Source organism: Odocoileus virginianus, chromosome 3, assembly GCF_023699985.2.
Source record: "Odocoileus virginianus isolate 20LAN1187 ecotype Illinois chromosome 3, Ovbor_1.2, whole genome shotgun sequence".
In the NCBI taxonomy this organism is placed as follows: domain Eukaryota; kingdom Metazoa; phylum Chordata; class Mammalia; order Artiodactyla; family Cervidae; genus Odocoileus; species Odocoileus virginianus.
The window spans coordinates 25,871,969-26,016,147 of record NC_069676.1 but is presented as its reverse complement, the minus strand read 5'-3'; the positions used below and the strand labels follow the sequence as shown (position 1 = coordinate 26,016,147).

Genomic DNA, 144,179 nt, shown 5'->3' with positions numbered 1-144,179 from the left:
CTCTAAACACCTAGCATCATTTAAATCAAATCATTTCAGATGCTAGAATTGGATGAAATCACAACAAAGCTATGCTTGCAGTTTCATTAAAATGATAGGTTGGTTAGGATGAAAATACTCAACACTATTGACTGCCATGGTGGAGTACTTTGAAAATAGCTTACCTTATAGATGGAGCCAAGTCACATCATACTCAGCAAGGGCTCTGTATATGTCATCATCACATCTGTCATTAACAATGTGACTTTTTTTTTTCTTTCACGTTGTTTCATGTAGTTTGAATAGAAGGAAAACTGGGCTACATTTCAAAATTTAAATATGGTACATGAAAAGGCTTTGTTCACATTTAATTAAATTACTGTTTATGTGCCATATGTTTGATCAGACACTGCTTGTATCCCAGATGGAGGCAATGGGTAAAAATAAGGTATAAAGATTTTTCTTTTTTTCCCCTCTTCTCAAAGTACAAGGTACAAATTGAGATGATTTCCTGCGAAATGTCATCACAGTGACAAACTCACATGGCTACTGCTGTGACACAAGTCCTTAAATGATCGCTTCATGGCTCATTAACTATAAAGATAACCACCCTGAAGATAGGTAGGGCCCTGGGCTCCAGAAGACACTCCTTAAATTATTTGCAAGACTCTTAGTGCAACTTTTCTCAGGTATACTGTTGCCCTGACTGACTTGCCAAAATTGTTTTCTTTAGGATTTTAGAATAGGTTTATTTTTAAATTATTAATATAAAGAGACACTGCTAATTTGAAAATGTACAGCTAAGTCATGGAAATGTAAATTCAATAATAGCTCACACAACTTGAACTGGAAACAGGTAGACACCTTTTACGATTTCCCTACATTCAGGGGAAGCAGGATTCACTTCGCTTGTTCACCAAGGGATGCGCTTTCTGGGGAGGAAGGAGAGAGCCATTTTCACCATATGCAGTGCGCACGTGTTTTCCTTTTGCTGCTCTGCTGTTTTTGCCATATTGCTGAGTTCAAGTCTCCCATCAGTTGATGGGAGTGTAGATTTAACGACATTTATTTTGGAAAACATGTTCTGCTAAAATTTTGTAGTAATGTAAGCCATTTAATTCTAAAATTGGCAGCTGAAACTAATGCTATGTCCACATAAACAACTACTGAAATGTCTCAGCCAAAACCATTTTGGGGCACCCAAGGTCAGGATACTGTTTCTGGGTCTACACACTTTAGTGAAAGTGAAAGTGTGCAGTCATGGGCTTACTTCCAGCCCAGGCAGAAGGAGCCTAAGGAAACTTTGTTTTGCTCTCCTATTCATAGTATATCCCTGGATTTAATAAAAGAGATACTGTCTTTTTGTTTTTAAAGAGAGTAAGTGGAAACAGAAGAAATGTAAGGATGAAACTCTTGCCCTCAGCAGTCTTGTCTTCTAGGAGTAGAGGAGTTTTGTCCTTTGGAGAGGGGACAGGCCAAGCAGTAGGAAAGGGAGGTAAGGAGGCCCCTTTTGAGTGAGGCACACACTCTAGGCTCAAATTAGAATGGTTCTCTTTACCTGCTCTCCCCAAAGCGGGGGATGGTGAGGGGTTGGGAGGGGAGGAGAGCTATCTCTACCATCTTGGATTACCAGATGATGGGGTGTCAGGATAGACACAGGACACTATGAGACTCTAGGGCCGTAGCCATTTTTTTGAGCATCTAACATAGACTAGGTACTATACCAGAAACTTTAAGATAGATTTTCCTATTGAAATGTCACAAAGCTCCTATGGTAAGTATTATTATTGGTGAATAATATAAATATATATACTTATATAATAATATTTATATTTTAAATATTTTAAATATTAAATATTTAAATATAATACAATATGAGAGTTTGACCAACTTGTCATAGGCATACAATTAGTAACTGGTAGCACCAAGACTTGAACCATGGAGTCTGACTTTATCAACCATTTCTTTTCATATTCTCATCCAAATAAAGTGAGGATACAAATAAGTCAGGGAAATAAGTCAGGGAGAGGTAAGAAGGATGAGTCAATGAACAATATGCTATAATTGAGTGACAAATATTGTGATGCTACTAATTAGGCTATATTTGTCTTAAATCATTGATGTATGGTAGAGTAATGAATACACACAAATTGTGAAATAATGTTATGATGCTTGACAATGAAAAAGTTCATTCTCCTCCAAAAGACATTAAACACACAATCACATGTGTGATTTAACACGCAATCATGGATTCTTCTACTAAGTGCAACAGTTGTCCAGATTAATGCTTTGGAGTTACTCTCAATATCGTCTTCTCCCTGACTAGCCACAGCTCACTGTGCCACCACATTGGTTCTCTCCACTTTAGTGAAAGATCCCAACAACCATGCCAGGAGCCTGAATGTCATCCCTGATACAAGACTTTCCCTTACCCCCATGTTCAATCCTTTACTCACTGCTGTCCATTTTCCCTCCTAATATCCATTGACTCTATCCACTTTTGAGCCGTCTCTTCCAGCATACCACTAATTCTTGGACTTCTACAATAGCTTTGTACCTCTGAATGCTAATCTATTCTCCTCAGAGAAGGCAGGGAATTTTTTTAGTGATACAAACCTGATCCTATCATTTTTCTGTTTGAAACCTTTCAGAAACTATTAGGATCAAGAGAGAAATCTTTAATATGAACTAGGCTGGCCTCATGTCTCTATCTTCACCTCACATAACCTAACTCTTCCACTTGCAGTTCCTGCCTCATGGTCTTTACAAATGTTTTTCATTCTGGCTAAATGCTCTCTCCCTTCTCCTCTTTCCCAAGTCACCTTTAACTTATCCTTTAAGGAACTTGGAGTTCCCTGGTGGCTCAGATGGTAAAGAATTTGCCTGCAATGCGGGAGACATGGGTTTGATCTCTGGGTTGGGAAGATCCCCTGGGAAGGGAACGGCTACCCACTCCAGTATTTTGCCTGGAGAATTCCAGGGATAGAGGAATAGTTCATGGGGCACAAGCAGTCAGACATGACTGAATGACTTTTGCTTTTAGTGAGCTGAGCATTCCCCTCCGCCTGGCCAAGGTGGTGCCTTTCCATACACCCTCCCTTAGACTCTCCTCTTCCCTTTTAGCACATAGAGCAATACACAGAATACTTGAGCAATACACAAAATACCTGCCTATCTATTTACCCTTAGTGTCAACTCTGTGAGAGCAAAAGGTAAGTCTGTCTTGTTAACTACACTGCACATAGTACAAACCACAGAGTCTTTATTAGGTACTTAATTAATCCTGAATGAGATAATGAATGAATACTTCCTCTATTACTTTCAATTAAGACAGAGAGTGGGTCATCTTCAAACTCTGACACTAGTTTCCTTGAGGGCTGCCACGCCACTATGTCTTTTTTCTTATTACCATCAGTGGCTATTGTAATGCCTGGTAGATTCTCAACTGTGATCTTGCTTACTGAATGTACAAACAACATGCATATTCCTCCTTGCCTACTAGGAAGTACAATATTGTTTCACCATATAAGACATAACTGATTCTTCTTCTAGGCAAACCAAGGAGCTCCAGGATATAGTTTTGAATTATCTAGATAACTCTTTCCATTTATATTAGTCAGGATTCTCCAGAGAAACAGAATCAACAGAAAATGCATACATTTGTGTGTGTGTGTGTGTATGCTGTTTTTCTCCTTCTGACTTAGAGGGGATTAGTTTGACACATATATACTACCATGTATAAAACAGCTAGCTTAGCTGGAGTGTGCTTTATAGCAAGGGTGCTCAGCTCGGGGCTCTGTGGTGCCCCAAAGGGTGGGATGAGGGTGGGGGCGGAAGGGAGGTTCACGAGGGGAGGGATATGTGCGTCCATACAGCTGATTCACGTATCACACAGCAGAAATCAACACAGCATTGTGAAGCAATATAGTCCAACAACTATATATATATTCCGTTTATTATAAGGAGTTGGCTCATATGATTATGGAGACCAAGAAGTCCCACAATCTGCCATCTGTAGTTCAGTGGGCTGAGAGCTGGAGAGCTGATGGTGTATATTCCAGTTTTAGTTTGAATACCTGAGAACCAGGAGCATGGAGGGCAGTCAGGCTGAGAGTGAATTCAACCCTCCTCCACCTTTTTGCTTTATTCAGGTTCTCAATTGGTTGAAGGATGCCCACTCTTACTGGAGAGCAACGTGTTTCAGCCAGTTCATGAACTCAAAGCTCATAACCAGAAATACTCAGAAATAAAGTTTAACCAGCTATCTGATCATCCTGTGGTTCTGTCAATTTGACACAATATTAACAATCATATCTCTATAACCAAATATACAGCTCATTCTATTGATTATGAATATTTGAGTTTCACTGTACTTTTCAGAATTCTAGCAATTGAGATACTTGTCTACTCCAAATCTGATAGATTGCTTGTGAGGTTATAGCTGTTAAAAATTTCATGGGGACAATTCAGTGATTTCAATAAATATTACTCATAAATTCTCAATGACATACTTCACACGTGCTACTTAAAATTACTCCAGAGATGCTTATAGGTATTAAATAAAGCCACAAAAGAACTGTAAGAAGATAGAATCAGCAGACTTTGTGAAATGTTCTAACATAATCTAATGACTTAAAAAAGCTAATAGTTCAAGTTAAGAAGCTAAAATATCTCCATAATTTTTCTACCTGGCTATAAACTAACTAATGTCCTTCTTTCCTCCCTCCCTCCCTATGTCCCTCTTTCCCTTCCTTTCTCTTTCTCACTTTTAAAGTGAAAGCTGTGCTCAATTAGTTCAGTTATGCATACATTTTAATTCTTCAATATCACATCACAATGTCATTGTATGTCAAAGATACTAAATACAGTTAGAGATAAGCATCATCAACGGAAGTACTATAGCAGAAATGCTCCATAATAAAAGAAAAATTATGCTAAATACATGGTTAGTATGAAAAGAGAGTTATGTTTTAAAGTCATGGGCCTTTTCTATAAATTATTTGCCAAATAATTGGTGCTTAGAAGTTAATAGTACAATGTTACATTTCTGTAGTATGTTCTGTCAGTCCAAAATTAACATGTTTTTACATTCAGAGCAATGGCCTAGAAAACAAGCTTGACTGAGTCACTTTGCTAAGTCCCTTTAATTTTCTGTATCTTAGTTTGCTTTTTCATATGCTACTGATAAAGACTCTTTGTGTACATCTCAAGGGTTTGTTACGTCCAAGGTTTTACCATTTAGTCTAGCACAATGATAATTTAAGGGAGATAGAGCAATATAAATAAATGTGAACATATCCTCTAGCACTACATATGTTATGTTATTACTATTATTTTAAGTTCAAGTGGGAAAAAAGAAAACAGACACTTCAACATCAAAGCTGTTAAAGTGAAAGAAATAAATAAAGAAAACAAATTAGGAAAGACAGATATTTCTAGAGGGGTGGGGGCAGTCAATACAATGACTTGAAAGCACTGGCTAAATTTTAAATGCCATGGAACCAGTCTTGAAAGAAAAAGCAAAAAACTAGTCTATACTAGTGGTTGGAATGAAAATTGGTGCAGTCGTTATGGAGAGCAGTATGGAAGTTCCTTAGAAAAACTACAAACAGAGCTATCATATGATCCAGCAATACCATTCCTGGGCATATATCTAGAGAAAACCATAATTTGAAAAGACACATACACCTCAATGTTAATTGAATGTTAACATTGCAGCACCATTTACACATGGAAATAACCTACATGTTTCCAGCACATGGAAATAACCGACATGTTCATTAACAGAGGAATAGGTAAAGAAGATGTGGCACATATATTCAATGGAATATTACTTATCCATAAAAAGAACAAATGATGCTGTATGCAGCAACATGGATGGACTTAGAGATTCTCATACTGAGTGAAGTCAGTCAGACAGAGAAATACAAATATTGTGTGCTATCACTTATATGTGGAAATCTAAAAAAAGGCTACAAATGAACTTATTTACAAAACAGAAATAGACTTATAGATGTAAAAATATAAACTTACGGTAATAAGGGAGTAAGTGGGGAAGGATAAACTGGAAAATTGGAATTGACACACACTACTCTATATAGAATGGACTTCCTCAATAGCTCAGTGGTAAAAAATCCGATTGCAATGCAGGAGACTCAGATTAGATCCCTGGGTTGGGAAGATTCCCTGGAGGAGGAAATAGCAACCCACTCAAGTTTTCTTGCCCGGAATTCCCAAGGACAGAGGAACCTGCAAACGACAGTCCACAGTGTTGCAAAGAGTTGGACATGACTGAAGCGACTTGGCTCACAGCAGCACTATGTGTAGAGTAGATAACTAATAAGCACCTACTGTATGCACAGGGAACTCTACTCAATAGTCTGTAATGGCCTTTTGGGAAAAGAAACTTAAAAAACAGATTCACTTCACTGCACACCTGAAACCAGTACAACACTAAATCAAGTATACTCCAACAAACATTTTTTTAAAAAGCTAGCTTAACAAAATCACAACTATTGAATAACAATCTTTTAGTTTTTAGGCCTGAATGATAGTATTGTTTGAGATATGTATAGGCTGCCATGGACAATCATCTTTCACACAGTTTAAAATCTGAGTGGCATGGTAGACTTAAATAAACCATAGGATTTTCATTTTTTGCTTTATATCTTTTTATATTTCAAACAATTCATATATTTTTGTTTACTCAGGAATTATATTCTCCATTCCACTTGCTGGTTCAAGTATTAAATATACAATGAAATATAGAGATTCTGAGGTTAAAAGGCTAGAGGGAGACCTCACAGGTTCTATACATTATAATTTTCATTTGGAATACAAGGAACACTACTTGACCTGACATAGGTAGATACCACCTTAAAGAAGTTTCATTTTGCTCCTTCACTTCTTCCATCCCTGATTTCCTTTCTGATCTTCCCTATATTAGCTTTAGTTGCTTTTCAACTTGGAGAATAAAAGTTTGATTACATATCAAAGTGTCCATATAGGATCTTGGAAATCATCAAAGATTCATAGAGATTTGAGAGGGAGGTGTGTCTCTAGTCTGACACTCATTTTTGAGATGCAAACCTTGAGAATCAGGGAAGTTTCACATACTTGTAAAAACTCTTAAGTCTAAGTAGGTGGAGATTCAGTATAGTATGGTGACTGCATAGGGATGGAAGCTCCAAGGCAGTGGTTTATTGCTGGCTGGTACCAACTGCAGCTTTGTGATGTCACTCAAATTGTGGTTTTGAGTGGCTGCTACATTGTTAACTTTCTATGTGTATCCCTAGAAAAATCAGGCTTTTTGATTTCCTTATATTCCCTGGAATTGCTAACATAGTGCACAACACACTCAGTATAAATTAAATGAATCTGCTTAGCAAATTCTATTACTGCCATTAGATCTCTTGAAATTTAAAACTTTGGCTTTTTTTCTGACTTGAAAAATAAATGGAAATCTTAGTCATTGCCTTAACTCAACTTTGCATATTTGCTGCTGTTATAAACTCTGTGCACGTTTCATGGGCTGGTTACATCCAGAATTCTATTATTAATTCTTTCCTAGCCCAGTGACAATTAAAGAAAAGTGATATAATAGAAGTAAATATTTGTAAATTCTATCTGGGCTTAGAGAGTAAGGTTTCCACATCCCCTGAGTCAAATTTGAGCACAACTGCTTTGTTGTCATTCTTATGATCGATATCAGGAAAAAGACCTTACTTTTCAGCTGGAGAACCATTAAACAAGATATCCCTCATTGTGCATTCTCTTGACTCAAGCACAGGCCTGGTTCTGTGCATTAATGTTACAGACGCAGACCCTCTTCAGGATAGGTACTGCTCCGACTCCCGTGTGTTGCTTCCCTTAGTAGCTCTTTGATCTATGGCTGTGGGGTTTTTTTTTTTTTTTTTTTTTTCATTTACTTTTATTAGTTGGAGGCTAATTACTTTACAATATTGTAGTGTTTTTTGCCATACATTGACATGAATCAGCCATGGATTTACATGTGTTCCCCATCCTGATCCCCCCTCCCACCTCCCCCTCTACCCGATCCCTCTGGGTCTTCCCAGTGCACCAGCCCCGAGCACTTGTCTCATGCATCCAACCTGGACTGGCGATCTGTTTCACACTTGATAATATACATGTTTTGATGCTGTTCTCTCAGATCATCCCACCCTTGCCTTCTCCCATAGAGTCCAAAAGTCTGTTTTATACATCTGTGTCTCTTTTTCTGTTTTGCATATAGGGTTATCGTTACCATCTTTCTAAATTCCATATATATGCGTTAGTATACTGTAATGGTCTTTATCTTTCTGGCTTACTTCGCTCTGTATAATGGGCTCCAGTTTCATCCATCTCATTAGAACTGATTCAAATGAATTCTTTTTAACAGCTGAGTAATATTCCATGGTGTATATGTACCACAGCTTCCTTATCCATTCGTCTGCTGATGGGCATCTAGGTTGCTTCCATGTCCTGGCTATTATAAACAGTGCTGCGATGAACACTGGGGTACACGTGTATCTTTCAGATCTGGTTTCCTCGGTGTGTATGCCCAGAAGTGGGATTGCTGGGTCATATGGCAGTTCTATTTCCAGTTTTTTAAGGAATCTCCACACTGTTCTCCATAGCAGCTGTACTAGTTTGCATTCCCACCAACAGTGTGAGAGGGTTCCCTTTTCTCCACACCCTCTCCAGCATTTATTGATTGTAGACTTTTGGATAGCAGCCATCCTGACTGGCATGTAATGGTACCTCATTGTGGTTTTGATTTGCATTTCTCTGATAATGAGTGATGTTGAGCATCTTTTCATGTGTTTGTTAGCCATCTGTATGTCTTCTTTGGAGAAATGTCTGTTTAGATCTTTGGCCCATTTTTTGATTGGATCATTTACTTTTCTGGAATTGAGCTGCAGGAATTGCATGTGTATTTTTGAGATTAATCCTTTGTCTGTTTCTTCATTTGCTATTGTTTTCTCCCATTCTGAAGGCTGTCTGTTCACCTTGTTTATAGTTTCCTTTGTTGTGCAAAAGCTTTTAAGTTTCATTAGGTCCCATTTGTTTATTTTTGCTTTTATTTCCAATATTCTGGGAGGTGGGTCATAGAGGATCTTGCTGTGATTTATGTCGGAGAGTGTTTTGCCTATGTTCTCCTCTAGGAGTTTTATAGTTTCTGTTCTTACATTTAGATCTTTAATCCATTTTGAGTTTATTTCTGTGTATGGTGTTAGAAAGTGTTCTAGTTTCATTCTTTTACAAGTGGTTGACCAGTTTTCCCAGCACCACTTGTTAAAGAGGTTGTTTTTTTCCCATTTTATATCCTTGCCTCCTTTGTCAAAGATAAGGTGTCCATAGGTATGGCTGTGGTTTTCTCGTGCCATTATTTTCCTGACTCTGACAAAATGACAACCACTCTTTTGGATTCTTCCACATACTCAGCTAGCATACCCATATTTTGCTGCTTCAACACCACTGAGTGATCTACCATGTCCAGAATGGCATGCAGGTTAATATCATTTTGCATTTTGAGTCTTTGAGAAATTTCAGTTACTGGTCCCTAATGCAAACAGGTCTATGACTATTTCTTTGTGACTTGCTCTAAAATTATATTTCACAGTGTGCGATCACCATTCAGAAAAAACTTCATTGTCTCTTTCCAGCCTGGATCGCTAAGTCACTTCAGTTGTGTCCGACTCTGTGAGACCCCATCCCTGGGATTCTCCAGGCAAGAACACTGGAGTAGGTTGCCATTTCCTTCTCCAATGCATAAAAGTGAAAAGTGGAAGTGAAGTCTCTCAGTCATGTCTGACTCTTCACAACCCCATGGACTGCAGCCTACCAGGCTCCTCCATCCATGGTATTTTCCAGGCAAGAGTACTTGAGTGGGGTGCCATTGCCTTCTCCTCCAGCCTGGATACACAGAAGAAATCTGGTCCTTTTGAAAACATTTGGAGATCAAGTTTCTTCTGATTTCCCTAATAGAAATGAAGTTTGTGTCACAATCATATGTTTTCCTTTTCTTTGCTAAAGGTGAAGGAATTTAAATTTATGCGTGGCTTATTAATACTAACTGCATAATAGCCTGATCTTTCAAAGTTCTTTGTAGTCATTCAAATGAAAGTGTTGCTTCTACTTGGACATCAACCATCACTGGAGAAATACACATGGCAAGGGCATGGAAGGGCATCTTTAGCCCATGGAAAGAATGTGTACAAGGCATGGGTTCTTTCCCTGTGTTCTCATAGCAAGATGCTCTCTGTCCTTTAACTTCCCTTCCTTCCTTTCCTTTTTTCCCTCCTATATTTTTGTTTCTGTTTTCTTGGTTTTTTTTTTTTTTTTTTGCAAGTCTAGGTATGGCACATACCTGTGATGGAGGAGGGCTTTTTTCACCATTGATTTGGGGGTTACCAAAATGTTTAGGCTTCCTTAAGAATCAGAAAATGTATCCTGACACGGGAGATACATATTTTTCTTGAATAAGGACAAATGAACTGCCTCTGTATTTAAAAGTTAATAGTATATATGACAACCAACTTAACTAGTCAAAGAAAATGGTTTTAATAAGACAGATGGTCTTTTTTTCCTAGTTAGCAAGCCAGTCTGTTGAAAAGAGCTAAAATGTACAATTCTGATAGTTCACTGAGCATGGGTTAAAGACACTTTGCCAAGACCTTTTATTCTTTCTGCAAAGTACTTAATCTTACGAACTTAAAATCCAAGTCAAAGTTCTTATTTGTTCCTCTTCTTGGTATGACTTCCCACTTATGCTACACGTCCACATGTATAAAATAATGACATTTTAAAGACTGCAAATAAAACTCAAGTAATTACAGAAATAATGTAATGGGAATTCAAACCTTCTTAACAAAATCACCATTTATAAATCTTGTCAATTTGTGTCTGTGTGTATGTAACAGTTCCAGGTGTCAATCTCTTAAGGTGCTTGCCTCTGGTTTTTATATTAGATGATCCTAAATCATATTCACACTTGAAGTCTTATTTTATTTCAACTATATTCTCAAAAAGAAATTTTATAACAACTTTTATAATTTTTTTTGTTAAGTATTTCCAATGATATTTTTAAAATATACATATTAACCTTCATGTAATTTAGTGAATTATATTCAGAAATCTTGAGCTACAGAGATACCTACATATACCATAAGGCATTCTCATACAATTCTTTTATGAAATAACTGGTTTTATTACATAGTGTAAAACTAGTAATTGGCAGATACAAGTGCTATGATGCACATATACCTCAGTAGTTACAGATATAATTTATGGCATTTTCTCCAATACTTGTCCACATTTTAGGATTAGAAAATCTATCATGCAACATCAGTAATACTGTCTGGTATATAAAGTTTGCCATCAATACCCTATTTCCACACACACACACAAAAAATCGTCTGCTACTATGGACTCCCCACAGTTTTTTAGAAAAATTCTTTTATCAAAGATTAAATAAATTTTTTTAGTGTACATACTTAGCATAGTATGTAGTAAATTCTCAATTTGTGCCAGTTTTTATTATTTCTATTCAAATTAGTAGATCTCTCTTGACAGTAAATGATAGAAAGCAAATCAAAATAGCTTAAGGAAAACAAGGTTTTTATTGGCTTTTGAAAGGTTGAGGGAACTGGCTTCAGGCATAGTTTAATTCAGGCAGTCAGTGGTGTTAGGAATCTGTCTTCTTCGATCTCTCCCCTCTTCTTTTCTCTGGGTTGACATGTTTCTGATGTGTGCTATCTCTGCTAAGATGTCTCCCAGACTTTCTAGATAAATATCCAATTTTCTTCAAGAACAGGCTTTCCTGACGGCTCAGATGATTAAGAATCTGTCTGGAATGTGAAAGACTTGAGTTCGATCCCTGGGTAGGGAAGATCCCCTGGAAAAGGGAATGGCAACCCACTCCAGTATTCTTGTCTGGAGAATTCCATGGACAGAGGAGCCCGGTGGGCTACATTCCACGGGGTCACAAAGAGCTGGACAGGACTGAATGACTAACACTTTCACTTTCTTTAAGAATAGCAGAGAGGGCTTCTTTCATCCTATAGTTATGACAAAGGCTTCACATGAAGTCTCACTGGTTCCACTTGGTCTGACTTGAGCCAGTTAAATATCTGTGAGTGATCATGATTTGACCAGAGGGTCCAGAATTCCAGTCAGCCAGGCCTGGGCCACATTTCCTAGCAGCACAGAACCATAAGGAAAGAAAGCATGCGGGTCAGAATAGTGAATGCATGCCAGCCTGCAACAAGAAAGCAACAGGTATCCCCTGCCTCACTTCATTTACCACCAAACATTTCCAGAGTTTCTGCTGCATACCTTTTGCTGGCTCTTGTACCTGAACAAGCAAGTTCCTGCGACTGGGAACAGGGTGATGGGCACAGCAAGGAGGAAACTCAAAAGTAAAAGACCCAGTCCCTCCCTTCAAAGGAGAGATGCCTCAGGGTCCTAAAGACAATGAGAAACAAGGAGTCTCTGATAAACTTACTGACACAGGAGGTAGACATTCAGAGCACGAGAAAACACGGACTGGAGAACTGAGAGAAAACTCTGAGGTGAGTTGTGTTGAAAGATGATGGACCAAACATGGATGGGTAAAAGGAAAGCAGGATCTTCTACAAGGCCGGTGGAGGGTTGGTAAAGGCTTGTAGCTTTGCTGTATGGAGTGTGCAGTAAAACAGGAGAGAAGAGAAGCAGAGAGGAGTGGTGCTGACGAGGAAAGGCAGGTGTGGAGGACGGGGAGGGAGGCACTTCTGGAGAGTGCCTGAACGCTAGGTGGAACAGGTTAGCAGGAACTGATAAAGAAAGGCAGAGTTGTGATAGGGGGATAAAAGCTCCTGTTTTGAAAGATGAATTTATTAACAGGCTACAGAAGGTCTTAGAAAGGCGATGGCAGGAATCCAGAGTTGTGTGAGGCTACTGCAGAAATCATGGAGTAAAGAGACAAGATCTGAGAAGGCCTTGAGGCTGTGAGGAGGATGGGAAATAATGCTGAGAGTAGTTTCACAGGGATGATCAAAGGGACTTAGGAGCTTGTGGAACTCAGCGAGGAAGGAGTAGATGACTCTAAAATGACCAAACCTGGGGCCTAGAAAATGGAAGGATCATTAAGCTGTAGTGATAGGAATCATCATCTCATAGTATTATGGTGCTTTTATCATGACATTTTCACTTTCTACTATATACCATGCTATTTATATGCATGTCTTTCTTTGGGAAAGATGTTTAATTCATCTTTGACAGGATGAAGTTTGGTCTTCTGCACATGGATGAGTTCATGCATATTTGTTAAATGAATTTTACAGAGGAGAAACTGATTTCTAGGGAGGTTAAACATTTGTTCACCAGGCAAGTCAGTGATAAAATGGCAACAGGGGTCATCTTCTCAATCTTTAAGCTTTATCCTTTCTAGTACTTTACTGCTACAGTTGTTCTTTTTAGGGGATAATTGTGTCTCTCTAATACAAGCTTCCTGGCAAAAATTGAAATAGAGATCTATGTCCTGTCCTGTACAAATGTACAGTACCTTTCCAGAATACGTCATACCCAAAGTAACTGGGTTCTCTCAAAGAGCATCAGAAATAAGTCTCCCTCTGACTTCTTAAAACCCTCAGTGTTTTTCCATTTAGTTCTATAAATTTTAAATTTCTGAGACCATGGAACTGTTCTGAGGTCCAAGATCTTGTTAGTTTTTGTTTTATATCCAAAGTGCAACATTGAAATAATGCTACAAGAGATTGCAAAGAAATAAATGATCATAATCTTCTGTAGTGTTTCTCAAAATGTTGTCTCCAGACCAGCAGCATCAGCATCTTTGGAACTGAAAGACGAATATTCCTGGTCAGCACCCCACACCTACTGAATCAAAAACTTAGAGATGGGGGCTCAGCAATTTGTGTCTTAACAAGCCTCTAGGTAATTCTGATGCACTGAAGTTTGGAGATCACTGGTCTTTGGCAATATCTCCTCAATGACCTTTGAATCTTTAACAGTTTTAAAATTTAACCATGCATCAGAATCACCTGGAGGGCTTGTTCAGACACTGATTGATGGGTCCATTTTTAGGAAACCTCATGAAGCTAATATTCCCTTACCAAAGATCTAACCCCCCTTATATGCCCTTGAAACTGGGTTTTGAAAGAGCTGTAAAACTGCTGTGGAATTCACATATATGTGTGTAGGACACAAAGACTCCATTTAATAAAATGTTCATTCCTGTGAAATACTCAAACTGTTAAGGAAGGCCCAGAAAAATTAAGCAGAGAGAGCACACCAAGGAAGACTCACTCCTTTCCCATAAGCACTGATTTGTGATAAGTTGCAAAATTAAAGTGAAGCAATATTACGAAAACCAGGGCTAAAAACTCCCTTCTGAATTTAAGGTCTAGCTTAATAAAATGTTGCAGCAGCACAAAGCTATAATTTGTTTCTGCCCACCAATCTGTGTGTAGCACAAGATCACATCAGTGAGCAAATGTTGCATCTCCTTATCAGGGAAGACTAATTGGAACCTACAATTAACTGGGGGGTAAAAGCCAGAAATTCTGGATCACAGTCACAGAATAGCCTTTATATGGCACTCTGATGTAAGGGGGCTAATGATGGCCACTGAGCAAAAGAGATGGAATTCTTTGCCAGGAGGGGGTACATCTGGCAGAACTTTAATACTTCTTTCTTTCTCTGACAAGCACTCCATGCTCAAACTCAGGATTGCTTAGTTGAGAGATGGAGAAAGAAAAGTTGGCAATGTATTAAAGACTTTTATACTAAGATGGGGGTAAATAAAACTCAGGGTTTGGTTTTACTTCTTTAGGTATCATTAAGATGCAGGCTGCTTTTGAACTGTTGTGTTGGAGAAAAGACTCTTGAGAGTCCCTTGGGCTGCAAGGAGATCAAACAGGTCAATCCTAAAGGAAATTAGTCTTGAATATTCATTGTAAGGACTGATGCTGAAGCTAAAGCTCCAATACTTTGGCCACCTGATGAGAAGAACTGACTCATTGGAAAAGACCCTGACGCTGGGAAAGATTGAAGGCAGGAAGGAGGAGAAGGGATGACAGAGGATGAGATGGTTGGATGGTATCACTGATTCAGTGGATATGAGTTTAAGCAAGCTCCGGAAGTTGGTGATGGACAGAGAAGCTTGGCGTGCTGCAGTCCATGGGGTCACAAAGAGTTGGACTCGACTGAGTGACTGAACTAAACTGAACTTACAGTATGATTAGGACATCTCCAAGGTAATTTGAATTTCCTAGAAAGATTTCATTATCCAAAGTCTTCTCCTGACCTTCAAACCACTTTGAAAAGGTTTACTTCTCTGGGGGAAGGCATTCACTCTCCATAATTTCCGTGAACATTCTCACACATGACTCTTTTATATCATTAGACTGCTATTTATTTGTGTATTCATTAGTTCATTCATTTGCTCTCTCATGTATTCAGTAAACATTTATGAAGCATGCAGTCCATGTCTGGCATCTTTCTGGGACAGTGAAGAATGGTTTCTGCCTTCAGGGCCATCTTATCCTCACATAGTGGTGAGTGTTGATACTTCTTTTTGCTTAGATTCTTTTTGTTTCCAGTCCCTACTTTCCTCATTGTGTATTAGTACAACAGATTCCTGAAGAGATGAGCTTTTATCTTTTAAGTTTGGAGAGAGTAATTTGAAACTTGCTATTGATATTTTTTTGTTGCTAACAATGAAAACATTAATTCTTTTAATAATAGGTTTTCTTTTAACAAAAGTATCACAATCAGATTTTTCACTCACTAATTATGCATATTGAGTGACTATTATATATGAAACATTATTCTAGATCTTTGGAATCTATTAGTGAATAAGATGGGCAAGATCCCTCTCCTGGTGGAGATCATATTCTAGATTCGGGAGAAAGACAGTGCTATAATAAATAAGCAAGTTATGTGGTTTGTTTGAAGATGTTATTTGCCAAGGGAAGAACAATATGTATGAGGTAGGGGATAGAGCTATAGGGTGTGTTGTAGACATGAATAAATAGCATATATTCTCCCTCTGTTTTTAAACAAAATCTTTTAAATCACCATCCTGAAAGCTGAGATGAACTTTTTGAAATTTTATTTTTAGTATTACAAAGTGAATGTATCCTCAGATTCAGAGACCATTTAAAAATATGTATTTAAACTGGACTCACCACTAAAAAATAATTGGTTATTTTGGGGACATGTGCAAATCCATGATACTCAAGCAGGGAATATCTGTTCTTTACCTCATCCAAAGGAGAAACTATAGGAAGGGTCCTGGATTGGCTTGGTAGAGCCCTGGCTTAGACAGGATATCACATCTGGTGTGATTCAGCATAGGAGACCCCAGAGCTTGAGAATGTGAAACTGTAGAAACTGCTTGATGGAAATAGAGATTTGAGTTTCTGAAACGACTGTAAATGTTCACATTGGTCAGGAAATGGGAAGGCTTCTTATGGGGAGGTAGAAAGGTCACTTTTCATTCAGGGAGGCAAGTACTTAGGGGACTGCATTCTGAAGTTCAGCAATACCTTGCTTTATATGATGGTGATGTCTGGGCATAAATCTAGGTAATAAAATTCTTCTTTAACATGGTAATCTATTTCTAACCAAAAACCAATATAATACTGAAACTCTTGAGGTTTCTCTTTCAGGTGGAGTAAAACCAGGCTGGTCATTATCATTATTTCATGTTATATTCTGAAAGTTCTGACCTACACAATAAGACATGAAATAAAAATAAATGGTGTAAGTACTACAAAAGAGGACTATTACCTAGAAATGTCAGAATAATTAGCTAAGAGAACTTCATAATTTGTAAGATGCAGCAAAGTGCCTGAATACAAGGTGAATATACAAATATCTCGAGTTCTATTACACAAATATTAAGTAGAAAAGATCAAAAGAAGTTCCATTTATAATAAAAATAAAAACCATAAATCTTCCAGGAATCATCTTTCTAAGACATATGAGAAACTTCTATTTAGAAAGGGACAAAACTACTCTAAGAAATATAAAAGAACTAGATAGATGGGGAGCTAAACCTCGCTTCAGGATTGGAGTGTGCAGTGTTGCTAAATGATATAAATATATAAGCTCTTCTTACATTAACATATAAGATTAATGCAATTACATTTGGAGGACTGTAATATAAGACATATTCATCCTGCTGTGCTCGGAAGAGTGCAGGGTACAATGTAAGAGCTTAATTCAGTGCAAATGAATTGTATTTCTTGTAGAAAGGAAATGGAGTAGATTCATCTTGTCTATTTCTACAGCTCCCATTTTCCTTCAGTCTGGTATGTCATCCCTGAGCCTCCTTAGCCATCTCAAACTTACTAAACTTAACTAAACTTACCAAAGGCCCAATGCATGATCTTTGAACTACTGATTCCAGAGCACTTTGGAAATTTTTGGTTTCAGTTCAGTTCAGTCACTCAGTCGTATCCGACTCTTTGTGACCCCATGAATCGCAGCACGCCAGGCCTCCCTGTCCATCACCAACTCCCGGAGTTTACTCAAACTCATGTCCATCGAGTCGGTGATGCTATCCAGCCATCTCATCCTCTGTCGTCCCCTTCTCCTCCTGCCCCCAATCCCTCCCAGCATCAGGGTCTTTTCCAGCGAGTCAACTCTTCGCATGAGGTGGCCAAACTATTTTGGTTTAGTAGTACTGAACTAAATGATACTGTGGGTATCATACATCTAAAACCTCTCATAACTATTTATCCTGTCTAATAGTAATCATATTATTAATAAAAGCAATGTGTAATGTATAAGAAGGATTAAAACATGTGTGAGGAAGATACAACCAAAGGAAGGAGAAGAAAGATTTGAAGTATCTATGGGAAATACTACTGTCAGACTGTATGTATTATGAGGGTAGATGTAAATACTCAGTGTAAAGTTTTTGGTTATTAAAATATAATTGGCAAGATTGGTACTATATATTTTCATTTGTAGTTGGATAATTGCAAGTATTTAATGTGGAAAACTTTCTAAAAATGTGACCAAAGCAAAATAGATCCAATCATCAAAAACTTTAAATAATCCATTGAAAATAAAGACTGGAACAAACTATGTGTTAAGTAGAGCTATTAGCCAACAGATTAATCCCTTTTAAATGCCAATTAGTGTTGAGGAGACAAAGAATAAACATCATTCAAAATTTTCCAGAAAATAAAATTTTGAGATGGAAAATATATTACAGGGATCAAATGATTTTATTTTTTTGAGACTATTATTCTCTATTATTCTCTTCATTTTTGTTGCTCATGATGAAGAAACTGTAGGCAGCATAACACTCAAGTTTGATGTTTTTAGAACTACAAAACATAAGCATCCATCATGCAAGATAATACAAAATTTCAGTTGATTGAGGGACCAATGGCAATGATACACGAGGGAGTAAAGCCACTAAAGAGAAAAGAGACTATTACTACAAAATGGAATCTCCAAGTTAATTCATCTTTCCTTCAAAGAATCAGGAGCTGACATTTACTGAGCACTTTTTGTGTACCAGAAAGTGGTAGTGGTAGGACAGGGTTAGGCTCTTTCCTCATATTATCACATTTATCTTTAATAACTACTCTGTGAGGTATTGGAATCCCCATTTTGTAGCAAAGGGCACTGGGAACTGGTGGCTCAGATGGCAAAGAATCTGCCTGCAATGCAAGAGCCTCAGGTTTGATCTCTGGGTCAGAAAGATCTCTGGAGAAGGGGATGGGTACACACTCTAGCATTCTTGCCTGGAGAATTCCATGGGCAGAGGAGCCTGGTTGGCTATAATCCCTGGGACTGCCAAGAGTTGGACATGATTAAACAATTAACACTTTCACTTCGTATATATACATGTATATATATATATTCTTATCTTAGAGATATTCTTAACTTAGAGACATCTGCTAGATTTCAGAAACATACTTATAGGGTTTTTTTTTTCCCTGAAAGTTAAGTATATCTTTAATCATGTAGATTTATTATCTATTTCATAGTGAACATTAGAGCTTTCAGAATGTAGCTTTCTTTGATCCCACGAGAATTCCATGCCAACCCCACACCAGTTGCATTCAATAAAATGATAGCAACAAGTCAGGAGGAAAGGCAGCTGTAATATCCAATTGTCTGTAACCAATGTGTTAGAAGTCATTGTCTTTCATCCAGACAGTATAGTTGCATTTTTAAAATGACATCTATTACCACATTAGAGGCAACCCATAACAGTCCCTTATAGAATGTTTGTCTCAATTGTGGTTATTTAATGTCATTATACCAAATTTCAAAGTGTTCTTATGGTAAACAGACATAGTGAAATACTAGATGATTAAGAGCTCATTTTCAAGTTCTAAGAAGTCAATGCTTCATTTTCTCTCTCTTTTTTTTTCCATTTTCTCTCTTTTCTTAAGTTTATTTATTTATTTTTTAAATTTTCCAATGCCTTGGTCTTATAATTTGCAGGATTTTCTCTCTAAAGGAAAGACTTTCTTAAATTCTACTATTTATGTAGGGAAAAGTTAATCAGCTCCAGAACAAATTCTCCAGTTTTTTGACATAGCTCTGAAATGGCTAAGTTGTCATGCCTATATATTTTTAATCAACTTACGGTAAAGAGGAAAAAAAATATGACTTTCACACACATGCAAAGCCACACTTATATTACTTAGGTTAAAACTCTGTGTTACGTTCTAGCTCAGGGCAAATTTAAACATCTGAGTTATAAGCCTGAAATAAAGTGGTCAGACTGGGGATGCTGACAGCCTAACTGTAGTCATATAAGCAGGCATGACTCTCAAAACATGGCAACTATAGGAGACAGGGATGTGTATCTTGGACAGAGTCCTAGGTGGTTAGAGGGAGCTAGGGATTATTTTATTCCAAATTGTTGTATCTGTGGTTTCCAACTATTTGTTAGCTCCTTTTCTATAGGCATAAGGCACAGTTATAATGATATGCAAACAAAATAAAAAATAATTAGCAATATCTTTTATTGTTCTATTAACAATATTAAAACAGCACAGTATTCCTTTGGAAGAAAGTGGTAGAAGGCAAATGCTCTTAAACAGAAATTAAGCACCAGTATTCTGATATATTATTATCTACACAACTTGGCTAGATTACTTTCTGTATCCTGCTACTGGGAAGCCATGTACACAATGAGATAAAGAAATCTAGAAAGATGTCTGATATTCCAGAACTGTTTTGACAGTTTCAAGAGTGGAAGGCAGAAGAAATTAAGTATATGAAGCCTTTTACACAGCAGGCATTCAACATTTGTTGCTTGGAATTCAAAGGCGAACAAATGAAAATACTGAGGCACTTCCTTAGAAGAGACATTCAGAAACAGACAAAACTAATTTTAAATAATGGCAAATACTGACTCTGGTTTTGGCGTCAAAAACATGTTGCTAACTTCAGCAAAAGAAAATAAAAAGAATAGACAAAGTAAGTGTGACAAGATCTTAAATAACTGTTGGATCTGGATGCTGGAAATATTGGACTTATTGTACTATAATTTCTATTTTTTTATATTTTGAAAGTTTTAATGATAAAAGTTCATTTTATAAAGTTATCACTGCAAAAATGCATTGTGTGATGGTCTCTTCACTTCATATGTGTTTGGGCACTTGCATTATATCTAGTTTAGGCAGAGCTACAAATACCTTCAACAAAATATCCCATTTTCCATTTGTTAAAATGCACTTGAGTTTTACTACATTGCATATTGCTTGCAGTGAATGCCTTTGGGATCCTTTCTACAACGTGGAATACTTAGGGAGCACAGGGGTTTGTCCAGTTTGGTTATGATCTGTGCAAGGAAAACTGCTTAGTATGATTCCTATTTGTAAATGACCAACTGGGTCCCTTCTTAGAGTGGTAAAACCACTTGTCACTGTCAACACACTTTGAAAGGAGGTTTAAAATACCACAAACATTGAGTTACCTTGGATGTGAGCCAAGCAGAATAGTTAATACAATAGACAGATCTGAAGGAATCTGGGAGAGACAGAGATTTGGAGATGTCTTTGTAAACTCAGAAAAGCTTTTGAGACTCCAGTTTAACTTGGCACAACCTCTGTTTTAATCTTCTCAACTCAGAATGGGTTATCTTTAAAGTCTGTAGTCACTTTACACTTTTTCTGTACTTGGCACAATCGATCTGGCTCAAGTCCAGCTCACAGAAATCAAACTTAAAGCCGTAGCAACTTTCTTGGCTCCTCTACTGGACGATTGAGTAGGAGTACCAAAAATCTTTTTTTTGATTCACAATTGATCAAGTACCAAGAAGCATCTTTTTTAAAGTTGTTCTACAGCTGCTTTGCACCTGAGGGAGGGGTGCTTGCTCCTTCTGTTCACTGGTTTCTCTCCTTCTGTGCATAATGCACACAACATATCTACACCCCATCTCACTGAATCTCTCATATAACTACTTGTTTTACTGGTTCCTACTAGCCCACTCTGTTCCTGCCAAATTGTCACCTACCTATCTACTAGGCCAAGTTTCTTGACTTCCAAAATACTTCCTGCCTAGGAGTTGGCAGACCAAATCTGGCTCACTGACTGTTTTGTGAATAAAGTTTTATTGGGATGCAGCCATGCTCACTTTACTGAGATTGTCTATGGTTGCTTTCATGCTACAATGGCAGAGTTGAAGAGTTGAGCAGCAGAAAATTTATGGCCTGCAAAGCCAAAAGTAAATTTAGTATCTGGCCTTTGATATGATGATGTATGAATACTTACATACCAATTTTTAAATTCCTTGCTAATTTTATCTCAAAAGACCAAAAGCACTCAACACAGGAGAAAGCAGTCAAGGAAGAAGGTATGGTCAGGTGTTAAAGGCTTGCCTGATGGGAGTGTAACACAGAATAGGATCTCTAAGTACATACACAAAAAACACATCAGAATGAAACAAATAAACGGCCTGATTTCTCTTTGGACTGACTCCCTCATCATTCTTTTGACTTTATTGTGATTTAATTTTCAAGTCAAGTCTTTAAAGCTATATGGGTCTCACTTCATGTAGGTCCAGGATGAGTTAAGATACTTGCTAGTTAATAATCAAAAGATGGGAAAAGACAATACATCTTCTTGAAATTGGGAATTGAAGCTGAAGGCTGAGTTGCTTTGACTGCATGCAGGAGCCACCAATTGTTGCTCATGGAGTGTACCTATGGAACCATCACTCCCATGAACTTGTTGTATAGAGATCATTTCTCCACCTGAAAATTGCTCAGACATGCTGAGTAATAAATAATAAATCTGGTGGATTCTCCTGGATTTACTTCTTTTTTGCCCTGAGCGACAATTTATCAGACGATACCTCTTTAGCTTTGTAATTCAAATCGAGCAACCAAATAAAGTATACCTACATATTTACCTCCTGCCTCCAATTAAGTCTTTGTGGCTGTAGAAAATGTCCATAGCTAAAATTACTATGTGACATTGAAGGGTAATAAAGAAGGATCGAGGATGAGTATTACTCTTCCATTGAAGTACATGGCAAATAGATGGGGAAAAGTGGAAACAGTGACAGATTTTATTTACTTGAGCTCCAAAATCACTGCGGATGGTGACTACAGCCATGAAATTAAAAGGTGCTTTCTCCTTGGAAGGAAAGCTAAGACAAACCTAACTAAAGAGCATATTAAAAAGCAAAGACATCACTTTGCCAACAAAGGCCCATATGGTCAAAGCTACGGTTTTTCCAGTAGTCATGTGCAGATGTCAGTGGGACCATAAAGAAGGCCGAGCGCCAAAGAATTGATGCTTTCAAATTGTGATGCTGGAGAAATCTCTTGAGAGTCCCTAGGACAGCAAGGAGATCAAACTAGTCAACCCTAAAAGAAATCAACCCTGAATATTCATTGGAAGAACTGATGCTGAAGCTAAAGCTCCAATAATTTGGCTACTTGATGTAAAGAGCTGATTCACTGGAAAAGACCCTTGTGCTGGGAAAGATTGAGGGCAGGAGGAGAAGGGGGCAACAGAGGATGAGATGGTTGGATGGACATGAGTGTGAGCACACTTTGGGAGATAGTGAGAGAAAGGGAAGCCTGGTGTGCTGCAGACCATGGGATCATACAGAGTTGGACATAACTGAGCGACTGAACAGCAAACTGAAAAAGTAAATTTAATTCTTGATTTGTCACTGATTCAGAGAGTAAGGGTCAACCTCACCCCTTGGCAAAGTATAGGTGATTGCAGGGTTGTTTTTATAATATGATTTCTCTTGTTCTATGCTTTTGCCTCAGAGAGGAGAAATTCTGCAACTGTGCTCCTCCCATAATACAGTCACACACAAGTACCTGTGCACATATATACACTACCTATAAATATAAACACAAGTATGAATAAGACATTTAGGTTCATTCATCCATTTCATGCTGGGTATGGTGCTAAACATATGTTTATAGCAATGATTCTGAAAGATATGGTGTCTTGGAGCTTACAGTCTAAAATCTCTCAGGAAAATGAAGTGTAAGATCTTGAACTCACTTTGATTTTTTCTTAAAGTAATAAACTTAGGAGAAGGAAAAAAATCAATCCTGTATCCATATTTCTATAATATTGAGTGTCAGAATATGAATATTTCCTGGGTTTTAAAACTCTTGAACATTGAGTTAAAAATTATTCTGGTTAGGTCTTTCTTTCACTATTAACATCATTTTGTTTTATCTTTGTGAACATTCACAAGTTTACTTTAGAAACCCCTTAAGAGTCTTCCGGCTATATTCTAGAAGTCACTATACAACCATATCTAATATTTTTGTCCAGAAAAACAGGCTGGTTCAGCAATATTGACATTTATTTGTGCACCCATTTGTAAATAAGTATTGAATTGTTAGTGTGCTCCAAGCTTTGTGCTGGGGCAGACATACAGGAGGGTTTGACATGAGGAGAAGGATATAATTAACTAACTATGACTAGAATGAGTCTTATTAGAGGTAAATCAAGAAGAACAAGGAAATCCTATTCATAGTAATGGGGACTGGCTGATAGAATCTAAGACTGAATTTCTGAGGGAGGGGGTAATCAATATACAATGATGTGAAGTGGAATGGGCATCAAATAAGAAAGAATGTGTGAAACATCTGAACTGAACAATTTAGCACATGACTTGTTTGAATTTTGCAGGTAACAGGTGGAAGATATTCCAACTGATTTCAACCAACCATGATAGATCATGAAATAGGAAAAATATTTAAGCCATCAAGGTTAAACAGATTCCTTGTGTCCCACCTTCAGTTGGGCAGTTACTTTATCTTTAGAATTAAAAAAAGAACTTTGAGCATTGGTGTAGCATCACTTATCTTATTCATTACTAAAGAAAACTATAAAACTCTATGAAAAGAGAATTTTCAGAAAAAGATAAAACTATGACTGCCCTACAGACATAAAAATGAACATGTGTTAAAAATTTAATCCTATTTATTAATTAATAAGGGAATCAGGCAAATGTTATAACTGATTCAGAAACTTAAGAATAGATACATTTGTAGAACAGGAATAGTGCAATATATGTGCAAATGGAAAGCAAAACTTTTTGGAGAAATGGGGAAGGAAGTCAGTTTTTTTTACAGGCCATAATTTGCCTGCCTATAGATAACAATTCCTTTTCTTTGCTATAAGTTATTCACAATTTACAATTAGTTGTAAAATTGCTTCAGTGGAACCCAAATCAGATAACCCCAAGGGTCTAAACAATGCAGTTTTTCACTGAAGCACAAATTCCTTCCTACAGTTCTAAACATGGAACCAAACATCTTTACCCCAATGGTTAAGGATCATTTAAAACAAAGTGAATAGTCCATTCATGGAGTGAAGAAAATCCCACAAATTTAAAATAGTGTTTTAAATGTTTATTTAATGCAGAGCATAGAAGAAATAAGTGCTCAAAAATGTTTGTTGAATATTTATTGTTATAGAAATACTGCCATTATGGAAAACATTCTGTAAAAACTGTAGATAAAACAATGGAATTCTATATAGCAATAAAAATATATATTGCTTTATATAGTAATAAGAAAGTAAAAACAATAATTACAACAGTAGAATACTATATAGCAATAAAAATAAGTAAATCAACTTTACACAAAAACATGGCTAATCTCACAAAACAACTGAGCCAAAAAGTCGGGTACATATTGTATGATTCTAATTATATAGGACAAAGAAACACACAGAAGTAATTCATGTTACTTTAGGGATTACCCTTGGAGGGGAGGGATAACTGGGAGGGGCCATGAGGGGGCCCCTGGGACACAGGGTATTTCCTGAAATGGGTGTTGGCTGCTTATGTATTTTTACTTTGAATTGTGCACCTTTTCTAAATGTGTACCTTTTTTGTACAAATGTTAACACAAACATTTAGTCTACCAAAAGGTGTGTATATATATATATATATATGTACCTTTAGAGGTAATTAAAAAGAGCATCTAGGTAAATTTCTATTTACATTAACTCATATATATTATCAATATCAGCTTAAAAGCAATGTGTTAATAGTAATCTTCTCTAGACAGGGGGGTTATGAGTAACTTTTACTTCTGTCTTTTTGTCTTTTTGCTTCCCTTGTGACTCAGCTGGTAAAGAATCTGCCTGTAATGCGGGAGACCTGGGTTTGATCCCTGGGTTGGGAAGATCCCCTGGAGAAGGGAGAGGCTACCCATTTCAGTACTCTGAATTCCATGGGCTCTATAGTCCATGGGGTCGAAAACAGTCAGACACGACTGAGCGACTTTCGCTTTCATGTCTTTTTACACAATAAATTTATGTTTTTTTGTCTTAAGAAAAACAATAAAATTGTAATTTAAAAAGTAGACTATTAGTTACTCATGAAGTAAAAATTGTAACTATTACACATAATAAATATCTCAATTGTATTAGTCAAAGAGACAAAACCTATTTATTTATTATACGAAACTATGTGATTATGAAGGATAAGAAATTCCACAATCTGTTGTCTGCAAGCTGGAGACCCAGGGAAGTAAGTGGTGTAGTTCCAGTCTACCTGTGAAGGCCTGAGGACCAGAAAGTTGATGGTTTAATTCCCAGACTGAGCACAGAAGACTGAAGTCCCAGCTTAAATAGCCAGGCAGAGAGTGAATCCCTTCCTCTACCTTTTTGCTCTGTTCTGTCTCTTGATGGGTTGGATGATGCCTATCCACAATGGTGAGGGTGATCTTTGTTCAATCTACTGATTTAAATGCTAGTCTCTTCCAGAATACCTTCCTAGACACTGAGAATATGTATAACCAAATATCTGGGCTCCTTGTGACTGTCAAGTTGATGCCTGACTAAAATTAATCATCATACCAATCTTGTTGAATTTACTTAATTCACTCACGTGAATTCCAATAAGTGTCTAGAGAAAATACTAAAGAACCTTAGCTTCACTATCTCAAGTAATCTCATGCGTTTTCCATTTTAAGTAGAGGTGATTAATGTTTATCCTGTAAATAACACTGACATCACAGAATCCTTTCACCTGTAAACTAGTGTTTGGCACAGTTCTTGAGAATTCACAGTTTATAAAGTATTCATATAGTTTCCCTCCATTTGCTCTGAGGAAAGGAAACAACATTTTTTTCAAATGTTCAGTCCTGAATGATACAAAGGTAAGATTCTTACCAAACATCACTTCAAACAAAGGTAGTGGAGGTGATGGAATTCCAGCTGAGCTATTTCAGATGTTAAAAGATGATGTTGTGGAAGTGCTGCACTAAATATGCCAGCAAATTTGGAAAACTAAGCAGTGGCCACAGAACTGGAAAAGGTCAGTTTTCATTCCAATCCCTAAGAGAGGCAATGCCAAAGAATGTTCAAACTACTGCATTATTGTACTCATCTTACACACTAGCAAAGTAATGCTCAAAATTTTCCAAGCTAGGCTTCAACAGTACATGAACCGAGAACTTCCAGATATTCAAGCTGGGAAAGGAACCAGATATCAAATTACCAACATCCGTTGGATCATAGAAAATGCATGAGAATTCCAGAAAAACACTGACTTCTGGTTCATCGACTACTCTAAAGCCTTTGACTGTTTGGATCACAACAAACTGTGGAAAATTCTCACAGAGATGGGGATACCAGGCCACCTTACTTGGCTCCTGAGAAATCTGTATGCAGGTCAAGAAGCAACAGTTAGAACCAGACATGGAACAATGGACTGGTTCCAAATTGAGAAAGGAGTATGTCAAGGCTGTATATTGTCACCCTGCTTATTTAACTTCAATGAAGAGTACATCATGTGAAATGCTGGATTCGATGAAGCACAACCTGGAATCAAGATTGCAGGGAAAGATATCAATAACCTCAAATATGCAGATGACACCACCCTTATGGCAGAAAGTGAAGAGAAACTAAAGAATCTCTTGAGGAAAGTGAAAGAGGAGAGTGAAAAAGTTGGCTTGAAACACAACATTCAGAAAACCTAAGATCATGGCATCTGGTCCCATCACTTCATGGCAAATAGATGGGGAAACAATGGAAACAGTGACAGACTTTATTTTCCTGGGCTCCAAAATCACTGCAGATGGTGATTGCAGCCATGAAATTAAAGGACACTTGCTCCTTGGAGGAAATCTATGACCAACCTAGACGGCATATTAAAAAGCAAGGACATTACTTTGCTGACAGTTTCGTATAGTCAAAGCTATGGTTTTTCCAGTAGTCATGTAAGGATGTGAGAGTTGGACTGTAAAGAAAACTGAGCACTGAAGAACTGATGCTTTTGAACTATGGTGTTGGAGAAGACTCTTGAGAGTCCCTTGAACTGCAAGGAGATCCAGCCAGTCCATCCTAAAGGAAATCAGTCCTGAATATTCATTGGAAGGACTGATGCTGAAGCTGAAACTCTAATACTTTGGTCACCTGATGTGAAGAACTGACTCACTGGAAAAGATCCTGATTGAAGGCAGGAGGAGAAGGGGACGACAGAGGATGAGGTGGTTGGATGGCATCACTGACTTGATGGACATGAGTTTACGAAACTCTGGGAGTTGGTGATAGACAGGGAAGCCTGGTGTGCTGCAGTCCACGGGATTGCAAAGAGCTGGACATGACTGAGTGACTGAACTGAAGATTTTTTTTTTTTCATTTATTTTTATTAGTTGGAGGCTAATTACTTTACAATATTGTAGTGGGTTTTGTCATACATTGACATGAATCAGCCATGGATTTACATGTATTCCCCATCCTGATCCCCCCTCCCACCTCTCTCTCTACCCAATCCCTCTGAGTCTTCCCAGTGCACCAGGACCGAGCACTTGTCTCATGCACCCAACCTGGGCTGGTGATCTATTTCACTATAGATAATATACATGTTTCGATGCTGTTCTCTCAAAACATCCCACCCTTGCCTTCTCCCACAGAGTCCAAAAGTCTGTTCTGTACATCTGTGTCCCTTTTTCTGTTTTGCATATAGGTTATCATTACCATCTTTCTAAATTCCATATATATGTGTTAGTATGCTGTAATGTTCTTTATCTTTCTGGCTGAAGATTCTTACTTGACTATACGTCTATAGTCAAGTGACTATAAAACATCACTTACGTGACTATAAAAATGCAAATGCCTGATGTCATCATTTCAGTTGTGGTCAGATTGACAACAGACCCTCCAACCTCATTCATTTGTTGCTAAGTGAAAGATGAGATGAAATTGCCAATCAGGGTGGAGAGGCAATTAGTAGACAGACCCTTCAGTCTCGGCCTGGTTCTAAACAACTAGCTGTCCTGAACTGGCTACAGAAGGCACATCCAGAGTCAGTCAGTATACTGGGTAACAATGCACTTGTAATTTCAATATTATCTTGGCAATGCCCCATTTTGGTTCTTCATAAAACAGAAAATGTTGAAAAATAATTACAATTTTAAACAAACATACTTTTCTTTCAAAACATTTGGCTCAAAGAAATGTATCTATATCTACAATTATAAAGAAAATCTGTGATTCTACATTTATTTGGTAAGACATAAGAGAGAAGCAGTCACACATATTTCCTCAGAAGCAAGTAGTTTCAGGTAAGCTAGTTTAGTTGTTTAACACATTTATGCTCAGTTATGATTCTTGGGGATATGGTGATTAATATACAATGTTGGCTGTATAATAACATTTTTGTTAAAAGTCAAAGATACTTCTGAGAACCTTATAAAAGCTATAGTAGTCCTCAGGAAAAAAGATTTGTATAAAATTTTTATAAAATGCATTTCATCTGTATAATTTTCAAATTATCTTTACCATGATCATGATAATGAGGGATGAGAAAATAAGAGTAATATATTGATTGCTATCTAAGAGTCAGTTTTTGGGTAAGTGACTTAAGAAGATTATTTTTTCAAACCTTAAATATTTCTAACAGGCTATATTATTATACCCATTTTACAAATCAGGAGACTGAGACTTAGGGAGGTGATGTAGTTTATTCAGGGTCACTGACAGTGAAAGTTGAACTGTCAAGCCCAGGTTGTGGCTAATCATTCTGAACAGATGTGAGTTTGGTGTTTATCAATAAGCAAACAACATGCAATGAGATAAAATCCTAAATGGTTTGCCTATGTATGTGCCTAATCTCTCAATTTGCTGTTTGGTTATTATGTCCATGAAATAATTGTTTAAAAGAGTATTTACTTCTCACAGTTTTAGTGTGACAGTGAAAAAATTTAAAGGAAGGAAGATGCATGGAACTTTGTTAAAATAATTACATAGTTCACAGAGGAAACATCTGCAAAATATAAGGAAAATAGACTGCAAGGCTCTGATTCCATGAAAACAGGACCCAACTCTGTCCTTTCTTAGTTTATGATGTCATGCAATCCCTTGACTTATTTCTGCAGAATTCACAGTTACCCATCATTTGTAGAGTAGTCACATAATTTCCCTCAAGCTATCCAGAGGAGCTACAGAAAATAAAACAATGATTTTATGTCATTGCTTTACTAATGCCCTGGGAGCTATTCAGCCCACCCACATTCTATCAAGATGCCATTATGGGAAGAATAAGCTCTTTGTAACACAAGTAATATAATTTCAAGAATGTGGTGTTGTGAGTGCATGTAATCATTATAAAAATATCTATTCAAGTAACCCACAGCCATCTCATGATTTATCTCTTTCATCTAATTCTGTATTGGATCATTTGAATGTAAAATTATCAGAAGAAGGTCTTTTGTAAATGGAAACTCAGGGTCTGGTTCATGTAATAACTTGAGTCTCTGTACCTCTCAATTACATATTCTAAAGTGGGGCCAGAGCAACCAGATCATGCTGCGGCCAAATTGGTTACTACCATTTACCACCTTCTTAATAATTAATATGGGTCATGTTTATGATGGCAATAGAATCGATAGTAAAATAGGGATACAGAAAATGGCAATGTTTTATTCTATCTTAATCTGATTTTTAATCAATCCTTTTCTTTTTTTATAATTAAGAGAAGTATAAGTACATTTTTCTATAATCTGTTTTATTTAGCAAATCTATGTTTACTGGGGGTGGGGTGAGGGGTGAGGCGGAGGGGTTGAGCACACTGGTTCTATATATTGGCTCTGGAGGAGACAGCCTATGTTCAAATCTTGGCCTGATACTACTTGTCTAACACAGTAGTTTTAAAACTTTTTGGTGCATCAGAATCGCCCAGGAGGCTTATTAAACTTCACATTACTGAGCCCTACTTGCAAAAATTTTAAGTGCATATGAGACAGAGCCCAATAATTTGCATTTTTAGTAAGTGATGCTAACATAGCTGATTCAGAGACACCCTTTGAGACACAAATGCCAATTTCTCTGAGCCTCAGTTTCCTTATCGTAGAATTTAGTAATAATAGCTCCTACTTAAAATGGCTAATTTCCAAGAATAGTGTAATTTAGAAAAAATAAACAAAACAAAGTTTATTATTTCAATGTGAATTATAACTAATTAAAGAGATTGTGCTTTTTTCAGTTGTGCTAGCTAAGTAAATCCTTTATGTGATAACTAGATTTATATTAAGAATATGTGAATAATTCCATACTTTCATAAAAATGCCTCTTTGCTTTATCAAGAATTTTCAATAGCCAACTTGCATTTATGTCCAGAAACATGTGACAGTTATGACAGACACTACTGGTTGCCTTCCAAAGATTCTACCTTCTCTCCCTTTATCCTTGACTCCTATTAACAATTCCTCCAGGAAGCCACCTCCTTATGAAGGGTCACATGTATTAGGGGAAGCTAGACTCTTTCTTAGTGTCCTGATTAATCTAAGCACCTTAAGGTGGTCATGAGAACAGAATGCAGTTCTTGTCTAGGAGAAATGCAGGTTAGATTTCTGGGAGCACTTCTGGGAAATGGTTTTTGTTCACATAGAATAACACTGGATCTTGGGGTATATGTATGTTGCCTGGTACTGCTACAACTGTCTCAGGACCATAAGGGGAGCCAGCCTGAGGATAACCTGATACAGGAAGGATAGGAGAGCAGAGGGATGGGAAATCCAGGCCTCTGTTCATGGGATTGAACCACAGGATTAACTAACTTTGGAATTACTATAACTTCCTGTTCACATTATTTAAGATAATACATTTCCTTTATTGTTTAAACCATTTTCAACTCTATTTTCAGTTTTTGCTGCTGAAGGTGTCTTAACTGATAAACCAATTTATTAAGCATATTATCTTTGAAATTAATTAAAATTATCAGACTACTGCTGTGCCAGGAGTTCTCATTTAAGCTGCAGCATTAATAGACAGTGTGACTGATTAAATAATTTAACTTCTAGGCTTCTTCAATTCTTTCATTTGTATAATGATGGCATTGGGCTGGATCATTTCTAAAGACATTCCAACTTTAAAATACTGGGGCCATTTGATTCCCTGCCACATGAAATGATGCATATCCATTGAATGATGAGATTATATATGTATAACATAATAACTACATAATGTGGTCACACCTATGTAACATAATGACTACATATGTATTTTTATAATGATTTAATATCACATGTATTACATACTCTGATTTATCTACAGTGAGTATCTGGTCATTACCATGGTGGAGTTTGTTGAATATTACAGCTCTTTAAACAGTACTTTTGTAAGGAATAACTGATTCCTCATAATATTTCTAATTTGGGGGAAAATAAAAACAATAATATTTATATTTTCACATGTTATATTTTAATACATAAATATGGACATGGGCAATATTTAAAATGAAAAGTTATCTGTTAAGAAGTGAGATCACCAATCTTTTTTTCTCTCTAGAAGCATACACACTTGCATACCCTCCGTCTTTGTTGCTATTATAGATAAATTTTATAATTTGTGTGACTTAGGCATGCAAAAATATAATAGAAAAATTTCACTATAGTTGCACTTAAATTATCTTTGGGCCTCATAGCCACCAATAAAAACAAAACAAAAGCAAATCAAGTTGAAGTATGCCATTTTCAGGTTTTTGTTAGTTCCTTGGATAAACACTAATTAATTCAAAGACACTCTCACCTACAGTTTTCCTTCCTTTCTCTTTAGTTGCAGGATGGCTATATTGTACCATGGAAGAGATACGGCCAGTTACTAGCATCCAATCCCAGTGGTTTATAATGATATATAAATATTCCTTTACTCCTAGATTATTTATTTTGGTGGCATCTATAGTTGATCTATTTGGGGCTACTATTCTTCTTCAGTCACACAATTCTTTTGGTGCTCTCCTTGTCCTAAGTGTAGTTTTTTTCTGATTTCGAAGTTCACCAACTACTTCCTTATCCCTCTTGGTGACAGTAAAAGATGGGACACTCTTCCACTTCCACTACATGGAAGAACAACTCAAATGGCTATCATAGTCTCTCTTTATTCCTTTCTAATATCTCTCTGTCTATCTCTGTATCTGTGTCTTTATCTACATATGATATCTGCTCTATTACTTTTATATTTTGTGTTGTTGGAAACATCTACAAGCTACTCTATTAAGGTCAGCAAGATTGTTGAAATGAAGGCTTTATGTGAGTCTCGCCACCATCTTAGGCCTCACCCAAGACAGAGCAAGACACCAGTCCTTTCTTTGGTGGCCAAAAACAAACTTCTTTGGGTTTTTTATCAAGTCCTCTATTCTGGGCAGGTTTGGGGAGGAAGCAGCAGAGCTCTGGGCTCCCCAGTTTCTGCTCTCTGGGCATGTCTTTCTGATTTTCCCCTTCACAGAGGGCTGAAAGTTTACATTCCTTTGGGCTAGAAAATTCTTCTTGTGTTATCTTACATTGCTTCAAGTTCATTATGGCCTGAATTCTGTGCTGAGTCCCCAAGGTGCCTAATCTTGATGTGCAAATGTACATGTATAGAAAAAAATATCTTAATAAGATTGGTCTTTGACATCCAAGGCCACTGCCTATACTGTGAGTTCAGAAAACAAGAAGCAAGGAGAAAAATGCCAAAAAAAAACCCAAACAAAAAAAAACACAACACCGTGGCAATTATTTCAGAATTTCACGCTGTTATATCCTAAAAATAAGCAATCTCTTTTTTCCCCAATGAAATTGTGTACTTTTTTCTCTGTATATAGGTGGTATATTTAGCCATAGCTATAGCTGTAGCTAGCTCTCCCCTTCTTTTTCTCAAGTCACCATGACTTTCTGCCTCCACAATATCTACCATAGTTATAGCTTGCTTTCTCTCCTCACTGTCAAAATTTTTGTTTCCAGACTTTTATTGCTTTCTTTTTCTTTTATGACTGCAAAAGTCTAAACAGGCTTCTGTATTTCTTTTTTTTTTCTATCATCAGTTCAGTTGCTTAGTCGTGTCCAACTCTTTGCAACCCCATGGACTGCAGCATGCTTTCCCTGTCCATCACCAACTCCCAGAGCTTACTCAAACTTATGTCCATTGAGTTGGTGATACCATCCAACCACCTCATCTTCTGTCATTCCCTTCTCCTCCTTCCTTTAATCTTTCCCAGCATCAGGGTCTTTTCCAGTGAGTTAGTTCTTTGCATCAGGTGGCCAAAGTATTGGAGCTTTCAGCTTCAGCATCAGTCCTTCCAAAGAATATTCAGGACTGATTTAGTTTAGAATGGACTGGTTGGATCTCCTTGCAGTTCAAGGGACTCTCAAGAGTCTTCTACAACACCACAGTTCAAAAGCATCAATTCTTTATAAAGAAATTTCTTTATAAAGAAAGCTATAGTCTAATAGCTATATGCTACTGCTGCTGCTGCTAAGTCGCTTCAGTTGTGTCCGACTCTGTGAGACCCCACAGACGGCAGCCCACCAGGCTCCCCCGTCCCTGGGATTCTCCAGGCAAGAACACTGGAGCGGGTTGCCATTTCCTTCTCCAGCGCATGAAAGTGAAAAGTGAAAGTGAAGTGGCTTAGTCGTGTCCGACTCTTAGTGACCCCATGGACTGCAGCCCACCAGGCTCCTCCGTCCATGGGATTTTCCAGGCAAGAGTACTGGAGTGGGGTGCCATTGCCTTCTCAGAATAGCTATATAACAATTAGCTATTCATTTATTCAAAAAACATTTACTGAGTGCCAACAGGGTGCCTTGTGCTAGGCTAGATGCTGTTGACCCCATTGAGAAAGTGACAAAGAACTTCTTCTTGGAGACCCTGTAGTCTTTTAAGAGGAACAGACTGAAAATTAGAGGATTAAAAGAGTGTGGCAAGTTATAGTGGCAGAAGTACAGGGAGCTGGGTGAGCCTAGCGGAGTTATCTAACCTAGTTAGTGAGTCCAAGGAACATTTCCTACAGGCAGCACTTTTTAAACATAATCACTAAAGGATGCAGAGGATTTAGGAAGAAAGGATATTCTTGGCAGGAAAATTATTTGTGAAAAGGATCAGAAATGAAAGGACATATATGAAAGAAATTCCATTTGGCCACAGCCTAGAGCTCAAGTGTCTGTGGGATGGGACAAAGCAGAATGAGTCCATAGAGACAGCCAGGAAAGATTGCCAAAGGGCCATACTAAGAAATCTGGGCATCACCCTAATGGCAGTAGAACGGATTGGAGGGACTTTAGTAGCATAATAATTGAGTCAGTTTTGGGGTTTAGATTCATTTAAGTAGGTGGTACGTTAGGAAAAACTGAATACAAGTCCTGTTAAAGAGCTGAGGCTATTCATTTCCCAAGTGAGAGATAATCATTAACTGGGTTTGGAGTATAGCAGTGGGAAAGGAGTGACATGAACAGATCCTAGGCATTGAACAGCGCTATGTGAATGGACAAGGGGAGCAGCTGAGGATGATTCTTGGGTGTCTAAGTTGGGCAACCTTGTGCTTGGTGGGCATCATTCTCTGAGACAGTGAACCTGGAGAGACTGGGATGCTATTGGATGGCATTTATATCCCACAAACACCAGAATCTTGACCAAACATTGTCACAAACATGGCCCCTCCAAATTCAGTGGGAAGGTATACAAAAAGAAAAGAAAGCAGAGTATACTACAGAAAAGCAACTAGCAGGGCTTCACCCAAAGAGAAAGAAAAGAAAGAAGGCAAAGTGATTATCTGGGGAGGCTTTACAAATAGCTGAAGAAAGAGAAGTGGAAAGCAAGGAAGTAAGGGAAAGGTACATCCAACTAAACACAGAGTTCCAAAGAATAGCAAGGAGGAACAAGGGCTCTTTCAATGAACAGTGCATAAACCTACAAGAAAACAACAGAAGAGGAAAAAATAGAGATCTCTTCAGGAAAACTGGAAATATCAAGGGAACATTTTGCCCAAAGATGGGCACAATAGAGGACAGAAATGGGATTCTCTACCAACTGAGTTATCAGGGAAGCCCAGTAGAGACCAAGTAGATGCTGAAGAGATCGAGAAGAGATGGAAAGAATACACAGAAGAATTGTACAAAAAACATCTTAATGAACTGAATTACTATGATGGTATGGTCAGTCACCTACCATACTAAAGAATGTGTTGACCATCAGACAATTGCACTCATCGCCCAGGCTAGTAAGGTCATGCTTAAAATCTTGCATGCTAGGCTTCAGGATTATGTGAACCAAGAACTTCCAGATGTCCAACCTAGGTTTAGAAAAGGCAGAGGAACCAGAGATCAAATTGCCAACATTTGCTGGGTCATAGAGAAGGCAAGGCAATTCCAGAAAAACGTTCATTGACTACACTAAATCCTTTGACTGTGTGGGTCATAGCAACTTGTGGAAAGCTCTTAAATGATGGCAATACCAAAGCATCTTACCTGTCTCCTGAGAAACCTGTATGTGGGTCAAGATGAAACAGTTAGAACCCTGTATGGAAAAACTGATTGGTTCAAGATTGAGAAAGGAGTATGACAGGGCTGTCTGCTGTCACCCTATTTAACCTATACATTGAGCACATCATGAGAAATGCTGGACTGGATGATTTACAAGCTGGAATCAAGATAGGTGGTAGAAACATCAACAACCTCAGATATGTGGATGATACCACTCTAATGGCAGAAAGTGAAGAGGAACTAAAGAGCATTTTGATAAGGGTGAAGGAGAAGAATGAAAGAACCAGCTTAAAACTAAATATTAAAAAAACTAAGATCATGGCATCTGGTCCCATTACTTCATAGCAAATAGAAGGGGAAAAAGGTGGAAGCAATGACAGATTTCCTCTTCTTGGGCTCTAAAATCATTGTGGAGGGTGACTGCAGCCATGATATCAGAAGACAATTGTTTCTTGACAGGGAAGCAATGACAAACCTAGACAGTGTGTTAAAAAGCAGAGACATTACTTTCCTGACAAAGGTCCGTATAGTCAAGGCTATGGTCTTCTTAGTGGTCATGTACAGTTGTGAGAACTGGACCATAAAGAAGGCAGACTACCAAAGAATTGATGTCTTCAAACTGTGGCGCTAGAGAAGAATCCTAAAAGTCCCTGGGATGGCAAGGAAATCAAACCAGTCAATCTTAAGGGAAATCAACCCTGAATACTCATTGGAAGGACTGATGTTGGAGCAGAAGCTCCAGGATGTTGGTCATCTGATGGGAACAGCCAACTCATTGGACAATCCCTCCCTGATGCTGGGAAACATTGAGAGCAGAAGGAGAAGAGGGCATCAGAGGATGAGATGGCTAGATGGCATCACTGATGCAATGGACAAGAACTGGGGAAAACTTTGGGAGATGGTGAGGGACAGGGAGGTCTGGTGTCCTGGAGTCCATGAGATCAGAGAGTCAGACATGACTGCATGACTGAACAACAGCAGCCACAAAGGACAAAGTGAAAATTCAAAGATAGGTTGGACCACATAGGAGACTCTTACATCCTGAGGCAAAAAGTCTGGGCTGTCCACTTTTATTTCTACCAAAGCTGCAACCTTTCTCATATTCCACTAGGGTTTGTATTCTTGCAGTATGCCCTCATCATAGGTTATAAGCTCCTGGAGGACTGCTGATTGGTTCAACACTTCATTCATGCAGCAAATAACATCACATGTATAGTACTCTGTGAAATGGTTACGTTATAAGGAATTTATGCTCTAGTAGGAGAAACTGACAAGGATGTTGGAAAGCATGAAGGGAAATAAGTGTTCTTACAGAGAGGATCCAGTGGGTTCAGGAGAGCACCTGGACCTGGTGGGGATGGGAACAGCACTTGAGCCCAGGGATTTTCTCAAATATTGTATATAGTTGCTCAAAACCTCAATATGCCTGCTGAATTAAATTTTTTCTTTTACACTTGTGTACCCTTAGTTTTCTTTTCCTTAGATATTATGTTATTTAATAAGTATTCTTAAAACCCATGGTTTTGGTGTCTTTTCCTCATATCTCTGTTTACCCTTAGCAAATTGTTTCCATATACTGGGCAAGGTGGTACGCTAAAGAAAACATGTGGTTTAACCATGAAGGAGTAAGATGGTTTCCCTGAGTTGAATTAAAAGCAAAACAAAACAAAAAACCCTCAGTCCTATTTGATAGATCATACTGGTGTCAGTTACTCTAGTCCTATTTAACAAGGAAATACAAAGATTTATCCAAGCTTAATATTTAGATGTCTGAGGATAGCTTTTAATTATTCTTGATGATTGTATAGAAATTAAATTTTTAATTTGATACTTGAAATTCATTTACTAATGAAGTAAATTAGTTTTGTTTTCTACTTTTAAGAAAAGCAACAAATCATAACCAATTTAACTATATGTGCTCTTAGCAGAAAAGTACTCAACTTCCAGAATTTGTACTAAAATCAGTAGAGATTATTCTTTTAAAAAATACTACTAAGCCTTTTCAACAAATGGTGCTAAAGCAAGTAGACATTCGGCAAAACAGTGAACATTGACTAAACCTTACTTTTCATGAAAGTTAACTTATAATGGACCCAAAACTGACATGTGAAAAGTAAAACTTAAAAAAAGAGAAAAAAAATTGAAAAAAAGAGCCCTTCAGACTCTAGGGCTAGGTAGAGTGCTTAGACCTGAGAGCCAAATCATAATCCATAAAAGGAAAAACTGATAAAATTGGATCTCATCAAGATTAAAAACTTTTCCTCTGTAAAATACCCTTTCAGAAGACAAGCTACTGACTAGGGGAAAATATTTGTAAACCACACACCTGACAGAAGATTGGTACCTAGAAAGCATAAAAAAAAAAAAAAAAACCTCTCAAAACTCAATAGAAAAAAAAACCCCAAAAAGTCCAGTTACAAAATGGGCAAAAGACATGACCTAAAATTTGACTTGAGAGTAAATCAATAGCAAATAAGCATATGAAAAGATTTTCAAGGTAATTAACCATTTTAGTTTAAGTCAGTTTAAGTCAGTTTAAGTCGTTCAGTCGTGTCCAACTCTGTGACCTCATGAACCTACCAGGTTCCTCAGTCCATGGGATTTTCCAGGCAAGAACACTGGAGTGGGTTGCCATTTCCTTCTTCCAGGGATCGTCCCGACCCAGGGATCGTCCCGACCCAGGGATCACACCCGGGTCTCCCACATTGTAGGCAGACCCTTTACCGTCTGAGCTACCAGGGAAGCCCATTTAGAAAAATATAAATTTAAACTAGGAGACATCACTACTCACCTATCAGAATTGCTACAATAAAAAGCAATGAGAACACTAAATATTGTCAAGAAGGTGGAAAACAAGGTCATTCGTACATTGCTGGTTGTAATATAAAATGGTGTAGCCACTCTGAGACATGGTTTGCTAGTTTCTTATAAAACAAAACTATCATGCAACCCAGCAATTACACACCTGAGGATTTTCTTCAGGGAAATGAAAATTATGTTCACACAAAACTGGATACAATGCTCACAGAAGCTTTATCTGTAACAGCAAAATTAGTAAACAACTCAGATGTCCTTCAGGTGAAAAGTTAAGCTCTGGTAGATTGATACTATGGGATAAAACTAAGGAATGGACTATTGATACACTCAGCGATTTAAACAAACCAGCAGAGAATTAAGTTGCATGAAAAAAGCAACTCTTAAAAGTTTCCATAGTGCATGACTACCTCTACATAACACTCTTGAAATAACAACTTTATTGAAATAAAGAGATTAGTGGTTGGTAGGAGTGCGGGAGGAGAGGTGGATGTAGGTGTGGCCACAAGAGAAATCTAGTGGTGAAGGGACTGTTGTTCAACTTAACTGAATTCAGCTAATCAGTATCTTAGTTGTGCTATTGTATTATTATTTTGCAGCATATCATTATTTGGAAATTATTAGGGAAAATGTACCCAGGGTCTCTCAGTATTATTTATCACAGTTCAGTTCAGTCTCTCAGTCATGTCCGATTCTTTGCAGTCCCACAGACTGCAGCACGCAGGGAAAAGAAGATAGCTTTCATTGGTGGGACCCCCAGTTAATGCTTTTTTGTGTTTCATTGTCCTAAACAGAGTCACTACCCCATTACAAAACTATGGCCAGGGGAGTAGGAAATATTGATTGGAACAAGGAAATCAGGCCTCACTTTGGCTGAAGGCAGAGTTAGCCCAGTGATGTGTTGAAACTAGTTAGTACCTATTTGCTACATCCAATCATTAAATTTTTAGGAAATCTGCAATGTATTTATTAGACACAGCCTTTAACAAAATTAAATTATATAACTTACAATTAAATTAAGTATAAAGGTGATAAAGTCCAAACTCTTTCTTTCTTAATCCTTTTACTATTATCTATGCTGTTGAGGTTGTTTATATCTTCTGTAGTTGTATAGTAGAAATATAATACTATATAATACTCCACCACCATGCATCTCATGTCAAGCCTGCATCCAGTGATATTTATATATCATAAATATATTTATATATCATAAATATATATATCATAAATATATTTATATATCATATATGCCCCATAAATATGTGGTCATATTTATACTATAGAAGTAGCCAAACACTAGAAATCAGGGCTTTTTTCTGACCTCAATACACCTGTTACTAAACATTTATTGGTATAATACTGAGCTAAACTCATCCAATGAAGAAGGAAATGACAACGTACTCCAATATTTTTGCCTGGGAAATCCCACAGACAGATAAGCCTGGTGGACTATTGTCTATAGGGTCACAGAAGTGTCAGGCATGGTTTAACAACTAAAACAACAAAAACTCATCCAAACTGTATAGTTGGGAAATTTGAATTATTGTTGGGGAAAGCAGTGAGAAAAAAATTCCTGAGGGTAGAATCAGGCAATATCCACCATGTTCTAGAAGATCATTGCACTTTAAAGATGTTTTATGTCATTCTTTTATATAGTGCTCCAGAAATTTATCTAGAGGTTCATAGTCGGAATCCAAACCAAGAAAACTGATTTTAGGGAATTGGTTTCCTCCACTATGCATTCCTCTTTTTGAACTACTCCTAAACTCGAGGAAATTGAGTGTATTTTGAACTAATTTGTATTTGACACAGTAATGCCCCTGTGAAAGAATAGGCTTTCCAGATTATGCAAGTTGGAGACAGAGATGCTGTTCTGGGATTTCTGGGCACTGCCTCTTTTTTTTCTACAGGAAATTAAGCTATGACATGATCTTGCCATTGTTGAATCAGATTCAGCAGCCAGGAGAGGCCAGTGTTTGTAAACATCCTCTTAAATGGAAGCATCCATTACAGAGACTGTATAAAAGCCTTCTGAATGATAATGTTGATCCTATTTATGGAAGGTTTTTAAATTTCTCACATCCATACCTGTACAGTCAAAGCCACTGACATATATGAAATTTCATGGGGCAAAGGGGTGCTGCACTAGGATATGTTGCATCTTTTTTTCATCTTCATGGCCAGGGTCCTTACACCTAGTTTCCATATTCATAACCCCAAGTCTCCATGGAGTATAGATCCAGGTACATTGAAGGTCCTGTTCTACTGAAGACTGTTATAGGATTGGATATGCAGTTTTGTGGGTATAAGTGGGGAAGCACTGAACTATTTTGCCTAAATAGAGAGGAATTGGACCTCATGATCCATCAGGGTGGAATTGGTGTTTGGATAATAGGAAACCAGGTCCTCCATAATGTCCTTCCTTCCTGTGGCCCTACTAATCTTCAGCAAAGTCAATTAAAACTCATGAAACAAATTCCTTTGTAATCCAAGGAAGTGATTGTCTTTTCTCTCTAGTTTAATATAGTGCATTAGAGAAAAAACATCCACTGAAGAACAGTTTAGAAAGCACAGTTCTGCAACTTGCAGCATATCTTTTGAGCATGCTCATTGGAACTGCATAGACCCTGGAGTGGTGAAGATTGTATAAACGGTGCCAGACTGTTCAGGGTGTGCCACTCCCACTCAGGCTGCATATGTATATGTTGTGCTGTGCGAAGTTGCTTTGGTCATGTCCAACTCTTTGTGACACTATGGTCTATAGCCTGCCAGGCTCATCTGTCCATGGCATTCTTAACAAGAATACTGGAGTGGGTTGCTCTGCCCTTCTCCAAGGGATCTTCCTGACCCAGGGATTGAGCCCACGTCTCTTAATATCTCCTGCATTGGCAGGTGACACTGGTAAAGAAAGGCAGGTTTCCTTATCACTAGTGCCACTTGGGATGTCCCTGCATGTGTATATAAATGATATTAAAAGGTTTCCCAATTATTTTTTGAAGTGGGTGAAGTATTATCTTCATCATCTTGTAGAGACTATTTATTTACTTAACAAATTATTTCTGCAAAAGTGAGTTTCACTAATTCTGATGAAAAGACTGGAAACTTTTAGATGAGTTCAACCTCAGAGCAGTTTCCTTAAGAACTTTGTAGAATATCCCTTTTGGAGTCTTCAGTACAGAGTAATTAATCAGTCTGAAAATTTAAGCTCAAAGGTTGTCCTAGTACAACCACTCTGGAAAACTGGTGGGTGCTATCTACTAAAGCAAACCAGACACATACTCTATGATCCAGCACTTTCACTTTTGGATATATACTAAACAAAAATGCATACTTATATTCACATGTACTACCATAGCTGTATTATTATTAATAGCAGGGGTCCCCAACTGATGTGCCACTACCAGTTTGTGGCCTATTAGGAACTGGGCCCCACAGCAGGAGTTGAACAGGGCTTCATCTGTATTTATAACTGCTCCCCAGTGCTCGAATTACCACTTGGGCTCTGCCTCCTATCAGATCAGCAGTGGCATTACATTCTCATTGGACCGTGAACCCTACTGTGAACTGTGCATATGAGGGATCTAGGTTGCACACTCATAAGAATCTAATGTCTGATGATCTGAGGTACAACTGAGGTGGTGATGCTAATGCTGGGGAGTGGTTGAAATACAGATTATCATTAGTAGAGATGTTTGACTGCATGAGATCACATATGATGGTGGCCTTAAAAGTATGTTTGAGGTAACTTCAAATATCTCTATTTATTCTGGATTGAAGTCAAGGGGGAATATCCTGAGACTGCCACAAAAGCACTGAAAAGGCTGCTTCCATTTCCAACATCCTATCTTTGTGAAAGATGGTTTTCTGCAGTGACAGGAACCAAAACATGGTTATGGAGTAGACTGGACATAAGCAACGCACTTTGGGTATCACTGTCTCCTATCACCCCGAGATGGGACCATCTAGTTCCAGGAAAACTAGCTCAGGGTTCCCACTGATTCTGCATTATGGTTAGTTGTATAACTATTTCATTATGTATTACAATGTAGTAATAATAGAAATAAAGTGCACAATAAATGTAATATACTTGAATCATCCCCTGAAACCACCTCCCTCTTCTCTGATCTGTGGAAAAATTGTATTCCATGAAACTGATCCCTGGTGCCAAAAAGGGTGGGGACTGCTGATCAATAGCCACAAAGTATAAATAACCCAAATGTCCATTTACAATAGATAAAGGAATCAATTGTGGTATTGTTGTACAATGGGATACCACATAGAAATAACACTGAATGAGCTACAGCTACATGAATCTCACAGTGATGAACATCTCACAGTGCAATGTCACAACATTGAGTAAGAGGATGCATCAGTGTGTATCCTATTTATATAAAGTTCTTTACATAACAGCTTTTCTTTATATAAAGTTCTGAAACTAGAAAAACTAACAGATACTCTTGGGGCTGGTGGTAATGATGGTAAGGAGCAGGAGAGGGCTTCTGGCATGCTGCTCATTTCTTGATTTTGGGAATGATTACTTCATTTCAGGAAAATTCATTAAGCTGTATACTTACAATATGTATACTTTATTATATGTTGGCCCTCCATAATATACATCCACATCAAATCCTAGAATCTCTGAGTACCGACTTACTTGGAAAAAAGATCTTTAAAGATGTAAGTAAGTTGAAGATCTTGAGATGAAGAAATCATTCTGGATTATCTGGTTAGGTCCTAAATTTAATGATGATTGTCTTTATAAAAGACACAAAGAGGAAGGGCAGGAGAGGAAGAAGCAGTGTGATGAGAGAGGCAGAGTGGAGTGGTCGGGCAACAACCCAGATACATAGAGGAGAAGGCCATGTGGAGATGGAGGCAGAGACTGAAATGATGTGGCTATAAACCAAGGAATGCTGTGAGTCATCAGAAGTTAGCAGAAAGGCTTGGAATGAATTCTCCCCCAGAGCCTCTTGAGGGAGTATAGTTATTCTAACAACTAGATTCAGAACTTCTAGCCCTAGTACTCTGAGAGAGTACATTTCTGTTTTAAGCCAAGTTTGTGGTAATTTGTCAAAACAGCCCTAGGAAACTATTTCATATACTTTCCGTATATTTGCAACAGTTTAATAAATTTACATTAAAAGGGTATCTTGCATTTAGCAAGTGGCCTGACAGTGATGTAAAGATCAATTTATTAATAACTTGATCCCTTTTAGGTATTTTACCTGTTTAAAACAGGGAAGAGTGTGTTTCTCCCTGTGCATTTGCATCCTCTGTCCTTTGGGGAAGAAGAAGCCAGTCCTGCCCACCCAGATCTGTTGTCAAATGGTGCCACACTGGATTCTGCCTTGGACACGGAACCACCTGGTCCGAGTCTCTCTTAGTCTCTACTTACTCTGTGTGACATTTAAACAATTAACCACAAGCAACCTTTTATATGTTAGTCATAGACTTTTTCATTATTCATTTCTGTATTAAGAGAAATTGTAATATGTTCTTCCAGGAACTCTTTTTATAATGTGAATAAAGCCTGGGGCAATAGAAGACCCAGTTTTTGCATGCTATTGTGCATAAAGCAGCATAGACCAGGATCTCAAAGTGGCTAAACATAACTGTAATCTCTACAAAATCTGTCCAAAAACATTTAAACATTTAAAGACACAGGCTTTGTAACTCACCTCAACAGTTAAAAAAATCTCGTTCCTTCTTCTTCGCTCTAATCCCGTTTTTCACACTTTTTAGGCACCCAGAGGGGCCTGCACGCACTCTCTGCAACGCTCTGTGGCATTTCTCTGCTAAAACTTCTCCAAAGTGAGCTGTAGCTGTAAAGACTTGTATATCTCCTCCTTCTACTCTTAGCTTTTACCTGTGGCTTTCCTTGTCTCCCAGGAGCCAGCCCTGACTCCTTCCTTTGCTCCTCTGGTTCTGGCTTGCTCTCCTGAGTTGCTACCCCAAGCTATAGGACCTGCGTCCACAGATTCAGCTTCTCCCATGGAAGGCTGGGGGGAAGCCAAGCGTAAGTAAAGGCAGCTTCTGTATGGCTAGTGGAGGGTTGAGGAGGTGGCTAGTGGTGGGTAAAGAGAAAAGACTCTGAAGACTTCAAAACTGGGAAGTTTTATCTTATTTTCATAATACTAGTATTACTTTAAATGATGGAAAATGGTTTGTGGTGACTAAAGCTCAAACTGGCCAAATTAAAAAATACTTTTGACTGAGTCTAACATCTTCCCCACCACCCCGGACTGTCAGAAAAGTGAAACTCAGCCTGTAGCTTAATAGTTGAGAGAAGGCAGGAAAATACTATTTATCAACAACCAGGCACTACCACAGATACTTTACTTACTTAACTTTCATAGCAACCTGATGATCATGGGATTTTAAATTTCAAATTTCAAATGAGAATCTAAAAAATATTTAAGGTGACAAGGGAGAAATTTGTCAGCTGAGGATTCAGTTATATGACTGCCTACCTCCAAAACCGAGGCCTGCTTCCTGCTTTAATCATTATTCAGCCACATGTATTGAATACCCACTAGGTACCAGGTCCATGCACTGTGATGCATGTAAGAAACTCAGACATAGAAGAGATGGTTCCCGGCCCTGAAGACCTGCAGTGCCCAAACGTTTCCACTACACCTCTCAGACTCTCTTCTACAGTTCTTCCAAATTCTGCTCCAAAGTTAACATATTTGGAATTGTATCTTGGTGTTTACATGTTTTCTAACTTGTAATAATCAATAAGAATAGAAATTCCTTCTATAGATGCTTTATTTAATACATAGTGTATACCTTTATATATATCTAATGAATAACTAATGAGCAGTAATTTTTAAGAACCATCTATAAGCTGATATGCAGATACCACCACCCACCCTTATGGCAGAAAGTGAAGATGAACTAAAGAGTCTTTTGATGAAAGAGGAGAGTGAAAAAGTTTGCTTAAAGCTCAACATTCAGAAAACTAAGATCATGGCCTCTGATCCCATCACTTCATGGCAAATAGATGGGGAAACAGTGGCAGACTTTATTTTTTGGGGTTCCAAAATCATTGCAGATGGTGACTGCAGCCATGAAATTAAGAGATGCTTACTCCTTGGAAGGAAAGTTATGACCAACCTAGATAGCATATTAAAAAGCAGAGACATTACTTTATAGGAAAGATTGAGGGCAGGAAGAGAAGGGGATGACAGGATGAAATGGTTGGATGGCATCACCGACTCAATGGACATGAGTTTGGATAAACTCCGGGAGTTGGTGATGCACAGGGAGACCTTGCGTGCAGCAGTTCATGGGGTCGCAAAGAGTCACACATGACTCTGCAACTGAACTGAACTGAACTGAACAGGCTGATCACTGAGCTAAGATCCTGTACCATGGCAGATGCAGAAGAGAACCAGGTACATTAACTCTCAAGCTGTTCGCTCTCTAGTGGGGAAGACAGCAAGGATGGAAATCCTGATAAGGAAAAGCAGGGATGAAAGCATCTTGCTACAGGGAACAAGTTGTGAGGAACAGTGAAACTACTGGTAATGTTTATATATAATAGATAACTTGTATTGCAGCTATACAGACAGATCTGAGAAGGTAAACTTTGGGTAATATGATATCTATTTCTCATGCTGCAAAAACCCATGAACTGTTCATCTATTTTTATTTGCAATATTCACCTGGAAAAGTCAGTGTGCCTCAAATGCAGAACCTGCCTTTTCATGAAGCCATCTTTTCATATCCAATTTTCCAGTTCAACTGATGGTTTATGTTTTTGACCTTTCATATGAGTTGAGAAAGCAGCAGTGATCATAAAAAGGATGGAAACCATAAGCAGGTCATGCTAAAAGCTAACAACACACAACAGAGATAAAAGGGTTTATGTCTCTTCTTCTTTCAGATACTTAGCCCACTATTGAATAGAGTTTCAGACAAACACGGCTCGATTTTCTGAGAATGTGGTTGCAACAAGAGTGACACTGTATATAAATAGAGAGTGTTTTTCTGCACTGATACTTGGTCTAGAATCTATTCATGATTAAAACACTATTTTTTTTATACAAGTAATACATGAATAAATTCCTGATTGAAAAAAAAATGTAGTTTTCCTTTTCACAGCCTCCTCCCTCTACCTTAGATTCTCTCCCACCCAACAAATCTTACTCCATTTTTCAGGGGAGAGATATGCATATTTCTATATCTTTGCCTATGGATTCATTTACAGATATACACCTATATGATATATTGTTCTTTTTGTTACTTTTGCATAAATAGGATTATAATATACTTACTATTCTTTACTTGCTTTTTTCATTTAACAGTATGACTTGGAAAATTTTCATGTCAGTCTACATAGATCTTCCAGGCTCCTTGAAGCTATTGGGTAATCTTCAATACTATGGATGCAGTATAATGATTTCTAACCAAGTCTTTACAGATTAAAAAAATGGATTTCCAAATGTTCACTGTTTTACACTGTTTTGTGATGCATTTCCTTGTATGTACCTCTTTAGGAAGGAGTGGAAGTGTTTCTATAGGATTATACTTTGGAGTAGAATTGTGAGAAATACTACTGAATCTTCTTCCTAAATGCTGTCCTAACTTACATTACCACTAACAGTGTATTAGTGTGCCTATTCCTTAGATTTTTGCCTGTAATTTATACTGTTAATATTTAAAAGTTTCACAAATGTGATAAGTGGAAAATTATATTTCAATGTTTTTTTATCTGATTATCAAGTTTGAGCAAAACTGTCATGCATTTATTAGCTATTTGTGTTTTTTCTTCTACAAATTGCCTTTCAATGAGGAATTGTCAGCATCTGTGGCTCAGATGGTAAAGAATCTGCCTTCAATGCAGGAGACCCGGGTTGGGCAAGATCCCTGGGAGGAGGGAATGGGAACCCACTCCAGTTGTCCTTGCTTGGAGAATACCCCTGGACAGAGGAGACTGGTGGGCCCCATAGGGTTGCAAAGAGTCAGACATGATTGAGCGACTAACAACTAGGGTGGAGGGAACCTTCCCAGATTTCTATATAAGAATCCCAGGAAGCCCATACCTAAATTGTAAGAAGACTGAATGCTAATATGATTAACTTTCAGTTTTACCTGTTAATTTCTCAATATAGAGCTTGTCTGTTAAAATCCAAGTTTGTTTATTAAAATCACACTTTTTCTTTGGCCTTGCCTCTTTGGGAGGGCACTTTTGTATACTCACATTCAAATTTAAAGAATTCTTCTGTGGCCTAGGTTCTTATTTGTAGTAGAAGACAGTACTCCATAATCACAAGCTATCGTAAATGGTAACCTATCTCTGCCACAGAATAATCCTAACACAAATACTATAAGGAAGGCCTCTTCCTTCTCCTGTTACTGCCTACACATTCTGGGAAAGGTGCCAGCCTAGCCTACTTTCACTGCTCCTCCCTGCCATCTTGTATCCAGCCTCACCTGCTGAGCATCTCCACCTAAACAGCCCTGTCTCAGGGCTGTTCAGCGTTCAGAGCTCCAGGCCTACATTCTCCCAGAAGGATTTTGTAGGTACTGAAAAAGTGACTTCATAGAAGGAAATGGGAAGGAATCATAAACCTAAAACTAAATCTTGAATAGGCCTTTTTTTCTTCTGTGTCCAATGGGGAAAAATAAAACTTAACCTTTTTATTCAGGGCTTACCTAAGGCCTTAGTCTTGCATCTCTTGTGACTTCTCCTCATCTCCTCATCCTCAGTGAGAAATGTATGTTCTCCAACCAAGAGGCAGCCTCACATAGGAGGGAGGGACATGGACTGTGAGGCCAGATGTCTGAGTTGGAATACCACTTCCATCACTTATTGGATTAAGTGATGAATTGGAATACCACTTTCATCAATTATTAGCTTCCAATATGGCACATACTATCACTTGGCTGGTATTCACACCCTTCCAAAATGAAGAAAGGCTGATATGTATGATCAGTGGAAGGAATATGGCAAAAGGGATAGCATGTGCCATCTGAGGCTACCTTAGGACCTTGCAACTTCTGCCTGCCTTCTTGAGTTGTTTCCTTTGGCAGAAGTCAGTGGGATGACATGAGAACACTCACATATACTGAGGAGAGATCTCTATGGGGAGGAACTGACATCTCTTTCTCTAGGAGACAGCACCAACTTGTAAGGCATAAAAGTAAATCACTTTGAAAGTGGAACCTGATGTCCTTTTTTAAACATTCAGATGACCACAGCTCCAGGTGGTATCTGACATCTTATGAAAGACCTTAACTCAGAATCACCCAAACCGTCCTTGAACACCTTAACCACAGAAACAATGAAATACATAAATTATTATCGTTGTTTTCAGTCATTAGGTTTCAGGTGATTTGTTATGCAACATTAGGTAACCACAATAAACTTTGTGACCTTGGGCAGTGTCCACATGTATAAGATGATAATAATAGCACCTACTTTATGGGATTGTTGAGAGGGTTAAGGTAGTCAATATAAATCAACATAGATATTAGTATCTAGCACAAAGTAACTGCTACCCAAGTATTTGTTAAATATTAACCATTTTTTAGTGTGTCCGTCTGCAGTGTATCCAACACTTATAGGAAATTGGATTCTCAGATTTCCCAGGATCTCAGTTGCTCTCCCATCACTGCTGGTCAGGACACTATAGCCCATTGCAGCTCACACCCAAGAGTTTGCATTATGTGGGCTAGAAGAGGACTCTTATATTTGAGGAAAGTATTTGTTCCTCAGAATGTGCTGTGCTTAGTCGCCCAGTTGTGTCCAACTCTGCAAACCCCATGGATTGGTAAATTCCCATTTCCCTAAAGGTACTTTATCCACAATGGATTCCAGTTCTTTGCATGATTCTATGGTTCTTATTTTCTTATGTTTCCCTCATTCAAGTGCCTTCTCTATAGAAGAGTTTCCTATTCCCAATTCTCACCCTTGAAATGTGCTTCCTGAGCTTTTCAGTTTTAAATGTAGGAAAGCAAAAATGAGAAGCCCTTAACCAAAATGAGACTATTACAGAGACAATGTGTTTTTTTTCTGTTCTCAGTATCTGTTTCTCTTTCAGAGGTAGATACTGGGCACCTGTATACTTGTCAGAAGTCAGGACTTCAAAGGTCATTTAGTCCAGTCTCTTATTTTAGAGATGAAGCTCTCCAGTGACCTGTCCTGGACAGTGGCTTGTTAATCACCCAAGCTGCAATAGAAGTGGTCCCTTGAGTCTGGCTTTCTTCATCACACTCTTAACCCTTTTATGACTATGCAGTGAATAGACAAGGAAGAGTTTCCACCAAAGATTGCATCTTGCGTATCTCTGCCATTCATAGCATTGTCTATTCCATCCACAGCTTCAGGAAATAGGCAAAAGGATGACATCTCTACCTTTCCTGTTTCCCAGCAGGATTGTAACGTCATCAGATGCTTTCCAACTTCATGCCCAGTATGTTTTGAAATCTTTGAAAGCCAGAAAAGTCTTTGTTGCTAATTTTCTTCTGGAACAGTGCTCTGTGGTTGTAGAATGTTCCTTGGGCTTGAAACATTGCTTTACTTGGAGACTTTTCCCCTTTCATTTGTGAACACTAATGAGAAAGGTAATTTATTCACATGACCCTGAAAGTTCCAGATGTTCTGTCTGCCAACTTATGGGTAGATTCTAAAAGTGGCTAATTAGCAGATCATCTATCTGGTGGCTACACTTGATGTGTAAAAAAAGATCAGGCATAGTTACTAGGTTCCAAATGGGGTTTTCACATTGCTGAGGGGACTCCCCAGTCAATCCTAAGGGAAATCAGTCCCAAATATTCATTGGAAGGACTGATGCTGAAGCTGAAACTCCAATACATTGGCCACCTGATGTGAAGAATTGACTCATTGGAAAAGACCCTGATGCTGGGAAAGATTGAAGGTGGGAGGAGAAGGGGACGACAGAGGATGAGATGGTTGGATGGCATCACCGACTCAATGGACATGAGTCTGAGCAAACTCCGGGAGTTGGTGATGGACAGGGAAGCCTGGCATGCTGCAATCCACGGGGTCACAAAAAGTTGGACTTGACTGAGCGACTGAACTGAACTAGGGAACTCTAACGAAACACCTCTCCAAGTAAACTAGTAGGAACGGTTTTTGCTGGAAATAATTGTATCTTGTCTCAAAATGTCTAACCAAAGAAAAAAGTTGGGATTTATAATATTAGCCATGGTGGTGGCATATAGAGCATTTAGATGTCCTTTAACCATCAAAGCTGCAAACACAGAAGAGATGCCTAGGTGTAGGGCTTCCTTGGTAGCTCAGCTGGTAAAGAACCCACCTGCAATGTAGGAGATCCTGGTTCAATTCCCGGGTGGGAAAGATCCTCTGGAGAAGGGATAGGCTACCCACTCTAGTACTCTTGGGCTTCCTTGGGGGCTCAAACTGCCAAGAATCTGCCTGTGATGCAGGAGGCCTGGGTTCAGTCCCTGGGTTGGGAAGATGCCCTGGAGGAGGGCATGGCAACCCGCTCCTCCACTATTCTTGCCTGGAGAATCCCCATGGACAGAGGAACCTGACGGGCTACAGTCCACGGGGATGCAGAGAGTCGGACAATACTGAGCGACTAAGCGCAGCAGACAGCACGGGAAAGCAGCAAATGTAAAAACAACGAAACAAATTACAACAGAAGCACCAACTCTGCCTCTCCTTTGTGGCGTTATTATTTAAAGTTCAAAAGTCTTTGATAAGATTAAAATAATCTTTTTAGGATACTGTCACATTTAAAGAACCACAAAAGGAAGCTGAATGAGCTGAGAGAAATACACAAGTGAATCAGCAAGCTGACAGCTGCTGCATTGAAATCAGTATTGTAATACGTCAGTTTTCAGCTCTTCACATATAATCTAGACAGAGACATAGCTTTTCGTCTGCCTCGTTATGATTTCCCTCTGTCTGGTGCGGTTTGGGTCACATCTGTTGGCTGCATTCTCATCTTCATGAGATCTGCATTGACTGGTAGTTTAAACCCTGTGTTTATCTATGTCTGCGGTTCTTATTTTTCTCCCAGGGAAGTCTCCAGAGAAGCACAGGATCCCCTGATGTGAGTGTCCTGATTTTACTAATCCACAGTTGGTACCCACATTCAGGCAGTTCTGTATGTTCATGCTAGGATTCGGGGTGCATTCATTATGTATATCTTTTAACACTTATTAACTCAGGAAAAAATAATTTGACTAAATAAAAACTTAAACCCACTTCCTGAATGTCCCAGATTAATTTGAAACAGAATTGCTCACATTAAACAAAACAAGCTGTTTGTTTGATATTTGCATGTTTTCCATTCACAGATTGCTATGTCTCGCATGATGAAAGACTAAGAAACACTGCTTCAATCCTCAGAACTCGGCTGGCATCTAGATAGGGATTTAAACTGTAGCATGCCTGCCCATGTTCAAGCCTAGGAAATCCTTTAGCATTTCATCCATTGCTAATGTTTTATGTAGGCTCATTGAATCTAACTCTTGATTTCTTTTGTAGACATATGTAATTTGAAGGAATGCAACATTTTGCAAATGTTGGACCATATTTTTACTTCATAAGGTCTTATTCGTCTGTCGACCAAGTTTTGATTACTTCCATATTGCTTTTAATTGCCTTAATATCCCCAAAGACTTTCCTATTTTGTGCATCCCTTTATCTTTGCTTCTTTTATTTCTTGCTGTGAGAGTACAAAATTGCTGACATATTCAATGTATTTGAATCCTGAGTGTTGCACAAGAGTTCTCAAATCTGTTTTAATTTTCCAATACTCAGCTGAGGACCATTATCCATTCTGTTCAGTTAATCTGTTTTTAATCATATCTGTAAAAGTTAAAGTTGTACATGAGAGAAATGGTGCATAAAGTAAAACCAGATCAAGTGTATTTTAGCATGTGTAAAGTTAAATTTTAACTTTGTTCTACCTATAAGTGTTTTTGTCCTAAGTTGTATAGTCTTGATTTCCAACAGAATTTCTCTACAAAGACTTTATGATGTTCTACTGTAAAAAATGCTTTTTCATGTATAAAATATTTGTCAATTGTTCCCAACCCCCTTGCTCTCACAATGAGAACTGATTAATGTGAGTATGCTTTCAATTCTTTTTCATAATGTAGCAGCTAAGATACATTTAGCTGCATGTATCTCATAGTTGCATTAATAGCGACACAGACCATTATAAAGACAGTTGTTTGCTTAACACAAATTCCAGAGGACCCAAGATCCCTTTATGCTATTGTTCCTCCATCATTGGGTATCTATGTTGCTCCTGTATAGTCCCAGCTCTAGGTACATACCCTCACATTACAGTAACTAAGCAGGAAGGGAAGAGACAGCAACAAAAAGGTTCTTCCCGCTGCATGGCCACCATCTTTCTTCAGGGGAATCTTTCTTTGAAGCCCTAAGATGGTCTTCCCTTTAGGTCTTATCTGGCCTAGAACTGGGCCACATAGTCATCCTTAGACCAATGATTAGCAAAAGGGCAAGAGTTCATCATGACTGACTTAGGCCAATCATGATTATGCTGGGCTTCTGCATATCACTGCTTGACCAAAGAGTTCTGTTAAAAGGAACAATAAACAGGATGGTGGGTCAGAAGAAGGGATAGCCATCTGCCACACCTAATAACTCTGTTCAAGGACTTTCCTGGCTGTCCGGGAGTTAAGATTTCACCTTCCAATGCAGGGGAGTGTAAGTTTGATTCCTGGTCACCGTCACAGAGCTAAGATCCCACATGCCTGGAGGCCAAAAACCAAAACATAAAACAGAAACAATATTGTAACAAATTCAAAAAAGACTTTAAAAATAGTCCACATCAAAAAATTTTTTTTGGAAAAAAGGTTTAAATCCTATTTACAGAGGAGATAAATCCTCTCTTAGGGTATTTAGACCCCAAGGAGTTTGCTAAAATGTTCTCAAGTGTTACATATTTACACATCATTTCCTGTGTTTTAAAATAGTGTTTTAATAGTGTTTTCCTGTGTTTAAAAATTTTATTATATGACTTTACCCCCTGGATACAACTGACACTAAGAAATACACCATTCTACATATGTAAAAGAGAAAACAGCAGAAGTCTAGAAGTGGAGAGAAAAATTAAAAAGAGAGAAGGAAAAGGAGAGAGACTAAATTGGAATGTATTTTGACTTGCAAAATCTCTTCTCTTGTATAATAAGTATACCACATTGTGTTTTGGCCTACCGATCTTGAATTATTTCCTCAGAATAAAATTCTGGAGCACAAAAGGTGAAGGGTTACAGTCAGAAGAGCATAATTCTGCTGCAAAATCAACCAGTTATCTAAATGAAAAAATATCAAAATGTAGAAAGTGAATGTGTTCAGACATTAATCTTCCCAGTTCTCTTCTTGTTCATGGGAGTTTGGGCCTCTGCTTGTTCTGAATTAAAACAAAAGTAAGTAGAGAAAGCTAATGTAGGGTGGAAACACTTATTCTTAGTGGAGTCTCTGGGCTGGCAGTTAAATTCTCTTAGCTGCCTATGCAAGACTGGGAAAATGGTTACACAGGATATTCTCTAGTTTTATTTTGAAACTTAAAGGTAGCTTAACCATTTGTATTAGAGTTCTCTTGAGTACAAGTGGGCTTCCCTCATAGCACAGTTGGTAAAGAATCTGCCTGCAATGCAGGAGACCCTGGTTCGATTCCTGGGTCAGGAAGATCTGCAGGAGAAGGGATAGTCTACCCACTTCAGTATTCTTGGACTTCTCTTGTGGCCCAGCTGGTAAAGAATCTGCTTGCAATGTGGGAGACCTGGGTTTTATCCCTGGGTTGGGAAGATCCCCTGGGAAAGATCCCCTGGAGAAGGGAATGGCTACCCACTCCAGTATTCTGGCCTGAAGAATTCCGTGGACTGTATAGTCCATGGGGTTGCAAGAGTTGGACACGACTGAATAACTTGCACTGAGTACAAGTGACAAAATTTCATTTCAAACTAATTTGAGCAAAACACAAGACTTGGGGGAAGAATACTGGAGTAGCAGAGACTCAACGGGAAAACTCAATAACTAAGACTTGGGGAGGGTGGCAGTGACCTAAGTCAGGGACTAGAATGCTCTGGGACTCTCCTTCTATTTCTGTTTCTTCCTGAGTTTTAGCTTTATTTATTTATTTTTTAGCGCCTTCATTATTCTCCACATAGTGGGGGCCAGCATCCTGGGAAGCCTCTGAATTATATCCTTATGTGCATGCTAAGTTGCTTCAATTGTACCTGACTCTTTGTGACTCCATGGACTACAGCCTGGCAGGCTCCTCTGTCCACGGGAACCTCCAGGCAAGAATACTGGAGTGGGTTGCCTTTCTCCAGGGAATCTTCCCAATCCAGGAATCGAACCCAGGTCTCCCGCATTGCAGGCAGATTCTTTACTGTCTGAGCATTAGGGAAGCCCCCCTATAATACAGTTTCCCCTGTTGTTACTGTCTTGCATTTGTGTGGTACATTTGTTGCAAACAATGGACCAATGTTGACATATGATTACTAACTAATGTTCATAGTGTACATTAGCATTCACTCTCTGTGTTGTACATTCTATGGGATCCACCATTACAGTACCACATAGAATAATCTCACCAGTGTAAAATGACCTGTGTTCTACCTATTCATCCTCATCTCTTGCAACCATTCATCTTTTTACCAGTCCTGCCAACATCTTGGTTATAGCCCAGTGAAACTCATTTCAGAACTCTAAGATAATACATTCCTGTCATTTTAAGCCACCTTGTGGCAGGGAGCAGAACAGAAGCTGGGACTGTAGGTGGCTCCCTGGCCATGGTGACGCGGACGGGAAGTACATTCCTTGGAAATGAATTACATCCTTACATAAATGTGATCAGAGAGGAAAGCATTCTTTTTCTCTAGGAAGAGTTTGGAAAATGCTGAGAAAGGACTCTGGTGTTTGGCTTTGGTAACATGACCATGTTTAGAACTGCCACTATCACCTCAGGTGTGGTGGGGTGAAGGGGTGAGAAAACAGAGGTGAGATGTATATTGGCCCATGTCAGATTATGTTCCACTACCGTGGCTAGTAGTGTACCACACACTCCCAGTCACCCCTCTCCCCCACCCCACTAGCAGCGAGGCTTTGAAGAAATATTTCCGGAAGAAGGGCAGTTGCTCTCAGTGGACCTAATGGTAAGTGTTCACTTTAACACACATCCATAACACAGGCTTCACCCTTAATATTTCTGATTTAGCAGCATGGATGGGGATCCATTATGGCAGATGAATAAATGATGCTCCTCTGGAATTTTGAGCTGAGCTAGTGTGGGCTCAGCACAAGTTTCAAAAGACTGCATGATATGTGAGATCCAAAGCCAGCTTTTAGAACCAGGTTAAGAACTCTTCTTGTACTCAGGTTCTATATGATTGTACTGAAACTGCTTTCCCTATATCAGGTCCTCTTAAATGCTACCCTATTCCAATGGCGTTTCCCCAGCTCACTCTTATCAGCCTTTCTCAGCATCTAATCTTCATTTATTCATTAACTTATTCAATCATTCAGCTGTATTATTTGATGAATCTTAGAGATGCTACAAAAGATAGGGTCACACTTCTCAGATAATTTTATGTGATAACAGGAAACAGAGAAGTAAACTAGAGAATGGATAATTTACTTGCCACTTGCAATAACTGCTCCAAAGATAATAAACAGAATACTGTAAAAGAGAGTGTTTACAAAAGGTCCACCTAAATAGGATTTATTTGTCCATAATTCTGCTTAAAAACAACAACAAAAAACCCCAAAAAGCTCTCCCTGTGAAGAGCTTTGGTGCTAACCTCTCTTCTGGTCTGTTTCCAAGTTCTTTCTCTAGATCTGCTCTCTCCTCCCTCTTTTTGTGACATAGAGGCATTCCCTGAGACCAAATAACTAAGTAGATGACTTTAATTCTCCCAGTTCCTCCTTCTTTACCATGAGAGTACTTCCTCATTCATCCTCTGCCTCTTATTATTTCTCTTGCTATGCGTGGAAATTAAACCTCCTCCCCAAGAGATAAATGCCTAGGAGAAAGCAAAGCTCTCTGCTGGAAAGGTAGCTGGTTACTGAGAAGGAGGATGGTTTCTGGAGAGGTGTTCCTTACAATTTTCCTGTTGCCAAAGCAACAACTTAGTCCAAGTTATCTGAACAAGACATACAACATTAGGGTAAGATAGTCCTTATTTTTCCATTTGTGTCCATTTCCCATTTTTTCTATTTGCGTCACTTATTTTCAATTATCAACATACTATTGTTGCTTAGTTTCTAAGTTGTGTCTGACTCTGTGACCCCATGGACTGTGGCTTGCCAGGCTCCTCTGTCCATGGGATTTCCCAAGCAAGAATACTGGAGTGCCATTTCCTTCTCTGTGGGATCTTCCTGACACAGGTATTGAACCTGGGTCTCTTGCATTGCAGGCAGATTCTTTACCGCTGAGCCACCTGGTAGCTGAGTGGTAAAGAATCTGCCAGCAATGCAGGAGCCTCAGGAAACAAGGGTACAATCCCTGTGTCAGGAAGATCCCCTGGAAAATGGCATGGGAACCCACTCTGGTATTTTTCCCTGGAAAATCCCATAGACAGGGGAGCCTAGTGGGCTACAGTTCATAGGGTCACAAAGAGTCAGATACAACTGAAGTGACCTACCACGCACACACCAGGGCAGCCCAAACATATGGTTACACTTTATATAAATAAACACTGTCATCGAATCTCCTTAATATATAACCACAGGTAAGTAATGGAGTAAAACAACAACAACAACAACAAACTAAGTGCTGTTTGGATTTCAGACAATTTTCTCCCATCAGTGGACATTTCAAAACACTTTCTGTAACCTTCCTTATCTTCCTATGCAGATGAATGCCAAGCTGTGTCTGTCTACAAGGCAACCAGAATCCAGGATATGTGCCAAGCTCCTCATGTCTCAACTTTCAAGTTTTCTCTTGGAATGAACTGGTACTCACCTCATTTCCAAGCTGATCCTCTGTTTTGAAGTGATGGAAATCTGTCACCAAAAACATGGTGGGGTTTCCTGAATTCAGACTGTGCTAACATAAGTTATGGGGCTGAAAGGAGTTTATGGCTAGGCAAAATGGCATTTGATTGAAAATATTCTGGTAACGTTTATAAGGCATATAAACAAACTATTGTAAAACAAACTTTTAAAATATTTTAAAAATCAAGGACAATTACTCAGTATACATTTTCCAAGATAATTGTTTGGAAAGTTCTGGTCCAACATTCCCCAAAGCAGATAATTAGATTCCTAGCCCTATAGCCACAATGTGATCAATCTTTCAGAGAGTAAGCCTTTATGAATTCTTCTCCCTTTCTTTCTCATAATACTCTCTAACATTCTATTTTCTGGTCTTCCCTCTGTTGCCATTATATTTTTTAGCTAGCAGGCTCTTTTTTCCAATTGTTAGCTAATGGGGCTTCCTTTATTATGACACACTTCTCTAAAATCCCTAGCCTTGTCTATTTCTTAGGTCTGTCTTATAAGATAGTCAGCCATCAAACAGTGAAGAGAATTTATTGAATTCTTACTGTATGAATAGGAATAAATGAGGTAAAATGCAGGAACACTTATGGTCCAGCTGAGAGACAAGACTGAAACAATGAAAATGACGAAAGAAGAAACATGAAGCACAGAGAGTCAGTAAGTGATTACAAGATGGCTATCAAGGGATATTCAAGTGGATCAGGTTAATTAGGAGAGACATTCTGGAAGACAGCACTCCAGAAGAGAGTGGAGGATTGAAGGAAGGACTGAACCAAGACCAAATGGGAATAGGGGAGGGTGCTCTCCCTACAGAGTGTTAGAGCGATAGTGAGATTCACCTAAGCACTCTTGCTTCTAGAAGCCACCTTAAGAATCTTAGGGTTGTTTCCTAGCCTCATATGTGAATCAGAACCAGTGTCTCAAAGAGACCCTTTGTGTGAACACTCCAGAAGTATCCCCAAGAATAAATTTTTATTGCTTCCCCATTATTTCAGAGTCAAGTCCAAATCCCTTACCATGGAAATCCTGAGTATTTGCAACCAGACTAAATGCTTCCTTTTGATCCTTGCTTTCCTTACCAGGGAAACATGTGTTCTTACTTCACTGAACTTCTAGCAGTTTATAGAACATGCCAGGCAATCCCTTCTTGCCTTTGCCTATGCTGCAATCTTTGCCATAAATTTTCCTCTATTTGATCTCTGACAGGCAAAACTCATGCTTCTACTCCAAATGTCTTTTTCTCTCTGAAAACAGCCCCTTCCTTCTTTTTTTAAGACTAAGCATTCTTTCTTCTGTTTTCTGCAAAAACACTAATTGGATTTCTCTCAGACCTAGCACAGCACACCATCATTACTGGAGAACAAGTTTTATATCCCATCATATTGTGAACGCCTCAAAGCTGAGATTGTGTTCTGTTATATTTATAATCCCGCTCTTAGTACCAGAAAGGGCAGGTAGTATGTGTACACATCATGCTTACTAAACTAGAACCAATAATCAGGTTTCTGTGGTGCCTGCATCCCTTTAAGACACCATTTGCCCTTTTGCAGATTCTTGACAATAAGAGAAAACTCATCTAAATATGTACAGTGGTGCAGAAAATTTCAAAACTTCCCATGAACTTGGCATTATTTTTGGCCTCAAATTCTTTGGATACCTCTTATACACAATTTGCTTTGGCAGTTTAAATAGAGTCCACAAATATATGTATTCTGATAGTCATTTGAATTTAAAAAGTGAATGAATTTGATATTGCAAAGTAAATAAAACCATATTGGAAAGTTGGCTATGTGTATTTTTTCCTAAGTATCAATTTTATTGTTTTATTTCCCCAACAAGTCATATAATCAATACCATTTATTCATCCTTTTCCTTACCCTTTGGTATTTTATTCACATTTTAGGTTTACTTTCTAGAAGTCTTAAGGGTGAATATTATTGATGAACCTATGGAAAGGACTGGAATGTAAATAATGTTTATGTGCATGTGTGTATTTGTGTATATATTTAGGATTTACATAGACTATTGTCACCTAAATAGGAGGTTCCAGAGCTAAGTGTTGTGAGTTCTGGGTTTAGTAATCTAGTGGTGAAAATAAAAACTGCACTTAAGTAATTGAAGGGGAAGCAAAAAATGCCATGAAGATGGTATAGGGAAAAAGTGATGTATGATTTCTCTCATCCTGGGAAATAATGGTGGAAGTTGGAAGGTTTGCATCTTTACTTGTACTTGAGAAGGAAGGAGAAGGATATTTCAGATATAACTAAAAGTCAACAAAGATAGAGAAGTGGTTGAGCCTGGGATTTGTAAATCATTAATTTTGGCTGGAGCTCAGAGTACTCTGGATCACTCTTTAGCTGGGATGTCATTGACTCATCACTTTAATTCATAAAACTGAAAATTAAATTGAGAAGAACAGTCATATATCCCTCATTTAAAAACCTACACTTCAGTTTTTCAATCCTTGTTCTGAAAAACCCAGATGAAGTCAATACATAGAGTGTATGCCAAATGAAAGCCTGGCTTTAGGTACAAGTTTAACTGTAGAGACACATTTTCTCTGTCTACTTCTTAAGAACACATTATTGATGCACCCAGATTATAAAGATGTTGTTCATAATGAGAAACATGGGGTGCAGAAAGGCTACATCCTACAACAGTTAGGTATATGAACAGAAGATTGAAAGAGGGTTGATTCTCTCCCTTTCTGCCCCCTTGAATAATGAGAGTTGGGAGGGGTGAAGGAAAGGGAATCATTTTCTACTTATCAGTGGATTTGATGGAGCCGTAGGTTCTGAAGCTCTGCTCAGTGTGCTCATTGCAGCTTAGATCTAGGGCAGGTGTGGCAGGAAGCATAGACAACCAAGACCAGAAAAAGCAGGGACACAGTAAATGGGAGCAGCAGGCCTGCCTCCAGGGAGATAGCGATGTTGGCAACATCAAGCATTGACAGCATTTCTTGCCCCCCTCTACCTTTGCCCCATCACCGTGAGTGAATGCTGAAGTCTCTTTTAGTAGGTATTTGTTTAAAAGTTGGTTTTCTGATAAGATCTAAGGGGCTGCTGGACATTGGAATACATGGGGCAAAATCTAATAGAGCTGCAAGGAAAAACAGATGGATTCACTTTATAGTTGGAGATTGTAATACCTCTCTATCAAAAATGGATAGATTCAGCAGGCAGAAAATCAAAATCAGTTCAGAGTCAAACTCAAACACTGGTATAATTGATATCTATTGAGTACTTTATCCTTCAACAGGAGATTATACATTCTTCTCAAACTTCTGTGGTATAGTCACCAAGATAGACTGCATTCTGACCCATCATAACAAGTTTAACAGAATAGAAATCACATATCTGCTCCAGACCATAGTGGAATTAAACTAGAAATTAACAACTTTAAAAAGAAAATTCCCCAATATAAAGAGAGAAAGCAGTATATCTCTAAATAACACTCAGATCTAGTTAAGAAATCTCCAGAGAAATGAAAAATATTTTGAAGTAAATGAAAGTGAAAGCACAATTTTTAAAAAATTTCGAGATGCAGAAAAAGTAGTACTCAGAAGGAAATCTAAAGTATTAATATTAGAAAAGAAGAAAGATATAAAATCAATAATTTAGGTTTCTGTCTTAAGAAATCATAAAAAGAGGCACAAATTGGGAGGGGGGATCAGGACGGGGAACACGTAAATCCATGGCTGATTCACATCAATGTACGGCAAAAACCACTACAATATTGTAAAGTAATTAGCTTCCAACTAATAAAAATAAATGAAAAAAAAGGAAGTAGTAAGAAAAAAATATTAAGAATTTGAGCAGAAATTAATGGCATTGCAGAGAGGAAATCATGGTTCTGCAATATCTTTGAAAAAAAAATCTCTTTGAAAAGATCAATAAAATTGCTAAGTTTTTAGCTATATGAACTAAGAAATAAGAGAGGAAATACAAATTATTATTTGAAAATAAATAGAAATATTAGAAATGAAATCATCATTATAAATTTCATGGACATTAAATAATAATAAATGAATATGTTATTCATGTTCATATGTTATTCATGTTATTCAAAATTGTTCAAAATTGAACAATTTTATGCCTATATATTTGATAACCTAGATGAAATGGATCAGTACTTTGAAAGACACAATCTGCCAAAACGCACGCAAGAAGAAACACACAACCTGAATAGGCCTGTATCTATTAATTAAATTGAATTAATAATAAATAACTTTCTAAAATAGAAAGCAACAGGCCAGGATGAGTTTACTGGTGAATTCTACCAAATATTTAAGGGAGAAATTATATCAATTCTATACAATCTCTTCCAGAAGACAGAGCAGAGGGAATACTCCGTACCTCATCCTATGAGTTAGCATTATCCTAATAACAAAGTTAGATGAAAACATTACAAGAAAACTCTCTTACAAACACAGAAGCAAAAAATCCTTAACAAAATGTTAGTAAATCAAATCCAACAAGATGTAAAAAACATTTATATACCATGATGCAGGTTTTATTCCTGACATGTAAGGCTGATTCAAAACTCAAAAATCAACTGATGCAATCAGTCACATCAACAGACTAATGAAAAATATGATTATCTCAGCAGGTGCAGAAAACACGTTTGACAAAATCAAACACCTTTTCATGATAAAAACTCTTGAAAAACTAGGAAGCGAGGGCAACATTCTCATGTTAATCAAATATATTTACAAAACCCTACATACTTAGTGGTAAGAAACTTGAAGCTTCTCTGCTAAGATCAGGAATAAGATAAAGATGTCCCTCTCATTACTGCTTTTCAATATCACACTGGAAGACCTAGCTAATGCAATTAGACAAGAAAAAAGAAATAAAAGTTACATATAGTGAGACAGAAGACATAAAACTATTTTTGTGTGCAGATGACATAATCATCTTTTAGAAAATCTGAAATAATGGACAAATTCTGGACCTAATACATCATTATAGCAAGGTTTCAGGGTTCAAGGTTAACATACAAAAGGCAATTGCTTTCCTATATGCTAGCAGTAGAAAAACAAATCTTGAAATTAAAAGATTGAAATACCACTTGAAATACCATTGAATTACTATTTACATTACACCTCCCCAAATTAGATACTTAGGAATGAATTTAATGAAATAAAACTCTGATGAAAAATATAAAAGAAGAACTAAACAAGTAAGGAGATAGTTCATATTCATGGATAGGAAGATTCACTATTGTCAAGATACCAGTTCTTCCCAATTTGATCTATAGATTCAGTGCAACCTCAATCAAAATCTCAACTATTAATAACTCAAAGCTCAGTTATTTTGTAGGTGTAGACAAATTGATTATAAAGTTTATATGGAGAGGCAAAAGACTCAAAATAGCTTATTATTGAAGGAGAAGGACAAAATCAGAGAAGTGACACCATCTGACCTCAGGACTTAGTATAAAGCTACAGTATTCAAGATTATGTAGAATTAGTAAAATAAAAGAGAAATAAGTGAGTAGGACATAATAAGGAATTCTGGGATAGGACCATATCAATATTGTCAAATGATCTTTGTGCAAGGAAAAAGGGCAGTACAATGGAGATAAGACAATCTTTTAACATTTCAACAAATGGTGTTGGAAAAACTAGACGTTCACAAGGCAAGAAGTGGGGTGCAGGGATGAGTCTAGACATTGATCTTACTGTGATGGCAAAAATTAGCCCAAAATGGATCAGAGTCCTAAATGTAAAACACAAAACTATAAATACTTAAAACTCAACAATACGGAAACAACTGATCATACTTAAAAAAATACAAAATATTTGAAGAGACATCTTACTGAAAAAGGTACACAATTTCAATAAGCATTCACAAATATTTACAATATTACATGTCATTATGGAATTGTAAGTTAAAATAGCAATGCAAAACCATTACATACTTACTTGAATGGCCGAAATCTAAAACACACAGCTATAGAAGCATGAAATAACATGCCCAAAGGAGACTGATGAATAGTCTATGTTGTATCCATACAATAAAACACTGTGCTAAGTCGCTTCAGTTGTGTCCGACTCTTTATGACCCCGTGGACTGTAGCCCACCAGGTACCACTGCCCATGGGATTCTCTGGGCAAGAATACTGGAGTGGGTTGTCATTTCCTTCTCCAACATAACACTATGTAGTCATTAAACCAACAAACAAAACTAAAAACGTTTCTTATGATACTAATTGATTTAGTATACAAGATACAAAAGGATATATAGTGTGACAAACTTATTTTTACAAGAAGAAGTATATAAAGATAAAATAGAAACAAATAATCTTTATCTAAGGGTGACTGGGGATACAGTGATACCAGTGGAAATTTGAGAATACATTTTTCATATTGTTTGTCTTCTGAATAACATAAAATTTTACATATTCAAAAATTAAATTTGATGAAAACTGATGAAGAAAATTCAAACCCTTTAATTGATTATAACCTGTAAAAAAATTGGCTTGACTATATAAAATTATTGTGTAACTACCCATAAAGAATGATACATTTAAGTAACTTTTATGTACAAAACTACACATCCTTCATGAAATCAGCAGTTTTAGGTAAGAATAGTGTCAAGAAACATTTTCTGCAAAGGGCAAATAGCAGATGTTTCATGCTTTGTGGGTCATATAAGCTCTCTGGTATTCTTTTTTTGTTATTTGATGTTACAAGTTTTCAAACTGTGAAAACTCTTCTTAGACTGAGATACAATAACAAACTTTGCAGGAGTGTCCTGTGAATCAAATTTTTATTGCCACTGTTCTGCTGCTGCTGCTAAGTCGCTTCAGTCGTGTCTGACTCTGTGCGACCCCATAGATGGCAGCCCACCAGGCTCCCCCGTCCCTGGGATTCTCCAGGCAAGACCACTGGAGTGGGTTGCCGTTTCCTTCTCCAATGCATGAAAGTGAAAAGTGAAAGTGGAGTCGCTCAGCGTGTATGACTCATAGGGACCCCGTGGACTGCAGCCCACCAGGCTCCTCCATCCATGGGATTCTCCAGGCAAGAGTACTGGAGTGGGGTGTCATTGCCTTCTCTGGCCACTGTTCTAGATTTAAAGAAAATAAAGAAACATAACAGTGAAATGCAATTTATGAATCTTGATTTGATCCTAGAATGAAAAATAACCCAGCTATAAAATTTATTTTGGGAATAACAGGATAAATGTAAATGTGGCACAGTATTAAGAAGATTCTTTTGAATTACTATTGCTTTTCTCATTAGGCATAACCATAGTGTTGTGGTTATACCAGAAGTTTTTATTTTTAGGTGATATTCACCGAAATATTATGAAGTGAAGGGTCTTGCTAACTGCAACTTGCTTTTAAATGTTTTAGGAAAAATAAATAGAAATAAAAGATACCAGGAGTCAATGCATGTTAAGTTGCTTCAGTTGTGTCTGACTCTTTACAACCCCAGGGACTGTAACCTACCAGGTTGCTCTGTCCATGGAATTCTCCAGGCAAGAACACTGGAGTCAGTTGCCATATCCTCCTCCAGGGGATCTTTCCAACCCAGGAATAAAACCCTTGTCTGTCTCCTGCATTGGCAGACAATTCTTTACCACTAACGCTACTTGGGAAATATCACCAGGAGTCAATAAATGTCCTTAAATGATTGAATAGATGTACCTCTGATTTACTCAGTCTTTTGCAAAAATGCTGGAGAAATGAAAGATCATGAGAATCAATCACCAGATTCTAGGCAGGTATGGATGATATCCAACCTCTAAAACTGAGTTTAAATTTATTACATTTTTAAGATTTGCATCATATGTGAATAATAAGAAAGAAAAATTAATTAGTTTTAGAGTTAAAAATGAGATATTAAGAGTCATAATGAAAATTATTTTTTTGAGTTTCGAATCAGAATTTTGAATCTAGAAATATGGAAACTCTTACTCAAACATGTTCATTTTTGCAGATAAGGAAACCACTGCCCAGAAAGGCTTTGCCCTGTGTCCAAATGCGTCAAAGAGTCAGAGTAAAAGTGTAAAAGATCAGAAACTATAATGCCTAGCACCTGTGTCTTTCCACTGTTTTGAAGCTGTTTACTATAGCTCAAAGTTACATATTTGATAAAGCCCTCATTTACCATAATTCATCAGATTAGCTTTCTGATAAATTCCTTCAAACACAGCAAAATGTTTCATAGTTTTCTATTTGTGATTACCATTGTGTGGATAAAGACAAAATGAATAAGTTGAACAATTTACTCAAAGTTGCACGATAAATTTAGGTTATATGTGCAAACACTTTGATAAATGTGTTCCTAAAAATTCAGCCCCTTGTCTCTCACCTAAACACAGCAAAACAAACTTACTTAACATTATAAAGTGAGACAAAGGGACCTTGATTTTTTAAATTTGTGATTCATATTGTAAAGCACAGGATATATTCCAAAAGAAGTCTATTTTCAAAATTCTCAATACTAGAGGCTCCTCTCTGAATCAAAACAGCTTTTCCTTCTCTAGTCCAAAAAAAGTGAAATTCAATGTCATCTAATGGATGACTAAATATACCACACTCAACGGTAAGGGGAATAAGGTGGGATTGTGGAAGAGGAAGGAACTAAAGGACTTTAAGCTACAGAGAATCCATGGTGGAAAGAGACTCATCAGAGACTAAGTGAAGTAGAGGATTTTTTCTCCACCTAGGACAACTAGAGGGATGGTTTCATGGTTGGCTTTGAGAGAAGTGAAGAATCAGGTGCATTGAAGATCCACTTACATTTTATGGATACAAATTCCCTTCAATTTTATATTCAAAACTACTTCTTCATTTGAAAAAAAAGGAATTGCAGGGATTCATGCATTGATAGTATCTTTAAATCTCTAGTAGCTGGAATTATTAAAGTTCCAATTAGATTATATTGGAGTTTGACATTCAAGGACACCTCTATTAAAAAGAGGTTGCTATGTAGTCTGCTCTGCAGATACCTTTGATGTCTTTACCAAAAGATATCTTTTCAATGTAAAAAGAAAAGAGCAGTGGCTGTCCGTATTGCCTTCCATGTGAGAATGTGCTGGAATATTTTATTGTTGGGTTGGCATTGAAGTCTGCTGTGAAATGATTTTTATGAATGCCATTTCCTGGGAGGCTCACAGAACTGAGAATTGCATGTCATGAGGCCATGATCTCAAAGAGCAGAAATCAAATAAATAAAAGTCTTGGGGAATTATGGTCTATGGAATATATTTTCTTTCCAAAATGAGTCCATCGTTCACTTTGATGTTGAGTTTAAATGGATCACATGAGGACAAAAAAAATACATCTATCTTTAAGTGGTAACAAAGTTTCATTTAAGAATTTTCTCCATAAAAATAGTGTCTGAGGTCTAAAATTCTAGTACAAAAATAAGGAAATAGTTACTATGGTAGAAGGACATGGTTTAATACATAGTTTTAAAGCTTTTGATTTAATGATGTTCATATTTAGGAAATGAGAAATATCAATTTAGAGATTATTATCCTAAAAGGGTATATGCTTGAGGGTTCCTTTCTAATAGCCTATTAAAGGGGATTCTCTTTAAGGAGAAGTAGTTTAACTGTAAGACAGAAAAGTCAAATATAGAAATTCTGGCAAATGTTCAATAGGTCAAGTTCAAGGAAAATTTGTCATTATCTTCCAGATAATTTTAAGCAAGAGGCACATTTTAGAACACAATGAGTGAACAAGGATCAACAAAACTTCATATTCAAATGAGACACAGACATCCTTCAGACATTCATATTTGGACAGACTATTAATTTGATTCATTCAGTTGCTAACTACAGTGAATTGGGCACACTTTTATCATATGGATTAAAATGTCAAGTAATTGGGATAACTTGTAGTCATGAGCTGAGCCCAGCTGATTGAAATCTAAAAGTAAAACATACAGAATTTTTCAATCTCGAGTAAAAGGAAAAAAGAAGTTCCTGAGTCATTTTTTCCTATGGGAGTGTTGCGAAAGTCATCTGAGATATTTGAGGAGATAGTACCACAAATACCTATACCAATACTAGGAAAAATTAATCAGTGGTAAGCATAAATAAATATTCAATATATAGGTATAACATTTTGTTGTGCTTCAGGGATACTGTGTCTTTTAAAAATTGAAGATGTGTGGCAATCCTGCATTGTCAGATGATGGCTACCATTTTGTTAAGCAACAGAGTATTTTTAAATTAAAGTATGTACATTTTAAAAGATATAGTGCTATTGCAAACTTAGTACACCACAGTAAAGAGTAGGTATAACTTGTATAAGTACTAGGAAGCCAAAAAGTTTGTGTGATACACTTTATTGTGATATTTGCTTTATTGCAATGGTATGAAACCAAACATACAGCATCTCCACAGTGCTTTCAAAGGAAATCAAGCATTTAAAACAATCTGTAATTTTATATCCTACTGTATAGATATTCTAAAAATCTGCTGTTGAAATGAGGCAAATTAGTAACAAACACAAACATTGCAGGAGGTAATGTTGAATCTCAAAATTCAAGTGAATGATAAATATTATGGTAGAGCAAAAAACAAAGACAATGCTGAAATACACAGGTTGATATAATCCTCTATGTCTCTTTAAAGAAACAATTCTTTAGGATAGATTCTAAACCCAGGATATGGGTCCCTTCCAGTATGCAAGGCCAGGATTCTGGAGACTTGGTGTCCAGCATAAGGACAAGAATAATGACTACTCTAAGAATAATAATAGGAAGGCATAATACAAAAATTTCTACTTTAGCTCTCTTTATTCCCATGATCAGTGGCTGAATTTTTCCCCACTAAAAAGAAGGCTAAGTAACTCCCCCCAGATTCATGTACCTCATAGCTAATAGAGCACTGGGCCTACTCAGTAGCCTTGCCTATCACGCTGAATTGTAGTTCAAGTCAGAGAAGACACAGGACCCCTCTTTGCCCGGTGGCTATGGGGTCATCACCAAACTCTGAATGTAAGACAGCGCTGTGCTGCTCTGAGGGGACTATAATTCTCAAGGTCCTTTCACATTCTTTTGACTGTAAGAGCAGCAACTGAGATTTTGGAGACTTGGTTTTGGCACCCTCTTCCAGTGAGTAAATTTTGGAGGTAGATAGAGAAGAGAGAAAATTCAAATCCATGCATGAGACAAGAATGGAGAGCCTTGGTCAACCTGCCATCATGAGGTGGTTGAAACGATTGGCTCTACCTTCTATGTTCTGCGTGCTGAACTGTGCTCATATGCAGAATATAAATGTGTACTAAAAAAAAGAAATTCCCCCCTGGATAAGATAAAGATGAATGGGACTGATGCTAAAAAAATATTCTTCCAATTTGACTGTAATTGGATATTTTAGTAATCTACCCAGAATTATTTTTAAAAAGCCTTCAGAATCAAATACCACAGAAAAGTACCTAAGGAAGTTCCAAGTGTTATACTAGTAACCTTTCCATCTATACAATTCTCAGTTAAGCAAAATTATTACATAATTTTGAAAGCAGAGCTGCCATTTACTACAGTCATTCCTAAAGAGATATATCAAATGAATATGATAATACAGATAACCAAATCCTTATCTGGAGTTTTTATTGTGAACCGAAATTCATATAGACTATGTAATGTCATTTTTTAAAAAAACTAGGGTACTCCTAAAATGTAAGCAGGATTTTAAAAAGCAGCAGAAATATGAATATAAATATTCTACTTGACCTCTGTAATAGGTATTTTAACAAACACCTCAAGGCTCCCAAACTCAAACCTAAAAATGTACCTCTCCCTCAAGTGCTCTTTCATTTCTCACCTCACCTACCAGCTTGTGAAGTATTTGCTCTTCCTCAGTGCATTTAATGGAGAAGGAAATGGCAACCTACTCTAGTATTCTTGCCTGGAGAATCCTGTGGATGGAGGAGCCTGGTGGACTGCTGTCCATAGCATCACACAGAGTCGGACACAACTTAACTTAGCATGCATGCCTGCACTGGAGAAGGAAATGGCAACCCACTCCAGTATTCTTGCCTGCAGAATCCCAGGGACAGAGGAGCCTGGTGGGCTACCATCTGTGGGGTCACACAGATTCAGACATGACTGAAGCAACTTAGCAGCAGTCCATTTAAAATTGGTTTGAACATTCAGTTATGAAAGATAAAATGTACCTAACATGAAAGCAGATTAATCTAGATATTTAGTCAAAGAACAGTAATAGCAGTTCAGTTCAGTTCAGTTGTTCAGTTGTGTCTGATTCTTTGTGACCCCATGAATCGCAGCATGCCAGACCTCCCTGTCCATCACCAACTCCCAGAGTTTACTCAAACTCATGCCCATCGAGTTGGTGATGCCATCCAGCTATCTCATCCTCTGTCGTCCCCTTCTCCTCCTGCCCCCAATCAATTACATATCCTATAAGACTCTCAAATCTCTCTTCTTCTCCACTCTCAATGCTACTGGGTATTTAATTCAGGCTCAAAACTCCACTAGCTTAAACTTTTACAGTGGTCTCTTATTTCTCCTACTGCCTCCATATTCTGACTTCATCTTCTAAGCTGTTCAGTTCAGTTCAGTCACTCAGTTGTGTCTGATTCTTTATGACTGCATGGACTGCAGCAAGACAGGCTTCCTTGTCTATCACCAACTCCTGGAGCCTACTGAAATTCATGTCCATTGCATCAGTGATGCCATCCAACCATCTCATCCTCTATCACCCCCTCTCCTGCCTTCAATCTTTCCCAGCATCAGGATCTTTTCAAATGAGTCAGTTCTTCGCATCAGGTGGCCAAAGTATTGGAGCTTCAGCTTCAGCATCAGCCCTTCCAATGAATATTCAGGGCTGATTTCCTTTAGGATTGACCAGTTTGATCTCTTTGCAGCTCAAGGGACTCTCAAGAGTCTTCTCCCAACACCACAGCTCAAAAGCATCAGTTCTTTGCACTCAGCTTTCTTTACGGTTCAACTCTCACATCCATACGTGACTACTAGAATAACCATAGCTTTGACTATATGAAACTGTCAGCAAAGTAATGTCTCTGCTTTTTACTATGCTGTTTAGGTTGGTCATAGCTTTTCTTCCAAGGAGCAAGCGTCTTTTAATTTCATGGCTGCACTCACCATCTGCAATGATTTTGGAGCTCCCCAAAATAAACTCTCTCACTGTTTCCATTGTTTCCCCATCTATTTGCCATGAAGTGATGGTACTGGATGCCATGATCTTAGTTTTCTCAATGTTGAGCTTTAAGCCAACTTTTTCACTCTCCTCTTTCACTTTCATCAAGAGGATCTTCAGTTCTTCTTTGCTTTCTTCCTTTAGGGTGGTGTCATCTGCATATCTGAGGATATTGATATTTTTCCCGGCATTCTTGATTCCAGCTTGAGCTTCATCCAGCCCGGTGTTTTGCATGATGTACTCTGCATATAAGTTAAACAAGCAGGGTGACATCCTTCTTGACGTACTCCATTCCTGATTTGGAACCAGTTTGTTGTTCCATGTCCAGTTCTAACTGTTGCTTTTTGACTTGCATATAGATTTCTCAGGAGGCAGGTCAGGTAGTCTGGTATTCTCATCTCTTTCAGAATTTTTCACAGTTTGTTGTGATCCACACAGTCAAAGGCTTTAGCAAAGTCAATAAAGCAGATGTATTTCTGGAACTCTCTTGCTTTTCAGATAATCCAGCAGATGTTGGCAGCTTGATCTCTAGTTCCTCTGCCTTTTCTAAATCCAGCTTAAACATCTGGAAGTTCACAGTTCATGTACTGTTGAAGCCTGGCTTGGAGGATTTTGAGCATTAGTTTGTTAGTGTGTGAGATGAGTGTAATTGTGGGGTAGTTTAAACATTCTTTGACATTGCCTTTCTTTGGGATTGGAATGAAAACTGACTTTTCCAGTCCTGTGGCCACTGCTGAGTTTTCCAAATTTTCTGTCATATTGAGTGCAGCACTTTCACAACATCATCTTTTAGGATTTGAAATATCTCAACTGGAATTCCATCACCTCCACTAGCTTTCTTCATAGCAATGCTTCCTAAGACCCTCTTGACTTCCCATTCCAGGATGTCTGACTCTAGGTGAGTGATCACTCCATTGTGGTTATCTGGGTCATGCAGATCTTTTTTATATAGTTCTTCTATGTATTCTTGCCACCTTTTCTTAATATCTTCTGCTTCTGTTAGGTCCATACCATTTCTGTCCTTTATTGTGCTCATCTTTGCATGAAAGATCTTGGTATCTCTTGGTATCTTGAGATTCTCTTGGTATCTCTAGTTTTCTTGAAAGATCTCTAGTCTTTCCCACTCTATTGTTTTCCTCTATTTCTTTGCACTGATTACTGAGGAAGGCTTTCTTATCTCTCCTTGCTATTCTTTGGAACTCTGCATTCAAATGGGTATATCTTTCCTTTTCTCCTTTGCCTTTAGCTTCTCTTCTTTTCTCAGCTATTTGTAAGTCCTCATCCTACAACCATTTTGCCTTTTTGTCTTTCTTTTTCTTGGGTATGGTCTTGATCCCTGCCTCCTGTACAATGTCATGAACCTCTGTCCATGGTTTTTCAGGCACTCTGTCTATCAGGTATAATCCCTTGAATCTATTTGTCACTTCCACTGTGTAATCGTAAGGGATTTAGATCATACCTGAATGGTCTAGTGGTTTCCCCTACTTTCTTCAATTTAAGTCTGAATTTGGCAATAAGAAGTTCATGATCTGATCCACAGTCAGCTCCCAGTCTTGTTTTAGCTGACTCTATAGAGCTTCTCCATCTTTGCCTGCAAAGAATATAATCAACCTGATTTTGGTATTGACCATCTGGTGATGTCCATGTGTACAGTCTTCTCTTGTCTTGTTGGAAGAGGATGCTTGCTATGACCAGTGTGTTCTCTTGACAAAACTCTGTTAAACTTTGACTTGCTTCATTTTGTACTCCAAGGCCAAATTTGCCTGTTACTCCAGGTAACACTTGATTTCCTACTTTTGCATTCTGGTCGCTTAAAATGAAGAGTACATTGTTTTGGGGTATTATCTCTAGAAGGTCTTGTAGGTCTTCATAGAACCATTTAACTTCAGCTTCTTTAGCATTACTGGTTGGGGCATAGACTTGGATTACTATGATATTGAATGGTTTGCCTCAGAAACAAACAAGAGATTATTCTGTCTTTTTTGAGATTGCCCCCAAGTACTACATTTTGGACTCTTTTCTTCTAAGGGATTCTTGCCCACCGTAGTACATATAATGGTCATCTGAGTTAAAGTCACCCATTCCAATCCGTTTTAGTTCACCGAATCCTATAATGTTGATGGTCACTCTTGCCATCATTTCCTGTTTGACCACTTTCAGTTTGGCTTGATTCCTGGACCTAACATTCCAGGTTCCTGTGCAATATTGCTCTTTACAGCATCAGACTTTACTTCCACCACCAGTCACATCCACAACTGGGCACTGTTTTTGCTGTGGCTCCGTCTCTTCATTCTTTCTGGAGTTATTTCTCCACCCTTCTCCAGCAGCATATTGGGTGCCTACTGACTTCGGGAGATCATTTCTCAGTGTCATACCTTTTTGCCTTTTCATACTACTCATGGGGTTCTCAAGGCAAGAATACTGAAGTGGTTTGCCATTCCCTTCTCCAGTGGACCATGTTTTGTCAGAAATCTCCATTATGACCCGTTTGTCTTGGGTGGCCCTACATGGCATGGTTCATAGTTTCATTGAGCTAGACAAGGCTGTGGTCCATGGGATCAGTTTGGTTAGTTTTCTGTGATTGTGGTTTTCATTCTGTCTGCCCTCTGACGGATAAGAATAAGAGGCTTATGGAAGCTTCCTGATGGGAGAGACTGACTGAGGGGCTACCACACCAATTTTTCTAAAATCACATATCTAATTATCATAGTTTCCTAGTTAGAACATTTGAATGTATCCTCTGAATCTAGAGGATAAAAGTTTTAACTCTGTATCAAGTTAGTTAGGAGTATTACAATCTCTCCTCAACCTACAGTCATCATTCTCTATGGTTCTCAATTCCTCCCTCCATTCCCACTCCTTTGACACCAGTTATGCTGGACGATGCTTCCTCCTCTGTCCATGGGGTTCTCCAGGCAAGAAACTGGAGTGGGTTGCCATTCCCTCCTCCAGAGGATCTCCCCAACCCAGGGATCGAACCCAGGTCTCCTGCATTGTAGGCAGATTCTTTAATGTCTGAGCTACCAGGGAAACTCTGCCTTAAATTAGTGACTATTAAACTCAAGTGTGTTTCAGAATAATGCAGAAGGCACGTTAAAACATAGACGGTGGGTCTCATTTCTAGGGTATCTGATTCAGGACGGGTTAATGGGGGCCCAAATTTACATTTCTCACAAGTGCCTAAATGATGCTGATGATGTTGGTATGAGGACCTCATTTTGAGAAACAGTTCTCTAAAGCAAGCCAGATTTTCAACTACATGAAATCCTTTGATTCAGTTTAAAATTGCTTTTGTTTCCTTTCTCAGTGAGGCCTTTCTTGATTACCCTCTAAGTTGATGCACACCTTCTCGTAAGTTTATAAGCATTATTTACAATACAGAAAGCTATGGTTTGTTAATCTGGCCATTTCCTCCCTTTAACTATAAGCTTCTTAAGGGCAGAGAGTATGTTGCATTTATTTTTATATTCCTACACTTAGCACAGTGGAGAGGAACTTGATCTCCTTTGCTGAATGAATTGGCAATATAGTATCTGCATTCTTGACTGGGCCATTTTCCAGATATAGAATTGGCCATGCTGTCTATTAACTTTAATAGCTACTGGCACATGTATTTCAGTGACCTTTTGATAACATTTCACAGTTCTTAACAATTCACCAAAGGGAATTTTAAACCAACCCTAATCTTACATTCTAATGAACAAAAGAAACATTCATGACAGGTAGTCAGAAATCAGTCTGATGAAATTCAATATAACATGAAACAAAAGACTTCAAATTATCCTGGAAGCTATATGGGTCCCTGTCTCACATCATCTCTCTGAGGAAGGTGTGGCTACCCATGAAAATGTAACTGGGGTATTATGTCAGTTAAGTGAAGAACATTAGGGGAATAAAAATGCAGTCAAAACAGTGGATTGTGTGTGCTTACTGATTTATTGTTTCAGTTACAACTGGTTGTTCTTTCATTGTGTGAATAGTCTAAAGGGTATATATGGATTTATATGATCCATAGAGGTAAGGAAAGGATTCTTCAGGAAGGCTGAATTCTTTTCTTGCTTTTAACTCACGATCCCAAGTGAATAGTGAGGTCAGCTAAGATGCTAGAACCAAAATCTTCAACTTCTACTTGATTGTATACCTGGTAATTGGAATTCTGGCTCAGATGTCCAGAAAAACATTTCCCAACACAAAAAGAGAGGCAAAGACGGTTGTAAGAGCCAGAGGTGTGGAAGCTGGACCAGTTCAAGGAATGCTAATTGGTGTGTAGAAGCAGAATGGGGGTGGGAATTCGTGATGGGACTGGTCAGGAGCTGGCCCCAAATTGTGTGGGACCTTAAATGTCATACCAAGGAGTCTAAATTTAATCCACAGGCACTTGGGAGGCACTGACATAATTCTAAATTGGGAATTAGAGAAACTGGAAGCAGAAGACTAATTATAAGTCAAAAGATTGGGACCTGAGCTAATGGAAGGCATCGAGAAAGGTAAAAACTATTTTAGAGAAAGAAAGGATTTTTCTTAGTAATTATATTAGAGTTCTTTAGATAAACAGAAAAATAGGAGACCCAGGGAAGATCCAGTGTTGCAGTTCAAGTCTGAAGGTCATTGCTGGTAAAACTCCTCTTCGCTCAGGGGTGCGGGGTCGGGCAGAGGTCAGCCATTAAGGCATTTCACTAACTGGACGGGGCCCACTCACAATAAGGAGGACAGTGTGCTTTACTCAATGTTTACCAATTTATAAGTCAATCTTATTAAAAAAAAAAAACTCTCAACAGAAACATCCAGAATAATGTTTGACAAATATCTGGGCACCATGGCCCAGCTGAGCTGATATATAAAGTTAGCTGGCACAGTGACCAACTGGACGGAGAACTAAAGGTAAGGAAAACAAAGGGTAGGTGGCATTGCCCTTTAGCTTAGATATTTGAGTAAATAATGTTGCTTTCTGATCAGGACAGGATTCCTGAAAAGAGGGGCAAATTTTGGTTAGAGAAAAATTATCTTTATTCAAGAAAGATTTACTGATCTTAAAGGTTGCATCAAATACTAAGTGAAATAATTTTTTTTTTTAGTGTGTGTGGAAGGGAATAAACATATGGCAAACATTGTATGAAGAGGGAAAACTACACTGTGATTAAGCATGTACTTCAGAGGCAGACCCACTGAAGTTCTGTGATGTGGACCAGCTGATCGGCAGGTCAGTCTCACTTTCCTCATCTATAAAGTTAGGTGTTCTAAGAGTTAGTTTATATACAGAATTGTTACACATAATCACTATAATATGACTATATATGCAGCCTCTAATTCTCAGAAACCTTATATACACACACACATACATACAAAAACACAGTGCCTGGCACTGGTACTCACTCAGTAGTTTATCAAGAAACATCTCCAGGAAGATTTAGTTTTTACTGCATAGGTTGTAACCAATATAGAGTGCTAAACCAATATGAGACAGACGAGATGAGACAAATGCTTCCCCAGGGCCCTGACAGTCTCAGGGGACAAGCTGCTGGGAGGGCACTCACTAGTGTGTCTTCTGCTGTAATACAGTAAATGGATCCATGGTGACTTAAAGCTGATAATGTAGTTCCCAAGGGAACTGTGTTAGGACCAGGGAATAACCTCAACAGTGGTCTCATTAGGGTCTATTATTTACCCATGTAAACAACATCTAAAGGATGCAGTAGTTCATATGCAACATTTTATTAGGCTTCATGAAAGCCATAAATGTTTAAAATTTAGAAAATAAATCTTATTGTTGTTATTCAATTGCTAAGTCATGTCCAACTCTTTGCAGTCCCAAGGAATATAGCATGTCAGGCTTCTCTATCCAGAGAAAACAAATTCAGGACTCTCTAAAATCATTTAATTGGAGCTTCTAAGATTACATGTTACATGTTCATGCATACAAACTCATTTAATCAGCGTGGAAATAGATTGTACCAGTTATTGTAATAATTTGGTATATTTTGGTATTCCTTAATGAATGGATAACAAAGGGTGATGTACTGTAGAGGTTTCAAAATCGGAGGTGATTTTCTAAAACAGGGGTCAGAAAGCTACGGCCAATGGGCCAGATCTTGTTTTGCACATAAAGTTTTATTGAAAGAGTTATCTTCACTTGCTTGGTTTTATCTCAGGCTGCCTTCACTCTGCAATGACTGAATTGAGTAAGAGAGAGAGAGCGCATATGGTCTGCAAAGCCTGAGTATTTACTCTATGGTACTTTAGAGAAAAAGTTGACAGATCCTTCTCTCAAAGAATTTTGGACACTTGGCTTTATGCCAGAGTTTGAAAAGGCTCAAACTATAAACTCTAGGTGTAAAGAGCAATGATAAACACTTTATGCTGATTAGATATAAGGATAGATTGGGGAAGCAGTGAGACTAAGGAAATTTTCAGAGTGTGAACAGCACCAAAAGAATGTAGCTGAGAATCCACTCCTGCCTGTTTTTGCCAAAGAGAAACACAAGGCCAGAGGGACCACTTCTTCCAAATCTGGAAAGGAATACAGGTTTCCATCTTTAAAATCAAATTTCCAAACTCTGAGTCACTTTCAGGATAAGCCAAAGAGGTCTGGCCACCATTTATGATCTCTGGCTTAGAAACTAAGGAAATAATATTGTGAAATAGCAGATAAGAAGTGGAATGAAGAAAAGACACAGTTAATTGTGATTTCACAGATGCTTTCGCCTGCTTTACATGAAGGCCTCAGTGGACAGATCAGATCTCTGCAGTGCAAAGAATGACAGGCAGCACGGAAGGAAAAAGCACCAGGCACATCCATCAATTTCAATATCAACCCCATCAGTTCCAAGGAGATGATGTCTGAAAAGTGAGAGGACAGAGACATGGCAATACCTGCAGGAGGCTGAGCAGCTGAAAGAAGTTGAAAAAATGCACTTTACCTGAGCTTCCAAATCACAGCAGATGGTGAGATCTGAAGGGAGATAAACATTAAGACCTGGAAAGCAAGCAATTTGTCCTGTCAGCTTTCAAGGGCTGGTGCAGATGAAAGACCAAGGACTAGATAGAAACTGTGCAACAGCAGCTTTTGACAACACTCAACACTGTCTACTGGGTGGGTGATGGATGGTAACCTGCTGAGGGGAAAGGAATCCCTTTAGCAATGGGAAGGAACTTCAGAACTGCTTAAAATTAAAGAGTAGTGTGAGAAATTAGAAGCAAATAGGGCACACTACATGGCAAAAACAAATCAGATAAATGAAACGACACTCTTTTCAGATAGAATATAGAGGAGTGATATAACCTACAGGGCTGAGAGAATCTGGGTTAGTTTTTCTGGCTCCTAGCTCCTAAGACAACATGGAAGGTTCTCAAGTTAGTCACTACCCAATGCACTGGCAGGATGATAGAGTTGGGATGGCTGATTCTGCAGGATGACTTTAAGAGGCTGCCTATACTCTCACATAAATTTACCACTCATTCATTTATTTATTCATTGATTCCTTCATGATTTGGTCCATACATATTTATTTAGATAAATGCCTGATCAGGTGTTAGACATGGTCCTTGGTGCTGGAGATAGAAGTGTGAATAAGATAACGACCCTTTCTTCCTAGAGCTATGTTCTATTTGGGGACACATCAGTTAATAGCTACCTGGCCTGTTGCTCATTTTCTCTTTTATAAAAATGACACAATAATTGCTGTATTTACTATTAAGACAGTAAGAGAGTTACTGAGAAATTTCTGTAAAGCAGGATATTCATCAGTTATTACAGCTAACATTCTCATATCTGTTTCCCAGGCTCTGTGATATTATCTTGCTAATAAACAGATTTGATGATGCCACCCGTACTTTGATGTCTTTTTATTATTTATAGGAGGGGTCAGCAAATTTTTCTGTAAAGGTTCAGGTAATAAATAGTCCAGGCTTTGTGGGCCATATAGTCTCTCTCATAACTATTCAAGTCTGCTGCTGCAATGCAAAAGCAACCATAGATCACATATAAATGAATAGGAGTAGCTGTGTTCCAATAAAATTTCATTTACAAAAACAAGTGGTGGTCCAAGATTGGCCCATGGGCTCCAGTTTTCCAACTCCTGATCTAGTCTGGAGCAGAAAGGTCCCAATTCTTTAGTATAGCATATCATCTAATACCAAATTCTAATTGCATTTCATCCTCCTTCACTCCTCTTGTAAAACTAAACAATTTGCTAATTCATGATTTCATAATATAGTTTCTCATTTAAAAAATTGATAGTGATTATTAAAAAATACAAAGTTTAAATACCAAATGAGAACGTACTGTGCATACTACTGTGGAACTTCAATTTTTAATTAATAATATTATTACTTAATGCATAGATTCTACCTTAGTCTGCTCAATGGCTGCTTATTATCCCACTGTATAGATGAACCACATTTCTTTAACCAGTCACTCTGTACTTCAAACTTCCTGGCTATGTTACTTCCTCTGCCTTGAAAGACTTTCCTTGTCTAGTTGGCAGTCTTCTTAAGAGCAAGAACCAGTTTAGATATTTTCTCTATAAAATCTGTCCTGCATTCCTTGTACAAAATCCACTCTGTTCTCATTTATTTTATATATGAATCCTAAGAGTCTTGGAGTAAGTGTGCTAGGTATTAATAATAGATAAAATTTAATGAGTGTTTACTAGATACCAGATATTGTTAAAAGCACATTATGTGCATTAACTATCTACAAAAGCTAGTTCCTATTGAACTGCTCAACATGATGTTTTTTACTCTAAATTTTAAACAAGGTAGGTTGACTTTTTCTGTTAAATGAAAGCTAAAGAATCCTACTTTATATGTATTTAGGAACATCTATCATTGAGCATGGATCCTGGCAGATACAATATTAAAGCTGCCTTCTCCTTTTAAGCAGTAAGTTCTCTGACTATGGTCATAAGACCTTAATCACACAGGAATAATCAGGGTCCAGGATAGTAATTTGCTCATCAACGGAATCTCAGTAAATATCAGTGTAGTGAGTAAATGGAGGAGGGCATGGCAAACCACTCCAGTATTCTTGCCTAGAATATTCTTGCCTATTATTCTAGAATATTCTTGCCTAGAATTCTGTCCATGGACAGAGGAGCATGGCTGACTACCATCCACGGAGTCGCAAAGAGTCGGAAACCACTGGGCCGCTAAGCACAGCACAGCAGAGTGAGTTAATGACTCAGTACAGAGGTGAGATAATCTACTGAATGGGAAAGGCACTTTAGTACTTTTTCTGAGTCCAGTTTCTTTAACTTCCAGGGGTTTACTGATTTAACTGCTTTGATGTAAGATTCGGTGTGAAGAGCAGGGTGGCATTACAGAGATGAGCACTACTAATTAGTTCAAGGCAGCTTCCCCAGTGGCTTAGACAGTACAGAATCTGCCTGCAATGCAGGAGACCCAGGTTTGTTCCCTGGGTCGGGAAGATTCCCTGGAGAAAGGAGTGGCAATCCTCTCCAGTATTCTTGCCTGGAGAATCTCACGGACAGAGGAGTCTGGGGGGCTACAGTTCATAGGGTCACAAAAAGATGGATACTACTAACACTTTCACTTTCAACTAGTTCTAACCTATATAAGCTGTATTTTTCCACAACTCAAAACCTTGATTTAAAATACAGTCACACTATAAGTTATCCAAAGTTGAAAAAGGAGAGTGATTTTTAGAAATATTTTTATAAGAGACTTTTGCACTAGGATCTATTAATAGATCAAGCTCTACAGAGACCAGATTTCCTGGCACCCATCTTGGAACTGTGTTATCTAGGTGAACAAAGGTAGAGTCTGCCACCAAAGAAGCCAAGTCAAATTCATGTAACATAGCGAGACACGCCTCCATGATGCTGAGAGTACTGGGAGCTAACTCCTGATTTACTGGTAACTGTAAGAATGCTTCTCAGGCCAAGCAGTAAATTAAGGGCAACCCTGCATTTACCACATTGCACTTTATGGCTTCTCAAGAGTGGTAGGATAAATATATCACATAACAATAACGATTATTCAAAAAGCCAGGCACTGTGCGAAGTGTGTTACAAAAATTTTCTTTTATGAAACCCCCCACTAGGGTATAGGTATTTTCAGTCCCAATTTATAGATGACTAAATTGAGACCTAACTTAGACCTATGAAAGGGCTTATGACCTATTAAGGGCTTATACAGTGGTAGTGTTGTATTTGAGACACCCTGATTCCAGGCCCATGTTCTATTTTACTAAAGCACTCATGCCATGGAAATTCAAATAGAGCAGTTAACTTCTGACTTCTTGTTTTCTTAGGAGAATCTGGATGCAATGTCACCTCATATATCTTCATTTGACACAGAACTAGATGTTCCAAGTTGTTTTCTCCAACTCTATAGTCCAAAGGGTTTGATTAGTCAAGCTAGCAGACATTTTGAGTTATTTATGAGTATGTAACCCTCTTTTCTCCAAGAGCCTAAGGATTTGGAAGATTCCTGCCTCCTAAGAAATTATAGGAATGAGGAGAATTAAAGAGAAAGGCAGAAAAAGGATTGGTGAGATTTACATTCATTTTCTTCAATGTGAAAACAATTCACATAATGACTCAGTATGGACGGGGCTCTCCTTCTATGTGACCTGAGGCCAAATGAATGGTGTCTCTAATACCTTCACATGGTCTGGAGCCAGGAAGATACTCCCAGATCTGCATAACCTCAAGAGCAGGGTAGAAATTTCACAGCCTCATTACGTTTACTGGCTGCCACACTGGAGTTGCTTCTGTGGCTGGTGGTGAGTGAGCAGTGGAGAACATCACTTATACTATCAGCAGCTTCTGTTAGTATGAGGCTGTCAGGAGACAAATCTCCATTGGTTCCTTATATTTCTGCACATCTGAAGAAGGGCTGTCTTTTCAAGGATGTTTGCAAGGTAAACAGTCTTGGAAGATAGAGATAGTATCTTCCTATGGAGTAGAGGTAATAGTTTGTTTCTTGCCCAGGATAATGAATATCATGCAACCTTTTGGGGCAAGGCTAAGGCAGGTTTGCTTGCAGCGCATTATTCTCTATGCCTGAGGTTGCCGAGCTGTGAGACAAACCAACAATGTACTCAGCATATGCCTGAACCACTCATCAGCCCATGGGCAGTGGGTGGAAACAAGGGGAACTGATGTGAAAATGAACTCATGCTGTTTGTGTGCTGTGGGTGATAAAGTCCTTTGTCTTTGCCCCATGAGGCTTGTGTTCTGCCAAGATTGATTATATTCTTTGCAGTCGAAGATGGAGAGGCTCTATACAGTCAGCAAAAACAAGACTGGGAGCTGACTGTGGCTCAGATCATGAACTCTTTATTGGAAACTTCAGACTTAAATTGAAGAAAGTAGGGAAAACCACTAGGTCATTCAGGTATGACCTAAATCAAATTCTTTAGGATTATACAGTGGAAGTGACAAATAGAGTCAATGGATTAGATTTGATAGCCTGAAGAACTATGGACAGAGGTTTATAACATTGTACAGGAGGCAGTGATCAAAACCATTCCCAAGATGCAAAAAAGTAAAATGATTGTCTAAGGAGGCCTTACAAATAGTTGAGAAAAGAAGAGAAGCAAATAGACACGTATAGAAGTAAAGGCAAAGGAAAAATGGAAAGATATATCCATCTGAATGCAGGGTTCCAAAGAATAGCAAGGAGAGATAAGAAAGCCTTCCTAAATGATCAGTGCAAATAAATAGAGGAAAAACAGAATGGGAAAGACTAGAGATCTCATCAAGAAAACTAGAGATCTGAAGGGGACATTTCATGCAAAGATAGGCACAATAAAGGACAGAAATGGTTTAACCTAACAGAAGCAGAAGATATTAAGAAGTGATTGCAAAAATACACAGAGGAACTAAGCAAAAAAGATCTTAATGACCCAGATAACCACGATGGGGTGTTCCCTCACCTAGAGCCAGACATCCTGGTGTCTGAAGTCAAGTGGGCCTTAGGAAGCATCACTACAAACAAAGCTAGTGAAGGTGATGGAATTCCAGTTGAGCTATTTCAAATCCTTAAAGATGATGCTGTTAAAGTGTTGTACTCAATATGCCAGCAAATTTGGAAAACCTGCTCACTTACAAGCAGGGAAAAATAATCAGATCCTCCATAGTCCTGATATAGGCCTGCCAATCTACAAATTTATGGTACCCAAGATGGTCTTAATGTTGTGTCCAGAGAAGCACAGCCAAAGAAGAATTACATTTTTCATTAATATATTTAATTTTTATTATTACTGGGTAGCCTGAGTGTTGGCCAGGTTCTATTACTTCAAAAATGAAGCATGTCTAATGATGGAATGTTTCATTATGTGTAGGTCCTGAGGTGTCTACTTCCATATAGAAATCCTTATAAACATAAAAAAAAAAAAAAAACAACCCATCAAGGAAACAACAGTCTATCCCTTTTCTCACCAAGTCCTGAAATCCATACTGTATTGAAAAGTTCTGATGATTATGGGTCTATCCTTAAAGAAAATATAAATTAGACTGAGCTAGTTAATAAGATGATGATTTATTTGTCTTGAATGGGTTATAAATCTCTTATATCCAAATATCCAATCTGCCATTAACTAATTGACAAGAGTCTGCTAGGACCACTCTTCTATTAAGTACAGCACATAAGTATCTTTTCCTAGGGCAACCCTCTGTTGGTATAACACTGGTTCTCTTTGTGATGGAGACAGTAAAGATGGGGGAGGATTTCAACTCTTTTAATTTCAGGTTGACCTGAAACCAGCCTACTTTAAGAAGTTTTTACCTTGAACCTGTGATTTTAGAGAAATTATTTCCCAATAGTCCCTCCTTTCATGTCTCTCTCTCTCTTGTCATTGATATGATTATAGGAGGTAATCAGTATTTCCTCCATAACACAAAAACACTTTCAGTCTTCAATAAACAATGTGCTCTCTTCCTCTATTCTTGAATTCTTGAACCCAAATGATGATCTTACAAGGGTGATGGCTTAAAAGATTTGGTTTCTCCTTTAACATTTATAACCTGTTTGACCTGAACTGAACCATCTGCAGATTGATACATAATTTTGTCTTTTTAAAACTTAAAAAAAATTATATCCCCTTCACCCATTTCTATCAGGTTTTTTTTTGGAGGGTGGTGGTAGGGGTATATAGCCCACAGAAACTTTATAAAACTCTCTCTCCTACCCCTGAATACCCTGAAGCTCCTTGAAGTCTCTGAAGCAAAATCATTCTTATCCAAGTGCTATGTTACAATGCTACACACCCTCTCAAGGTTTTAACCCTTATTGTCTAGACCAAAGGACACTTACTCTCTCTTTTTTTTTCATTTATTTTTATTAGTTGGAAGCTAATTACTTTACAATATTGTAGTGGTTTTTGCCATACATTGACATGAATCAGCCATGGATTTACATGTGTTCTCCATCCTGATCCCCCCTCCCACCTCCCTCTCTACCCGATGCCTCTGGGTCTTCACAGTGCACCAGTCCGAGCACTTGTCTCATGCATCCAACCTGGGCTGATGATCTGTTTCACCCTAGATAACATACATGTTTCGATGCTGTTCTCTCGAAACATTCCACCCTCGCCTTCTCCCACAGAGTCCAAAAGTCTGTTCTATACATCTGTGTCTCTTTTTCTGTTTTGCATATAGGGTTATTGTTGCCATCTTTCTAAATTCCATATATATGTGTTAGCATACTGTAATGGTCTTTATCTTTCTGGCTTACTTCACTCTGTATAATGGGCTCCAGTTTCATCCATCTCATTAGAACTGATTCAAATGAATTCTTTTAATGGCTGAGTAATATTCCATGGTGTATATGTACCACAGCTTCCTCTTGCATCACATGCCTGGGACAACTGTCCCTACCTCCCCACCTAATTGTACACAACTTAAGCAGCCTCTTAGAGATCCTAATGTTTCTTAGGTTGGACTGATTTTTCTCTTGAGAATCAACCATTGCAAGGGCAGTGCTTTCTATCTTTGGAGATGCTATATACTGACTGGTCATTTCTTAATCTCTGTTGTAAACAGGAGATGGGAGGACGCCTTGAACTCTTTACATGTGGTTAATTTTTATTCTGTCATACCAGCCCTGTATTCAACTTTGCTAACTCTCTGACATCTTGAGCTGATGATGTTATCACCTGATGGGTAAGGGCAACTGTTCCATGTTTTGATTCTATATTTGGGTTTGGTCCCTAGCTCCACTGGATAGAATTTTGTTCTAACAGCTCATATTCCCATGGAGTTTATACAAGCTTTCTCAGCTGGTTCGGGACAGTTAATTAGCACAGTTACCTCAGCTGTGCTGACATTGGTTGATGATATCAGTGTAAAACCAGCAATGTTTTGGAATGATAGGCTGTGTGAACTGATGCCAAAAGAACCCGGCTGCCTTTTTCTCTTCTGTTCAAAATATGTTTAAATTGCAGCTCTTCTTCCAAAGTACTGGTAACACTAGTGATTAAAAAAAAAAAAAAACTGCCAAGACTAATATTATAGCAAACCAGAGAGGAGCTAATCACTGGTCATTAAACAAAATTTATTTCCAAAGAGAAATATAGAGTTGTATGGGTTTAAAAGCACCGAACAATGCTATTTTTATCTTGCAATTCAGTTCCACACATGGTGATCTCACTGAGCACTGTGACCAGGCAAAGTTGAGGGACTTGTTACAGTGAGTTTATTAGTTGCAATGGGATCTTGTTTCATTTAATTTGTGCTGGGGGCTGTTATATGCAAATCACTAACATGGTACACAGTTGGTTACAAAAGATATCAGAACAGAAAAGGGAGCTGCCTTCACATTCTTCTAGAAGTATCTCAATGATATCATTTCACCTTATTATTTTTTGGAGACATGTTAAAAATTATCTGTCATGCTCTCTCATTGAAAAAGGAAATTTTAAAAAATATTTTAGATGGAATTAAAATCATAATATTTAACATTCTGGGTAATTCATGCAACGTGCTGTTTTGAGGAATTCAACCAAACATCAGCTGTTTCCCTGCTGTAGTTTGGATTGCTTTTCACTGCTTGACTTCAAATTATTGGATAAGGGATTGGCGTCTCCGCTAAGGACACCTGACATGTGTGCCTTGGTATGGCACAAGGACACTGCTCAGTAGGGGTACTTTCAGGGGAAAGATGATGGGCTAAGTGTTTTCTAACAGCATTTTGGGGGACTAATTCTTGTACTTTCAGAAGAAAGATACTCAGTCAGCTACCTCTAGGACTGATAAAGATGAGGCGTAGGGCTGTACCCAATTAAGTGGTCATCTTACAACAGGACTTATATTTTCCTAAGACTTCCAGTCCCAGTTTGGAACTTATGATCATGTTGAAACCTGTCTATCAGATATCTGTTTTCCGGCATAGTTGAAATATCCCTAAGAGGCTTTTCTATACTAGGAGTCTAGAATCATCATCATTTCAGCCTGGGACATGCAAGTACAAGCAGTCTATCCAAGACTGTCATCCCACAGTCTGGCACTGTCCATGTCTTTGCAGCAACATGGACTATTTGGGGAAAATGCTACTTCTCTCCTCACTAGTTTCTCTATATGCCAATAAGAATGCAAAGCTGTGTTCTGGGCTGAGTGAGCTTCAGTTATATGTGATTTAAAGAGGCCAAATAATAGATAGCCTTATGTAAATTGATGACATTAGGCCACACCCTCCCAACAGACACAAAAATAAGCTCAAAATGGCTTAAAGATTTAAACATAAAACAAGGAAACATAGAACTCCTAGAAGAGAACATAGGCAAAACATTTTCTGACCTAAATCATACCAATGTTTTCTTAGGTCAGTCTTCCAAAGCAACAGAAATAAAAACAAAAATAAACAAATGGGATCTATTCAAACTTACAAGCTTTAGCATAGCAAAGAAAACTGTAAACAAAATGAAAAGACAACCTATGGAATGGGAGAAGACATCTGCAAACAATGTGACTGACAAAGGCTTACTTTCCAAAATATGCAAACAGCTTACACAACAACAAAAAACAAACAACCCAATTGAAAAATGGCAAAAAGACCTAAATAGATCTTTCTCCAAAGAGGAAATACAAATGGCCAATAGGTGCAAGAAAAGATACTTAATATCGCTAATCACTCTATTCAGTTCAGCTCAGTTGCTCAGTCATGTTTGACTCTTTGCGAGTCCATGGACTGTAGCACGTTAGGCTTCCCTGTCCATCACCACCACCCGGAGCTTGCTCAAACTCACGTCCATTGGGTTGGTGATGTGATGCAAACATCTCATCCTCTGTTGTCCTGTTCTCCTCCTGACTTTAATCTTTTCCAGCATCAGAGTCTTTTTTTCAATGAGTCAGTTCTTTGCATCAGGTGGCCAAAGTATTGGAGTTTCAGCTTCAGCATTAGCTCTTCCAGTGAATATTCAGGACTGATTTCCTTTAGGTTTGACTGGTTGGATCTCCTTGCAGTCCAAGGGATTCTCAAGTCTTTTCCAACACCACAGCTCAAAAGCATCAATTCTTTGCACTCAGCTTTCTTTACGGTTCAACTCTCACATCCATACATGACTACTGGAAAAACCATACTTTGACTATATGGAATTTGTCGGCAAAGTAATGTCTCTGCTTTTTACTATGCTGCTAGGTTTGTCATAGCTTTTCTTCCAAGGAACAATTGTCTGATAATTCCATGGCTGCCGTCACCATCTGCAGTGATTTTGGAGCCCAAGGAAATAAAGTCTGTCACTGTTTTCATTGTTTCCCCATCCTTTTGCCATGAAGTGATGGGACCAGATGCCATGATCTTCATTTTCATTTTTTTTTTTTTTTATTTTTTCCATTTATTTTTATTAGTTGGAGGCTAATTACTTTACATCATTGCAGTGGTTTTTGTCATACATTGAAATGAATTAGCCATGGATTTACATGTATTCCCCATCCTGGTCCCCCCTCCCACCTCCCTCTCCACCCGATCCCTCTGGGTCTTCCCAGTGCACCAGGCCCGAGCACTTGTCTCATGCACCCAACCTGGGGTGGTGATCTGTTTCACCCTAGATAATATACATGTTTCAATGCTGTTCTCTTGAAACATCCCACCCTCGCCTTCTCCCAGAGTCCACAAGTCTGTTCTATACATCTGAGTCTCTTTTTCTGTTTTGCATATAGGGTTATCATTACCATCTTTCTAAATTCCATATATATGTGTTAGTATACTGTAATGGTCTTTATCTTTCTGGCTTACTTCACTCTGTATAATGGGCTCCAGTTTCATCCATCTCATTAGAACTGATTCAAATGAATTCTTTTTAATGGCTGAGTAATATTCCATGGTGTATATGTACCACAGCTTCCTCATCCATTCGTCTGCTGATGGACATCTAGGTTGCTTCCATGTCCTGGCTATTATAAACAGTGCCGCGATGAACATTGGGGTGCACGTGTCTCTTTCAGATCTGGTTTCCTTGGTGTGTATGCCCAGAAGTGGGATTGCTGGGTCATATGGCAGTTCTATTTCCAACTTTTTAAGAAATCTCCACACTGTTTTCCATAGTGGCTGTACTAATTTGCATTCCCACCAACAGTGTAAGAGGGTTCCCTTTTCTCCACACCCTCTCCAGCATTTATTGCTTGTAGACTTTTGGATAGCAGCCATCCTGACTGGCGTGTAATGGTACCTCATTGTGGTTTTGATTTGCATTTCTCTGATAATGAGTGATGTTGAGCATCTTTTCATGTGTTTGTTAGCCATCTGTATAATGTTGCATTTTAAGCCAACTTTTTCACTCTCTTCTCTCACTTTCATCAAGAGGCTCTTTAGTTCTTCTTCACTTTCTGCCATAAGGGTGGTGTTATCTGCATATCTGAGGTTATTGATATTTCTCCCAGCAATTTGGATTCCAGCTTGTGCTTGATCCAGCCAGAATTTTGCATGATATACTTTGCATAGAAGTTAAATAAGCAGGGTGACAATATACAGCCTTGACATACTCCTTTCCCTCTGGCCAGTCCACTGTTCCATGTTGGGTCCTAACTGTTGCTTCTTGACCTGCATACAGATTTCTCAAGAGGCAGGTAAGGTGCCCATTTCTTTAAGAATTTTGCACAGTTTGTTGTGATCCACACAGTCAAAGGTTTTAGCACAGTCAATGAAACAAATGTTTTTCTGGAATTCTCTTGCTTTTTCTATGATCCAAGGGTGTTGGCAATTTGATCTCTGGTTCCTCTGCCTTTTCTAAATCCAACTTGAACATCTGGAAGTTCTTGGTCCACATACTGTTGAAGCCTAGCTTGGAGAATTTTGAGCATGAGCATTACTTTGCTAGTGTGTGAGATGAGTGCAAATGTGCAGTAGTTTGAACATTCTTTGGCATTGTCTTTCTTTGGGATTGGAATGAAAACTCACCTTTTCCAGTCCTGTGGCCATTGCTGAGTTTTCCAAGTTTGCTGGCATATTAAGAGCCAGCACTTTCACACCATCATCTTTTAGGATTTGAAATAGCTCAGCTGGAATTCCATCACCTCCATCTTTGGCTGCAAAGAATATAATCAATCTGATTCCAGTATTGACCATCTAGTGATGTCCATGTGTTGAGTCATCTCTTGCGTTGTGGAAGAGGGTATTTGGGACGACCAGTGCATTCTCTTGGCACAACTTTGTTAGCCTTTGCCCTGCTTCAGTTTGTAGTCCAAGGCCAAACTTGCCTGTTACTCCAAGGATCTCTAGACTTCCTACTTTGGCATTCCAGTCCCCTATGATGAAAAGGACATCTTTTTCTGGTGTTAGAAGGTCTTGTAGGTGATAACAGCACCATTCAACATCAGCTTCTTCGGCATTAGTGACTGGGGCACAGACTTAGATTACTGTGATAATAATTAGAGAAATGCAAATCAAATTATGATGAGGTATCACCTCATGGTGGTCAGAATGGCCATGATTAAGAACTCTACAAATAACAAATGCTGGAGAGGGTGTGGAGAAAAAGGTCCTTCTTTCACTGTTAGGTGGGACTGTAAGTTGGTATAGCCACTCTGGAAAACAGTATGGAGGGTTCTCAGAAAATTAAAAATAGAATTACCATGACTGTATGCTAATTCACTTCAATCATGTCCAACTCTTTGTGACCCCATGGACTGTAACTGCCAGGCTCCTCTGTCTATGGGTTTTTCCAGGCAAGAATATTGGAGCAGGTTGCCATACCCTCCTCCAGGTTATCTTCCCAACCCAGGGATTGAACCTGAGTCTTTTATGTCTCCTGCATTGGCAGGTGGGTTCTTTACCACTAGTGCCACCAGGGAAGCCCGGATTTTTTGTTTTTTTGGCTGCACCACTATAGTCTGTGGGATCTTAGTTCCCCAACCAAGTATCGAATCCAGGTCTATAGCAGTAAAGATCCAGCTCTTAACCACTGGACCACCAGGGGATTCCCTAGAGTTAATATGTGAGCTTCCCTCATAGCTCAGTTGGTAAAGAATCTGCCTGCAATGCAGGAGACCCCAGCTTGATTCCTAGGTTGGGAAGATCCACTGGAGAAGGGATAGGCTAACCACTCCAGTATTCTTGGACTTCCTTTGTGGCTCAGCTGGTGAAGAATCTGCCTGCAATAGGGGAGACTTGAGCTCGATCCCTAGGTTGGAAATATCCCCTGGAGAAGAGAAAAGCTACCAACTCCAGTATTCTGGCCTGGAGAATTCCATGGACTACACAGTCCATGGGGTCACAAAGAGTTGGACAAGACTTTCACTTTCCTGCAATCCCAACCCTGGGCATATATATTAGACGAAACTCTAATCCAAAAAGATACCTGCACTCCTATGTTCATAATAGCACTACTTACAATAGCCAATACACAGAAACAACCTAAATGTCCATCGACAGATGACTGGATGAAGTAGTAGCCACGTAGACAGTGAAATACTGCTCAGCCATAAAAAGAATGAAATATTGCCATCTGCGGCAACATGGATGGAACTAGAGATTGTCATACTGAACGAAGTAAGTCAGACAGAGAAAAACAAATATTACATAATACTATTTATATGTAGCACCTAAAAAAATGATAGAAATGAACTTATTTAAAAATCTTATTTACAAAAAAATACCATCTAATATTATTATATGTGGAATCTAAACTATGAAACAAGCAAGCCTACCTACAAAACAGAAACATATTCATGGACACAGAGAACAGATTTATGGTTGCCAAGGGGAAGGTCATTGTGGGGGAGGATGGAGTGAGATGTTGGGGTAGAAGATATAAGCTATTATATAGAGAGTGGCTAAATAGCCAGATGTTACTGTAAAGCACAGAGAACTATATACAGTATCCTATGACAAACCATAATGGAAAAGAGTTTTAAAAATGTATGCATCTGTATAACTGAGTCACTTTTCTGTACAGCAGAAATTAACACAACACTGTAAATCAACTATACTTCAATACAAAAATAATAAAGAGGCCAACTAAGAAAGTATTTCATGCATATAGCAGGGGCAAGAGAAGCAGGAAGAGACCTGAGGAATAGGTGTATGTATAGGTCAATTTACATTTTCCAGGCCAAACAGAACACATTTTGCAGTCAGTAAGCTATGGAAACGGTAAAACTATTTTAAATAACCCCGCATGTTCTGCAAACTTTTACACACCTCACTGCTCCATCATCTATAGTGAACAGAATTCCCCAAATTTTTATAATTTCTCTTCCAAGGTATGCATTCATTTTTACTTCACTGATAGTTTAATGCCCAAAAAATTATTTAAAATTAGAAACTAACAACATATGCAGATAGTCTTAACAACCAGAATTTCTGATCTGCTTTTTAAAAAATTTCCAACATATCTCAGTTGAATACTTCCTGTGCTCTAGGTACAGGCTTGATGTCCAGTTATAAGAAACCTCTACTAGAAAAAAGTCTGTGTATCTGTGAACAGATAGAGCACCTCATTATCTGCCTGCATATTAGATGTTAACTCTTCTGTGGAGAAGGAATTTCCCCACACTCTTGTGACACACTTTCTCCTGTATCAGCATGGTAACAGGTTCAGTGAAAAATGATTCAGACACACTCTCTGATCTCATAAATTTTTAAGCATCATTGTGAGCCAGGGTTTTCAAGACCTGATTTCAAAAAAAAAAAAAAAAAAAGAGCTCAACTTAGTGGCTCAAAAGTGGTGCACACATGACCAAGTCAAAGGCTATTCCACATTTTTAATGTCCACTTAAAGGGAAACTTTGGCTGACTTCTTATTGAAACTTGCTTTTGAGTGAAGTTTAAATTGACATGATTGGATAAATTCTGGATTGATTTCAATTATATTTAGGAAGCAGCCATAAATATTTGCATGAAAAAGGAAAAGTGGGCTATGCAAAATAGAAAAGCAATTTTTATGCAAATTTGTATTTTGCCTTGGTGAAGGAAAGTCAGGACCAATGCACAGTTTGGTAGCCAGGCTTATGTGCCTTTTAGAAGAGGATTCATATTTTTATAAAATCAAATTCCCAAATGGGTCCATGTCCCAAAGAAAGTTTAAATACTGCTGCAGTAAATTGTGGACTTTGGGGAAGTATTTTGTTTAAAGAAATACATGTTCTTATATAGTTTGCTTTGAGAAGTGGCTGTTCAACAAATGTTGACTGAGTGAGACCGCTGCCTAGGAGCAATTACTTAATGGTTTGTGTTTCAGTTCAGTTCAGTGGGTCAGTCATGTCCGACTCTTTGTGACCACATGGACTGCAGCATGCCAGACCTCCCTATCCATCACCAACTCCCAGAGTTTACTCAAACTCTTGTCCATTGAGTCGGTGATGCCATCCAACCATCTCATCCTGTCATCCCCTTCTCCTGCCTTCAATCTTTCCCAGCATCAGGGTCTTTTCAAATGAGCCAGTTCTTCACATCAGGTGGCCAAAGTACTGGACTTTCAGCTTCAGCATCAGTTCTTCCAATGAATATTCAGGACTGATTTCCTTTAGGTTTGACTGGTTGGATCTCCTTGCAGTCCAAGGGACTCTCAAGAGTCCCAACACCACAGATCAAAAGCATCAGTTCTTTGTACTCAGCTTTCTTTACGGTTCAACTCTTACATCCATACATGACTACTGGAAAAACCATAGCTTTGACTGGACGGAACTTTGTTGGCAAAGTAATTTCTCTGCCTTTTAATATGCTGCCTAGGTGGGTCATAACTTTTCTTCAAAGGAGCAAGCTTCTTTTAATTTCATGGCTGCAGTCACCATCTGCAGTGATTTTGTAGTCCTCAAAAATAAAGTCTGTCACTGTTTCCCCATCTATTTGTCATGAAGTGATGGGACTGGATGCCATGATCTTAGCTTTGAGCTTAGAGAATGTATATTCTCTCAGGAACCCAAACTGTTCTACAGCGTGACAAGTAATCTGGTCTCAAAGTACAGTGGCATTCCTGGATAAAGGCTGGAATAAGAGCAGAGGCTTAACTAGTTCATTATGAAGCCTATGAATACAACTCACACCACTGTGACTATTGTAGATGTGTCTCCCAGTATTGCAAAACTCATGCTTCATAATTATTTTGTGCTTTTTTCATTTATTTATTTGGTGAAATGAAGAATCACATGCAAGGACTATGCTGTTGCGTAAAACTACCGATTGTGTAAGGATCCAAGAAACACTGCTGGGGATGAGGATGGGCAATAAAGATCCTAGTACTGATTTCCACCTTCCACATTCCTATCTCACCCACTCTCTATGCTCTCTTTCTTTCCCTCTTGAACTGTGTCCACAGCACCTCCATCCCACCCCCATTTTCTTCCTCTCCCCTGTCCCTGGCTAGGCCCCCTTTCTCCCTTAGCTCTCAGCCTCAGATTACAGGAAAGCTATAGCTCTGTAAATGGCCTGAGGAAGGGACAGGATCACATTTCATTTGCCTGGAAATTTAGACTTGCAAATTAATCTACAAGAAACAATTGCAGGAGCAACTTAAAACGGATGTGGACAAGGCAAAGCAGAGCTGAGGGTGAGGGTGGGGCATGCAGGGCAGCTATTGTGCTCTTTCTTCCACAGCCTCATGCAGAACATGCTAGCTTCCTACAAGGGTTAATCGAGGTAACTGAAAATGTTCATAGCATTATGCCTGTAATATAGCTACATTCATTTTTGACTTGATGAAATTATCAGCTATTTAACAGCCTTTTAGGGTGTTTTGACTGCAACATTTTCATTTATACCTTAACGCACAATTGCCAAATGTAGGAGCCCTGTTTGCTGGTGGGGTTGGGGTAGTAAAAAGGAGCTTTAGGAGCTTAGACAAGGCGATATATATATACAAGGCTTGCGCTCATAAGGTGTTTGTTTTGATGCCTTAGAAATTGCTACAGCATTTAAATTAATTTCTTTCTATTTCTCTCTTCATTTAGCATTTGCTAAAAATATTAGGTCATGCACAAAAGACCTCAGAACCAGTGTATTTTACATTGGCAATGAAGATTGCCAGTACTGGCTAAAGAGCATTTTTATATACTTCTGATTTATTGTTTTTTTTTTTTTATATGGTAGGTCAGCAACATTTCAAGAAATGATGTCAAGTAGTGTTTTTATATTGAAAAGGTTTTCTCAGTTTTGAGAACCTTTGAAATTCAGTTCAGTTCAGTTCAGTTCAGTCGCTCAGTCGTGTCCAACTCTTTGCGACCCCATGAATCACAGCACGCCAGGCCTTCCTGTCCATCACCAACTCCCGGAACTTACTCAAACTCATGCCCATCGAGTCGGTGATGCCATCCAGCCATCTCATCCTCTGTCGTCCCCTTCTCCTCCTGCCTCCAATCCCTCCCAGCATCAGGGTCTTTACCAATGAGTCAACTCTTCGCATGACGTGGCCAAAGTATTGGAGTTTCAGCTTCAGCATCAGTCCTTCCAATGAACACCCAGGACTGATCTTTAGGATGAACTGGTTGGATCTCCTTGCAGTCTAAGGGACTCTCAAGAGTCTTCTCCAACACCACAGCTCAAAAGCATCAGTTCTTTGTACTCAGCTTTCTTCACAGTCCAACTCTCATATCCATACATAACCACTGGAAAAACCATAGCCTTGACTACATGGACCTTTGCTGGCAAAGTAATGTCTCTGCTTTTTAATATGCTATCTAGGTTGGTCATAACTTTCCTTCCAAGGAGTAAGTGTCTTTTAATTTCATGGCTGCAATCACCATCTGTAGTGATTTTGAAGCCCCCAAAAATAAAGTCTGACACTGTTTCCACTGTCTCCACCTTTGAAATTAGGAGTCTTAGTTTTCTCTCATTGTTTTCTAAGTCCTCTTTGGAGAGTACAGCCAGCTCTCAGTATGGTTAATTATAAGTGGTATATAATTTAACTTCATTATGCAGCCAATATATCAGGCAAGTTTTATGTTATTTTTCAGTAATAGTATATTATTACCATAATTACTCTTGGTAGTTATTAGCCTTTGTTGATTGCTCTCTTATTCCATTATTACTCAGGTCAATACATATGTGGCTATGTAGAACCTGAGTGGAGAAACACAGAAGTAGTAGAGTGGCTCAGATGGTAAAGCATCTGTCTGCAATGTGGGAGACCCGGGTTCAATCCCTGGGTTGGGAAGATCCTCTGAAGAAGGAAATGGGAGCCCACTCCAGTACTCTTGCCTGAAAAATCCCATGGATGAAGGAGCCTAGTAGGTTCCATGGGGTCGCAAAGAGTCGGACACGACTGAGTCACTTCACTTTCACTTCTCACAATAGAAGAACCAGGGAAGGCTGCTGGCATCGTTCTGGGACTGAAGGAACAGGTAGGATGTCATTGGGTAGGGATGAGGGAAGAATATTCTAATCATAGCAAGAGAAAAGTCATGGTAAAAAGTAATGTGTGTGTAGGATATTGTGAAGAGTTGTTGGGAACCCCTGGGAGCCTAAGACACAAAGTAGATGAGTGGTGTCCTGAGAAGAAGGTTGAAAAGCCTACTAGAAAGTGTGGATTAAGAATGGGCTATGAAAGACCTGGAATGGGACAGTGAGAAGTTTGAAACTTTTTACTGTGTGTGTGCGCACACATACACATATGTGCTCAGTGGTGTCTCGCTAGCTAATGGAAAGTCATCGAGTACAGTCGAACAGAGGTTATCAGAGTGTATTGTTTTAAGCAACTCAAACCCCCCACTCAAGAAATATGAGAAAAGGGAATTAGAAGGGATTTGGAGAGTTGGGCAAATATTCTTTAGCAAATATTCTCCCACTTCTTTGATAAGACCAAAGAATACCTACAAAAGGGAAAGCAGAATTATGACAATGATTATAAAACCTCTAATCCTTTGGTTTTAAATTTATTTTTATGCTGTAATGACATGAACATCCTCATATCTTTTTCTGTCTCTCTCTTACCTTTTCTGATGGTCATTACCCTGTCCCTTATTCGAACCCATTTTCAATTTTCTTAGACTCAAAGATGTTCTTATTTGACTGGATATATAATAACACAACATAGGCTAAATTCATCATTACCAAACATCTATTTTTAATCTTGTTTATTTCTATAGCTCTATGGTTGCAATCTCATCTACCTGAAGATGAGAACAATTCTGTTCACCACATTTTAAGAAGCACTGATTTCGACAGATGGAACACTGACCCTTTCATATAACCTATATTATTATGCACCTCTGATAGGAAATTAATAGCTCTAATCTTATTTTCTAATGTAACTGGCATCTTTTGGGACTCATTAGTTAACTAGTCCGTTTAGTGACTGAAGTTTACCAACGAGTACAGAGATTTTACCTTTAAGTTCACAGTTGTGTTAAAAAATAGAAGGAAGGTGTTTGCTTAACTGGCTAGCTCATCTTCAGTCTCAGATATATCTTTCATCCCAAAATATTCTTGCTTTTCTTGCATTGCTATTTGTCTGATGATGAATTCCTTGCTAGACACTTTCTTCCCATGAACAACTAAGCAATATATTTAATCTCTTCTTCCAAGAAAGAACATAAAACATAACATGACTTTTATACAGTATTTCTTATTTATAAAATTGACCTTTTGCTTGAATGGACAGTTTTCCTCTTTGTATTTGATGCATATACCCGGGAACACAATCAGAAGATTTCTATTGATTGTTCTGAAGCAATTTAGTTCTGGTCATGGTTGTACTGGATTTGCAATTATACTGAGGAGAGGTATTATTGACTAGGCTTGGTGATTACCACACTGACATCAGATTCAGCCAGAGGTGAAACAAACCTACATCTCCATGTTGGTGTTCCTCTTATAAAAGATCTGCACTGATTCTTCTAAACCATGGAAGAATAACACGTGATGCTATGTTTTAGTCACAGCAATTTACTTCTGTATGCAGTTCATTTACTTTTGAGTATAAGCAGCTTAAGGTACTGACTTAGGAAAGATATATATTTGAGGAGGAAAGATATACAATGAGGAGGTTAATTATTGACCCAAGATACATAGGCTTTTGTCTAGCAAAACAAATAGGTCTCCTTTTGTATTAAAACAATGATTTCCAGACAGGTCTTATTAATAGATGGATTACTCTTGCATATGTTTACTCAGATTGAATGTGGTCTATTAAATAGTAAATCCATTTTTAATATAAATTTGAATTTCTTGGTTTATGTAAAATAAATATATATGTAAGCCCCATAGCAAGAACAGTATGTTCATTCATAGAAAACAGGGATGTTTTATACACACTAAAGTCAGGTGTAAGTGATAGTTTTTGGTGAAAATTCAATGGAACATGTATATAAATAAAAGTTACCTGGAACAAATATTTTCTTAAAATATCAAGCCTGATTATGCTGAAAAATGCACTAATATATAATCCATTGGTCCATCTGCAGAGAAGGTTGGCTTAACTAGAGACAGCAGTGTATGCATAGAGAGATTAGGAAATGAAAAATACATTGTTCATACTTAGCATATGATTAACAAAAATGTACAAGTAATTTGCTGAAAATAATTCCCGGATAGACATACTATGCTTTTTTATTTTCTACAATATGCTTACTTTTGTTTTGCAATTGAAATGAAAATGACCAGAGTAAACCATAAGGATATTTTAAATAAGACTCTCATATCTAGAACACAAAGATATTCTTTACCAACAATTGATGCAATATATCTTCAGGTTTTATTTGTTCTAAAAAAACATAATGATTATCATAATTTGAAAGTTTGACAGAGAAGCCACTTGTCATCCATTGTCAACCATGTCTGCCTACAGAAAAAAATTCATTTATTTGCAAATACAGACAAACTTGTTTTGTTGTGTTTGTTCACTTTTTATCAACTCAAGTACTTTCAATTTAGACTGAAAGACTGCTGCTTTTTCACTGTTTTATGAAGTGTAATTATTTTGGTATCAATATAATACCCTTAACTGGGTTATATTTATATCTTTGTGGACAGAATTGACCTTATTGTAGAGTTTAGATAGTATAATTCTTCAATGGGAGATCCATCTAATATCTGAAAAATTCTTCACAGAACTAGAAGATTTTGATCACATGATATTTCTGATTTAATCTACTGAGCCACAAAAGCACTGGTTTAGAAATAGGCTTATTATGGAAGAAGTAGATCCATGCTCTCAATCTGTCAGATTCCCACATCAGCTAGCCTGTTGAGAAATCTGCATTTGACACCTTTTGAGTTGACCAATATTTTAGAATCCTAGCATCGCAGAGCTGGATCAGCTAATAAGAGATAAAGTAGGTTTCAATTATTTCAATATGGTCCAATTGACACAGGGAAGAGAAATACTCAAGTTTTGTGGTCAGAGGATACATAGAAATCTCTCCACAGTCATCTCGCAAAGAGTGCCTTTGGTCGCTCAGGGTGCCTTATAATAGAGTACAGATGGTCCCGTACAGACCCGTTACCACCACTCAGAAAAACCCTGTTAATCAGGTGAGACGTCAAAAGCATCAGCTCAACATCCTGGAGGAGCTGGCAGGAGCAGACAGTGCCGCTGATTCTCACTTGCTAGGGTGAGATCCAGAAGGGAGGCTTTCTCTACTGACAGGCAGAGAACGCTGAAGCTTGAGTAACTTGGGTGAGCAAAAGTTTTATCTGAAGTATTCAGAAAATGTGGGCAAAAGCAAATGTTTGGTTTAAATTAAGTGCCTAAGAGACTCAGTTCCTTGTCTTGTTTTTGTTGATAGGGTTGGGATGGTCAACTCAGAAAGAAGGGAACAAGTACATCCTATTTGAGACTCTTTACAATATTTGCAGAGATTTACTACTATTTCCAAAGGTCATGTAGGGAGCTATTAGATATAGGATATATAATTTCTCAAACTGTACTCTAAACTTCTGTCATTTAGGGATCTTCATATTTCTTATCCATTCTGAACCATGTTTTTTAACCCATTTCTCATGCATTCTACAGAACACATAGGGGCCAATCTAGGAATGAATGTGAAATATAATTATTGAACAGCCTTGTTTACTAATGCTATCTTCTTTTGCTACAGAATATGTTAATTGCTTCTGGTCTGCACAAAAAATGCTGTTTTTTTCTTTTCTGTTATATAGAATTGCCAGTTAAAAACAAAAGTTTGAAAGGAATCAAAACACTAAAGTAAATTTAAAAAAGAGCCAACAAGAGATGCTGAGTAATTTTAAAAGAAACCATAAAGTTGAAATGAAATAACAATGGAAAATGGGACAAATAATCCATTACTTCGCCAACAAATGTAGATGCCTTTGACACGGTCAAAAAATCACATTGATGACAGTGATATACATACTTATCTCAGCATTTTGGATATTTTTATTTCAATGATTTTTCAGTGAATCATACTGTCTTGGGACAGCTCAATGTCTTATGACATTTCGCTAACCATATAAAACTTTAAGCTTTACCTAGCAGCCAGAGAACAAACAGAAATGCAAAGGCACAGATTTAACACTGAAAGTGAAAACTACCTCTAGGAAAATACTGTACCTTTTTGAGTATAATATAGAAGTATAGACAGAAAAACACAAGGCACACTGTCTCTCTAAACACACACACATGTGTGAACACACATGTAAACACACACAACTCTTTGTGACCCATGGACTGTAGCCTGCCAGATTCCTCTGTCCATGGAATTCTCCAAGTAAGAATACTGGAGTGGGTAGTCATCTCTTCTCCAGGTGATCTTCCTGACCCAGGGATCAAACCCTGGTCTCCTGCATTGCAGGCAAATTCTTTGCTATCTGAGCCACCAGGGAAGCCCATATATGTGTATGTGAAGTGAAATTCACTCAGTCATGTCAGACTCTTTGTGACCCCATGGACTATAGAGTCCATGGAATTCTCCAGACCAGAATACTGGAATAGGTAGCCTTTACCTTCTCTAGGGGATCTTCCCCACCCAGGGATTGAACTCAGATTCCCCGCATTGCAGGCATATTTTTTTTTTACCAACTGAGCCACAAGTGAAGCCCATATATGTGTATACGTCTGTATAAATAAAGATATCACACTTTTAATTTAAAATGTACAACTTAATGACTTTCTGAAGGTCAGTATCACACACTAATCTGGTTTTGCCACAGTTTTAGGGAATAATGAACTCTTACATATGCAAAATTGATTTAGAGTGTTTAATACAATGTTATATGAGATTGAACCAGATGGGCCTTTTCTTTATAAATCAGGTCCTTGGAAAATCGGAATACGTTTTGGAGAGACTCCTGAGTACTCCCCCCAACACATCTGCACATCCCCATTGTGTGCATGGGGTGGGGCAGGGGACACCCAGACAACAGTACAGCCATGTCTCCTTGCCTTGTCTGCACAATGACCGCCACCGTCTTCTGCTGTCCCTGCTTTGCCAAAGTTAGTGACTGAAATCGAAACCAGTGGGCCTGAGGAATGCTGAACCGAACTGTTGCTCATGTCATTAAAAACTCAGCTAGGCAGAAAGCTAGGAACGGAACAGTTGACAAAGATAAAGCTGAGAGCTCTGTGGCTTATCCTTAATTAGGTGTTGGCACTGGTTCCTGTCAAACCAGGGGGAGAGTGTGTGTTGCAGACACTGACGCATACAGACAGTGCTAGTCACAGTTGGAGAGAACAGGGGGTGCATTCAAGCTGGCACTGAGAGGGATTTAGATAAGTACTTGAGGGAACAAAAATCGAAAAAGGAGGATGATAGCAATGGAAGCTTTAGATGAATTGCAACTGAGTGCACCTTTATTACAGCTTATCAGTCTCCAGACAGCTACAAACCAACCTTCCTAGTGCATTTCTCTTCATGTTCCCTGGATTAAAGGTCAAAGTAACTCAAATTTATATGTTCTGTCGCCCAGTCTCGGTCTCTCCCTTTGCTCACCTATAGGTGCCACACATCTCAGGGGCTGGGGATCCCTGGCATGAAACTTCTATTCCTTGAATGAAGCAAGGGCCTCTTCTCATTGGAAAGGTTCCATTGATTTAAAATAATTATCATGTGGGAAGAGGTTGCAAATAATGCAATATTAAAAGGTCACAAAAATCCTACTGGCATAAATACATGCATGGCAATGGGCCAGCTCTAATAGCTCTTGTCCATAATTGCAGTTCTATCTTGCATCCATCTGATATATTCAAAGAGCTAATATTCTGGTTTATTAGAACACTGTCTATATGTATTCTCAACATACACAAAAGCTGTGTGTTTTCATAATATGTATAAGCACTTCAGACGGTAAGCTGTGCACATTGCAGCTAGCAGATGGTAGCTCTTATCACAGATAAAAGCACATATATATGTTTCTGTAACGACACCCTCAGAGAGAACGGATAAGAGAAGAATCCTCTCCACATCACAGCTTACATTACCCATCTACTTAGCCAGCAAACAGCATATGTTTTACTGCTGTGGAAAGGCAGTGCTTGAGAGGAAAATATGATAAAAATAAACTCAGAAATAACCTTATGGATAAATACAAAAACATACCAATTGGAAGTTAGGTGTGCATGTGGAAGTTAGGTAGGGCAGAATTTACCATGTTCCAAAAGTGAAACCAAAAAAAGTATATCATGGAATTGATTGCCGAATAAAATGTAGGGTATCGAGTTTACTCAAACATCAGATGAACAGTGCATAAACATTTAGTGTAAGTATATTCCAAATATTGCTTGCCTCATGGCTCATGTAAAATTTGGAAGACACTTAGGCTAAATATCCTGAATTCTATCTTAATAGTTATTTGACACCTGTCTATCTAAAGTTCAAATTTAAATGGGTCCCTGATATTTTTATTTGCTAAATCTGACCACTACAGTCTTACTCTGCTGTTATTAAGGTTTTTAACCATTGCTCCCAGGGTTCCAGGCAAAGGTAAACCTTCAAAAGGCATGTCAATTCTGAAAGAATATGATTGTAGGCTCTTTCTGTGCACACAAAACCAGCAGGGGTCTTGAATGTTTGTCTGAAAGATGCAGTCAATAAAAGCTAGTGTGCATAATTTAGGACATATATCTCTCCACCCCTCTATCCTCACCCCCTAGAGTTTTAGATCCTAGTTTGGAACTATCTGCATAATTGTTTCACTTTGGCTCTATAACACAGCTCTTTTTCATTTATGAATTTGGTTTATTATTTCAGACTAAGATCTATTTGCACTCATAAAAAAAGGAGACAGACTTTAAACACTCCACATGTACACATTTGTGTTCTTAGGCTGAGATCGGCATTCAAACTGGAAGGTTAAATGGAGTTCAGATAATTTCTTTTTTTATCCTTTGCTCTGGCTTTTGTCTCCTGTCTTTCAGCAAAACTGAATAAAGATGTCTCCATTTTACACCAAAAGATTCAATTACTTCTCGAATGCTGAGTAAACATCTGCAGATGAACGATCTTAACAAATGTAGTTTGATTCCACACAAACTTATGTGACACTTTTGTTTTCTCTCTTCAAGAGCAGAGAATAGATTCAAGCCTGCTTTTCTGAGACTAAGCCTCCATGCCACGAGCACTGAATTTTTGGCAGGCAGCCAACCAATCTCTGTAGCCCAATGAAACTCTGATTCCATCTGCTCCAGCAGCGCAATATATTCCACTTCAGGTCAAAAGCAGGGAGCCAGCAGTATTAACATTACACTAATCTGTAAAGACATTTTCACTGGGCTAGATAGGCTAATGTTACACAGGCTTTCAAAGCTTCAAGAGCAACAGTAATTGTCAGGGGGAAACTCAGTGGGCAGTAGATTCTTGCTGAGAATATTCCAAGATGAGGCTAGATGAATGGTTCTGAAGAATGAAGGGAGAAAAATACCTCTTAAAAAAGGCAAGTCACTATCTTGTTAAGCAGGTGTTTTAAACACAACATTAAACCATATATTTAGAAATGCAAACTCTGTCATTCTATTTTTCCTGTTTATTCCTAGGTCCCAAAACTAACATACACACAATTACACACACACACACACACACACACACACACACACACAGAGCTTTGGAAGCCTACTAAATAATTGATGAAAACTACAATCTCCATTTAAAATCTAGATGGAAATAGATTGCTCTAAGCATAAACTTGGTGTTATGAAATCAGAACCATTCCAAGCTCTTAATGCATTTTTAAAAAGAAAAGTAAGCATATGGCTAACTTCTCACCACCCCTCACCATCCTTCTTTGCTATTTTACTGCTTGTAGAAAACACAATCAGTTTGGGGATATGTAGCTCTGCAATCAATTGCTCATTAAGCATAACCTACCAAGGACTTTATTAAAGACCCTTGATGGAAAATATGCTGAAGGAAAATACTGTGAAGCAAATTAATATATACAATGGAAATTTAATACCAGTAACAAAAACAGGTCTTTTTCATTTCTCTAGTTCTTCGGTTTGGGGGAAAAGTAGTTTAAGATTCATGCCTTCAGGCACATCAGAAACCATTAAGAACTACATTTCAGGAAATTGTAATGAATAAAAATTCAATTTAGACTGCTTTACTTTCTTTGAGAATAAAAGGAAAAATGTTTGACTAGAAAAGAATTATTTGAAAATCTCCACAATTAGGAAGTACACAGCTCTGTTTCCGCTATAATTTAAAGTTATGCAGAGTTAACCTGAAAGGCTACTTTGTGCTAGAATAATAGATTTCCCTCTGCTTGGAAGTATGCTGTCTCTATAATGTAAAAAGTAGCAAAACACATATAATTTTAATTTTCTTTCCTTATAATGTAAGTGAATACTTAGGGCTATATATTTTGAAGTTTCCCACCCATGTTCCTTTAAAAATAAAACAACTAAATATGAAAGTTATTTGGAAATGAGTAAAACCATTGGACTTTTCAATCTTCAAAAATAATAAAGAAAAATTGGCAAGCATTTTTATTGTACTGGTTTAACACTTACTGCCTCTCTATATTCCTTGTCATAAAAATTTGCTAATAAAAAGGAATTGAACTTGGAACTGAAGAATCCCCTTCCTTTTTAAAAAAAAATAGTTTCTACTCTAAATGGAAAATTCATATAGGGAACAGATGAATGAATATGCATGAGTCTTCATGCATTGATATACATATGATTTCTCCTCTACAAAGACTGCTTTGGAAGACTTGTTATCTGACCAGACAAGCCTGTAGTAAGTTGAGATAAAGGAGGCTGACTCCAATCCCCTCAGCCTTTGCAATTGCTTTATATTCTAATCACTGCACTAAGCATCTGTCCCCGGCAGGCAGCTTGTTCAATCTAGCAGATAACGAATGCAGCCCGATGGAGGCTGTGCTGGCCCTTCCCTACGCGCGAGGAGCTAGTGTTCCATTCCTCTGATTAAACAGGCAGTGGGAAAGCGCTCTCAGAGCTGTAATTGCCTCCGTTATGAAACATCTTCACCTGTTAGCCAAAGCTAAGTTGAATCACAGCAGAAATTATTAACAGTGGCTGTTTTCGAGCCAGCTTAATTTGAGCTGATGCTGCTGTTCACTTAACACAGATGAATAGGTGTGCAGGACAGGAGCCTAAGCGGAGATGACACCCCAATGAATATTTGCTCCCAGCCCTGCTGTGAGGAGCTGGCTTGCACAACAGACAGTTGTTAAAAAGTATAAGGGAGGGAAGCACTGGACAGGGCCCACTCCTCTACCATCACCTACTCAGGAGAACTTTCTAATGGATGGCAGCTTTTGACAGCTAAATCATTTCTGCAATTAGTTTCCACAAGTGTTGGCAAGCACAAACTATTTTTGGGGGGACTGTGCACAATGGTATGGGGAACAGTGCCTGGCTTCAAACATGGCCAGAAACTCTCCTTTCAGAGAACTGAACAGGCATTAAAATTTAATGGTCTGCTTTCATTTTCTCTGCAGTGTGCTTCAGGATGATTATAAATTACAGCATTCTGCTTACTTTTGACGGAAGTCATGTATCAGCATTTGATTTAGAAGCAATGTGTGCTTGACATATGAAACACATCTTGCAGAAGTGATTTATCACAGAGCTCTTTTTTTGTTTGTTTCCTAAGAAAAGAGCTGCACAGGGAAGGGCAGCACTGTGATGGTGACAGCCATCCTCATAGTAGGGGTGTGACTGTGACTTCAGACAGTGTCTGAAAAGTCTGAAAATTCTGAATATATCTTATTTTCCAAACTGAGAAATCCTTTTGTTTGTTCTCTAAAGCTCAACATTATTCCTAAAAATCTCACTCTATTAAAAAAAAATTTTTTTTTTTTTCTGGGAAAAGATAAGCAAAGTGTTACTGGATATGGGAATCATTTCTCAAAGTTGGGTGGGGTGTCATAGGCAAGAGGCTCTCCTATAATCCCAGGTTAGTTTGGGAAGCTGCTGGCTTCCAGGGTCTCTGATGCAATATGACTGGCCGAGGAGAGAGACTGAGAGCAGATGGGGGATTTTTCAGTTTGGATGGGTGTGGGGCTAGAGGTTTGGAACATAAAGACAATGCCTGATTCTTCTGTTAGCTGGTATATTTCTTTACCTTTGAGGCTACGTCTGCTGGTGAACCGAGCTGCAACATAGCCAATCCATTCTTATCAGCATTTCTTTATCATCTGCTTTGATGGCTGCAGCCAAAACAACTGCGTGGGAACCTATACGCTCACCAAGTGGTTTAATCAAACAATTGGCTGGTGACCATGTTCTACCTATCAAGTCTGATTAATAATTATAACAGAGCTGAATCACATATTATTTCAAAACCACACTTCATGGCATAAGGTATAACCTGGAAATACATTTCCCTTCTTTGACTGTTACTTATCCTTGTAAAACTAAGCTTACCTCTCACCTCATATCCTCTGGGTAGTTTCCTCAACACTTGCAGTTAGTAATTCATGACCCCATCTCTTCAGACAGTTTTTTTCTAATTCTTTCAACATAATTACCTATGGTCTTCCCCTGCTGCCCCCTATGCTGTTTTCTAACATTCAACTTTTAACCGCAACTTCTTCTCCTCAGATGTTAGTTAGTATACAATCTGGCGCAAACAGACTCTTCATAAAATTTTTGAGTAAATAAATGTTGAATGAATGGAAGTGTAAATGAATCTGTATTTCAGGTCAAAGAAAGAAGTGAGAGTATACCGCAGAACTGACAATATTCCTCTCATATGGGTTTCTCATTTCTACAGGGGTAAAGAAATTCTAGTTTTTAGTTGGGCACATGACTTTCTGGAATAAAGACTTTATTTGTCAGCTTGCTTTCCTGTTAAGTATGACCATTTTCTATATCAGCTAATGGGAGGTAGGTAGAAATGGTATGGCTATTCAAGAGGTGACTTTGATCATGGCTGGAAAGAAACTGTAATGGCTAGAGTGCTAGCAGTCATTTTGGATTCTAAGGTCCTTCTGGGATTAAAATTCCTGTAGAGCAGAGCAACAAGGTATAAGGAATTAGAGACTTCGATACCACAGAAACTATATTGGTCCTGGGCTAATTACTTTCAGGTGTCTTGAATATGCAAAGGTAAAAAAACCCTTCAAACTATGTGTGAATTAAAATCCTTACTATGGTTTACCAGTAGTACCTGCTACATAATTTGCAAGATTTAGTACAAGTAGTTTTTAAACAGGGTGACAATATATAGCCTTGTCATACTCCTTTCCCAGTTCTGAACCTGTATGTAGGTCAAGAAACAACAGTTAGACCAGACATGGAAAATGGACTAGTTCCAAATTGAGAAAGGGGTATGGCAAAGTTGTATATTATCACCCTGCTTAAATAAATACTTACATGCAGAGTACATCAGGCAAAATGACATACTGGATGAATCACAACCTGGAGTCAAGATTGCTAGGAGAAATATCAACAACTTCAGATATGCAAGTTGTTGATATTTCATTCTAATGGCAGAAAGTAAAGAGGATCTGAAGAGCCTCTTGATGATCATCAAAGAGGAGAGTAAAAAAGCTGACTAAGATCAAGGCACCCAGTCTCATTACTTCATGGCAAATAGAAGGGGGAAAAGTGGAGTAGTGGCAGATTTTATTTTCTTGGGCTCCAAAATCACTGTGGATGGTGACTGCAGCCATGAAATTAAAAGATGCTCCTCAGAAGGAAAGCTATGACAAACCTAGACAGCATATTAAAAAGCAGAGACATCACTTTACTGACAAAGGTCTATATAGTCAAATGTATGGTTTTTCTGGTAGTCATGTATGGTTGTAAGAGTTGGATTATAAAGAAGGCTGGGCACCAGGAATTGATGTTTTTGAATTGTGGTACTAGAGAAGACTCCTCCTGAGAGTCCCTTTGACAGCAAGGAGATCAAACCAGTCATTCCTAAAGTAAATCAACCCTGAATATTCATGGAAGGACTGATGCTGAAGCTGAAGCTCCAATACTTTGACCACCTGATGGGAAGAGCTGGCTCACTGGAAAAGACCCTGATGCTGGGAAAGATTAAAGGCAAAAGGAGAAGGGGGTGGCATAGGATGAGATAGATAGCATCACTGACCCAATGGACATGAATTTGAGCAAACTCATGGAGATAGTGGAGGACAGAAGAGCCTTATGTACTTTGGTCCATAGGGTTGCAAAGAGTCAGACGCAACTAAGTCACTGAACAACAACAACAATTTTTGAACAGAGGAGTTTGTTTAAAAATCATTGAGAGTTTTCAAGGCAGCAACAGCAGAGATAAAAGCTAGTGAAGAGCCCTTTTAAACTTAGGAAGCTTGTCTCTTTTTTACTGAATCCTTCCTTACCCACTGAACTTTCTTTAGCCAAATTGGCCTTGTTTCTGCTTCCTGACTACATTAAACTCTCTCCTGTTCAGAACATTTGTGCTTGGCCATTCTAAGCCAGGGATCACTCTGCCACAGTTAACAGCAATATTCAAATAACCTATGCTGGCCCCCACTCAACAAATCAATATCAGTTTAGAAAACTTGTTTGCAATACCTCTCCATCCCTAGTATTATTGTGTATTCTTATTTCTAAAATAGCATACCTATGCCATTTCCTGATTTTATTGCTTTCTTACTTGTTTCTTTTAAAAATTACCCAATCCTCTTGATTCTAAAGCAAGCTTCCTGAGGGTAGGTGTTTTCTGTGTCTTATTCACCAATAAGTAAGGACAACCTCAAGCACATGGGTATTTGATCAAGATCATTTGATCTAGATCTTGATCTAGATCAAGAGTACATATCTTGATGCTTTTAAAAAACATTTTATATTTATCTTATAATTACTTGATTTTCTGTTTGGTTACATGGAAGTGGACCTGCAAAGGCAGAGCTCATTTGTGTAAATATTTCCCAAACTTGTCAGATATGTGAAAAAGGAGGGGTTTCCTCTCTGCTGGACCTCTGTTTGTATTGCAATTAACACACACAACCACACAACCCTGGAAAGCAAAATGACCTACCCCTGTCTATACTGGCATGACTAATCAAGTGTTCCTTTTCTTCACTGATGTTTTTAATCAGTTAAGTCATGTCTGACTCCTTATGACCCCATGGATTGTAGCCCTCAAGGCTTCTCCATGGAATTCCCAGGCAAGCATACGGGAGTGCGTTGCCATGGCCTTCTCCAGGGGATCTCCCTAATTCCAGGATTAAACCCACATCTAGTGCAACTCTTGCATTGGCCAGTGGATTCTTTACCTTTGAGCCACCAGGGAAACACTTTCTTCATTAAGATAACTTTACTATTCTAGGAGAGTCTGCTCAGACAAATAATTTGACTGTTCATCATAGGAAATTTCTGAATACCCAACTACCATTCAATAGAAAGCATCAATATAAGATTTTACCTACAGAGAGTTCGAATCTCTTTCCTCAAAAATCCTTACTGGATATTTCTAATATCAAGTCTAAACTTTATATCATGTTCCTTACCCAATCCTAGTCAAGTCCTTGCATAGAAGATCCACTAACACCAAACTTTCCATTCTCAATAAATCCTGATTTGGCCTTTCATCTCTAATATGCTACCAAAGCTAAGTTGGTGTTATCCATTCCTGTGATCAGCACCTCAACTTTATCTTCTCAAAAGCTTATGTTGCTGATATTTGGGGAACTAGCATTTTACAACCCTAATGCAATTCTTTGAGTATGGGTTTTATCTCCCGCACTGCAGATGGGTTCTATACCAGCTGAGTCACAAGGGAAGTCCTTGATTATTTAGAAGGATCAATTATTCAGAGATATAAAGTGTTTTTTCTCTTGAGAAGGGCTTTTCTTTACAAGCATAACAAAGTCAAAGGTTTACATAACTAATGACATATAATGACGTCATGTGAGTCAGAGAGCAAACAAAACATATTTCCATGTTGTCACTATTCAGTATGGCAGTCACCAGACATATGTATCTATTGAGAATTTGATATGTGCTTTGTCTGAATTGAGATATGACATGTGTGAAATATATCCCAGATTCAATGACTTAGTATAGAAAACAGAATTTAAAGTTATCTAATTAATAATTTCTATATGATTATATGTTGAAATGTAGTATTCAGAATCTAATGTGCTATAGGACATAATATAATATTTGGATATAATTTATAATATAGATAAGATTAGGACTTCCCAGGTGGTACTAGTAGTAAAGAACCTGCCTGCCAATGCAGAAGATGTAAAAGACGTGGGTTCTATCCCTGGGTTGGAAAGGTCCCCTGGAGGAGGGCATGGCAACCCACTCCAGTATTCTTGCCTGGAGAATCCCACGGACAGACGAGCCAGGTGGGCTACTGTCCATAGGGCTGCAAAAAGTCAGACATGACTGAAGCAACTTAGCAAAGCACACACATATATGGATTAAAGGTAATACATAATATGCTATTAAAATTAATTTTAAACATTTCTTTACACTTCTAAAAAATATGGGAACTAAAAAACTTTAAATGATATATATGGGCTTTATTATATTTCTATTGGAGAGTGCTGTTATCTCTCTAGTTAAAAAAGACAGAGGAAAGAAAAAAAAAAAACCCTGACAAACTGCATTATCAATAAAGAGGCAATATATACATATATATATATATATATATATATTTTTCTCTTGTAATGACTTACTTCTCCAATGTTAGTTATTTATTTAAAGATCCTTACCAGTACAACCAGAGATAGTATTTTCAACACATAAAATACTTGTGGTAAGTGGTATTTCTTGGTCTGCTGGAAAGCATTAAGAATTACCTTTAAAAGTTGAAAAGCAATTACAAATTGTTTTACTTTAGAATTAAATTTTAGAGGAAACTCTTCCACAGTTGACTTTACAAGAGACATTTCAACAAACAGAGTAAGTAAGGAAGCCCAAGTGTTAATCCAAGTTTGTGGAAAATGGCCAGACAGATCTGTGACTGAACAATGTAATTCAATTGTACAAAGAAGCAGATGTAATCCATAATTTTTCTCTACAACTGGCCCTTTTGTCTGGAGAATGATGCCTGGCTAATGTCCTTTTTGTTGACTGTAGAGGAAATATGCATATCTCCCTTCTATCCTATTGTGTACTTGAAAACTCTGAACCTGATGTGTTAGAACATTGGGGATGGGGTACAATTGCTTCTTGAAAGATTTTTGAAAGTTTGACCCTAACTTTTGACTAGGATGAAAGAGAGGTGAGACAATCTCAGGACCACTCTCAAAAGCTAAAACAGGAACGAGGACTAGGATCAAATGTTCTTGACATGAGGTAAAAGAAGAGAGAGACACTTGTAAGAACAAGATGTGAATAAATAAATTTCCTACAGAGGAGGCAACTTTATTATCACTGAGAACAAGCAAACTCCACTTCATTGCCATTGAATCCTCTACAACATGAGACTGGAGAGTTAGACCACATAGCTTCCTGTCAGGTGACTAAGATCTCATTTCATATTAATGCATGAGGTTTGTGAGTTTTATCCTCCTTCAAAGTCCCTTATCCCCTGAAGTTGTTTTCATGTTTGACAATAGTTTCTAAAGTTACATTCTCACATGTTGATAATATAATGTAAAAGTTTCAACAATGTTTAGATTTACTGTAAACTATTCCCATTTATAATTCTTCTCAAGCTCTAAACAGAAAAATAGAGAATGTTTTAGGACAGCAGGACATAGTAGCCTTGTATTTTGACCCATCAGTTCAGCTATATTTGGCAGCTCAATAACTCTGTGATGTAACTTCCTTTATACTATTTTCTTGGTATAAGCAATCAGGAAAATAATGCTTTAGAGTTTTATACAAAAATATTTTCTATTTTTTTTCAAGGAGCAAGAAATATTGGAACTCATTCAGAAAATATTATTTGTAAAAATTGTCTAGGTGATTTTTTAGCACAGAAAGCTGGGGGGAAACTATATATACATAAAACATGAAATAACTATTACTTATGACAAGAAGAGAAGTGAAAGGCAAAGGAGAAAGGGAAAGATACACCCAACTGGATGCAGAGATCCAGAGAATAACAGGGAGAGATAAGAAAGCCTTCTTAAGGGAACAATGCAAAGAAATAGAGGAAAACAATAGAATGGGAAAGACTAGAGATCTCTTCAAGAAAAATGGAGATGCCAAGGGAACATTTCCCGCAAAGATGGGCACAATAAACAACAGAAATTGCAAGGACCTCACAGAAGCAGAAGAGATTAAGAAGAGGTGGCAAGAATATACAAATGAACTATAAAAAAGGGACTTAATGACCCAGATAACCATGATGGTGTGGTCACTCACCTAGCGGCAGATGTCTTGGAGTATGAAGTCAAGTAGGCCTTAGGAAGCATTACTACCAACAAAGCTAGTGGAGATGATGGAATTCCAGCTGAACTACTTCAAATCCCAAAAGATGATGCTCTGAAAGCACTACACTCAATATGCCAGCAAATTTGGAAAACTCAGCAGTGGCCACAGGACTGGAAAAGGTCAGTTTTCATTCCAATCCCAAAGACAATGCCAAAGAATGTACAATGACAAACTACTGTACAATTGTGTTCATTTCACATGGTAGCAAGGTAATGTTCAAAATCCTTCAAGCTAGGCTAGCATATGAACCAAGAACTTTAAGATGTACAAGCTGGATTTAGAAACAGCAGAGACCAGAGATCAAATTCCCAGCATCCTTTGGATCACAGAAAAAGCAAGAGAATTAAAATATATATACTTCTGCTTCATTGACCATGCTAAAGCTGTGGATGACAACAAACTGGATATTTCTTAAAGAGACAGGAATACCAGACCACCTTACCTGTCTCCTAAGAAATCTGTATGGAGGACAAGAAGCAACAGTTAGAAATGGACATGGAGCAATGGACTGGTTCAAAACTGGGGAAGGAGTACATCAATGTTCCATATTGCTACCATGCTTATTTAACTTATATGCAGAGTACATCATGGATAATGCCAGGCTGTATGAATCATAACCTGGAATCAAGATTGCCAGGAGAAATATCAACAACCTCAGACAGGCAGATGATACCACTCTAATCACAGAAAGTGAACAACAAACGAGCCTCTTAATGAGGGTAAAAGAGGAGACTGAAAAAGCTGGCTTAAAACTCAACATTAAAAAATACTATGATCATTTCATCTGGTCCCATCACTTCATGGTAAATAGATGGATAAAATATGGAAACAGTGTCAGACTTCATTTTCTTGGGCTCCAAAATCATGGTGGATGGTGACTGCAGCCATGAAATTAAAAGATACTTGCCCCTTGGAAGGAAAGCGATGACAAATGTAGACTGCACATTAAAAAGCAGAGATATAACTTTGTCAACAAAGGTCTATATAGTCAAAGCTATGGTTTTTCCAGTAGTAATGTATGGATGTGAAAGTTCAACAATAAACAAGACTGAGGGCCAAAGAATTGGTGCTTTTAAACTATGGTGCTGGAGAAGTCTCTTGAGAGTCTCTTGGATGGCAAGGATATTAAACCAGTTAATCCTAAAGGAAATCGACCCTAACTTTTTGTTGGAAGGACTGATGCTAAAGCTGAAGCTCCAACACTTTGGCCACCTGATGAGAAAAGCCAACTTATTGGAAAAGACCTTGATGCTGGGAGAGATTGAGTGCAAGAGAAGAGGAGCGAGACTGAGGATGAGGTGGTTAGGTAGCATTGCTGAGCAAATGAATATGAGTTTGAGCAGTCCCTGGGAGGTAGTGAAGGACAGGGTAGCCTGGTGTGCTGCAGCTCATGGGGTCACAAAGAGTTGGACACAGCTTAGTGACTGAACAACAACAACAATGACATTGAGTCTCTGGAGTTGTTCTTTGTGATTAAAGATGAATAGTTATGACTTCCTAATTCTGATTGCTTTCCTAAAAATGATCTACTATATATAGTAATGATAGACCCAAGGTTTTAATATGCATATTTCTCCAGAGATCAAATTTCTGGGCAGAAAAATTGTGTGTACAGCAGAGGAGGTATCTGTGTTTCTTTCAAAGGGGAGACTACAACTAAGCAGATGTGCTGACAACAACCTATGTTTCAAAGTTAAACAAGAAGTATCACAGCAAATAACTGTGGAATTTAGAAATTCTTATTCTCAACTGTGTGCTTAATCTTCTAAGATTAAGAATGCTATTTTAATGCTTTTTTTAAGAAGAAAAAAAGTACATTTAAATGCTGCATTTATCTTTTATCTGTTTATCCTGTTGCTATCTGGAGACCTTGACTTCCCTGAGTTTTTGAGAGAAAGACTTCAGATGGTATAGGGAAAAAGTGATTTGAAGTCTGAATATGAATCTCGATATATTTTTTTAAATCAATGAACTAACTCTAGGCTTTATCTGTATGAAATAATTTAATTGCAGTGGAGAGAAAACTAGACCAAAATGGGTATAAGTGTAAGAGTAATTTATTGACCTATGTAACTGAAAAGCCTCATTTGTCACTATAGATGAGATTTCATATAGCAATTCAAAAGCTGTCACAAAAGATCTTCCATTGTCCTACTAAATCATGGAATTGCTGCTTCCTTTGAAGACCTCAGGGCTTCCCTGATAGCTCAATTGGTAAAGAATCTGCCTGCAATGCAGGAGACCTGGGTTTGATCCCTGGGTTGGGAAGATCTCTTGAAGAAGGGAAGGCTACCCAACTCCAGGATTCTAGCCTGGAGAATTCTGGTCCATCACAAAGAGCCGGACATGACTGAGCAACTTTCATGTTCATGCTTGAAGACCTCAAATCACCATACCACCATTTTCAATGAAAGGGGAAAACCTTTTAGGATGAAACTCCCAGGAAAATTAGTCTTTTTCCCAGTGTTATGGGCTGAACTGTGTCCTCCTAAAATTCATATGTTGAAGTCCTAACCCCAAGTAAATCAGTATGTACATTTACCTGGAGATAGGTCTTTAAAAAGTAATTAAGTTAAAGTTAGGTCATTTAGGGAGAGCCCTCATCCAATATTACTGGTGACCTTATAGTAAGAGGAAATTGGGAGACAGAAGCACACAGAGAAATCAAGTGGAGACAGAGGAGATGAACATTTAAAAGGAGAGAAGTTTCAAGAGAAAATAAACCTGCCAACACATTGATCTCAGACTTCTAGCCTCTAGAATTATGCAAAGATAAATAAGTCACCCAATGTTAATTGTATGTTGAAATTACTGTGTGTTAATACAGTAGCTCCATTAAAGATACCCAGAATCCCTGCCAAAAACTCTGAAGGTCACTTGCTTAGGTCATGTGCCACCCCTGAACATTATGACCATCAGCATTAAATAGTGGATTAGGCTGGGTCAGCCAAGGTTTGCCCCTGAATCTTGGGCAGAGGAGGGGCTCTTTGAGAGCAAAAACACAGGACTGAGACTTCAGGGCTTTCTGTACTCCACAGTTTTGTTCTTAGAACTTGTAAATATTTTTAAGCTATAACCTATCTGCTAACATAGGTCTTCCCTTAATCATATTCTTATTTTAATCCAGGTACTTGGGGCCTTTCTTGCAGAGCCTGAAGTTACATTCTAGGACTGATAGAAAAAAAAGGACCCAGTAATTAACTGTATTTGATATGCTGGCAAGAGCCATTTGTGAAGATTTTACTGAAGGACTCTATGAGGAAATGGGAGGTCAATATTGCTCATGGTACAGCAAACAACTTAATGCAATTCCTGCCAACCGTCTTCTCACTTTCTGACTCCCTCTGCCCTTTGACCCAGTGCCTGCTGCCTTCATCATTCCTACTGCTGAGTCTTTTTGCAGAGTGTCCACATGGGGGTCTTTCTCCTCCCTTCAGTTCTTTATCCAATCCCATCTTATCTGTGAGGGCTTCTTTGATGAGAGTATGCTCTTTCTCTCTTTCCTATTTAATTTTCTTCCATTTTCCTTATCCTCTAGATTTCCTTGTTTATAGGTTTATTATCTGCCTCTCTCCTTTAGACAACTCCATGAAGTGACTTAGCAGCAGCATGAGTGTGGAAATTTTGTCTGTTCTATTTCCAGCTGTAGCCTTTCTTATTTAAAATCTTGTCTAGAAAATATAAGTCATGCAGTACATTTTTTTGTTGAATGAACACATTTATTTTTCTCATAAGTTTCTCTTCAGTAGCCAGTCATTAGGCCTCCTACAATTGATGCCTCCTCAACGTGCTTCCCAAATATCCTCCATGTTTTCTAAGATTGAATTTCTTTAGAAAGCAGTAGGATAGTGTTAATTATATATACACACATGTATAAATAGCACATATATGTGACATGAACCCAATGTTTTCCTATGTCTCTTTCAGTGAATATCAAAGAAAAGTCACAAAAATCAAATTACAATATTGAGGTGTTTTTTTTTTTTTTCAGGGGAATGTTTGTCATTCTGAGATTTCTTTTACACTTTGAGTTCATGTGCTTTTCTTTGTATAGACTCAATTTTTTTTTTAACATGGCCATATGTTTTATATAATCTGCCCCCATCTATCCCATCAATTTTAACTGCTTGCCATTTTTTCTCTCATACTCTTTGTTTCTTTTTTTGCCATCCATGCTGGCTTCTTTCTTCCTTGAATGAACAGTGTCCCTTATACTCTCTAGAGCAGGACAGAGAGTTTGAAGATAAGGTTGAACATTCATGCTTGCTTTTATGCTTAAGAGTTCAAACCCTTGAGCTGCCCAATCACCCTCTGCCTCTAAGATATGAAAAATAGGATGATGCAGAAGTAGCTTCATGAAAATCTAATGAATCATATCTATTCACTAGATACAGAAAGAAGCAAAAATCATGAATTTTATGACACTCTTCTGGTGCTTAGGTCAGATTCTTTGCCTGTTAGAGGGAAGGAGCCAGGAAATTTGAATAAACATGAGGCTGTATAGCATGGCTTTCCTAATTGAGTCTTTTGAGAAGTGGACAGTCTTGGTGTCACCTATTACTATTCCACCAAAAATGGCCACCATCACAAACAAATAAAGCCAGCATTAGAAATGCTAGTACTTGAAAGAATCCTGTTTCACTTTCTTGGGTTTCAAAGGTGACACAGCACTTTTAACATGCCAACCAGTAGCTAAGACTGCAGCCGCCCATATTTGTGCAATCAGGGGAACCAGGGTCACCAGGCAGAGGAAAATCCCTCTGACACTCAGGCCATCTCATATGCAGCCAGCTTTGGCTGCAATACTTGTCCCGTCCTCATATTGACCTCTAGAAGCCTGTTAACCCTTCCATGGGCTTCTAAACTTCCTGAAGGCAATCATACAGCTTACCTTGGTTACAACTCTATCTTCACTGGCCACCTAACACTTTGTACATTATAGGCACATAATAATTATTTCTTAAATTTATGAATGCACCCTACATAGAACTAGTTTTATACAATGAGTAAAATTGACAATAGAAATTTTGACATGGTTTTAAAAGGTTTCACAAGGTTTGTCAGAGTCAGACCATAAAGAAAGCTGAGTGCTGAACAATTGATGCTTTTGAACTGTGGTATTGGAGAAAACTCTTGAGAGTCCCTTAGACTACAAGGAGATCAAACCAGTCCATCTTAAAGGAAGTCAGTTCTGAATATTCATTGTAAGGACTGATGCTGAAGCTGAAGTTCCAATACTTTGGGCACCTGATGCGAAGAACTGACTCCTTGGAAAAGACCCTGATGCTGGGAAAGATTGAAGGTGGGAGGAGAAGGGCACGGCAGAGTTTGAGATGGTTGGATGGCATCACTGACTCGATGGACATGAGTTTGAGTAAGCTCCGGGAGTTGGTGATGGACAGGGAAGCCTGGCACGCCGCAGTCCGTGGGGTCACAAAGAGTCAGACATGACTGAGCGACTGAACTGAGCTACAAGGTTTATGCATGTGTGAAAAATCTTTACTGCAGTCAGGTGCTATGACAAAAGTCACAGAAGATATGAAAACACCTCCATTTTCAATAAACCACTGCCATAATATCAATAAATTGCACATCATATAAACTAAAACAAGTCATTTCTTCAGCATATGTCATTTGCTGCACTTTAATAAAAAATTTCCTGCTTATTACAATACCCATTGTAGTTAATACTACATCCAGTTTTTCTGCTAAGGCAAGGACACTAAGTCTCATTAAAGTTAAGGACTTTCACCAAGTTCACACTGTTGGTCAGGTTTCTCAGCTGTAACTGAAGTCTACTGTGCTCTTCCTGGTATACAGCGACAGCTTTACTGCAGGGTAACTGATGTGGCCATCCCAGTGGCTGTGCTGGCAACTAGAAGATCAGAAATTGCAGCTCAAAAGACGAAAAAGACAGCTCCATAACCCAGAAAATCAGAAGGGCTGATATGACCAGAGCAGAGGGAGCTTTGAGTTGAGGGTTGAGAGAAAAGAGTGACTCAAAAGCAGCTGAGAGGGGAGTTTTGGGAGCAGCTTCCCATCACCAGGAATATCTATTCTCTGGGCATGCCTGGGTACCATACAACAGCTCTAGAACCATTAGCTAGATCTGAGATAGAATGGTGAAAGCTTTCTATGTCAGATAATATTCTAGTCTTCTAAATTAAAGAATCAATTTCCCAAATTTTATCCTTTCACTCCTTTTTTTTTCCTTTTATCTTGATACGGTTTTATTTCTGATCTCCTTTGCTGTGATTCTGGGACCAACTGCTCAAAGGAGCCTGTAAGGAAGAGCCGTGTCTTGATTTTGCTGGGCTGTGTAAGATTAAGTTCCTACCAGAGAGGCTAAAACCACCCTTCACCATGTCCCCCAACTAAATATGACTCAAAAGTAGGATTAAGGACAAGAACAAGAACCTGTCTTCATTTCTGGGAAACAAAAAGAGGTTGCAGACTGATGTGAATCTAGAGGAACTGAGGAGACCTGGAAGCATTCAAGGAACACTTGAGATAGGTTGAAGTGACTGGGTCTGGTGGCTCAAGTGGACAAGCTTAGTCTTTGAAGGTCTTATAATCCTTCCTTCCTTCACTCATTATTTTTATGTGTTGAATATAAAAGGAAGAAAAAATGAATTCTAACAAATAGAGATAAGGAGTATGATCACTATGGGTTTACTGGTGAAAGAGAGCAACAGAATAGTGATTTGAGGGAGCTACAGGGTCAAGGCAAAGGTTTTAAGTTGTTTTGTTTGCAGTTAGTTTTAGAACAATACATGAGTGGAGAGACTGAGGATCCAGAAGAACTTAATGAAATAATTCCCAGATGACAAGATAAGATTCTACACCCAGATGGAGGAGTTGGATTTAACAAAACATAGGATGCTTCTTTCTTTGACACTAAGAAAGGAGATGCTGCTCTTTGTTTAACCCTTTTAAGAGATTTTTTTTTTCCTCAGAAGACTCAAGATATGTTGTTTATTATATTACCAAAAATGCTAGTGAGTTTCAGATATAGTCATGGATCATTTATAGAATGATCATGCAATGGGTAAGCTATAAGTAATTAAATCTTTCACAATGTTTATTTTGTGTTAAGTTTTTGGGGTACAAAGCTGAGTGAGACACTCTATACTCAGTAAACTAACAGCATTAGAGGGGTGACAGGAATATGAATAGATCTTTAAAAATGCATCTAACGCAATGATTAAGCATGCCCTGATCATTACAGGTACCCTAAGGTATCCTGTATGCATTCACAGTGGAGGTAATGAATAGGTTCAAGGGACTAGATTGAGTCCCTTTTAACATTGTGTCTGAAGAACTATGGACAGAGGCTTGTAATATTGTACAAGAGGCAGTTAAGAAAACCATCCCAAAGAAAAAGAAAAACAAGAAGGCAAAGTGGTTATCTGAGGAGGATTTAAAATAACAGAAGAACAAAGAGAAGTGAAAAGCAAGGGAGAGAGGGGAAGGTACATCCAATTAAATGCAGACTTCCAAAAACAGCTAGAAGAGACAAGAAGGCCTTCTTCAATGAACAATACTTAATAATAGTTGAAAACAACAAAAGGGGAAAGACTAGAGATCTTTTCAGGAAATTGGAAACATCAAGGGACTATTCTGCCCAAAGATGGGCACAATAAAGAGTAAAAATGGTAGAGACCTAGTAGACATCGAAGAAATCAAGAAGAGATGGAAAGAGTACATGGGAGAACTATAAAACAAAGATCTTAATGAACCACATTCCTACAATGGTATGATTAGTCACCCTGAACCAGACATTCTGGAGCATGAAGTCAAGTGGGCCTTAAGAAGCACTGCTGTTAATAAAGCTAGTGGATGTGATGAAATTTCAGCAGAATTATTCAGATCCCTACAGGATGATGACATTGAGGTTTTGCACTCATTATGTCAGCAAATATGGAAGACCTAGCAGTGGCCACAGGACTGGAAAAGGTCAAACCTCATCCCAATCCCCAAGAAGGGTAGTACCAAAGAATGTGCTAACTATCAGACAGTTACACTCATTTCCCATGCTAGTAAGGTCATGCTTAAAATCTTGCACACTAGGCTTCAGCATTGTGTGAACTGAGAAATTCCAGATGGTTCAAGCTGGGTTTAGAAAGGGAAGAGGAACTAGAGATCAAACTGCCAACATTCACTGGATTATTGAGAAAGCAAGGGAATTTCAGAAAAACACCTGTCTCTGTTTCATCGACTATGCTAAAGCCTTTGACTGTGTAGATCATGACAAACTGTGGAAAGCTCTTAGAGAGATGGGAATACCAGACCATCTTACCTGTCTCCTGAGAAACCTGTATGCAGGTCAAGAAGCAACAGTTAGAACCCTGTATGGAACAACTGATTAGTTGAAGATTGAGAAAGGAGTATGACAGGGCTGTCTGCTGTCACTCTGTTTAACCTATATGCTGAGCACATCATGAGAAATGCCCCGGGCTGGATGAGTTACCAACTAGAATCAAGATAGGCTAGAGTAACATCAACAACCTCAGATATGCAGATGATACCACTCTAATGGCAGACAGTGATGAGGAACTAAAAAGCCTCTTGATGAGGGTGAAGGAAGAGAGTAAAAGAGTCAGTTTAAGACTAAACATTTAAAAAAATGAAGATTATGGCATCCGGCCCCAACATTGCATGGCAAATAGAAGGGGAAGGCATCACTGACTCAAAGAACATGAGTTTGAGTAAACTCCGGGAGTTGGTGATGGACAGGGAGGCCTGGTGTGCTGCGGTCCATGGGGTCGCAGAGTTGAACACGACTGAGTGACTGAACTGAGTAACACATTTTCTCTTCTTAGGTTCCAAAATAGCTGCAGCCATGAAATCAGAAGACAATTTTTTCTTGACAGGAAAGCAAAGATAAACCTAGACAGTGTGTTGAAAAGCAGAGACATTACTCTGCTGACAGTGGTCTGTATAATCAAGGTTATGGTCTTCCCAGTGGTCACATATGGTTGTGAGAGCTGGACTGTAAAGAAGGCAGAATGTCAAAGAATTGGTATCTTCAAACTGTGGTGCTGGAGAGGACTCCTGAAAGTCTCTCGGACAGCAAGGAGATCAAACCAGTCAATGTTAAGGGAGATCAATCCTGAATATTCACCAGAATGACTGATGCTGAAGCTGAAGCTCCAGTTTTTTGGTCATCTGATGCAAACAGATGACTCATTGGAAAGGACCCTGATGCTGGGAAAGATTGAGGACAGGAGGAGAAGAGGGCATCAGAGGATGAGATGACTGGATGGCAATGAACATGATGCAATGAACATGAACTTGGGCAAACTCCGGGAGGTGGTGAGGGACAGGGAGGCCTGACATGCTGCAATCTACGGGGTTGCAAAGAGTCGGACATGAGTGGGTGACTGAGCGACAACACAGGAGAGGGGACCCTTCAGGGGCAGTGTGTGTTTATGTACCCACGTAGTTACACATGCTAACATCAGAAAAGGAGTCCTAGAAATAGCAATGCATGAGGAGAGCACATTGAAAAAATTCACAGCTACATAACACATAGTTCTTATGGGAAATACTTTTACAATAATTAAAATTAATATCCTATATCCAAAATATAGCATCCCTAAAGGAAAGAGTATTGAACTTAGTGCCAGACTGTGATATTTTGGTTTTTGTGTGTGACTTTGAAAAAGTTTTGTCACATCTCTGGGTATCAGTTTTCTCATCTGAACAGTCAAGAGGCTGGCCTCCAAGGCTGCTTCCATACATGATAGTCTCCAAGTCTATAAGTACAAATTAATATAACACTGAGAGCATAAGTGATTTCTAATTGCTCAAGTGTGACGATTTAAAATAGGAAACCAAAATGGTCTATGTAATTAGCTCTGACACATGTCTCCCTTTATGACAAAGGTCAGTCATTTCAATTTCCTCTGTCGTGCTTGCTCCATCCCCAAAACGGGGATCACATTCCTTATACATGCCTTTTTTCATGAATCTTTTGTCCAGATTAATAAGGACCTTATTTCCCTGAAGGAAATGGCTCATGTGTTGGAGGTACATTAATTCTTTTAGGCCATTAGGGCACCATTTACTTAATTTGAAACCAAAATGACAGCCGTGTACCCTATTTTCCTTGGGAAGCTCATGGCTTCAGCTTAAAATGCAGCAATGCTATTTAGAAGAAAGAGTATCAATAATTTATAGAGTCTTCACAAGATATGCTGGTAAATTTTTCCCCAGGTGTCTTTTCTTTTTAAAAACATCATCATGGTGTTATTTACAAAAGGCATTTAATTTCCTTTCATATACCAGCTTCTAGATGGGAGATATATCACAAGTTGGGGAACTGTGAGGTTTGACAAAAGTTAAATTCACATTCATGTGAGGATCTTTGTTGCTATTCTCTGCCTTAGGAGATCTGTATCAGGAGATGAACAACATGACTCAGAAGTCCTTATTACCAACTTCTCCTTCCCTAGCAAGAAGGCAGAACTTGGGCACTGTAACCTAGGTATGCCACTTGGAGCTATGATATTTGCTGAATGGATTCAACTCAGAGAGCATCAGTTTGGTACAAACTACTAGCAAGACATTGTGTTAAGGGGTGTGAAGATGTCCTAAAAAGCTCTACTTACTCCCAAAATAGTGTCAAGGAGACCGACTGTATAGTTACTAGTACTGCTGCAGACCAAGGCACTGAGTGCCGAAGAATTGATGCTTTTGAATTGTGGTTCTTGGAGAGCAAGATCAAACAAGTCAGTCCAAAAGGAAATCAATCCTGAAAATTCATTAGAAGGACAAATGATGAAACTAAAGCTCCAATACTTTGGCTACACGATGCAAAGATACCCTGATGCTGGGAAAGACTGAGGACAGGAGGAGAAGGGGGCCACAGAGGAGGAGAAGGTTGGATAGCATCACCAACTATTTGGATATGAATCTGAGCAAACTCCAGAAGATAGTGAAGGACAGGGACGCCTGGAGTGCTGCAGTTCATGGGGTTGCAAAGAGCCCAACACGACTTAGTGACTGAACAACAACAACAAAACTGGGCTTTTGAAATATCACCACCCAGAAGAGAAAAATCTGAGTTTATTGCTTATTGTGATATGGGAGAACACGACATCACAAAGCTTTGGCAGTATCTTGAATGGAACAAAGTAAAGCCAGAAGTTACTAAGAAGTGGAAGTTTGGTTTAAGGTTGCCCTTTCACTATGGAGACTTGGCTAGGATTGAATGAGTATCATGATAATCTAGAATTGCAGAAAAAGTCAGAGGAGGATTTTGAGGCAAGGGTTTCAAAGAAACTTAAGGATTAAACTGTTGATGTTTTCCATCTAAGAGTTGTTGGGTCACTAGGGAAATTCCTGTAATAAACAATCAAACCATTCACTTGGGCAGAAGAGCCTGGAAGAGTGAGGAAATGCTATGAAGTGGAAAGCAGATTCATATTAATAATGGTAATAAGGAGTGATTTTGTTCTCATTTTCTGGGCTGAGTACAGAGGTAGAAGCTTTTAGTTCTTAATCTGCTTCTCTATTCTGTCCATTCTGTTTCATTGGTTGTCTATTCATTAGTATAAGTCAGAATATCTGGTATGATAAGGACCTCCCAGCTTGTTTTTCTTGGTGAGTTTCTTTGATATACTTGATTACTTCTGTATCACTTGAGAATCACCTTCACAAGTTCCTTACACATACCCATATGTACATACCCAAAACTTGTCAGAATTTTAATTATAATTATATTGAAATATTGATAAATTACAACAACTGATTTCTTTATAATATATAGTCTTCTACTCAATGAACATGCTGTATCCCTCCACTGACATGTTTTCTTTCATTTTCAGTGAAATTGAAAAAAAAAATTTGTTTCTGATACATAGAAATGCGCTTAATTCTTGTTTCTGGATTTTTTTAACCTAGCATATTGCTTACTTTTAAATTATGAGTAAAAATGATAATCTGGGGGGATATTTGTCCTTTTTTAAAAACATAAATGGAGTGACTTCAATGTTTCATCAATAAGTAGGATGTTTACAGATTTTTTACTTAGATGCTCTTTATCAAATTAGGTTAGTTTAATACTACTCCTGGTCTGCTAGATTTCTCTAAAAATTATGGTTAGAAGTTAAATCATATCAACTATTTTCCTGCTTCTATCAGAGTGATCATATGATTCATAATTAATGCAATTAATCATTTTCCTAACACTAATTAGGAAAATCAATCTTCAAGTACCTCTGGTTATAAATTTAACTCATCATGTTGTGTTATATTTTTATATATTGCTGGATTTTGTATGCAGTACTGTATACATAATTTTTAAAAAATTTTTTCATATTTGTAACTTAATACATTTATTTTATAGATTTCAGAATTTTAAAATTTATATTTTATCTAGTTATTTTCAAAATCTGTTAGGTAGTTTATCATAATGTTCTGCTTGATATTCTATTCTTTCCATCTCCTTTTAAAAAACTTATCCAAACATACTCACTATGGCTGATAATTTCAATTACAGACAAAAGTGAAAGTGAAAGTTGCTCAGTCATGTTCAACTCTTTGTGACATGCACTATAGAGTCCATTGAATTCTCCAGGCCAGAATACTGGAGTGGGTAGCCTTTCTCTTCTCCAGGGGATCTTCCCAACTCAGGGATCAAACCCAGGTCTCCCACATTGTAGGCAGATTCTTTACTGTCTGAGTCACAAGGGAAGCCCAGATGAAAGAAAACAATAAAATCCCCCCCCCCCCCCAGTTATAAAACTTGATACAATTTGGATTTGAACTAAACAGCCCACTTTAGAGACCAGGCACTTAACTATGCTCATGAAAATCATCATTAGAGACTTTACTCCATTTACAATAGGCTGAAATCTCTAAAACGTTTCTTTTATAAGTTAGGCTATTCCTGAAGACTTTAAATAGTTAATCGCAGGATGAAATTTTTAAGAAGATTATTATGTCAGCAGTGTGGTGAATGAATTTATGGGGCTGGACTCAAGAAACCAGTAGGGTGACTAGACTCAAGCTAGACTTGTAGTAAAGAATCTAAAGGAATGGGTGTTTCATTGAATGTGGGGTAGGGAGAGAAGTAAGTTTAGCTTTTGTTTTTGTTAAGCCTGGGAGATTGGTAGATGCTAGTTCCTCTCATTGAAGTGGGAATACAAAGAAAAAGCAGATGTAGCAAAAGCATGTTTCATCAAATATTTCACATGTTGAACTTGAGGTTCTGGATTTAGGTAAAAATGTTGAATAGTCAACTTAAGCATATACAAAAGCAGAGAAGTCTTCCCCAGAGTCTACATAACTCTAGTTTTTTAATTTCTCTTTTATATTTCCCCCTAACTTCCATCCATGCCTTCCCTAGTAAAAGTCAGAGCAAGCACTTTAAAATGTATCAAACTTTAGAAGTCTGAGGGAGTCTAGGGATATTACCTATGTGGAGACAAATGAGATTCAGGTATAACTAGGTTCAGATGAGGCTTTTCCAGTGATTTTCAGTTTTTTTCATATTTTAAAGCTCACTTTAACTCTGGTATGAGCTAGAGATATTTCTTTCTATACAGCACTGGAGAAATAAGGTCCAGTTGATAGAGTTTTTCAGTTACTCAGATCCTATCTGAGAGGTGATCCTCTGTGAGTTTTTACCTACATAATGTCTCTAACTTTCTGTCTGTACATCTTTTTCATATTGTACCTCTTGTCATGTCAGTTTTCAAACTTATAGCCAAATTATGAATTCATGGCTTCTCTAAAACCCCAAGTTTTGCTAAAATTTCCTTCCACACTGTGTAGATTTCTGATCTCCTTCTGACCATCATTTCTTCATTCCATCGCACAAAGATAGGTCTCCCCAGGGTACGTATCTTAGGTTGTAATCAGTTCTCTGTTCTAACATGCAATTTGGATTTAATTAACCTACCCAAAGCCAGAATGACTTGACTTCCCTGGTGGCTCGGATGGTAAAACATCTGCCTACAATGCGGGAGACCCAGGTTCAATCCCTGGGTCAGGAAGATCCTCTAGAGAAGGAAATGGCAACCCACTCCAGTACTCCTGCCTGGAAAATCCCATGGACGAGGAGCCTGGTAGGCTACAGTCCACGGGGTTGCAAAGAGTCGGACACAACTGAGTGACTTCACTTTCACTTTTTCACCCAAAGCCAGAATGATGTTTGATTTAGTCCACTGATTTTAAAAGAGGGATTTCTTTGTTGTTGTTTTTATTTTTTCAAAGATATTAGCTCATATCTGCTGATTTCAGCATGAAACTGAAGAAACTGTTTTGGTCTAGAATTGTAGCATTAGGATGCTGGTGAGAGCTTTACTATCATTTAACCTGACAAGATTTAGGAAATTATTTGTCTCTTTGATTCCTCATGTTATTGTTTATTTCTTTGAATCTTCATGTCTGTATCTTGATACTCGAAAGGAATTCCTCCTGATACTATCACGCTTTTTCAAGGTTTCTGAATTCCACTCTAATGGTGGGGGGTGAGGTTACAACTTAGTTCATTTGTCTTTGGATATTTACTTTCAATTAGGATTCCTTACACTCACTGGCTCACTCTAGCATACCCTACTCATTACAATGAACAAGGCTTATAGGGTGTGCTGTTGAAATTTATCTCCCAGTAAAATTGCTAGTTACTTGATGTCATGGAATGTAGGGCTTCTTTCAAAAGTTAACACTAGAAATATTAAATCTACATATGCTGAGCATTTATTCTAAAATAAAACTTTGCTTCTCTTACTAAGATTTTATAAAAAAAATCAAGTGAACTAATAAACAGAAATAATAAATGCAAACAGTATCATTATGCTCATTGTAAAGGAAAATTTTGCTTCTATGAGTCACTAGGAATTTTATTTGACTGCTAAAATTGGATATTGTCCACTACAGTCTATGAGTTAATATTACCTAGAGGCAGATACTACAATTTATATATCTTATTCCTCCTTCTAGACCAAGAACACAGATAATTATATGTCTCATATTCATTAATAAAGAAACAGAAAACATACTCTAGCTCTTAAAAATCATGCTGTAGTCAGAGACCAAAGGTCTTTAATTAGTAATTGTTAGCAAAGAATCTGGGCAGGATAAGAAAGGGTGGACTCAGGGATAAGGATGAGACTAGACTTTGAACAATGGAACCAGTTAGAACCGCACAGAAAAGGGTGAAGCTAGGCTTGTCTTATATATTTTGCAAACATTAAAGAGAAATAATATTAGGTTAAAAACCTCTTCAGGTCAGATTTACAGTTCTTATCATAAATTTCTGAGGTAGGGTACACTAAATTAAATTGTACTCAAGGGACTTGCATTTCCATGTTATTTGGAGAATATCAAAACTCTTTGTCTCTTTTTCCTTCAGGCCTGTTTGAAATAATTGTCTTTAACAGAGTCATTTAAAAAATATGAACTAGAAATTAAATAGCACTCTCTTAAACAATCAAGTCAAAGGAGAAATCACAAGGGAAAACAGAAAATATCTTGAGACAAATGAAAATAAAAACACAGCATACCAAAATATATGGCAATCAGCAGAAGCAGTACCAAGAGGGAAGTTCACAGTGAGAAGTATCTATATTAAAAATGAAGAGAAATTTCAGATCAGTTACATAATTTTCCCCTCAAGGAGCTAGAAAAAGAAGAACATGCTAAGCCCAAAGTTAGTAGAAGAAAGGAAATAATATAAGAGCAGAAATAAATGAAATAAAGATATAAAAAAGTCAACAAAATTAACAGCTTTTAAAAAGATAAGCAAAACTGATAAATCCTTGACTAGACTAAGAAAAAAAGAAAGAACACTGAAACTGATAAAAATAAGAAGTGAAAGGGGAGATTACAAATGATGCCACAGAAATACAAAGGATCCTAAGAGACTGCCATGAACAATGACATGACAACAACATGGATAGCAAAGAAGAAATGGATAAATTCTTAGAAATGTATGACCTACCAAGACTAAATAATGAAGAAATAGAGAACTATTTCTAAGTAGAAATAGAAAAGTGAAAACTATGAAATGCTGATGAAAGAAATTATACAAGGCACAAACAAATGGAAATGTGGAAAGATATACCATGTACATAGATTGGAAGACTTATTGTTAAAATGCCCATCTTTCCAAAAGCAATTTATAAATTCAATGCAATCCCTATCAAAATCCTAATGACATTTTTTCTTAATAGAAAAAAAAAAAAAACAATTCTACAAGTCATATTGGACTACAAAAGACCACAAATAGGCAAAAAAATCCTGAGAATAAAGAACAAAGCTGATTTCAATATATACCACAAAACTTCAGTAGTCAACACAGCATAGTACTACACAAAGACAGACACAAAAGCCAATGGGACAGAACAGAGAGCCCAGAAATAAATCCATGCATATATGGTCAACTGATCTTTGACAGGGGTGCCAAGAATATACATTGCAGGAAAGAATAGTCTCTTAAATGGTGCTGGGAAATACTGATATCCACTTGCAAAATATATCCACTGGATATCTTATCATGCACAAAAATCAATTTAAAATGGATTAAAAATTTAAGTGCAAGACCTGAAACTATAAAACCCCCCAGTTCAGTTTAGTTGCTCAGTCGTGTCCAACTCTTTCTGACCCCATGGACCACAGCATGCCAGGCCTCCCTGTCCATCACCAACTCCCAGAGTTTACTCAAACTCATGTCCATTGAGTCAGGGATGCCATCCAATCATCTCATCCTCTGTCGTCCCCTTCTCCTCCTGCCTTCAATCTTTCCCAGCACCAGGGTTTTTTCAAATGAGTCAGTTCTTCGCATCAGGTGGCCAAGTATTGGAGTTTCAGCTTCAGAATCAGTCCTTCCAATAAAGCTCCTAGAAGAAAATTTAAGGAAAGGACTGGTCTTGGCATTAACCTTATGAATATGATACCAAAAGCATAGGCAACAAAAATAAAAATGAACAAGCAAATGAAAAAGCTTTTATACAGGAAAGGAAAACAAACAAAAGAATGAAAAGGTGACCTACAGAATGGGAGAAAATCCTTGCAAACCATATATCCAATAAGGGGTTAATCTCTAAAATACATAAGGATCTTTTACAACTCAATAATAACAACAACAACAAACTAATAACTTCATTAAAAAATGGTCCGTGGACTTGAATAGACACTTCTCCAATGAAGAAATAGGCAACAGGTATATGAAAAAAAGAAAAAATAGGCAACAGATATATGAAAGAAAATACTTATGCACTAATCAGCAAGGAAATGCAAATCAAAACCAGAATGAGGTATCACCTAATATACATTAAAATGGACAACCAATAAGGACTTGCTGTATAGCACCAGGAATCCTGCTCAATATTCTGTAACTACCTAATTGGGAAAAGAATTAGAAAAACAATAGATATATGTATATGTATAACTGAATCACCTTGCTTTACACCTGAAACTAACACAACATTGTTAATCAACTCTACTCCAATATAAAATTAAAAGCTGAAAAAGCCAGAAAATGAAAAAATATTGGTGAGGATGTAGAGACATTTGAACCCCATGTGCATTGTTGATGGGAATGTAAATTGGTACAGTCACTATGGAAAGCAGTATGTAGTTTCCTCAACCAATTAAAAATAAAATTACCATATGATTCAGCAATCCCATTCCTGGGTATATATTCAAAAGAATTGAAAATAGAATCTTGAAGAGATAATTGCACACATGTTCACCGCATCATTATTCACAATAGCTAAAAAGTGAAAGCAACCTAAATGTGCATCAACAAATGACTAGATATAGAAAATGTGGGGTATACATACAACGAAACATCATTCAGCCTTACAAAACAGGAAACACTGTTGTATGTTACAGCATGGGTGAATCTTGACGTTACGCTATGTGAAACATCAGTCACAAAAAGACAGTTAATTAATAATTCTAGTTTTATGAGGTTCTAGAGTATTCAAACTCTTAGAAACAGAAAGTAGAATGGTACTTGTCAGGGAATGGAAGGAGGAAGAAAAGAGTAAGTGTTCAATGGGTAGTGCAGAGTTTCAGTTTTGCAAGATAAAATAAAAATATATGAACATATACTTAATTCAGCAATTACAAACTCTTTGATTGTGGGAACTGTACAGTGTCCAGTGAAGTAACTTACTCACAGGTATTCAATTAATGCTTATTAAAGTATATTCATAGACATTATGCAAAAAGAAAGTTATGGGTGAATCTAGACTAGAGCAAAGTCTTTCAGGATTTAAAAATCCATTGCTTTCTCTGTCAAGCACTATAGCTCTCAATTTTTTGGATGTTATTTTGAATTTCAAAATTAATGATATACTATGAATAAAAATATCTACACAATGGTGATTTTTGAATATGTCTTGTGATACCAGACATGTGCCCATCTCTTGCTGATTTGGATATACTCTCCTAGTTCATATATCCCCAAGCTTGAAATTGCTGCGGGAAACTAAAGCAGGGATGGCAAATAAAGGCACATATGCTAATCATTACTAACTCCTTTTTTTTAAGCCATGGCAGACACGGACCATGTCACTTCCTTTTCTGTTGAGCAGACAGTATCTGACTCTACTCAAAATAACTCTGTCAGTTACAACAAATGCATGGCTTTTAGTCACTCAGCCATGTATGATGATGAAATTATTATTGGGTTGGCCCAAAAGTTCATTTAAGTTTCCTACATGAACTTTTGGGCCAACCAAACATGTTCAGAATAACCGAACATATACACTAATATGAACTCTTTACCGTTTATTGTATGTATGTGTGCTGAGTTGCTCACTTGTGTCTGACTCTGTGATCTCATGGACTGCAGTCCACAAGGCACCTCTGTCCATAGGGGTTCTCCAGGCAAGAATACTGGAGTGGGTAGCCATTCCCGTCTCCAGGGAATTTTCCCAAACCAGGTCTTCCACATTGCAGGTGGATTCTTTACCATCTAAGCCACGAGGGATGTCCCCATAGACTGCATAGATCTCTATATTACAAGATGTTGACTTTCCTGGTGGCTCAGTATGGAACTGAGTTTATGTGCCCAAGGGAATGCTTATGGGACAGGGTCCCTATACAAATGCTCCACAACACTTGTGTGCCACAGGTAAAGGGCATTGGACATTTGCTTCTTACTTCAGTGCTCAAGAGTTTTTGTTGATTTTTGATAGGAAGAAGCACTTCTTTTGCATCTGACAAACTTGTGTCTATGATGTGTCTGACAACAGCATTTTCCTGACCTCTATCAACAGCACAAGGCTCATTGAGCTGAATACATGCATGTGCATGAATGTGTGTGGAGAGGGTCAGGGCTAGAGGGAGGTTAGGCTGCGAAGGGGCAAACACAGACAGAAAACACACATTAAAATTTAGTCTTAATTACTCAATGAATGTTGTTGAGTACTCATTATATGTCAGGCACTTCCTAGATCCTAGGAATAATGCAGTGAGTTAAAAGTCCCTGCCACTTGCATATTTGACATTTTTGTCATGAGTTAAAAATGAATAAATAAGGAAAATATACTGTGCAGTTGTGGGAGGAGAACATTATTTAGAAAAATAAAGCAGTGCAAGGGGCCAGGTTATGTCTGGGTTGGGGTTTTTATTTGTTATAGGGAAGTCCCAGAACATGTCAGTGATGACATTTTAGCTGAGCCCTGAAGAGAATGAGGACAGAAACTTATGGATGGTCACCTGAGGGAAGAACTTGCAAGCACAGGTGCTGGTTGGAGCAAGCTGGACTTTTCTGAGGAAGGGCAGGGAGGCAGTGTGACCCTGAGGTAGAGGAAAGGAAAGGAGGTGGAGAGCTGTGGAGGGGCAGAGCTGTCAGCCCAAAGGTCATTTTTGCAGCTCCAATTTTCTCTCAGAGGGTTTGTAAGATTTTTTTGTGTTGGAGCAGAATAGTTCTGCTGGAGCAGAGATAAACTTCTTCTGGCTGTTATCTCAATGAATGATCCTGCCAAGGAAGGTTTTTAAGTGACATTTAACTCCACTGCTCTGGCACAAGTTGCCCTTTGGGAGCTTTTCTGGGCTTATTTCTGGGGCACAAAGGGAAAATATGAATGAGATCTACCTGGTGCAGTTTGACAGTTAACTTCTTGCTCTACTTTTGGGGAGGCATTTGTATGTCCCAGGAGGTTTCTAAGGACACTGCAGGTTCTCAGGAACAGTGATGCCATCACTGCATCATTCTACCACCTATGTCAACTAACTTGTTGGAAGTGTGAACAGCATTTCAGAGCACTCTCCTGTTATCTTTACTTGACCTTTGTCATTTAGCAAGGTAGTAAGGGCCTCTTTTCAAATCTAGTTGTCGGGGGTAGCTGCCCTGGATGGAAGTTGTGTTGAATGGCATTTTGTATGACTGAATCAGCATCCGCCACATCAATAACAACAAGGCTTGTTGGCCCTGAGGTTGGTTATGGAATCTTGAGAGGTTCTGCCCTAGTTAGCTCTCACGACACAAAATCTGCTCAGTCGATTTGGAAAAAACTCTTTGTCCTGCTCCAGGCTGGTTTTATTGTGAAAAACAGCCTATGACTTTGAAGTTGACCATGGATGGTCCACTTTCTGGGACAGGTCAATACTCCTCATATTTTGCACTGAAATCTAAGTTCAGCCAGCAGCACAAATGCAGATGCATATATTTCAGCTGAGTTCCACACCCATCTCTGTAGTCATGCTTAATAAGTCGCTTCTTAAAATGTACAGAATTATCTATGACCTGTCCCTTTCATCTTAAGGATAGGCTCAAGGCCTCAGATTTATAAAACACATTGTTAAATCTGACAGACTTTTTTAATTTCAAGGAGGAGATTCTCTGATTTTCCAGCTGTACCCACTCCCCTCAACCCCCACCAAGTTGTTCACTGAAATAGTGTGTATCTTTACACGTTGAGAAGTACTGATTTCAGAATCAACTACATTCTCCATTTTTTTCTTGCATACTTCTTTACACTATCTTTTCAATTTCAGTGAAGATAGAAGAGGAAGGCAGAGGGTGAGATATCAGAACTGGCAAACCTTTAAAATAGGAATCACTCTGACAGACTAAAGGGGAAAAAATAAACCAAGACTTGTTACTGTTATAATTTCACTGAGGGTAAGTGGTGTTTTTTTTTTTTCCATTTGGTTGTTTTGCAAGCTTGGCATTATGGAAGAAAAATAGAATGTCAATAAATTCAAGTTTGAACATCTATTCAATGAGTTATTTCCTAGTATGAGGAAAATAACATTGAACCAGGCTAGGCAGTCTAGAGGGAGGCCATGTAAATGACTTGTAACTAAGAGGATATGACCCTCTGCATAATTCATAATCATTAGTCTAAGTGACACTTCTGCAGTCACTCTGCCAGGACACTCTAATATGCTGGGGCTGAAACACAAACAGTCCACTCAGCAGCAGTCCCAATGTGATCAGGTTTCTCTGAAAGACAGCTCCCTGAAAGGCCAGATTTGGGCTGCAGTTTTTTTTTTTAAACAGAAGATGCTGGCTCAGCTTCATCATGTGTGCAATTTAAGGGTTGCTCAAGTGATTCTTTAAAACTGCATAAAAGCAATTCTGCTGTGCCTGGGAGACAGTATTGCTATAATGTTCTGTGCATACATCTGCATGATTTCTCAGAGCTAATTCAAATTTAATGCATTGGTAATTCCCTTTCTGCCGAAGCCACCCAGCAGTAATCTGAAGGTTATAGAATGATCTTCCAGCTCAAATAACATTTTAGCCTAGCATAAATGGAGAGGCAGGAGTATAATGGGCAGAATTAGACTTGCAATGATACATTCCACCCTCATTACCATACTCAGTGAAGATGACCAGAGTTTAGAGTGTTTTTAGAAGGATAATCATAATAGAGTTTTTATCAATAATAAAACTGACAGTCAAACTCTTTTATAAGAGATGGTGTAATAACCCAAACAATAGCATGTGAACAACTTAGAAAATATTTCCCTAACAAGTAGAAAGATCATTTTCAGGGTAAAATTAAAGTGAAGTCACTCAGTCGTATCCGACTCTGTGCGACCCCAAGGACTGTAGCCCACCAGGCTCCTCCGTCCATGGGATTCTCCAGGCAAGAGGACTGGAGTGGGTTGCCATTTCCTTCTCCAATGGTAAAATTAAAGCTTTGATTAAAGCACTTAGAAGAACTAACTCACAAATCTATGGGGCATCAGAAGATAATTTAGCTTAGATGTCACAAAAATACTGACATCTAACTAAAGTCCATCTGAAAAATAAAAAGAATAAATTTGAGAGTTTTTAAATAAACTTTAAAATTTTATAACAAAATAAGATTTTTATAAAAAAAATTGTTAGGATAGTATGTAGTTCTTATAGACTATAGGCCCACTTTCATCAGTTATTAACATTTTATATTACTATGGTACATTTATTTGCCATAATGGATGAACCAATATTAATACATTATTCAAGCCCACACTTTATTCATATTTCCTTATTTTAAACACACTATCCTTTTTTGTGTCCTAGGATTTCCATCCAGGATATCATATAATATTTAGCTGTCATGTAGGCTACTTGTACCTATAACGTTTCTTAGATTTTCCTTACTTTCAATGATCTTGACAGTTTAGAGGAGTACTAGCCAAGTGTTTTGAAAACCATCCCTGAATTGGGGCTTGTGTGATGTTTTTCTCATGATTAGACTAGGTGATAGGTTCTTCAAAGACCATAGAGGACAAGTTCCATTCTTATTATACCAAGAATACATGCTATCAGTATGCTCATCACTGCTGATGTTAACCTTCATCACCTGGCTGAGGCAGAGTTTGCCAGCCTACTCTTTCCCCACTTTCTATACCATGTTCACCTTACATTTAGAAGTGGGGAGTTACGCTTCACCTCCTTGAGGATGAGTTATCTACCTGAATTATTTGATTATTTGGAATTCCTCTTCATAGGACATTTGTCATTTCTCCCCCATTTATTCATTCAATCATTATTTATATCAATATGGATTCATGAATGTTTATTTTATATTTTGGTTTATAATACTGGGCTTGCCAGGTAGGGCCAGTGGTAAAGAATCTGCCTGCCAATGCAGAAGACTTGAGACGTGGGTTTGATGCTTGAGTCAGGAAGGTCCCTTGGAGGAGGACATGGCAACCCACTCCAACATTCTTGCCTGGATAATCCTATGGACAGAGAACCTGGTGGGCTATATAGTTCATAGGTTTGCAAAGAGTCAGACATAACTGAAGCAACATAGCACACAGGCATTCAATCCAATACTATTTCGCTGCTCAAATTGTTAACAGTTTTGGCTATCTGGAACTTTTTCAATTGGCTTCTATATTCCTTTGATATGATCTCATTATTCTGTAGTTTTGATTGTAGCACTTTCTAACCTTCTGGCATTATAAGATGCTCCAATTTCATCTTTTACATTTTTTATTCAAAGCCTAGACTTGACTTGCAGCAACATGGATGGACCTAGAGATTATCATATTAAGTGAAGTAAGTCAGAAAAACACAAGTATGATATAACTTATATGTGAAGTCTAAAAAAACAGATAGAAATGAACTTATTTGCAAAACAGAAACAGACTCACAGACTTGGAAAACAAACTTATGGTTACCAAAGTGGAAAGGTGGGTGTGATAAATTAGGAGGTTGGAATTAGCATAAATACTATATACTACTATATACTATAGTAGAGCAGTATATAAAAAGTAGATTATATATACTACATATAAAGATTACTACCATATATATAAAGTAGATTATCAACAAGGGCCTACTGAATAGCACAGGGAACTCTATTTAATATTCTATGATAAGATATATGAGAAAATAATCTAAAAGAGGGTGAATATATGAATCACTTTGCTCTAAACCTGAAACCAACAGAACATTGTAAATCAACTATACTCTCCCCACACTTCCCCGTGCACATCCCCGCTCACCCGCCACAAAATCCTAGAATCAGCAATTTCTCCAAGGAGTCTGCTTCTTTTCATTGGAGAATGGAATCAGAAAACAAGATCTGGGTGACAGAATGTTGGTTACTAACAGGGTGCCATTGCTTCTGTGTCCTCTCAGTTGACATAGCAAGGAAATACATGTGTATATACTAACTCCTATATATTAATACATATCTATAAATATTTATGTATATAACCATTTGTGTCTATACTTGGCTAAACATCAATTGATAATAAGTTTTCCAAATTTAATACTCACAGATCATTGTAGATTCTCCCCTTGCTTATCTGTGACCTCCCACTCCAACAGTAAGATACTTGGCTAATTTGGGAGTATTTTCATCCCTTCTTTTATGATATAGATGATAGAATTCATAACTCAAAGTCTTCCCCATCTGGCCCTGGCATAAAATGTCTAATTCCTACTCAATAGAATGATATTATCCAAAATATAAAGGCAATGAGCTCACTGGTAATTTCTGAAGTGAGTCCATGAAGAAGACTGAATCAATTCAGTTCAGTCACTCATTCATGTCTGACTCTTTGCAACCCCATGGACTGCAGCACACCAGGCCTCCCTGTCCATCACCACCTCCCAGAGTTTACTCAGACTAATGTCCATTGAGTTCGTGATACCAACCAACCATCTCATCTTCTGTGGTCCCCTCTCCTCCAGCCTTCAATCTTTCCCAGCATCAGGGTCTCTTCAAATGAGTCAGTTCTTCGCTTCAGGTGGCCAAAGTATTGGAGTTTCAGCTTCAGCATCAGTCCTTCCAATGAATATTCAGGACTGATTTCCTTTAGGATGGACTGAGTCTAGGGACTCTCAAGAGTCTTCTCCAACACTACAGTTCAAAAGCATCAAATCTTCGGTGCTTAGCTTTCTTTGTAGTCGAACCCTCACATCCATACATGACTACCGGAAAAAGCACAGCTTTGACTAGACAGATTTAGTTGGCAAGTAATGTCTCTGCTATTTAATATGCTGTCTTGGTTGGTCATAGCTTTTCTTCCAAGGAGCAAGTGTGTTTTAATTTCATGGCTTCAGTCACCTTCTGCAGTGATTTTGGAGTCCCAAAAATTAAACTTTGTCACTGTTTCCATTGTTTCCCCATCTATTTGCCATGAAGTGATGACACCAGATGCCATGATCTTAGTTTTCTGAATGTTGAGTTTAAGCCAGTTTTTTCACTCTCCTCTTTCAATTTCTTCAAGAGGCTCTTTAGTTCTTCACTTTCTACCATAAGGATGGTGTCATCTGCATATATGAGGTTATTGATATTTCTCCTGGCAATCTTGGTTCCAGCTTGTGCTTCATCCAGTCCAGCATTTCTCAGGATGTACTCTGCATATAAGTTAAATAAGCAGGATGACAATATATAGCCTTGATGTACTTCTTTCCTGATTTGGAACCAGTCTGTTGTTCCATGTCCAGTTCTAGCTGTTGCTTCTTGACCTGTATACAGGTTTCTCAGGAGGCAGGTCAGGTGGTCTGGTAGTCCCATCTCTTTCAGAATTTTCCACAGTTTGTTGTGATCCACACACTCAAAGGCTTTGGCATAGTCAATAAGGCAGAAGTAGATGCTTTTCTGGAACTCTCTTTCTTTCTCGATGATCCAACAGATGTTGGCAACTTGATCTCTGGTTCCTCTGCCTTTTCTAAATCCAGCGTGAACATCTGGAAGTTCATGGTTCACGTACTGTTGAAGCTTGGCTTGGAGAATTTTGATCATTACTTTCCTAGCATGTGAGATGAGTGCAATTGTGCCATAGTTTGAACATTCTTTGACATTGCCTTTCTTTGGGATTGGAATGAAAACTGAACTTTTCCAGTCCTGTGGCCACTTCTGAGTTTTCCAAATTTGCTGGCATATTGAGTGCAGCACTTTCACAGCATCATATTTTAGGATTTGAAAAAGCTCAACTGGAATTCCATCATCTCCACTAGCTTTGTTTGTAGTGATGTTTCCTAAGGCCCACCTAACTTTGCATTCCAGGATGTCTGGCTCTAGGTGAGTGACGACACCATCGTGGTTATCTGGGTCTTAAAGATCTTTTTTTATAGTTCTTCTGTGTATTCTTGCCACCTCTTCTTAATATCTTTTGCTTCTGTTAAGTCCATACCATTTCTGTCCATTATTGTGTCCATCTTTGCATGAAATGCTCCCTTGGTATCTCTAATTTTCTTGAAGAGATCTCTAGTCTTTCCCATTCTCTTTTCCTCTCTTTCTTTGCATTGATCACTGAGGAAGGCTTATCTCTCCTTGTTATTCTTTGAAATTCTGCATTCAAATGGGTATATCTTTCCTTTTCTCCTTTGCCTTTCGCTTCTCTTCTTTTCATAGCTGTTTGTAAGGCCTCCTCAGACAAGGATTCCTCCTCCTCCTCCAAGGACTGAATAGAAGTCTTCTTATTCTTAAATGTGATCCCCTTAAGGCTTAAAAAAGTGTTAAAGAGTTTGCACAGCAATTTCTTGCTTTATGGCGGTTAAACAAAAGCATTTGGCTTAAAGCATTGTCAACATAGTAAACTTCACAGGAATAAAATCACTAAAAGCTGTTCTTCCCTGGAACCAAGTATTACTCATTGGCAGATGTTATCTGTTAGTAAAAGGATTGCAACCAGTAAATGCTGGGGATCAAGGTCCTACTTAATACAAAAACCTGACATCATCTGTGTCACTTACAAATCTGGAATTAATTATTTGATAAGCTTGGGGCTGATTTAGTAACACAGACATTTTGTTGTATGAATGGTGAATGTCAAGGATGACTTATTACCCTGAACACATTTAAAAGGAAGGCTAATATGATTTCTTATAGGAAAGACCCAATGGCAGCTGCACCAGAGAGTCAATTACACTGTTGTGTGCAGTTCACAGACTTATTTTCTAGAGAAAAAGAAAAAGGCACATGAATATCTCCATAGTGATGAGGTTTTGGCTTCTCTGATTTTTGGATTACAAATCTAGAGAAAAAGAAATTGAAGGGGAAAGGAGAATTATTGCTTAGCAATCTGAAAACAGGGCATTTTAGTCTCCTTAATAAATTTATGAGATTTAAGTCCACAAGTGAGATTTTAATAGAGTATCAAATTGAGAGGCATTGGAGAGAGATATCAATATAATTACCATTTAACACAGCTGCATTTTCTATCCCAACAACCTTATAAGGATAAATATCAGAGTAGAGGTTGTGCAATTCATTTTTGTGTGTGTGTGTGAATGCATGTCATGTTGAATATGGCTCATTATGGAAAAACAAAACAAAACAGAACCAAAAACTGAAATTCATGAGTCTGACTAAACAATACGGTATGAAAATATTCCCTTAAAGTCAGTATAAGTTGCGGTTATTTACCCCAGAAAGGAGAAGCAACCTTTGAATTAAACAGAGGGTAAACTGAACGCAAACATGTGGTCCCTGCGCAAACCATCCCTGCCTGTCTGCAAAAATAGAGATTTACAAAAGGAAATTGTGTCTCTGGTAGAAACATTTCTTTTCTGCTCCTGGCTGATCTTTTCTCTGAAAATTGCAAATTGTTCATATCCTATGTTGACAATTTCCAAAACAGCATTGTGACTGAGAATGTGGCTTTGTTTCTATTGATAGTAGTCACATCTCATAGGCAAACAAGGTACTTTTTTTTTTAACATAAATACATGTTTTAATGGCAGTATGAGGGTCAATAAGATAGGATGTTAACAGAATATATCCAAAGCTTTTTAAGAAATACTGAAGTACAGCCTGCCTTCAAGACCTGGTGTTAGAATGAAGGCATGTGCATGATTAGAGTTAGACACAAGGACCAGAGCCTGCTGTGGGTTCTGTTATGCCTGGCGCAGCAAGGCAGGACCTACCAGATACCTGAAATAGGGACTCCAGCATCCCTTTTGAAACATTGTTTAATCTTTTTGAGTTTATATTGCCACTCAGCACAGTGATGACAATGTAAGGACCCATACTGTTGCTGCTGAATCAGGGTGTGATAAATATTTGAATATATAAGCGACATTAACTGCTGTTCTTAACCCAACACTCTTTTAGGTAGTCCAAATAATGGGGTTGATTTAATCCAAAGAAATAAATACTTGCTGAGAACTCCTTGATAAAAATACCAATTTCAGTGAGATTATGTAGCTGACTACATACGGCAGCACCTTTCCCACCACTGGTACTCCATGCATTAGAGGCTCCATACTTATTCCTCTTAATTTTCCTGGGCAGGGTAATACTTCAAGGTTAAAAGCTTGAAGGCCTGACTCCCCATTCAAATAACTTTTATTTGATATTCTTTAAGAGTAAACCTAATATAGTAATTAATCATGCAGGTCAAAAACATACAATAATAATATAATACAGTTCAGTTACTTCTTTTTCTATTTTATCATTCAGATTGTTCAAAGACTTAACTTTTAATTTTACCAAGACTAAGCTTCCCTGGTAGCTCAGCTGGCAAAGAACCTGCCTGCAATGCAGGAGACCCTAGTTTGATCCCTGGGTAAGGAAGATCCGCTGGATAAGGGATAGGCTACTCACTCCAGTATTCTGGCCTGGGGAATTTCATCAACTGTGGGGTTGCAAGGAATCAGACACTAGTGAACGACTTTCACTTTCAACTCTCAATGAGACAAAAACTTTTAGTCCCAGGAAAACATTTAAATCCCTTAATGTTGTGTAACATATTTCTTCAAAATCTATGTCCAAAAAGGACTAGACATAGTATGAAAAAATGCTTAATCATACTCTTCTTAAAAGAAATAGAAATAAAATAATCAAGATACAAAGATTTCACCTATTACATTAGTAAATTTAAAAGATTTGATGATACCCAAGGATGCCAGGTCTATGGGAAGAGAGTACTTGATAAACTGTTGATGGAAGGATATAGTTTTCAAAGATTCTGGAGTCATTTGGCCCAAATATTTGTATACCAAGATATGTATGTAAATAACATTATAATTTAAAAAATCTTCCAGAAACTACCCAAACATCCATCAATGAAATCAGTTAAATTGTTTCAACTCTACAATGAAATACCATTCAGTTGCTAAAATTACTGAGTTAGGCCAGTATTTGTTGCCATGGGAGAATGCCAAAAATCATAATCCTCCTAAAAAACCAGCAAGATGTAGAGCAACATTTGGTGGTGGTGGTTTAGTCACTAAGCCGTGTCCGACTCTTGTGACCCCATGGACTGTAGTCCGCCAGGCTCCTCTGTCCATGACATTCTCCAGGTAAGAATATGATTTATTCTATGTACAAATTCAAATTTTTCAAAACACATTTTTTAAGGGAAACTCAAGATTAACTATTGATAGCTATTAATAGTAATTCCCTTTGGGGAAAGACTTCAGAGATGACAAAGTGGGTGTTTTTGCTTTTTTCTTTTATCTTTATGTATGATTTTATGATTTTATTTAGAATGTTGTCAACAAGGTTAACTTGATAGAGATTATGATCCATTATTTGGTTTCTTTGCCTTAAGTTTCTATATTTAAAATTTTGTAATACTTGCTATTTAAAATTTAAAACAAATAAGATCAAAGTAGTCTTTTTAGCTTCATTTCTTTCCACTCCTCTCTCTCCCACTCCTTAACTTCTTATTTTTAAAGTGGACCATATATTTTCATTTCTCTGCACATGAAGCTTTCTGCTGAAAATCTTTTCCTTCCTCTTTTTTAATTGATAAATTCCCCTCTTACCATTTCATACCCACTCAAATATTCTAAGTCCATTTTGTTTTTGGTATATTTGGTGCCTATCAGATGTTACTTGGCATTTATTTTTCTCCTAAAGTATTTTTCTCCTAAGTATTATGACACTACTTAAAAATATGCTTAATACTAAGAGATAAAGGATGAGGTTATTTTTTTAAATGAGTTTTTACTGACGAAGTTTATAGAAGCAGTCTTTTGGCTTGTGTATTATATCTGTGATATTCTAAATTTGAATACACTTCATAGCAATATTAGAATACTCATGTCCCTATTTTATACCTTACAGAGCCATCCAAAACCTCATGTCCATCCTTCCCAATGTAAAATATCTTTCCCTGCTTTTAATGAACATTAAATATACCAGCAAGAGCTCAAGATTTTTTTTTTTTTTTAACCTGCAGGAGACAGTGGCAGCAGAACTAAAAGAGAAGTAATGGAATGCACTGCATGAGAAATTTACATTATTGTCTGGCAATAGATTGGTTTGCTTACCCTGTACCCACCAGTTCTGTCCCTTGATAATCACCTTCACACTCAGCTGCACTTCAGAGCTTGTTTACCATGTTGCAATGATGTTTACTCCCTAAGTTTATTTGATGTTGGCTATTTGAAAACATTATCATTTAAATTGGCTCCAGTAACTAATGAGCATATGTTTCATGTGTTTCACAGGAATGAGCCAGTGAAAGTATCAGTGTGCAGGGGCTGTTTTTGAAGAGAGTCATTTTAACCACAGTATAATATCAAATTTTAAACTGTTTGGGTGCAAAGTGGGTAGCTCTCCTCTGGCATGAAATGATGACAGAATTTTGTGAGGATGAAAGAAAACTGAAACTAGAGCTGAGATAATTATAAATTAACTTAAGAGCAGTCTTGAGTACAAAATGCTTAAAATTTGCTTTGGGACATTTTGAATCTATTGAATGTCATAACTATTCCCTTCTGACTTGCTGGAGGGAGAGTACAAGAATGTCAGATTCCTCACTACAGCTGCAGACAGCCTGCAGACAGCTGCAGTGGTGACAATGAATGCAAGAGTGCAGAATATATCTATCTGTAATGACACTTTGGAGGGTGACACTGGACAGTCAAAGCTCCCACCACTTAGAGAATATAAAATAACTGCACCAAAGGCAAAGAGAAAGAGAAAAGTAATTAGGAATGAGGTGTAGAATTTGGAATAGAATTCTGTGGAAACAAAATTTTTAAAAATTGAAGCAAAAATCAGCTACTCGATATCGCCTATGTCCCTAGAGAATTGCACTCTCCCCTCAGACTCAGTTTGATGTTTTGGATTAGGCTGACTTCTTCTCTACCAGAGGCAGACAGGTAAGGAGGACTTGACTAACATAATGTTGTATTCTCTTGGCCATAGAAACTGGTTCGGGGATAGGTTATGCAACTCAGTCAAAGACAATGAAATTGCACAATATTTGGCAGGGATTGATGACAGAAATGTGTGTCCATTTTCCTGTAGACCTGAACCTGGGATATTTTAGCTCTGAAAGCCAATGGGGACAAGACCTGTGCCAAGACTGGAAGAAGGATCAGGTCTTATAGCACTGTATGAAATCTTGTATTTGGTCACAGAAGCAGCTAGGTTTACCCAGGACTTTTTAACAAACTAACCCAAAAACTTGGTTTTTTGCCTAACTGAGTTTAGCTTAGTTTTCTGTCACTTGCAGTAAAAAGCATTCTGATGTGCAGTATTATTTAAATCAGTGTTTCATTTACAAACATGTACATAACTGAAGCTTCATGGTTGTGTGAGCACTGAATTAAATGGTAAGGTCCTTCCTCTCCTAATGATAGCTGGATCTCAGACCCAAATCCAGTTATCAGTGAACTGCAAAGGAGATGTGGCTGGAGCTGCAGCAGTGCACCTGGTATCACCAGTGGTTTTTATCATCTTTTTCAGTTTTGTATGGTATTTACATTACTTATACATATGTATATCTAAAATGTCAATTTTATTCCTTTTGCTAGAGTGAGGGTAGCAACAGATTCCTATTAAGTGAGAATGTTTAATACTTTTAATAGCCTTTTAAACAAATGAAATGCTTTAACTTTCTTATTTGGTCAAAAAACCTACAGAAATTCAAATAATTTTACTGGCTTTTTTCAATTCTGTTATAGATATGTATGTATTATATTTAAATCATTCCTTGGTAAATATTCATGACTATAAAATACACTAAACAGGAGGTACACTTAATGAAAGTTTTATCTTTCAATGAAACTTTGCAAGTATGCTATAATTAAAAAAAAAACAAGT

At 38.0% G+C, this 144,179-nt stretch overlaps 1 long non-coding RNA gene across 1 annotated transcript; it reads left to right on the top strand.

Annotated features, from left to right (window-relative positions):
• Window positions 1-80,225: 80,225 nt before the first annotated feature.
• LOC139034350 (uncharacterized) lies at window positions 80,226-142,549 on the top strand. The gene is made up of 2 exons (XR_011486794.1): window positions 80,226-80,315; window positions 142,306-142,549. It is a non-coding gene; the product is annotated as an uncharacterized lncRNA (long non-coding RNA).
• Window positions 142,550-144,179: the final 1,630 nt, after the last annotated feature.